The sequence below is a fragment of the Hylobates moloch genome, unplaced genomic scaffold (assembly GCF_009828535.3).
Source record: "Hylobates moloch isolate HMO894 unplaced genomic scaffold, HMol_V3 SCAFFOLD_9, whole genome shotgun sequence".
Taxonomy (NCBI): domain Eukaryota; kingdom Metazoa; phylum Chordata; class Mammalia; order Primates; family Hylobatidae; genus Hylobates; species Hylobates moloch.
The window spans coordinates 12,028,075-12,170,093 of record NW_026652284.1 but is presented as its reverse complement, the minus strand read 5'-3'; the positions used below and the strand labels follow the sequence as shown (position 1 = coordinate 12,170,093).

General features: G+C 46.1%; 6 protein-coding genes and 1 non-coding gene across 7 annotated transcripts in view; 1 reads left to right on the top strand and 6 right to left on the bottom strand.

Moving 5' to 3' along the window:
* Positions 1-1,226, bottom strand: part of LOC116813903 (PRAME family member 8) — a 4,200-nt gene extending 2,974 nt beyond the window's left edge. Inside the window, exons 1-2 of the mRNA XM_032760970.2 lie at positions 1,149-1,226; positions 1-113 (exon numbers count right to left, since the gene is read on the bottom strand). The exon at positions 1-113 is cut by the window's left edge and continues 199 nt beyond it. Of these exons, the coding sequence (XP_032616861.1) occupies positions 1-88 (88 nt within the window). The 5' untranslated portion in view covers positions 89-113; positions 1,149-1,226. The remainder of the gene's footprint in view (positions 114-1,148) is intronic.
* An 11,582-nt stretch (positions 1,227-12,808) lies between these two features.
* LOC116813902 (PRAME family member 33-like) lies at positions 12,809-15,748 on the top strand. The gene is made up of 3 exons (XM_032760968.1): positions 12,809-13,095; positions 13,492-14,070; positions 15,190-15,748. Exons 1-3 carry the CDS (start codon positions 12,809-12,811, stop codon positions 15,746-15,748), a joined length of 1,425 nt encoding a protein of 474 aa, XP_032616859.1.
* A 10,450-nt stretch (positions 15,749-26,198) lies between these two features.
* On the bottom strand, positions 26,199-30,349 carry LOC116813901 (PRAME family member 12). Its single transcript, XM_032760967.1, has 3 exons — positions 28,950-30,349; positions 27,981-28,556; positions 26,199-27,089 (listed from the first exon to the last, which is right to left on the bottom strand). Exons 1-3 carry the CDS (start codon positions 29,234-29,236, stop codon positions 26,528-26,530), a joined length of 1,425 nt encoding a protein of 474 aa, XP_032616858.1. The 5' UTR covers positions 29,237-30,349; the 3' UTR covers positions 26,199-26,527.
* An 11,890-nt stretch (positions 30,350-42,239) lies between these two features.
* Positions 42,240-57,565, bottom strand: CFAP107 (cilia and flagella associated protein 107). Its single transcript, XM_032760965.2, has 4 exons — positions 57,244-57,565; positions 47,884-47,997; positions 43,920-44,097; positions 42,240-42,640 (listed from the first exon to the last, which is right to left on the bottom strand). The coding sequence occupies exons 1-4, from the start codon at positions 57,352-57,354 to the stop codon at positions 42,459-42,461; spliced, it is 585 nt and encodes a 194-aa protein (XP_032616856.1). The 5' UTR covers positions 57,355-57,565; the 3' UTR covers positions 42,240-42,458.
* A 6,490-nt stretch (positions 57,566-64,055) lies between these two features.
* On the bottom strand, positions 64,056-64,159 carry LOC116814029 (small nucleolar RNA U13). The gene has a single exon (XR_004371131.1). It is a non-coding gene; the product is annotated as a small nucleolar RNA U13 (small nucleolar RNA).
* Positions 64,160-69,087: 4,928 nt separating this feature from the next.
* AADACL3 (arylacetamide deacetylase like 3) lies at positions 69,088-79,173 on the bottom strand. The gene is made up of 4 exons (XM_032760964.1): positions 79,006-79,173; positions 75,434-75,650; positions 74,179-74,242; positions 69,088-69,862 (listed from the first exon to the last, which is right to left on the bottom strand). Exons 1-4 carry the CDS (start codon positions 79,171-79,173, stop codon positions 69,088-69,090), a joined length of 1,224 nt encoding a protein of 407 aa, XP_032616855.1.
* Positions 79,174-93,467: 14,294 nt separating this feature from the next.
* Positions 93,468-114,374, bottom strand: AADACL4 (arylacetamide deacetylase like 4). Its single transcript, XM_032760963.2, has 4 exons — positions 114,207-114,374; positions 108,875-109,091; positions 98,356-98,419; positions 93,468-94,242 (listed from the first exon to the last, which is right to left on the bottom strand). Exons 1-4 carry the CDS (start codon positions 114,372-114,374, stop codon positions 93,468-93,470), a joined length of 1,224 nt encoding a protein of 407 aa, XP_032616854.1.
* Between the last annotated feature and the right edge of the window lie 27,645 nt (positions 114,375-142,019).

The following is a 142,019-nucleotide window of genomic DNA, read 5'->3' as shown; positions in this document are numbered from 1 at the left end:
TCTCCATGGCAGAGATGGCCAAGGCCTGGTCCCTCAGCAGGCTCTGCCTTGCCAGCTCCAGGAGTCTGGGTGGGGCGCTGATGCTCATCTTGATGAATCTGCAAGGGAAAATCCTAGAGGACAAATCCATAGAAAAGGCATCACTCTCAGCCAAATGCGATCACCTCGTCTCCTCCTGTTGCCAATCTCATTGCTCTGGTGGAGGTGGAAAAGCCCTCCATTCCCCCCGATTCCATTCTCCACTTGGTGGCCACAAATCTGTATGTGTGCCCCTGCGACTGCCAGAAAGAATGTCTTCCAAACACCGAGGAGGGGAAAAGGTGACCAGTGGCCCATTAATTTCTACGCATTGCTCCACTGAATCTCAGGATTACTGCTATCTGTCACTCAGGATCCTGAAAGCTAAGCTCCACCTTTTTGAGGGACATTTTTTTGTTACTTACCACCCTAAAACAATGAAAATGAGAGTGTCCTGTGGCCCCACACAGCCTGCATTCTCAGTTTACACAATTAGCATGCTTGGGGAAGACTAAAGTGACCCCCTAAAATCAATGTCATTTGTTTTTATTTTGAAAAATTATAACAGAAATTATAAAAGCATTGTGGCAGCATTCTAGAGCACTTGGAAGGTAGGAATGGAAACACTAAGTCTCAGGTGAAGGCTCCAATACACATCCCTTCCGCATACTCACAATCACCCACTTAGGGACAGAGTCTAAGGGAAGAGATAAATCCCATGTTCAGAACAAGACTACTGAGAATGGGGTACGGGAGATCTAAGGTTTCTGTAAAAATGGAAGCCTGACTAATAAAATCACAACACCACCAAGTGTGTGAACTATAGCTGAAGGGCACAGAAACCAATAATTTCACATGTCAAGACATAAAAACCCATCCAATCATAAATGTTTAATATCTTTTTAAAAAAAACTGCTTCAATAAGACTTTTGAAATGAGAAAAATGAAGCACAAATCAAAATTTGAGGGATGAAGTCAAAAGTATATTTAGAGGAAAAATCAAAACCTACATCTGTTTAATTGAAAAAACAGACAGGAAATTGTCTGTGCCACTTTGGGCTGCATGTCACCATCCCTGACTGGCTGGCTGCAGATCAGACGGGCATGTTCCTAAGAAGGTGGTGACTTACCAGATCTGGACTCCGTTTGCAGGGTGCTGGGACCTCTCAGAGAACCAGGCAGTAGCTCCAGGCACCAAGGCTTTGGGTCTCCCCTTGGCAAACTCAGGAGATTTTATTGATGTTTCTAACCACACCCTCCCCTTCTGAATCACCAGCTTCCAATCAGAAAGTGATACCTGATTAGATTCCGAAGTTCCTCCTACTTAATCTTGATTGAGTTTCCCGCTTTCTTCTGTTTCATTGATTAAATTAGATGTGCATTTATGAAAGTGAAAGAATAAATGATAGGGTGAAAGTCTAAAACTCATTAATTCATTTATTCCCCAAACACAGATGAAGTTTGACTAATACATGACCTTCATAGTGACATGGAAGGTTTAATCTGTTCCTGGCATTAGAAAGAAAAAACAAAACCTAATGATATCTTTATGGGAAAATCTATGGCCACATCGAAATTATCAAAACATTTCATTAAGACAGTTAAGACAGCTTTAAAAAGACGGTGATGTCAACCCTAAGAAAACGGATTAAAAAGCTCCTTTATCCAACAGTCACCTGGGTTTTATGTTTTATAACATGGCAGGTCATATGTGGGTTCAGGTTGAAGAGGGGAACCACTGAGGGTGTGATTGATCACAAGACTAAGGTCAAGGCTTCGCTGAGGGAAATCAGGACAGAATGACAAAGTGAGGTGGAGGCTGGCCAGGATGGGACTGGGTGTTCTAACAGAACCCTGGAAAGGAACCAAGACAGCATAAAACATGGTGGATATTTTGTGGGAGTCTAGACAGAAGGATTGAAAGACTGTCTAGATTGAGTTTAAAAATTTAAAAGAGAATAATTACAAAAGAGACAGTGCAGACTCTTCAAACACAACATTGTCTTTGAGGGCAGAGGAGACAGATACAGTCTCGGCCCCTACTAGAAGGGAAAGCATGTTTACTCCCAAAAATGATGGGCTTGTCTCAGAAAACCAGCCTGGGAAGATGGAATCTGAGAATCTGAGCTGGGGCAAAGGCCAGACAGAGGCAGTGTGGTCAGACCTGGAAAGGGAGACTTTCCCAAGCTGGAAGCCTTGGACAGTGGAAGCTGTGGGCTCTGCAGGATGTGGGAGAAAAGTGAACAAGGGTCCACGTCTCCCTGTCATGGCGCTACGGTCTGGAAACCTTTCCTTTAGATTCAGGAATCTTCCCACAGTGGCACATTTCCAGCAATCCTCAGCCCCAGGCATTTCCCAGGGCCCTTCATCCTCATCAATCCCATCAGCCCCTTCCCCAGTATATTTTGATAGTTAATGTTCTGTCATCCTTAAAGTCCTCTCTTGTCCCTAATATTTAACAGAGAGATTCTGATAAAAGTGATACCATTAGGCATACAAAGAAAACTCAGGCCATGTGTGGTGGCTCATATCTGTAATTTCAGCACTTTGGGAGGCCAAGGCAGAACAGATTAGTAGAGTGCAGGAGATTGAGACATACCCGGGCAACGTATAAAAATCTGTGTCAAAAAATATATATACAAAAAATTAGCCAGGCACAGTGGTGTGCACCTGTAGTCTCAGCTGCCCAAGAAGTGTAAGTGGGAGGATCACCTGAGCCCAGGAGGCTGACGCTCCAGTGAGCTGTCATCATGTCACTGCACTCAAGCCTGCGCAACAGAGTGAAACCTGTCTCAAAAATAAGGAAGGAAGGAAGGAAGAAAGTAAGGAAAGAAAGAGGGAAGGAAGGAAGGAAGAAAGTAAGGAAAGAAAGAGGGAAGGAAGGAAGGAAGAAAGTAAGGAAAGAAAGAGGGAAGGAAGGAAGGAAGAAAGTAAGGAAAGAAAGAGGGAAAGAAGGAAGGAAGGAAGGAGAGAGAGACAGAAGGAAACGAAAGAAAGGAAGAAAAAAAGAAAGAAAGAAAGAAAGAAAGAAAGAAAAAGAGAAACTCAGCCTTCCTGTCTTTAAGAATGGTGCACACATATGGTTGTATTGCGTGCAAACATACAATACATTTCCCCCACAAAAGCTGGAAGCTCTATTTCATGTTGAAAGATCTGCTAAGTTCAGGGATGGCTCCCATCCTAAGCAGGATCACACAGTCATTCTTCTGATATTTTAGAGCACAAAGTAGCAAGAACATCCCCCGCCTCCAGAAAGTCCTCCAGGCCTTTCTCTCTCGTTCCATATGAAAACCAGACAGCTCGGAGATGCCACTGGCTTCCAAAACTGGAGTACTTTGAAGGATGTTCTCTATCGTGGAATATTTCTGTAAATGTTCTCTCTCCACATTTCCGACCTCACTATCAATGCCCTGCTATGTGTGCAATCGAGTTAAACTGAAACGTGCTCAGTGCGGCTTCTACGTCACCTGCCCTCACTTTGTGAGCCTGAGGCTGAGGTTGAGCTCAGCACCAAAGGTGATCGTGAGTGTCTCTGTTGACTGAGCAACCACGAGGCACAGCAGGGACTGGTACCATTCATCCAAGATCTCAGCTCTCCCTCACGAAGAATCTAAGGCGTGTTGCTATAGTCCCCATTTTGAACGTGGTGACCCTGAGACTTGGCTGGGGAGAGGAATCTGCCCATGTTCAGGAAGCAAATGATTGGCAGCCCCCTCAGGTGAGGGGCTCAGAGGATCCCCTCAAGGGTTCAATAATCTAAATGTTGAAAATGACGAGTTAATGGGTGCAGCAAACCAACACGGCACATGGATACATATGTAACAAACCTGCACGTTGTGCACATGTACCCTAAAACCTAAAGTATAATAATAAAATAAAAATAAAAGAAAATACCTGATTGACAGATGTTCCCTTCCTGCCCAATTCAGAAGGTCCAGCGCCACCCCCAGGACCCCAGCGAGAATCCCGCACTTGGGGGCATTTCTACCACGTCCTGTCACCTGTTCTTCTCAAGGCACTCATCTGCTGTCAAACTCAGAGCAGCCTTCAGAGCCCCTCTGAGAAGATGACCTGACCCCTTCTCCACTCACAGACTCTCCACCGGAATACCAAAGCTCCCCCAGGCCCTTGCTCAGGGTCTCTAGAATATTTCTGAGCTTCTGTTTCCCTCCTCCAGCCTGAGCCGTCAAGGCAGGCGTCTCTTTATGCATCCTGGATACATCAGCCCAAATCTCCTGAACAACAGAACATGGCCACAGTGCTGGGACACCCTCACCCCAGAGCAGTCATTAAGGAATTCTCCCAAAATTCTCCTGAGCTATTTTGGTGAACATGAGAAGCCATAAAGCAGGGAGTTCCTCAGCTGCTGCTCTGGCCCTAAAGAGGCCGCTGGGACTGCTGGAGGGTGACCCTGCCTGGCATGCAGAAGGAGACCTGACTCCTCTGGTCTTCCTACAGGTGCCAGGCTGAGAAGGGGTCCTGGGAAAGGTCCCGGTGCAGGGGCCATCCCTTCCCAGGCTCCCCTGGCTCAGCCTTAGAGCTGACAAGGCTGCACCTGGAATGCAGTAAGTCTGTTTCTGTCTGAGTCAGGTCTCTTCTTAGCCTGAGCTGTTCACCCTCTGTGCGTTTCTAACAGCCAAAATCTCTGTTCTGGCCCTGTTGCCCTTCTCTAGTCCTCAACAGGGTCTGATTCCAGATCAGATCCATGAACATCGTGCACTAAACCAGGGGCTTCCTCTCTTTCTTCCTCCAACCAAGTCCGAGGACAAGGTCACCCTAAAAGCAGACACTTGATGCTGAGGGAGGTGCCCAGAGCCTGGGGTGGGAGGAGGTGTTCACCCTCACTCCAGGCTGGACAGAGCCAGAGGGACTAAAAGTAGGAATGGGGCCAAGAATGGGCGTGACCCGGAGGAGATGACGGGGCTGAAATAAAGGGGAAGGAGGGAGGTGGCAGCAGGGCAGGCAGCCAGGTTCTCTGGCTCTCATAGAGCTGTGTCTCTGAAAGGCAGGGACTTGTGTGTGAGACCATGGGGGCACTGGCGCTTGGACTTGGGACTGTGAGTTCCCAAGACCCTTTGTGTGCCCTGGTCTGCATGAGGTTTTAGTGGCTGCCCCATCCTGCCCCAGGGGCACAGAGTCAGGAGAGTGGGGAGTCCCAGGAGAGGAAGAGTGGGTGGCGAGAGTCCATCCTGGATCCAAAGACAAGCGGCAGGTCAGAGGGAAGCAGCTGTGGCGCGAGCCCAAGGAAAGGATTCTCTTTGGAAATTGTGCAGCTCCGTCTTTTCACTGGTCAGAGCCTTATGGGACTGGGAGGACTGGGCTTTTCAGGAGGGAATGAAAGAGAGTGGGGTCTGGCTCAGAGTCCCTGTCACCCAAGTTATTCCAAACCTCCTCCGACAAGCAAAGGGAAAATCATGGAGGGTGGAAGTCAAACCAAGGCTCATCTGGCTGCCCAGAGCTTTCCAGTGGATCCAGAAAGGACACAATGATCCTCAGTCAGAAAAACCCTCCGATGTCCAGCACTGAGACCCAACAAGAGTGCCTGGAGGGGACTCTCTGCGACACGTCTGAAGAGAAGATTCTGGCACATGTGGCTCCTCCCACACCCTGTGCCTCCCCCTGCCTCTTCTCCCCTTGATTCATTTAAAAACATTTACTGAGTACCTGGGATTGCTTCCTGCAACTCCGGGTGCTACCAGGGAAGACAAATCAAATGCAAGGAAGCTGGAAAATGAACTCAGAAGAGGACACCAGGTTCAGCACTGCCGTCCCGGTCAGAAAAATGACTGTGCAGGCTGCACGGTGCAGAGCAATCATAATACTCCATGGGGATAATCACAGATGTCCCAATTAGATTCCTTTAATCACTTTTTGTTGGAATATGAGGAGTTCTGTCACTGCTGAATGTAAATATACAGGTAAGTGGAAAACAGTAAAACGAACATTTGCTAAGTGCAATGTGACTCAAAACACTGCGAATCCAAGGGCTTTATTTCTTTGAAACAACTTGCCAAGGCAGTTTGAACAGTGATCGTCTTCCTCCCGGGCACAGCACCGCAGGGGCAGCCGGCGTCTTCTCCCCCTTGGACAGTGGTCTTGCTTTTTTTTAAGTTGGGATGGGCCAGTGAGTCGGGGAGTTTGTTCATCTTGGGCTTGGGGTACATGAGGAGTTGGTGGGGTGCCCGTGGCCACTCCACTGCCCTCTGGGATTAGGAGACAGTGGGGTCAGGACTCACCCCCTGGCCTGTGCTTCAGGTGATCCCTCTCCATCCTGTGGATGTGGGGTTGGGAGCAGGTTTGGGGTCCTCACCCATCCCCATTGGCTCTTCTTGGGAAGATGAATTTATGGGGCACCTGCAGGTGGCCACGTGTGGGAAGGAATCTCAGAACTTACATGGATCCATGCAAATGAGGCTTCCTTCAGGCAGACACAGGAACTCTGAGCCTCCCTGATGCTGCAGGAGCCTGGGTGTGGGGACCTTCATGGAGACAAATGCATGGAGCGTCCCAGCGAGTTTCCCTGTCTCCCAGCTCCTCCCTGGGCTTCTGCATCTGGGAGTCAGGGCCAGATCAAGAGAAGCCCTGTGGGGAGTGGGAAGGACACTGGATTCTCAGGGTCTCAAGTTCAGCTTTTAACATTATGCTCAAAGGCGAGGTTTTTCCCAGAGGCCTCCTATCCACAGATCCCATGCCTTCTTGCTGGAATCATGGGAAAGCTGCCCTGCTAGAGACATGGGATATTTTACTTTTCTCTGCCATGGAGCCATGCTGGAGAGCTGTGACTTCCTAGCCGACCACACACACATAAACACATAAACACCATGAGGTCATTGTAGGGATGCCCACTGGGCCTGCGCTTCTCCCACAGCACCCAGTTCATAAAAGCCTCCCTTCCACTCACCTGGGGCCTGGAGTCATTGGCCTCCTCCTGTCTCATTGATCCAGCATTTGGCCTTGACTGGCCAGTGACTCAGACCCCAGCAAGAAGGACAAAATGACTAGTTCATGTGCTTTAGGGGAAACACAGAGAGAATGAGAAGACCAGTGTCTGAAGTGGCAGGTTGTGAATTGGCTCAGGGAGATGAGACTGGAGAGGTGCAGCCAGGGGCAAAGGTGGCTCAGGGGTCATTGGCAGTTTGGGATCAGGGTTGTGAGGCCACTTGAAGCCTATTTTCCACATCCCGGTGGTGGCTGAGAGGACTGTGTTCCCTGGGGGAGGTAACCAGAGGACAGGGACACGCATCAGAAGATTCTTGCACTGTCCGGACAGGAGGTCCTGGTGTCCACTGGAGTGGCCATGGACAGCATGGGGATGTCCTGGAGGCAGAGTCAGTAGGACTTGCTCTTACTTCTTCCTGGGGTGGATGTGAAGCTTGTGTCCTGGCAGAGGGAGTGGCTGGCACAGGAGAGGACTCTGCCTTAGGGCTGAGTTATCCCCTGTGGCCTCAACTGTTTTCCTGATTATGCCTGTCGCCTTTGAATGTCAACAAAAGTAGCCAACATTTATGGAGGGTTTATTATGCCCCATGTTTTGGGCTCAGCATTTTTACCTGACGATTGAGATTATCCTTCTACACATTTGATGGAGAAAGAGACAGATTCAAAGAGAGAGGGAGAATTTTTGAAGGCCACACAGCCTGTAAGTGGTGGGACTGGAATGATGGAATGTCTGTTTGTCAACATCTTTGGCAGTGACATGATACTGTCCCAGTCCCTGCAATGTGCTGCTCATTTTCATCCTTTCAAATAAAACTCCACAGTCAGAGGCTTGTGCGAGAGCTGGGGTCCAGAGCATCAGGTCTAATGTTTACTGTGTTTATATTCACTGCCGAATCTGTTATTCCAAAGAAATTTTACTAGTGAAATAGAAATACATTGTCTGCCAGCATTACCCTGCGATATGGTTTGGATCGAACCATTGCTCTCCAGCCTGGCAACAGAGAGAGACTCCGTCTCCAAAAAAAGTAATTAATTATAACAACATGTCCATTCACTCTTCAAAGTGTCTGGGACTGGACAATTAATTGTCAGGCCCTTTTCTGTAGCACCATACACTATAGCATATACATGGATTAAAATAAATACACATACAAAATGCAAGTGTATATTCTTTTTTATTATTATTATACTTTAAGTTTTAGGGTACATGTGCACAACATGCAGGTTTGTTACATATGTATACATGTGCCATGTTGGTGTGCTGCACCCAGTAACTTGTCATTTAGCATTAGGTATATCTCCTATTGCTATCCCTCCCCCCTCCCCTCACCCCACAACAGTCCCCGGTTGTGATGTTCCCCTTCCTGTGTACATGTGTTCTCATTGTTCAATTCGCACCTATGAGTGAGAACATGCGGTGTTTGGTTTTTTGTCCTTACGATAGTTTGCTGAGAATGATGGTTTCCAGCTTCATCCATGTCCCTACGAAGGACATGAACTCATCATTTTGTATGGCTGCATAGTATTCCATGGTGTATATGTGCCACATTTTCTTAATCCAGTCTATCGTTTTTGGACATTTGGGTTGGTTCCAAGTCTTTGCTATTGTGAATAGTGCTGCAATAAACATATGTGTGCATGTGTCTTTATAGCAGCATGATTTATAATCCTTTGGGTATATACCCAGTAATGGGATTGCTGGGTCAAATGGTATTTCTAGTTCTAGATCCCTGAGGAATTGCCACACTGACTTCCACAATGGTTGAACTAGTTTACAGTCCTACCAACAGTGTAAAATTGTTCCTATTTCTCCATATCCTCTCCCATTAAAACACACAGCTCAACCCTGACCAGACTCCACCTTCACTTCCCTTTGTAATTTCGATATGACTTTTTTACAGGACCATCAGGTTCCTATGCCTGCAGCACAGTAGCATACCAATATTCGGAGACAGCAGGGTTTACAGCAGAGAGTTTAATGATCACAAGGTGGCAAAATGAAAAGCTGGGAGGAGACCCTCAAATTCATCTCCCCAAGAAGTACTGAGAGTTTTCAGAGGATCGTGGATAGCAAGGGGCTGGAAACTTGGTGCAGTTTGGTGGCAGTAAGAGGGATGAAGTCATCAGGATGTCGAAACTGCATTCCTTGGTGAGTTGGTGCCTTGCAGGGCCCTTCACATCAGCTGGCATCAGTAGTTTCACTGACATGCAGAACCTGAAAGAATATGTCCAATGAAAAAGTTAATGTTTCACAAGGCTTAAATCGTTGTCCGCAGGGCAGTTAAGGGGAACTGTAATCTAAGGTCTACATGATTTTGGGACAGTTGGCTGCCAGCAACCATGAGGAAGCAGGTCAGAGAGCAAGCTGACCCCATGATGAATGCTGAATGCGCTGCAAGCTTGGTTTATTTTTGTTTCTCCCCCTCCCTTCTTCACTGATTAAATTTATAAAGTTTATAAGTATGGTTGCAATTTCTTCCAGAGAAGCCTTAACCTAAGCCCTGAGACCACTCAAGCCCTCAGTGGCACCTCTCTTCCACCAGCAGGAGTGAAAAAACTGCTACCTTAGGTGATATAAAACCCACAAGACCATTCAATACATGGAGATTTTTATTCTGATTTTGTAGAGACGACTCCTCTGTTTCTATAAAGCTATTTTAACTATAAAACATTTTTGTAATTTTGATGTGGCCAAAGATCTCCCAACAATACTACTTTCAGATTTTATTTTTCTGTCTAATATCTGCGAAAGATTAGACCCTTCCCTGCCTCAAACTCAGGACTATGCAGGTCACATATTAGTAAAATTCCATCAGTGTTTGTGAAGTTCATGAATGAATGAATTTTTCTTTTCAACAAAGTCTCCCTCTGTCACCCAGACTGGAGTGCAATGGTGCAGTCTTGGCTCACTGCAACCATTGCCTCTTGGGTTCAAGCGATTCTCCCACCTGAGCCTCCTGAATAGCTGGATTACAGGCACACGCCATCATCCCTGGCTAATTTTTGTATTTTTGTAGAGACAGGGTTTCACCTTGTTGGCCTGGCTTGTCTTGAACGCCTGAACTCAGATGATCCGCCCAACTTGTCCTCCCAAAGTGCTGGGATTACAGGAGTGAGCCATCTCGCCTGGCCTTGAATGAATGAATTCTTGATTTCCGCGCTATCCCTAACACTGTCAATTTCTTGATTCATGAACTTAATATGGATATCTGATATGAATGTATATCTGATTCAATCCATTAATCTGGGGAGAGCCAAAAACCCAATCAGGATTAAATGGGTGGAGCTTCAGAAATGCAATCAGATATCACTTTTTGATTGGAAGCTAGCAGCAGATAACTGGAGGGGTGTGGATGGGAGTTGTGATTAGAAAGGTCAATAAAAGCTTCTAAAGACCCACAGGAGAGACCCAAAGTCTTCAAGCCTGGAGTTCCTTCTTGGTTCTTCCTGAGGTCTGAGCACCCTGCAAACTGAGTCCAGATCTGGTAAGTCACTAATCTCTGTAAGGACACTCCCATCCGACCTACAGTCAGCTAGTCTGGGATGGTGACAGTGCAGCCTAAGATGGCATAGAGTTTTATCCTGTTTTGTTTTGTTTTTTCTCTCATATGAACAATTTGAAGCTTTGAATTTTTTCCTCTAAATGCAGTTTTGTCTTTATTTCAAAAAATTGGATTGTGCTTTGGTTTATGTCATTTCAAAATTCTTGAAGGGAGCAGTGACTCATGCCTTTAACCCCAACACTTTGGGAGACCAAGACGGGAGCATCGTTTCAGCCCAGGGGTTTGAGACCAACCTGGACAACATGGCAAAAACCCATCTCTATCAAATATTCTTTATTGAAGGGGGGATGGAGTCTCACTCTGTTGCCAAGGCTGGAGTGCAGTGGCATGATCTCAAATCACTGCAACCTCTGCCTCCCAGGCTCAAGCAATTCTCATGCCTCAGCCTCCTGAGTATCTGATATTACATCCAACTGCCATCTTGCCTGGCTAATTTTTGTATTTTTAGTAGAGGTGGGGTTTCACCATGCTGGCCAGGTTGGTCTCAAACTCCTGACCTCAAGTGATCCACCTGCCTTGGCCTCCCAAAGTGCTGGGATTACAGCCATGAGCCACTGGTGCTCGGCCTCTACAAAATATGCATGTCTTTTAATTAGCCGGGCATGGTGGCATGCATCCATATTCCCAGCTCTATGGGTTGCTGACGTGGGAGAAACAATTGAGCCCAGAAGATTGAGGCTTCAGTGAGCCATGCTCACACCACTGCTGTACTCCAGCCTGGGCAACATTGCGAGACTCTATTAAAGAAAAAAATCTTAACCAAAGCGGATCTTTGACCTTAATTTTAAACCAATCACATACTCATTGTAACTCTTCCACCCAAATGGAGACACGGGTGTGGAGGTGCATGCCTGTAATCCCAGCTACATGGAAGGCTGAAGCATAAGAATCACTTGAACCTGGGAGGCAGAGGTTACAGTGAGCTGAGATGGCACCACTACACTCCAGCCTGGGCGACGAAGTAAGACTCAACTCCCCCCACACGAAAAAAAATTAAATTATACCACCCACGTGATTATTGGATAGATGAAGATTTCTACTGTGTTTTCTTAGGGACTGTCATGTCTGTCTTTGTAAAACTGTTTTAACTCTGAAATATTTTGATAAATTTGATGTGGCCAGGGATCCCTCAACAAAGATACTTGCAAGTTTCTTTCTTTCTATCTAATGTCAGGAAGAGATTCAACCCTTCCCCATCTCACACTCAGGACTATGAAGGACACATATTAGTAAAACTCCATGTTTGTGGAGGGAATCAGTGAATGAGTCCTGGACTTTCACCCTATCCCTAAATCTTTCACTTTCATGGGTGAATATCTAATTTGATAGTTAATCTGGAAGAAAGACAAAAATCCAATCATGATTAACTGGGTGGAGCTTAAGAAGTCTAATCCAATTTAGTTCTCTCTCTCTCTCTCTTTTTTAAATCTAGCCAATTTCCCAGGCTGGATTGTAGTGGTATAATCTCAGCTAACTGCAACCTGTGCCCCCTGGGTTCAAGTGATCCTCCTGCCTCAGCCTCCCTAGTAGCTTGGATTATAGGCACAGACCACTGCACCTGGCTAATTTTTGTAATTTTAGTACAGGTAGTGTTTCACCATGTTAGCCAGGATGGTCTCGAACTCCTGAACTCAGATGATCCAATGCCTCTGCCTCCCAAAGTGCTGGGATTACAGGTGTGAGTCACTGCGCACAGGCAAAGTGGTTCATTTTTAATATGTGTAAGAGATGTGTATTGGAAACATCTGTGTCTTGTGAATGATGCATAACACTATCACACAGCTTTCAAAGCTTCTTACTGAAATTTTCAGTGAGGCTGGAAAGAGGATTACACCTGTAATCCCAGCACTTTGGGAGGACAAGGCGGGTGGAATGTTTGAGTCTAGGAGTTCAAGACCAGCCTTGACAACATAGTGAAACCCACTGTCTTTACAAAAAGTCAAAAAATGAAAGATTAGCTGGGCATGAGATCTGAGCTTCAGAGATCCTCGGTAACATTTGCCAGTGCTATGAGTTTATTGCAGCAGTGGCTAATAATTCATGGAGTAGGAGTGATCTTGCCTGCTCTTTAGAAGTTGGGACACACTCTTCTTGGTACCACAAGGGTAGAACTAGGTTTCTGTGGCCACTTATTGCAGAAAGGAATTGGAGTAAACTCAGGGCTCTTTCACACATGCTAGAGAAATGACTTTGGCCCTGGGAGAAGTGGGGGTTCCTGGGGAATGGCCCGAGAAACTTGCCTTTTCGCTTGATTGTCCTCTAGAGTTTTTCCTTGCAGATTTGTCAGAATGAGCCTCCAGTCCCCATCCAGACTCCTGGAGCTGGCAGGGCAGAGCCTGCTGAGGAACCAGCTCTTGACCATCTTCACCCTGGACCAGCTGCCCAGGGAGGTCTTCCCTCTGATGTTCATGGAGGCCTTCAGGATGAAACGTTTTGAGGCCCTGAAGCTGATGGTGCAGGCCTGGCCCTTCGTCTGCCTCCCTCTGGGATCCCTGATGAAGACACCTCATCTGGAGACCTTGCAAGCTGTCCTGAGGGGACTTGATTCACTGGTGGCCCAGAAGGTTCGCCCCAGGTGAGGTGACTCAGGTGGCCTGGGGAGAAGGGTCCAGGCCTCCAGGGAAGGGACAGCTGGCTCAGGAGGAGTGGTGGGGTTGGGGAGTTAGGGTGGCTCAGAGGCTTCTGATGGTGCCCATGAGAGTCCCTGGGCATTGCCCAGCTCTTCTGGGAAAGGACTGCTCACCATACAGGGTCCACTGAGGAAACAGGAGCCTGCTTCCTCTCACTGGAAGGTAAAGGTTCTAGAAGTGGGTACCAGGCAGAATCCAAGGGGGAACGGGATGGAGAAGAGACAGAAGGAGGAGCACTGAGGACAGGAGCAGCTGACTGATGTCCTGGATGTGGAGTGAAAGCTCAGGTCAGGGGTGGGTCCTTGCCTACATTCTGAGCTTTTCCCCTATGTCACTCACAGGAGGTGGAAACTTCGAGTGCTGGATTTGCGGGATGTTGATGAGAGTTTCTGGGCCATATGGTCTGGAGTCAAGGTCCTCTCCTGCTCCCCAGAGGCCATGAATAAGAGGCAGACAGTGGAGGACTGTCCAAGGATGGGAGAGCACCAGCCCTTGAAGGTGTTCATAGACCTGTGCCTAAAGGAAAGTACGCTGGATGAATGCCTGAGCTGCCTCTGCAGGTGGATCCACTACAGAAGAGGTCTAGTGCACCTGTGTTGTAGTAAGGTGCAGAATTACTCAATGCCCAGTTCAAGTTTCAGAAATTTATTGGAAAGGATATACCCAGACAGTATCCAGGAGTTGGAAGTCTGGAAAAAGTCCTCTCTGAATAAAACGGGAAAGTTTGCCCCTTACCTGAGCCAGATGAGCAATCTTCGCAAACTCTTTTTAGCCTTCACTTATGGGCGTAAGTTATACGTGGGCGGCCAATGGCATTTCATTCCTGACTTGGAATCTCCATTCCTCTGCCTGTACTACCCCCAGATACTTTATATAAGAAAGATCAGTAATATCAAAGAGCACCTGGAGCACCTGCTCAGGTAAGAAATGATGGTGAGCTTTCTCTGCAGACCATACCACAGACTTTTGTTCTTTTTCACAGTAAACGCTAGTGGGCATCTAATGTATGTCAGCCACTGGTGATGTCACAGGGAATGGGATGCTAGAATGTCAACTCATTATGCTGTTCAGTGCTCTATATCCTGAAGTGGGTATCACAAGACCACTCAAATAAGGGCAGAGGGATGGCCTGGGGTAGATGCTACAGAGAGAGATGTGTAAGGAGCCAGTTAGTTGGGGGTTCAGATCTAGTGAGGGTGCATTTGTGAATTCCTTGTGAGGAAGAGTGTATAAAGTTAGTATGATGAAAACATATTCTTCATCCAGAGGAGGGTATGAAAGAAGAGAAAGTAGCCAGGCACGGTATCTCATGCCTGTAATCCCAGCACTTCAGGAGGCCGAGGCAGGCAGATCACAAGGTCAGGAGTTCGAGACCAGCCTGGCCAACACAGTGAATCCCCGTCTCTACTAAAAATACAAAAAAAATGTCACTGGGCATGGTGACAGGCACCTGTAATCCCAGCTGCTTGGGAGGCTGAGGCAAGGGAAGTGGAGGTTGCAGTGAGCTGAGTTTGTGCCACTACATCCAGCCCAGGTTACAATGTGAGACTGTCTCAAAAAAAAAAAAAGAGAAAGTGCATGAAACCTGTGCATTTCACAGCAGCAGCTCTGTCTTCAGCAGCTTAGTAAACACCAATGATCCTGTCTCTAATTCCCTGTCTGTAAAACGTCGCTTTGAACTCCAGGAAAGGTAATTGATATGAGAAGTGCATGCTTCTGGGATGGAGGGTGAGGGAGTAGGCGTGAGAGTGGTACCTATCACACAGGCAAGGGTGAAAGGACTGAGCCTAAAATGGAGCTGCCCCTGAATGATCTGAGTCTTCATCAGGCAGCACCTTGCATGCGGACCATCATCTGATGATGGGAACAAACTTGTGTTTGGGTGAAACAGGCTTCCCCATTGCAGGTTACTATAACACCTGTGTTGTAGTAAGTGCAGAATTACTCAATGCCCACTTCAAGTTTACCATTGAGATTATTTCCCACCCCCCTCCTCTAACTGGCACCATTGCCCATAACTAACTTCTTGCTCTCCGCAGGTACCTCAAGAACCCCTTGTGGGCCTTTACATTCTCTAATGCTTACCTAGCTGATGAGGACATGCAGTGTCTGTCTCAGTACCCAAGCCTCAGTCAGCTAAAGGAGCTGCGTCTCACTTATATCCTAATGTGGACCACCAATCTTGAGCCCCTTGGAGTTCTGCTGGAGAAAGTTGCTGCTACTCTCAAGACCCTCGTCTTAGAGGACTGTCGGATCCAGGACCCCCAACTCAGGGTCCTCCTGCCTGCCCTGAGCCACTGCTCCCAGCTCACCACCTTCTACTTTCGTGGAAATGAGACCTCCACGAATGCTCTGAAAGACCTGCTGCATCACACAGGCGGGCTAAGCAAGTTAGGCCTGGAGTTGTATCCTGCCCCTCTGGAGAGTCTTGACAACAGGGGTCATGTCAATTGGGAGATCCTCGCCCCAATTCGGGCTGAGCTGATGCGTACACTCAGGGAAGTCAGGCAGCCCAAGAGGATCTTCTTTGGTCCCACCCCTTGCCCTTCCTGTGGCTCAGGACCATCTGAGAACGTGGACTTCCATCTTTGCTCCTAGGGAAGGCCTGGTTAGTGGGATGGATACGCTGTCTTCTGGACACGTGGGAACTAAAATATTGTACGTGGGTGCATTTTTTAAATTTTTATTTTATTTTTTATATTTTTATTTTTATTTTATTTTATTTTATTTTATTTTATTTTTTGAGACAGAGTCTCACTCTGTCCCTCAGGATGAAGTGCAGCGGCACAATCTCAGCTCACTGCAAGCACCACCTCCTGGGTTCAAGTGATTCTTCTGCCTCAGCCTCCCCAGTAGCTGGTGTTACGGGTGTATGCCCCCACACCCGGCTAATTTTTGTAGTTTTAGTAGAGACAGGGCTTCATGATGTTGGCGGAGGCTGACCTCAAACTCCTGACCTCAAGTGATCTGACCACCTTGGCCTTCTACAGTGCTGGGTTTACAGGCGTGAGCAGCAGGGCCCAGTCAGCCGCTTCTTAAAGGAAGCACACAGCCATGTATTTGAGACACATGCTCACTGTGAGTGGAAAAACAAAGGTGACTCAGCCAGGGGCAGGACTGGGTAAAAATGCTGACTTGGCATCGATGAGACCTTCAGGGACCTGTGTCCTGGACTCAGAAGTGGAACTTGAAGTTCTAGACTGATGCAGGAGTTACCCCTGCAAGAATGGTTATTTAAAAATGTCAAAAATAAATGGAACCTGAATGGAAACTTTCTGGTGTCTTCCATGATTCATCAACCTGTTTTAGATATTTATACATCAGAAGTCTCTAGAAATCTGCCTCCTGGGTTCAAGCAATTCTCCTGCCTCAGCCTCCTGAGTAGCTGGGACTACAGGGACCCGCCACCATGCCTGGCTAATTTTTGTATTTTTTGTAGAAAGGGGGCTTTCACCATGTTGACCAGGCTGGTCTTGAACTCCTGACTTCAGGCAAACCACCCGCCTCAGCCTCCCAAAGTGCTCAGATTGTAGACATGAGCCACTGCACCTGGCCTGATATTCTGATACAAGCATAAAATGTGTAATGTTCAAATCATGGTAACAGGGATAGCCACCATCTCAAGAATTTATCATTTCTTTGTGTTAGCAACATTCCAATTCCATTGTTTTAATTATGTAGAAATTTACTATGAACTATTGTCAACATGATTTGCCCTATTGTGCTACTGAACCCTGGATCTTATTCCTATCTGTGTTTTTATTCCCATTAACCATCCCCTTCTTATTATCCATTTCTCAGTACCCTTCCTAGCTTCTGATAACAGTCATTTTACTATTTTTAAGTTTCATGTTTTTAATTCCTAAATATGAGTGAGAACATGCTATGTTTGCCTTTCTGTATCTGGCTTACTTCACTTAACATAACGCCCTCTAGTTCCATCCATGTTGTTGCAGATGACAGGATTTCATTCATGTTTATGGCTGAATGATATTCTATTGTGTGTATTTACCACATTTTCTTGATCCATTCATCCGTTGATGGACACATTGGTTGATTCCATATTTTGGCTATTGTGGATAGTGCTGCAATAAATAGGGGAGTGCAGGCCAGGTGCAGTGGTGCACGCCTGTAATCCCAGAATTTTGGGAGGCTGAGGCAGGTGGATTACTTGAGGTCAGGAGTTTGAGACCAGCCTGACCAACATGGTAGTTTTTTTTCTGGATATATATCCAGCAGTGGGATTTATGGTTCATATGGTAATCCTATTCTTATTTTTTGGAGGAAACTCCATACTGTTTTCCATAGTAGCTGTACTAATTTACATAACTACCAATGGTGTACCAGGGTTCTCATTTCTCCATATCCTCCCTAGCATCTATTATTTTCTGTTGGTTTTTTATTTTTATTTTTATTTGTTCAGAGACAGAGTTTTGCAGCGTGAGCCACCGCACCCAGCCTATTTTTCCTGTTTTAAAAGTTGGTTAATTCTTTTGTGTTTATTTTAGAGTTTACATCAGAACAATTTACAGTAATATACACCCTTACTAGAGCTTGTCATATAGTCAAAGACAAAGTAGTTAATACTTTTGCAAATAGTAGATAAGCCTTTGGAGTGATTTATTTTATTTATTTATTTATTTATTTTTATTTTTTTTTTTTTTTTTTTGAGACGGAGTCTCGTTCTGTCTCAGGCTGGAGTGCAGTGGCGCGGTCTCGGCTCACTGAAACCTTTGTCTCCAGGGTTCATGCCATTCTCCTTCCTCAGCCTCCTGAGTAGCTGGGACTACAGGCGCCCACCACAGCCCGGCTAATTTTTTGTATTTTTAGTAGAGATGGGGTTGCACCGTGTTAGCCAGGATGGTCTCAATCTTCTGACCTCGTGATCTGCCCACCTCAGCCTCCCAAAGTGCTGGGATTGCAGGCGTGAGCCACCATGCCTGGCCAATAATTTTAAGATCTTATGTAAACTATGAGAATTTCTCACTTCTAGTGGAAGCACATTAAATATAGACCATTAGTGAACAAGGTTTTGTCCTCAAAGGTTTTTTTTTGTTTTTTTTGAGACAAAGCCTCACTCTGTCACCTAGGCTGGAGGCTGGAGTGCCTTGGTGCTATACTGTATAGCATATATGTGGACTAAAATAAATACCGATGAAAATGCAAACATATATTCTATATACTTTCCATATACTTATATTCTATAAGGTCACATGCAAATTCAAGGCTAGGTCAAAGAGTAGAGTGGCTGTTTATGGAAAAGTGAGTGGAAGTGAATCATGGTAATAAAAGGAAATAGACATAGATATAGATATGAATAGATAGACATACACACATCTAGCTGTAAGAGGAATGTCGTGGACCAGCAGTGACAGTGAGCCGTGTAAAAAGGCTATAATTCTTGTGATTGTGTGTCCGTTTTCAGGATGCATTGTAGCTTACCCTTTTAGAAAGGATGATGCCACAGTCATAGCAAATAAATGATTATAACATGTGTTTCCTTTCTGGGGCATCTCTGGAGAAATTTCCAATGGTAGGAGAACTCAGTTTACTGGGCAGGTGATCACACAGGTAAAATTTTACAGATTCAGTGGCACTACCATTAACTTCATTATCCTTGGTATTCTACAAAGGTTGAGTGAACAAATGGTATCTTGAAACTAAAATTAGCTAAACTAACAAATAAAACGGGATTATTATTATTAATTTTTTTTTAGACAGAGTCTCTGTTGCTCAGGCTGGAGTACAGTGGTGCTATCTCAGCTCACAGCAACATCCGCCTCCCAGGTTCAAGCAATTCTACCTCAGCCTCCTGAGTACCTGGGATTACAGGCGCATGCCACCACACCCAGCTAATTTTTGTATTTTTAGCAGAAATGGGATTTCACCATGTTGGCCAGATTAGTCTTGAACCCCTGACCTCATGATCTGCCCCCTCAGCCTCCTAAAGTGCTGGGATTACAGGTGTGAGCCACCACGCCCGGCCTATTTTTTTTTTCTTTTCTCAAAAGATGATGTCATAGTATTGGGTTCTATGAACTTAAGAGAGTGAGCCAATCATTCAGTAACAATATGACTCAATACTGCAAGACCTTGATGCAGTATTTGAAACACTATTTCCAGTAGGTGAAGGAGGCTTTCAGTGATGCTTAGACCTTCATTCCCAAGCATTTGGAGATTGCATCCTTTAGAAATGACACCAAGGGAAATCTGCCCCTGAGCAGCATTGGATGGGACTGTACCAAGTGACTTAAAATTAAGGGTATCCAAGGAAAAGCCTTCCCTAGAAGCAGACGTCACCACATAGTGGACAGCTTTTCCAAGACAATGGAACAAGACTCCATTTGATCTGAGACTTCCATTGACTGAGACTTGGTTTTGTTTTGTATTAACACAAAATGCTCAAACCTATATTTTATTTTATTAGGTACTTTCACCACTCAAAGCAAGCACTTTCTAAGGTCTCCTGTTCAAAATGTAGCCACTCTCATTAACCAAAGCAATTGCTGGCTATGAACTCGTTTAGATGAAAGGGAAGGATCACAAGTAGTAGTAGAACCTGCTCTCATACACAGTTGGGTAGCAATTGAGGATGCTAACTTCATGATAAGGTTTGTTATCCTTCCTTTGGTAGGTTGGTTAATATTTATAATTAAGTGACTTGGCACTGAGAAGAAGCTATAGGTGCACATGGGTGGCCTATGACAATTATTGATTTCATTACTGGTAATTTATCTCTGTGCATAGAAAACATTAGTGGAACTCTTTTCAAACAACCAGCTCCTGGATTCTTTGATTTTTTGAAGGGTTTTTGTGTCTCTATTTCCTTTAGTTCTGCTCTGATCTTAGTTATTTCCTGCCTTCTGCTAGCTTTTGAATGTGTTTGCTCTTGCTTCTCTAGTTCTTTTAATTGTGATGTTAGGGTGTCAATTTTAGATCTCTCCTGCTTTCTCTTGTGGGCATTTAGTGCTATAAGTTTCCTTCTACACACTGCTTTGAATGTGTCCCAGAGATTCTGGTATGTTGTGTCTTTGTCCTCATTGGTTTCAAAGAACATCTTTATTTCTGCCTTCATTTCATTATGTACCCAGTAGTCATTCAGGACCAGGTTGTTCAGTTTCCATGTAGTTGAGCGGTTTTGATAGACCGCTAGCAAGACTAATAAAGAAGAAAAGAGAGAAGAATCAAATAGAGGCAATAAAAAATGATAGAGGGGATATCACCACCGATATCACAGAAATACAAACTACCATCAGAGAATACTATAAACACCTCTATGCAAATAAACTACAAAATCTAGAAAAAATGGATAAATTCCTCTACACATACACCCTCCCAAGACTAAACCAGGAAAAAGTTGAATCTCTGAACAAACCAATAACAGGCTCTGAAATTGAGGCAATAATAAATAGCTTACCAACCAAAAAAAGTTTAGGACCAGATGGATTCACAGCCAAATTCTACCAGAGGTACAAGGAGGAGCTGGTACCTTTCCTTCTGAAACTATTCCAATCAATAAAAAAAAGAGGGAATCCTCCCTAACTCTTTTATGAGGCCAGCATCATCCTGATACCAAAGCCTGGCAGAGACACAACAAAAAAAGAGAATTTTAGACCAACATCCCTGATGAACATCGATGCAAAAGTCCTCAATAAAATACTGGCAAACTGAATCTGGCAGCACATCAAAAAGCTTATCCACCATGATCAAGTGGGCTTCATCCCTGGGATGCAAGGCTGGTTCAACATACAAAAATCAATAAACATAATCCAGCATATAAACAGAACCAACGACAAAAACCATATGATTATCTCAATAGATGCAGAAAAGGCCTTTGACAAAATTCAACAACCATCATGCTAAAAACTCTCAATCAATTAGGTATTGATGGGACATATCTCAAAATCATCAGAGCTATCCATGACAAACCCACAGCCAATATCATACTGAATGGACAAAAATTGGAAGCATTCCCTTTGAAAACTGGCACAAGACAGGGATGCCCTCTCTCACCACTCCTATTCAGCATAGTGTTGGAAGTTCTGGCCAGGGCAATCAGGCAGGAGAAGGAAATAAACGGTATTCAATTAGGAAAAGAAGAAGTCAAATTGTCCCTGTTTGCAGATGACATGATTGTATATCTAGAAAACCCCATTGTCTCAGCCCCAAATCTCCTTAAGCTGATAGGCAACTTCAGCAAAGTTTCAGGATACAAAATCAATGTGCAAAAATCACAAGCATTCCTATACACCAACAATAGACAGAGAGCCAAATCATGAGTGAACTCCCATTCACAATTGCTAAAAGAAAATAAAGTACCTAGGAATACAACTTACAAGGGATGTGAAGGACCTCTTCCAGAACTACAAACCACTGCTCAATGAAATAAAAGAGGATACAAACAAATGGAAGAAAATTCCATGCTCATGGGTAGGAAGAATCAATATCATGAAAATGGCCATACTGCCCAAGGTAATTTATAGATTCAATGCCATCCCCATCAAGCTACCAATGAAAACTACTTTAAAGTTCATATGGAAACAAAAAAGAACCTGTATACGCAAGAAAATCCTAAGCAAAAAGAACAAAGCTGGAGGCATCATGCTACCTGACTTCAAGCTATACTACAAGGCTGCAGTAACCAAAACAGCATGGTACAGTTATCAAAACAGATATGTAGACCAATGGAACAGAACAGAGGCCTCAGAAATAATGCCACACATCTACAACCATCTGATCCTTGACAAACCTGACAAAAACAACCAATGGGGAAAGGATTCCCTATTTAATAAATGCTGTTGGGAAAACTGGCTAGCCATCAACAGAAAACTGAAACTGGACACCTTCCTTACACCTTATACAAAAATCAACTCAAGATGGACTAAAGACTTAAATGTAAGACCTAAAACCATAAAAACCCTAGAAGAAAACGTAGGCAATACCGTTCAGGACATAGGCATGAACAAAGACTTCATGGCTAAAACACCAAAACCAATGGCTACAAAAGCCAAAATTGACAAATGAGATCTAATTAAAATAAAGAGCACACAGCAAAAGAAACTATCATCAGAGTCAACAGGCAACCTACAGAGTGGGAGAAAATTTTTGCAATCTATCCATCAGACAAATGGCTGATATCCAGGATCTACAAGGACCTTAAACAAATTCACAAGAAAAAAACAAACAACCCCATCAAGAAGTGGGTGAAGGATGTGAACAGACAATTCTCAAAAGAAAACATTTATCCAGCCAACAAACATATGAAAAAACACTCATCAACACTGGTCATTTGATTTGCATTAGAGAAATGCAAATCAAAACCACAACGAGATACCATCTCACGCCAGTTAGAATGGTGATCATTAAAAGTCAGGACACAATAGATGCTGGAAAGGATGTGGAGAAATAGGAATGCTTTGACACTGTTGGTGGGAGTGTAAATTAGTTCAACCATTGTGGAAGACAGTGTGGCGATTCCTCAAGGATCTAGAACCAGAAATGCCATTTGATCCAGCAATCCCATTACTGGGTATATAGCCAAGGGATTATAAATCATTCTACTATAAAGACATATGAACATGTATGTTTATTGCAGCACTATTCACAACAGCAAAGAATTGGAACCAACCCAAATGCCCATCAATGATAGACTGGATAAATAAAATGTGGCACATATACACCATGGAATGCTATGCAGCCATAAAAAATGAGTTCATGTCCTTTGCAGGGACATGGATGAAGCTAGAAACCCTCATTCTCAGCAAACTAACACAGGAACAGTGAACCAAAACACTGCATGTTCTCACTCGTAAGTGGGAGTTGAACAATGAGAACTCATGGATACAGGTAGGGGAACATCACATACTGGGGCCTCTCGGAGTGTGGAGGGCTAGGGGAGAGGTAGCATTTGGAGAAATACCTAATGTAGATGACGGGTTGATGGGTGCAGCAAATCACCATGGCATGTGTATACATATGTAACAAAACTGCACGTTCTGCACATATATCCCAGAACTTAAAGTAGAAAGAAAGAACAGAAAGAAAGAAAGAAAGAAAGAAAGAAAGAAAGAAAGAAAGAAAGAAGAAGGAAGGAAGGAAGGAAGGAAGGAAGGAAGGAAGGAAGGAAGGAAGGAAAGAAGGAAGGAAGGAAGGGAGGGAAGAAAGAAAGGAAGGAAAAAGAAAGAAAAGAAAAAGAAAGAAGGAAGGAAGGAAAGAAAGAAAGAAAGAAAGAAAGGAAAAAGAAAGAAAGAAGGAAAGGGGAAAGAAAGAAGGAGGAAAGAGAAAGAAAGAAGGAAAGAGAAAGAAGGAAGGAGGAAAGAAAGAAGGAAGAAAGAAAGAAAGAAAGAAAGGAGGGAGGGAGGGAGGAAGGAAGGAGGAAGGAAAGAAAAAGAAAGAAAGAAAGAGAGAGAGAAAGAAAGAAAAGAAAAGAAAAGAAAGAAATAAATTTCACTGGCTGAGGGTTCTGCAGGCTGTGTAATAAGCATCCCCACAGGCTTCTGGGGAGGCCTCAGGAAGCTGCCAATCATGGCAGAAGGCAAAGCGGGAGTCAGTATCTTACATGGCAAAACCAGGAGCAAGGGCCGGAGGAAGTTCCACACACTTTCAGCAACCAGATCTCATGAGAACTCACTCACTATCTCGAGGACAGCACCAAGGGGCTGGTGCTAAACCATTCATGAGAAATCCATCCCATGATCCAGGCACCTCCCACCAGGACCCACCTCCAACACTTACATTTCAACATTAGATTTCAGGTGACAAATACCCAAATATATTATCTAATTTGGGAGTCCTAAGCTGGAGGTTGTGGTAGAGCCAGATTGTTCATAATTATTTCCCCTGACAAGCGCACTGGGACAAAGTTTTTTTGTGAGTTCATTATAAGAATGATGCCAGCAGAGAGAAATTTGGGAACCAACAGCTACAATGTCTCACATGTAAAAGGGCACCTCCTCATTGTTATGGGACTAGGGAAACCGTGGATTGTCTTTATTATTTCCGATGAGATGGAAGCTTTCCCTGCACTTGGATTATGTCCTAAGTAAGGATCTTTTCTCTAGAGAATGGAAAAGTTTTCATGGAGGTCTTAGGGCCCTTGTAAGCTAACTGCTCTAAGAGATAAACGGAATCTATTAGTCTCCCTTGGTAAGAGAACATAACCGCACACCTACTGCATATTGAATGAGAGTAGAATTTCTAGGGAATGGTAAGGTTAACAGGTCCTGGTGTTATCCCTGAGAGAAATATGATGAGACTCCGGTGAACCCCTGTGGCGTTACAACCCAGGTGTGCTGCTGAATTTTTCAGGTAAAGGCCAACAGGTATTGGCCGTCCTCATCAACTGGAATACTAAGGAAGGCAGAGGAGAAATCTCTCACTGGGTACCATTTAGAGTCTGTAGTCACCTTACATAACAAGATGTTTCATATGAAGCCACAGTGTATCTCACTATTACAATTTTCTTTATTGCATGTAAGTCTTGCACAAATCATTAACCTTGTCAGGTTTTATATCTGGCAGGATGGAAGTGTTACATGGATTGGAACAGGGAATTGTAAGAGTCCTTGTTCTATTAAATCTTCTCCAATTGGAGAAAGTCCTTGGATTACCTCTGACTACAAGGGGTATTGGGGCAACATGGCCAATTATTTAGAATAGCTGACAAATGAATAGTGACACTCCATAAACATTTACATAATAGCAGATTTTTGGAAGTACCATTTAATATACTCCTGCTTTCATCACTAAATTACACCAGATGGTCTAACTAAATTACAGCAGATGGCACATGAGTCCCGTGGGTTGGAAATTTTTATCTCACGATCACTAGCGATGGATTCAGTCCTGCACTGCCCACCCCGTTCTTTGCTGGTTGTTGAGGTCCTGCTGTTTACAGGAATCATGATTAAGTGGTGGCGGTGTGTAGAAGCTGAGTCCCATTGCATGCCCTGGGTCCCTACTGCCTTCCTCTTATGAGGAATAGGAGGTGAAATTGAAGGATGAAGAATGCTGAGACTCTTATTAGGAGGAAAAAAGAAAGACAGGATGCATGTATTAAGCTTTTACTGTATGAAAGGCCCCATTCCAAGTCATAACCATGTACCATCTCACTGTGTCCTAAGAGGGTCCCATAGGCTGGTGGGCATAATCATTCTCATTCTACGGGAAAATTGAGGCTGTTTCCTCAGTTTCCTGCTGAACAGCACCAGCCCCTGAGTCCTCCGCAGGGTCCCACACTAGGGAGCCTTTTGTGTAGGGTCCCTCAGCACAGCGAAGGTCACTCATCACCCACAGGCACTTGATCATTATCCACCCTCCGATGATGTGTGATACCAAAACACACTGCACTAGTCTTCCTTGATAGGGAGAGAAAGCAAGTGTTATGGGAAAATCTCATCAATATGACCTAGCTCCCCAAAAGGATAAAATGTTTGTTAAATGTGGGCTGGAAATGTGTAAAATGTATTATATGCCTGTATAATTTAAGCATTTTCCCAAAAAGGGAATTTGGATGTCTTTATTGGCCACAACTGTTTTAATATTGCAAGGGTCACTACCCTCCATGAGAACAAGCATGGGTTGGTGATGCCCTGAGGCTCCTGCTCATACAGTGTGGAGCTCCCCTTCCAGGGCAGAGGCCACACCTTGTGCAGTGAAATCCTTTCCCAGCACGGGTAATGGTCAGCAACTGAGCGTTCTGAATCCACCCATCAGGAGTAAACAGGGTCTAAGCATCTGGACAAAAGTGAGGGCCCTGAGAAGGGGCTGAACTTCAGTGACTGACCCTCACTGCCCACCTAGAATGGTCCAGGCCCCTTAAGTGCATCTCATGTGTATTTACCCACTAAATAGACAGATGCCCAGAGAGAAATTTAAAAAAAAGGAATTGAGCAAAACGATCACATTCCATTTTGATGCCTTTATTTCCTTGGGCTGAACCTCATTAATTTTAGAGAACTTAGTGCCTTTTGTCCCCCATGAGTAACTTGAGATTCCTTAGGTTAAAATTGTTAAGCCAGGTGAAGCAATCATGGAGGACACCAGACAATTTCCACTCAGCTTCCCTTTATTTCTGTTTCTTTACAACCATCCATGCAGGGGTAACCCTCTCATGTGTCTCTCCTACCTGATTCTCACTCTAGCAATTCATATTCCCATTTCTGGTTCTCTGGGACACAGGTCTCTAAAGCTCCTATTGACTCCAACTCAACTTTTCCCCCAGTCTCATCCCTCCTGCATCCCCTTTCCTTTCCCATTCACACTGAGCAGGCTTCTGAAACGATGGGTCTGTGCTCCCTTTAACATACACTCATGGCCTATGTTTCAGTTCCCAAATGACAAGAAAGCTTGAAATATATCCACCCTGATGGCAGGCATTCAACAGAGGCAGTGACTGGGCTCCAGGTCATAGGAGGCCCTGATGCCACAGCGAGGGCAGGGGACGGTGCTGAACACAATGATCTTGGGCTGCCTTAAGTCCCTCAGTGTCTTCATCAGCTCAGCCCCAAGTTGAGCAAATCTGCCCCAGCAGAGAGCACCCTGGGCATCATAACTCTCCAGAGGGGCAGGATACAGCTCCAGGCTTAGCTTGCTCAGCCCGACGGTGTGGCGCAGCAGGTTCTCCAGGGCGGCCATGGAGATGAGGTTCCCACAGAGGCTGAAGGTGCTGAGCTGGGAGCAGCGGCTCAGGGCAGGCAGGATGGCGCTGAGTTGGGAATCCACGATCCCACAGTCCTCTAAGTCCAGGGTCTGCAGCGTGGCCTCAACTTGCTCCAGCAGAACTGCGAGGGGCTCAGGGCTGAAATGGGTCAGTGTGATGCCCCTCAGGTCCAGCTCTTTTAGCTGACGGATGCTCGGGCACCAAGAGAGATGCTTCAAGTCCGACTCTGACAGCAGGCATTTGGTCATTACCACTGTCTCCAAGGGGGCCTGGAGACACCTGGGAGAGAACAAGAAGGAGTTAGAGGAGAGTGGTGGGGAAGACCTCAAGGTGAGAGACGACACTGTTCACAACCCAAGGCTGCTCTGCTCATCCGAGGATAGTCAGCACCTGGGCTGTGGGAATGGAGACTCTGCTCCTTCAGTGCAGTCCCAATCGAGGCTCAGTCCTTCACCATCGCCGAGGTGACTGGGTCAAGTCCATGAACTTTAAGCCTCCCTTTCCTCATGTGTCAGGTAGAAAACCACATCTCTGGGCCACAGGAGCCCAGTGGAGACACAGGCATAAATGACAAACCCAGGCAGGATCCTGCAACCTCAGCTGGGGTGGCCAGGCTGCAGGGAACCCTGACACGCCTGTATCGTCAGCAAACCTCTTTCACTTTCACCATTCTTCACTCCTGCTCCCTCACCCTCTATTCCATCATGTTTTGGAGCTCAAAACATTTTACTGACAGAGGAAGAGACAGGATTTTACCTGTTCACTAGGCAGGTGAGGAAAGACCTTATATTTTAAAATGGAGGGGTGTGATGGACATTCTCTTCTTTAGTGCCCTCTTCAACTCCCTATTCCCCATCATCTTAACTTAGACACACATCCTCAGGAGGAATTCACAAATGCACCCTCACTAGATCTAAACCCTGCAGTAGCTCCCTAGCATGGCAGCCTCTCTATAGCATCTAGCCCAGCAGATCCTGCTGGCTTATTGGGATGGTTGTGTGATACCTATTTCAGGACAGAGTTGCCAAAAGGACAATGCATGGACATTCTAGTGTCCCCTTCGCTGTTACCTCCTCACAAACTGGCTCGGAGTAGATACCCCCTGGTGTTTACAGTATTAAAGAAAGGCTCTGCCGTGGTCTGCAGAGAAAGCTCCCCATCCTTCCTCACCTGAGCAGCTGGTCCAGGTGGCCTTTGAGGAAAGAGACAGAGTGCAAGTAAAGCTTCTGGAAGTAGTCCAGCTTGAGGAACTGAGAGGTGAACTGGGTGACAAACTGCTCCTTCCTCTCTGGGGGAATGCAGGCGGAGACATGGATGTTGAAGAGAACAAGTTTGCGGAGATTCCTCATCTGGCCCAGGTAAGGGGCAAACCTTATAAGAATGGACAGCTCCCAGGGGCAGCACACTTCCACCTCCTGGATACAGTCTAGCTCCACCACGCTCAGGACCTCTATGATCCTGTCGATGGCTATTCCAAAAATCTGCAGCTCCTTGCAACACACGTGCAGTAAGCCTTTTCTCTGCTTGCCCCACTCTAAGAAGTGGGTGAGGCATTCATCCAGCGTCCCGTTCTTGAAGCAAAGGTCTAGGATCACCATCAAGGGCTGCTGCCCACCTGGCCTTGGACAGTTCTCTGCTGTTTGTCTCTTACTCAGGGCCTCTGAGGAGGGTGCAGAAGTTCCAGACCATATTCCCCAGAAGTTCTCATCCACATTCCGCAAGTCCAGCACTTGAAGTTTCCACCGCCTGTGGGTAAAAGAGAAGAGAGGCTCCAAATTTAGGAAGGATTTGAGCTTTTATCCACATCCCAGACATCAGCGACTCTCCTCCCTGCTGCTTCTCCCACTCTCTGTCTTTTCTCCATCCCTCTTTCTCCTTGAAACCTGCCTGGTCCCCACTGCTAGTGTCTTCAATTGCCACTGGCAGGAGGCAGGTTCCTGATCCTTCAGTGGCCCCTGCATGGTGAGCAGTCCTTTCCCAGAGGAGCTGGACAATGGAATGGCCAAGGCCTCTCTGAGCTTCCTCCCCAGCCCCATCAGAAGTCTCTGGGCCACCCTTGGGCCTCTCACTCCTTCTGACCCAGCTAACCCTACCCTGGATGCCCGGGCCCTCCCCACCTGGCTAGCTGGGCCACCTCACCTGGGGCGAACCTTCTGGGCAAGCAGTGCATCAAGCCCCTCCAGCACAGCTCGAAAGGTCTCTAGATTACGTGACTTCATCAGGGACCCTAGAGGAAGGCAGGTGAAGGGCCAGGCCTGGGCCATAGTTTTCAGGGTCTCGCAGCATCTCCTGGTAAGGGCCTCCGTGAACAGTGGGGGAAAGAGCACCCTGGGCAGCTCCTCCAGGGTGGGGATGGCCAAGGCCCGGTCCCTCAGCAGACTCTGCTCAGCCAGCTCCAGGAGTGTGGGTGGGGCCTGGAGGCTCATCCTGATTAAGCTAGAGAAAAAAACATCATTCTTAACGGCAAATCACATCACTTCATCATCTCCTAGTGCCAATGTCATTGCTCTGGTAGAGGTGGAAAGGTAATTAGTTCACCCCAGTTCCACTCTGGACACAAATCTGTAATTCTGCCCTTGCTGGTACCATGAAGAATGTCTTCCAAACAATGAGGAGGGGGCAAGGTAACCACTGGCCCATTCATTTTCAACCATTGCTGCACTAAATCTCAGTAACACTGGGAAGCACTGCTGAGGATCCCGAAAGCTAAGCGCCACCTTTTTGAGAAAATATTTCTTGTCACTTACCACCCTAAAACAACGGGAACGAGAATGTCCTGTGGCCCCACCCAGCCTGTATTCTCAGTTCCCACAATTAACATGCTTGCAGAAGACTGAAGGGACTCCTTGGAATCAGTGGCATTATTTTTTCTTTTGAAAAATTGTAACAAGAAATTGTAAAAACAGCATGACAGTGTTCTAGAGCTGTGGAAGTTAGGGATAAAAACACTAACTCTCAGATGAAGGTTCCAATGTTAATCTCTTACACAGACTCATAATGACCCACTTTGGGATGGAATCTAGGGGAAAAAAATGGATCCCGTGTTCAGAACAAAGACTCCACTCTTGAGAATGGTTTATGGAATATCTTTAAGGTATTAGTAAAAATGAAGGCCTATCATGTAAAATCACGATGCCACCAAACCTACGAACTGTAATTTGGGGGCACAAAAACCAAGAATTTCAAATGTCATGAAATAAAAATTCAACCAGTTGTAACTTTTTAATATCTCTTGTTAAAAAAAAACCGCTTCAATAAGAATTTTGAAATGACAAAAACCAAGCACAAATCAAATTTTGGGGGATGAAGACGAAAGTACCTTTAGAGGAAAAATCAAAGCCTAAATCTGTTCATCTGAAAACAGACAAGAAAGTTCTCTCTGCCACCTTGGGCTGCATGTCACCGTCCCTGACTGGCTGGCTGCAGGTCAGATGGGCATGACCCTAAGGAGGTGGTGACTTACCAGATCTGGACTCCGTTTGCAGGGTGCTGGGACCTCTCAGAGAACCAGGCAGTAGCTCCAGGTGTCAGGGCTTTGGGTCTCTCCTGTGCACCTTCGGGAGCTTTTATGGACCTTTCTAACCACACCCTCCCCGTCTCAACAACCAACTTCCAATCAGAAAATGATGTCTGATTAGATTCTGAAGTTCCACCCAGTTAATCCTGATTGAGTTTGTGACTTTCTTCTGATTAATTGATTGAATCAGATATACATTTATGAAAGTGAAAGTATAAATAATAAGGTGAGGCCGGGCGTGGTGGCTCACGCTTGTAATCCCAGCACTTTGGGAGGCCGAGGCGGGCGGATCACGAGGTCAGGAGATCGAGACCACGGTGAAACCCCGTCTCTACTAAAAATACAAAAAATTAGCCGGGCGTGGTGGCGGGCGCCTGTAGTCCCAGCTACTCGGAGAGGCTGAGGCAGGAGAATGGCGTGAACCTGGGAGGCGGAGCTTGCAGTGAGCAGAGATTGCGCCACTGCACTCCAGCCTGGGCGACAGAGCGAGACTCCGTCTCAAAAAAAATAAATAAATAAAATAAAAAATAATAAGGTGAAAGTCCACAACTCATTCATTCCTTTATTCCACAAACGCTGATGGAGTTTCACTGACGTGAGAGCTTCATAGGGATGCAGGAAAGGGTTGAATCTGTTTCTGGCATTTGACAGAAAAAACAAAACCTGAAGGTATCTTTGTTGGGGGATCTTTGGCCACATAAATATTATCAAAATATCTCAGAGCTAAAACATCTCTAAGAAGACGGTAATTTCATCCCTAAGAAAGCAGAATAAATATCTCTGTGTATCCAGTGGCCACCTGGGATTTATGCTTTCTAACATGGTAGATCATATGCCCATTCAGGTGGCAGAGGGGAACCACTGAGGGTGTGATTAATCTAAAGACAAAGGTCCAGGCTTCTGTGGAGGAAATTAGGCCAAAATTACAAAGTGAGGTGGGGGCTGGGCAGGATGGGACTGGGTGTCCTTATGGGACCCTGGGAAGGAACCAACACAGCATAAAACATGGTGGGTATTTTGTGAGGGAGGAGATGGAAGGATTGAAAGACTCCATTTAGATTGAATTCAAAAATTAAAACGGAAATAATTACAAAAGAGACACTGCAGACTCAAAACACAATATTGTCTTTGAGGGCATGGGACAAGATACAGTCTTCATCCCCTCTAGAAGGTAAAGTGTGTTTACTCACAAAAATGATGGGCACCCCTCAGAAAACCAGCCTGGGGCAATGGAATCTGAGAATGTGAGCTGGGGCAGAGGCCAGACAGCAGCACAGTGGCAGGCCTGGGAAGGGAGACTCCCCCAAGCTGGAAGCCACAGAGGGTGGAAGCTGTGGGCCCTGCAGGACTTGGGGGAGAAATGCACAAGGGTCCATGTCTCCCTGTCATGGCGCTATGGTCTGGAAACCTTTCCTTTAGACTCAGGGATCTTCCCACAGTGGGACCTTTCCCAGCAACCCTCAGGCCCAGGCATTTCCCAGGGCCCTTCACCCTCATCAATCCCATCGGCCCCTTTCCAAGTATATTTTGACCATTAATGTTTTCTCATCCTTAAAGTCCTCTCTTGTCCCTAATATTGAACAGAGAGATTCTGATCAGAACAACAACATTAGGCATATGAAGAAAACTCAGGCCAGGCACAGTGGTCACTGGAGTCCAGGAGTTTGAGACCTGCCTGGGTAACATGGTGAAACACTGTCTCTATAAAAAAAAAAAAAAAATATATATATATATATATATATATAAAATCTACCTGGGCATGGTCATGTGCACCTGTATTCCCAGTGACCCCATAAGCTGAGATGGGAGGATTCCCTGAACCCAGGAGGTCAGTACTGCAGTGAGCCATGATCGTGCTGCTGCACTCCAGCCTAGAGTGAGACCTTGTCTCAACAGAGGGAAACACAACAGAGTTGAGACCTTGTCTCAGAGAAAAACAAGAGAGAGAAACAAAGAAAATAAGAGAGCTCAGTTTTTCTCTCTTTAAGCACAGTGCCCACATCCCAGTACATTTCCCCACGAAACCCGGAGCTCCGGATCACGTCGCAAGCTCTGTTAAGCTTAGGGATGGCTCCCATCCTGGGCAGAATCACACCGTGATTTTTCTGATGCTTTGGGTTACAAAGTAGCAAGAACCTCCCCCCCACACACACACCTCAGAGAATCCTCCAGGCCTTTCTCTCCCATTTTTTATGACACCCAAACAGCTCTGAAATGCCACTGGCCACCAAAGCTGGAGTTCTTCGAAGGATGTTCTCCATCTAGGAATCTTCCTGGAAATGTTTCCCCTCCACATTTCTAACGTCACTATCAACGCCTTATGTGTGCAATCAAGTTAAACTGAAATGTCCTCAGTGAGGCTTCTACTTCCCAGCCCCTTGCTTTGTGAACCTGAGGCTGAGGGTGAGCTCAGCACCAAGGATGGTCGTGAGCGTCTCTGTTGACTGAGCATCCATGAGTCACAGCAGGGGCTGGTATTTTTCACCCAGCTCTCCCTCACAGAGACCTCACCTCTCCCTCCCAGTGAATCTAAGGTGTGTTGCTCTTTTCCGCATTGTTAACCTGGTGACCCTGTGACTTGGCCAGGGAGAGGAATCTGCCCATGTTCAGGCAGCAAATGATTGGCAGCCCCCTCAGGTGAGGGCTCAGAGGAACCCCCTAAGGGGTTCAATAACCTAAATGTTAGAAAGAACTGATTGACAGGCTTTTCCTTCCTGCCCGATTCAGGGAGTCTTGAACCATCCCCAGGACCCTGGTGGGAATCCTGCACTTGGGGGCTTTTCTACCATGTCCTGTCGCCTGTTCTTCTCAAGGTGCTTATCTGCTGCTCAGGTCAGAGCAGCCTTCGCAGTTCATCTCAAGGGACCACCCGACCCCTTCTTCACTCATGGAATCCCCACTGGGATCTCAGAGTTTCCCCCAGGCCCTTGCTCAGGGTCTCTAGAATATTTCTGAGCTTCTGTTTTCCTCTCCAGGTGCAGCCTTTTCAGCTCTAAGGCTGGGCCAGGGGAGCCTGGAAAGGGTCAGGGCAGCCCATCATCTCTGCATCTCAGGAACATCAGCCCATATCTCCTGGACCTTGGAACATGGCCATGATGCTTGGAGACCCTTTCCCTGTCATCAGCAGTAATGAAGGAATTCCCCCCAAGTTCTACTGAGGTATTCTGGTGAACATAGCAAGGCACAAAGCAGGGAGCTCCTCAGCTTCTGCTCTGGACCTAAAGAGGCACCTGGGACTGTTGCAGGGTGACCTTGCCTGGCTTGCAGAGGAAGACTTGACTCCCCCGGTTCTCCTAGGGGTTCCAGGCTGATGGGAATCCCTGGCAGAGGTTCCAGGGCGGGGGCCTTCCCTTTCCAGGCTCCCCTGGCCCAGCCTGAGAGCTGACAAGGCTGCACCTGGGATGCGATAAGTGTGTTTCATGTCTGAGTCAGGTCACTTCTTGCCCTACCAGGGGCTGCTTCTTTTTTTCCTCCAATAAGGATCTGAGGAGAGGGTCACCCTCAGAGCAGAGAGTTGATGCTAGGGAGGTGCTCATAGCACCCTGGGGGTGGGGGATGTTCTTAGGACTCATTGCAGGCTGGACAGAGCCAGAGGAACTAAGGGAAAGAGCAAAGCCAAGTCAGAGAGTGAGTGGCCAGAGGAGCTGATGAGGCTGGAATAAGGGAGAAGGAGGGAAGTGGCAGCAGGGCAGGGGCAAGGTTCTCTGGCTCTCACAGAGCCGTGTCCCTGAACGGCTGCAGACTTTTGTCTGAGACCCTTTGGGGGACTGGGGCCTGGGTATGACACTGTGAGTTCCCAAGGCCGTTTGTGTGCCCTGGTCTGCATGAGGTTCCAGTGGCTGCCCCACCCTGCCCCAGGAGCACAGAGTCAGGCCAGTGAGGAGTCCTGGGGAGGGACAGTGGGTGGCAAGCGTCCATCCTGAATGCAAAGACAAGGGACAGGTCAGAGGGAAGCGGCCTTGGCGTGTGGCCAGGGGAAAGGATGCTCTCTGAAAATTGTGCATTTCCGTCTCCTCACTCATCACAGCCTCGTGGAACAGGGAGGATTAGGCTTTTCAGGAGGGAATGAGGCAGAACGGAGTTGGGCCCAGAGTCCCTGTCATCCAAGAGACCCCAAATCTCCTCCTGCGAGCCAGAGGAATGTCTTGGGGCATGGAAGTCAAACCAGGGCTCATCAACCTGCCCAGCACCTCCCTGTGGAAGGAGATGGTGTGCATTGATTCCTGGTCAGAAAAATCCTGCCATGTCCAGTGCTGAGGAGCATCACGAGGCCCTGGAGGGGAGACTCTGGGTCAAGTTTTCAAGGAATATTCTGGCACATGTGACCCCCCCAACACTCAGTGCCTTCCTCTCCCTCCTTTCCCCTTGATTCATTCAAAAACCTTTACTGAGTGCCTGGGATGTGCCATCTACTACTCTGGGTGCTACTGAGGAAGACAAACAAAAGGCAAAGAATCCGGAAAATGAACTCAACAGAGTACACGTGGCTCAGCATGACAGTCCAGGTCAGAAAAAAATGACTGCACAAGATGGGATGTCCCACGTCCTTTAATCACTTTTTGTTGAATATGAAGAACTCTCTCACTGCTGAATATAAACAGACAGGTAAGTGGAAAACATTAGTAAAACTAATATGTAATAAGTGAAATGTGATTCAAAACACTGAGAATCCAAGGGCTTTATTTCTTTGAAACAACTTGTCAAGGCAGTTTGAACAGTGATCGTCTTCCTCCTGGCCACAGCACCGCAGGGGCAGCTGGTGTCTTCTCTCCCTTGGAGAATTCTCCTAATTTCTCTAAGTTGGGGTGGGCCAGGGAGTCTGGAGGAGTTTGTTCATCTTGGGTTGGGGGTGCATGAGGAGCTGATGGAGCGCCTGTGGCCACACCCCTGGCCTCTGGGATCAGGAGGAGACAGTGGGGCCAGGACCCAACCCCTGGTCTGTGCTTCAGGTGATCCCTCTCTCTCCTTTGGATGTGGGGTTTGGGAGCAGGTTTGGGGTCCTCCATGCCCTGAGGTCCCAGCAGGCTTTCCTCTCTCCCAACTTCTCCCTAGGCTCTTGTGTCTGGGAGTCAGTGCTGGCTCAGCAGGAGCCCTGTGGGGAGTGGGAAGGATGCAGGGCCTCAGGATCTTGAGTTCAACTTTTCACATCAACCTCAAATGAGGGATTTTACCAAGTGCCCTCCTGTCCAGAGATCCCAAGTCTTCTTGCTGAACTCCTGGGACATTTGTCCTGCCAGGGATATGGGAGTTTTACTTTTCTCTGCTATGGGACCAGCTCATCCTGGAGAGCTGTGACTTTCTAGGTGGTCACACACACATACACACATACATACCATGAGGTCATTGCAGCAATGCCCCCTGGGCCTGGGGTTCTCCCATAGCTCCCAGCTGATAAAAGCCTCCTTTCCACTCAGCTGGGACCTGAGGTCATTGGCTTCCTTCTGTCTCATTTCACCCAGCATTTGTCCTAGTCCCCACCAATGTGCTGTTTATTTTAATGCTTTGTAATAAAATTCCACAGTCAGAGGCTTGTGCGAGAACTGGGGTCCAGAGCATCAGGTCTAATATTTACTATGTTTATTTTCACTGCACGATCTGTTATTCCAAAGAAATTTTACAAATAAAATAGAAATACACGAGCTGCCAGCATTATTCTGATACCAAAACCAGACAAGGACACAACCAAAAAAGAAAACTACAGGCCAGTATCCCTGATCAACACACACGCAAACATCCTCTAAAAATACTAGCTATCCAAATCAGTAACACATTAAAAAGATCATATACACTCATCAAGTAAGACTCATCTCAGTGGTGCAAGGATGGTTCAACATATGAAAATAAATAAATGTGATTTATCATGTTAGCAGAACCAAGAACCAAAATTATATGATCATTTCAATAGATGCTGAAAAATCATTCAATAAAATCCAAGAACTCTTTATGATAAGAACTTTCCACAACGTGGAACACAATTCAAAATAATGAAGGGCATTTTTGATAGACCCACAGCCAATATCATACTGAATGAGGAAAAATTGAAAGCCTTTCTTCTGAAATCTGGAACAAGATTCACTTTCACCACTTTTTTCAACATAATACTGGAAGTCCTGGGCAGAGCAATAAGGCAAGAGAAAGAAATAAAGGGCACCCTAGCTGGAAAGGAAGAAGTCAAATTAACCTTGTACACAGATGACATGATCTTATATTTATAAAAACCTAAAGACTAACAAAAAGTCTGTTTCAGTAAAATTGTAGGATACAAAGTCAACGTACAAAAATCAATAGCATTCATATATGCCAACAGCAAACAATCTTAAAAGATTGTTAAAGAAATCAATAAATCACTTCTATTATCAATAGCTACAAAGAATATAAAATACCTAGGAATTCATTTAACCACAGATGTGAAAGATTAATACAAGGAAAACTATAAAACACTGGTGAAAGAAATTGAAGAGGGTACAAGAAAAAATGGAAGGGTATTTTATGCTCACAGATAGGAAGAATTAATATCGTTAAAATGAAAATGCTACCCAAAGCAATTTACAAATTCAGTGCAATTTGTATCAAAATACCAATGACATTCTTCACAGAAATAGCAAAAATAATTCCAAAATTTTTATATGGAACCTCAGCAGACCCTGAATAGCCAAAACCAACCTGACCAAAAAGAACAAAGCTAGAGGCATCACACTACCTGGCTTTCAAATATACTACAAACCTATAGTAACCCAATCAGCATAGTACTGGCATAAAAATAGGTGTATAAACCAATGGAACAGAATAGCAGATTCAGATATAAATTCACACATTTGCAGCCAACTCATTTTTGACAAAGGCAGTAAGCCCGTATACAACTGGGAAATGACAGTCTCATCCATCAGTGGTGCTGGAAAATCTGGATACCCATGTGCAGAATGAAAGTCTATCCCTATCTTTCATTGTATACAAAAATCAAGTCAGAGTGGTTTAAAGTCTTGAGCCGGTGCAGTGGCTCACACCTGTAATCCCACCACTTTGGGAGGCTGAGGTGGGCAGATCGTGCGGTCAGAAGATCAAGACCATCCTGGCCAACATGGTGAAACCCAGTCTCTACTAAAAATACAAATGGCAGATGTGCCCATACCAGTATCAGATGAGGCAGAGAATGTTGAACCTGGAGGTGAGCACCACTGCACTCCAGCCTGGCGGCAAAATGAAACCCCAAAAAAAAAAAAAAAAAAAAAAAAAAAAAAAAGTAAAGTGGTTTAAAGTCTTAAATCTAAGATCTGAAATTATGAAGCCAGAAGAAAAACTTGAAAAAATACTCCAAAACATTGACTGGGGCAAAGATATTTTGTGTAAGGCTAAGACCTGAAATTATGAAACCAGGAGAAAAACTTGAAAAAATGCTCCAGAACATTGGCTGAGGCAGAGATATTTTGTGTAAGGCCTCAAAAGCGTAGGCAACCAAAGCTGCTTCTGCACAGCAACAGAAACAATCAAAGTGAAGAGATAACCCAGAGAATGGGAGAACATTTTTACAAGCTATCCATCTGACAAGGGATTAATAACTAGAATATGCAAGGAGCTCAAACAAGTCAATGGGAAAAAATCAAATGATCCAATCCAATTTTTAAATGGGCAAAAGTTCTCAAAAGATGGCATACAAATGGCCAATAGATATATGAAAAAATACTCAATATCACGAATCATCAGAGAAATGCAAATCAGAACCACAATGATATGTCATCTTATCCCAGTTAGAATGGCTTTTATCAAAATGACAAGAAATAACAGATGCCCATGAGTATATGGAGAAAGGAGAACTCTTGTACTTTGTTGATGGGAATGTAAATTAATTAGTATAGCCCCTATAGAAACTGCATGGAGGTTCTCCAAAAACTAAAACTACCATATGATCCAGCAATCCCACTACTGGGCATATATCCAAAAGAAAGAAAATCAGTATATCAAAGAGATGTCTGCACGACCATGTTTATTGCAGTACTATTTACAATATCCCAAACATGAAATCAACTTAAGTGTCCATGAATGGATTAATGGATAAAGAAAACGTGGTACATATAGCTATACAATGAAATATTCAGCCATTAAAAACGAAATTTTGTCATTTTCAGCAATATGGATGGAACTGGAGGTCATTATGTTCAAATAATCATTATGTAAAATAATGTCATTATGCAAAATAATCCAAGCACAGAAAGACAAATAACGCATGTTCTCATGAGTTATACGTGGGAGCTTAAAAAGTGTGTATCATGATGACAGAGAATAAAGTGGTGGTTACCAGAGGGGGGAAAGAGTTGGGTGAGGGGGATGGGTGAATAGAGGTTGGCTGATGGATACAAATATACACTTAGAAGAAATAAGATCTGGAGTTTGATAGATCAGTGGGGATACTATATTAACATTAGGTGTACATTTCTTTTCTTTTTTTTTTTTTTTTTTTGAGACAGAGCCTCACTCTGTCACCCAGGCTGGAGTGCAGTGGTGCGATCTAGGCTCACTGCAAGCTCCGCCTCCTGGGTTCATGCCATTCTCCTGCCTCAGCCTCCCAAGTAGCTGGGACTATAGGCGCCCGCCACCACGCCCAGCTAATTTTTTTTTTTATTATTTTTAGTAGAGACGAGGTTTCACCGTGTTAGCCAGGATGGTCTCGATCTCGACCTCATGATCTACCTGTCACGGCCTCCCAAAGTGCTGGGATTACAGGCGTGAGCCACCGCGCCCAACCTGGTGTACATTTCAAAATAGCTAGAAGAGAATAACTGGAATGTTCCTAGTGTAAAGAAAAGAAATATTTAAGGTGGTGGATATCCCAATTATTCTGATTTGATTATATAAATGTATCATATGGTCACATGTATCATATGGTCAAATGTATCATATGGTCACATGTATCTCAAAAGTAGGTACAACTATTACGTATCAACAAAAATAAATTAATTAGAAAACAAAAAAGAATTAGACTAGCTCAGCCTAGTGGCGTGGTTGCCAAAGTTCAGTCCCCAGGCCAGCAGCACCAGCTTCCTGTGGGAACTCGTTAGAATTCCAGCTTCTCAGCCCCACCCTAGACCTTCTGATTCCGAAGCTCAGGGGGTGGGCCTAGCATCTGTGTTTCAATAATTCCCCCAGGTGAAGCTGATGTGGCTCACGTTTGAGAACCACCGGTTGGGTTGAAGAAGGACTATAGGAAATAAACTCTCGCCTTTGGGAACAGCAGGGGAGAGCCTCCGCCCTGGTCAACTGGAGCCTCTGCTATTGGTTGTGTACCCCATCTTGTGAATCTGGTTGCATTGTTGACCTTGAACACAATACTCCGGCTCAAGAGTTTCTAGTCACTCTCACATTCACAGTGACTTTTTAATGCGTGTGGGTGGAAGGTGAAGCAGTGCTGACCAGGTGAGGGCAGTCACAGTCTGTGGCCCTCATCGGATTCCCCCTGCCCCTGCCCCTTGACCATCCCAGCTGCCTGGAAAGGACCAGATACATTGGGGGTAGGAGGGGGGGTTAAGTGACTGAGCAGGTGTCAGGTGCACAGAACTTTTCTCTCCTAGTCCCTCCTAGAATGTCCATATCCTCATTCTGGAACCTGTGACTATGTTAGTTTAGATTCAGAAGGAATTTTATAGGTGTGATTAAATTAAGGATCTTGAGAGGGCGGTTATCTTGGGTTATCCACGGAGCACAGTGTAGTCACAAGGATCCTTGTACGGGGAAACAGAGAGGAAGGAAGAGGCTGCACTGCTGGCTCTCGACAGGCTGATGGCACCATGAGATGGGAGCAGCGATGTGCCCTAGAAGCTGGAAAAGACAAGGAAACAATTCGCCCCAGACCCTCTAGAAGAACGCAGCCCTGGGGACCGCTGTAGACTCTTACCCGTAAGAGAACTGCAAGAGGATAAATGTGTGTTGTTTTAAAGCACTGAGATTGTGATATTCTGAATAAATGTGCATTTATTCACATTTATAATAAGAACTGTCAAATAAACATGTGTTCCTTTAGAGCACTGAGTTTGTGGTATTTTGTTCCAGCAGCAAAAGGAGACCAACGCACGGTCTTTCTGGCCTTTTAAGGAACGTGCTCAGCTTCTTCCCAAGTCAGAGACTTCACACGTGCTGCCCCCATGGCCCAAGCCACCCTCTCTTCCCTCCCCACCTGTCCCTTCAGCTGGGTAATCTCCCTCAGCTTTCTGGCCTTGACCTACCTGATTCTCCCTGGCCCTACCTAGGCAGGCCAAGTCTTCATCACCCGTCAACCCCTGCCCATTGCTCTCATGACATCCTTTACTTTCGCACAAGCTTGTCCAACCCTCCACCTGCAAGCTGAATGTGGCCCAACATAAATTTGTAAACTTACTTAAAACATTATGGGTTTTTTTAATGCGATTTTTTTTTAGCTCATCAGCTATCGTTAGTGTAAGTTTTTTGTTGTTGTTGTTTTTGGGACGGAGTCTCACTCTGTCACCCAGGCTGGAGTGCAGTGGTACCATCTCAGCTCACTGCAACCTCCGCCTCCCGGGTTCAAGTGATTCCGCTGCCTCAGCCTCCAGAGTAGCTGGGATTACAGGCATGAACCACTGTGCCCGGCTCATTTTTGTATTTTTAATAGAGACAGTGTTTCACTGTGCTAGACAGGCTAGTCACAAACTCCTGACCTCAGGTGATCCTCCTGTATAGGCCTCACAAAGTGCTGGAATTACAGGCGTGAGCCACCGCGCCCGGCCAGTGTTCATTTTTTTTATGTGTGGCCCAAGACAATTCTTCTTCCAATGTAGCCCGGGGAAGCCAAAAGATTGGACACCCCTGCTTAGCATATCCTGGGTCTCCCTCACTCCCCGCAATCCCTCGCTGTCCCCCAGGGCCTCCAGCTGCAGCACCTCTCTGTTCTGCAGCCATTTACCTCATGCTCCTCCCTGACTGCTGGACTGAGGCTCTGTGAGGTCAGAGCCTGGCCCAGACATGGCTCAATGGATGCTCAGTAGAATGGCTGGATGTTGGAGGTGTGAGGACAGCCAGCTCCACTCCATCCCACAGCTGTCTCCTGGGACAACCTTTCTGCACTCCCTGGCTCCTCCTCCTGTCATTCATTCATTCAACTCATTTGTTCAACTCCTGTCATTCACTCATCCAACAAACATAGAGGACTTAGCCTGTGCCAGGCTCTGACTTTCAGCTGGGATGGAAGACAGCGTCCGTACATGGACACTTGGATGACTAAGGAAGGAACTTAGTAGGTGCCAAAGGTAGGTGGCCTGAGGCCAGCAGGTGTCCTGTGAAAACAATGGCAGAGACTCAGGCTCCCACACTGGGAGTCATATTATTGGTCTGCAGTACAAAATCACTGACAAAACACACCTGTGCCCATGAGCCAAGCATGCAGAGGGCCAAAGGTATGTGCTGGCATTTCTTCAAAGAGGCAGCTCTGTACGAGCACTGAGCATGCACAGTTGTGGACCCCTGTCCTGGGCTAGGACCAGAGCCAAGATCATGCCATGGCACTCCAGCCTGGGCAACAGAGCGACACTCCGTCTCAGGAAAAAAAAAAAAAAAAAGATTTGCGAGCTCAGAGACAAAGGAAATGTATCTTCCCCTTCTTCTGAGCCCCACAGCGCCAGAGCACACCTTCCTCTGCCTTGGCAATGACGGACAAGCTGGGGTCCGTCCCCATCGCCAGCTCTGCAGCACTGCCCTCCTGGGAATGACGTTCGGTCGTTCTGTGGAGTTTTCATGATGGGTTTCATCATCAGATTAATTTCCTCCATGGGAGTACACTCTTCAGCAAGTCACATTCCCTCTCCGGGCCTCAGTTTCCCCTCCTGTGAAACAACAGGGTAGAACTTAAGGGCCCTTCCTGTTTTCTCTGACAGTCTGAATCTGTCTTGTGCACGTACATAGCCCTGCAATAGTGTCAAAGAGCTTTAATTGTGGGATGGAAAAGAAAGGAACCTGTGGGTTTTGAGGAGGAGACAGGTACTGCCAAATGCAGATGATGATTCTGAGAGCACCTTTGACGGGCCAGATCTCGTACTCTGAGTTTATCTGCGCCACTTGTTGTCTGGCAAGTCCAGTGATGCTGTGGTCTCCAGTTGATTCTATCTGAGCTGCTACTGGGGTGGCAGCTCTCAGAAGTGTGGGAGAGGATGCAGGCGGTGGGGAGGGACCGGGATCGCATGCTCCCTCCAGGACATAGCGCACAGCGGTGGACTGGGGTAGGATGAAGTGTAAGTGCTCTGCTTCAGGCCAGCCTTGGGTGTGAGCCGTCTCTGCTTGAGCTGCTCATGGAGTCCATAGTTTGTAGGGGGAGCTGCAAGAGAAACCAGGGTCCAGTTGAATGGGGCTTACAGAAGGAGTCTTGCTCTAAATGGCCACGAGACTGGGCAACAGGGGCCCTGGAGATTTTCCCAGGCTGCTCTGTCAGGGACCAAGGCTGGCAGAGCCCCAGAGGGAAGGAGCCTTGCAGAGAGCATTGGTTCAGCCAGCCCCTGGCGGTCTCAAGGTGCACCTGCATCCCGGTGCTCAGGGGAGACCAGGATCTGCCATGGTGCCCTTGGAAAAGTCAGTCCCATGGTGTGGTTGTGCGTGGCCTCGCTGGTCCTGAGTAATTGTCCCTCTCCTGTCGGGAAGGAAGCTGTGTGCATTGAGAGTGATGTTGAGAAGAATCCCATGCAAAAGTAATGCAGAGTGACCAGCAGCTCATCCTCTGACCTATGTCCCTTTGCATCAAAAGGTAGGGCCACAAAGAGCTGGCACTGCTCTGTGTCCTCATTAGGGTTGGACGTGGCTTGAAATGTAAATCACATCAAGGCACTCTCCTACAAAAATGCATTCCAAGTCTTGGGATTGTGGGTAGGACAAATTTCATTCCCTTCGCTGTGCCCTATGAGCCCCTACATGATCCTCCTCCATTCCTGCCTTAGAACTTTTCCATTTACTGTTCCTTCCGCTGGAATGCCCTCCCCCTCAATCCCTGTATGGCTCCCTTCTTCGCAACTCAACTCTATCTCCTCAACAAAGACCATCCCTCACTTTTCCAAGGAGGAATTTGTGAACCAAAGGAGGTTCACAAATTCACCACCTCACTTTCTCTCCATTACCTGTTTTCTTTCCACGGCGCACATTCCTGTCTAAAATTATCTATGTGATCTTAAGTGTTCTTACTTTTTAATGGTGTCTTATCTGTTTCCCCCCCGGAATGTCAACTCCCCGAAGCCAGAAATATGCTCAATGTTTGTTATCATTGCAGCAGGGAGCACTACCTGGGAAATACTGTCATTATTCACGTAGTAAATAGGACTGGGAGGAAGGATGCGTGGATGTTGCTCCCTGCCACCTGTGCTCTAAGCCCGCCACCATGGGGCACAGGCGATGGCTTCATTACACAGCCAAGATTACCCCAGGTCAAAGGGAAAGGACAGGAGGCAGCCCTGAGGGTACAATAGAACTCAGCCCCTACTACGTCATCTGCTGCTCTCCTGGAGCCAGGGTCACCTGTGTGGCTCCTTCTGCATGAGGCGGGTACAGCTCCGTTGGTCTGTGCAACTTTACAGACCAATGCAGAGGAATACCCTGAATTATAAAAGTACCAAGAAGGGGAAAGTCAGACTTCTCTGGCAGCCACAGCAACTTCTGTCCATTCCAAGTGCGGAGTGGAGGCAGCCCCGGGTTGTAACCATGCCGGTTGTAATGGTCGTCGTAGGTGCTGATCAGGTAGCGATGTGGGGGCTCCTGGTGGTGGGTGATCAGGTGTTTGTAAGGGAGCCCCTGGAAAGATAGACACAGTGGGCTTGTTACTGGCAGGAGCAAGGCATCCGCCTGGCCATGGTGGAGACAGGAGCTGCCACATGTAGGGGTCTGTGGTGCTGATGGAGAGAGTGGGCATCTGTGGGCTGGCAAAGGGTCTTCAGAAACACACTTGTTTATCCCAGTCTGAGGCATCCCACTTTCAAGCACATCCCAGCTAGCTGCAGTCAGTTCTCTGTATGGCTGATCCCATGCCAAGTCAATTCATTCCTAGAATGAGCTATGGTGGCACATTAAAATTAAAGCCAGGACATCCTGCTGAATGGGAAGAGTCAGCACCACCTCACTTGTGATCTGAAATTGCAGCCTGATTTGTCTCAAGTCTCATGCATCTAAGCCTGTTCCTAAGGGCAAGGACAAGATGGTGAAAGCCAGCCTGACATGTGTGCCTTATATTTCAGTCTGTTACTGTGGGAAGAATCAGAGAACATCCCATAAATTGCCTTCTCTTGCGCAGGATTTACAGCTCGCTCAGCTGGAAACTAGGGGAGTGATTTCTTTGGTGAGGAGTAATTTACAGGGAGAAGAAAGCCATGTTCTCCTTACTCTGGGATGTTTGCCTGAATCAGTGCTTTTCCTGAGAAAATCCTCTTGGACCCAGAAGGGAATCCTGGGGAACTGCACTGATTTACAACGGGGGATAATGTTGATTTCCATGCTTGCCCTCTTGTCTGGAGCAGACAGGGAGGCCTGTGTCTGCTATGGTCTGGAAATGCCAGCTGCACCCAATATTTCAAGTGGTGGCCCCATAAATGAGTCAGATCACAATGCCAGAGGAAGACAAGGGGGGTGGGCACAGACATTAAGCAGGATTCCCAAGATCCACATCACCAGGTACCCCATAGTGTATTTCTAATGCCAAAGTGACTTGGAGGGTTTCCCATCAACAGAGGGAATTGCAGAAGCAGCCTCGTGGCTTGGGAGGTAGAGAGGCGAGGAGGAATTTTCTTGCAGTTTCTCTTGATTTGGGGTGTGGTCCTGCTGTCTTTATTGTGTGCCTGGGATTTTTCCTTATTCGGGTTTGGGAAAGTGACAGCCACAGAGACAGCTACCTTTGAAAGGAGAGCTTGTTACTTACAGTTGTCAAGAGGAAGGGCACGCCATGCCCTGCAGGGCCACATCAGGAAGAACCAGCATTGGTCTCTGGTCGGGAGGCAGAAGGAACAAGGTGGGGGGCAGGCCCAGAGCCTTTACTGTGGTTTCCATGGGAACCATTGGGCAAGGCAGGGTGGACAAGTCTAAACTAGCGTGAATAGTTTTTGTGGGCTCTGGGCCCAAGGGGTGGTCTCTAGTGTCCACTACTTGGCCCTTGGGTGATTTAAGGCAGAGGAAATATTGGCTTGGTATGTGAGAATTAGATAAAGGAGGCGGTTGGGGATACAGGCTTTGGAGTCATTTTTGCCTACGAAAGAAGAGCAAAGTGGGAGTGGGAGATGGAGAAGGAAGCTGTCCTAGGAGAAGGAGGGCAACATGAAGCAAACAGAAGAGCTGACAGAGTTGAAGCAGCTGTGTGGAAGCAGGGTTATGTTCAGGGCCCCACCCCACAAGCAGGCAATTTGGACAGAAACCTTAGAAATATTCAGGGCCAGGTGCAGTGGCTCACGCCTGTAATCCCAGCATTTTGGGAGGCCAAGGTGGGCAGATTACTTGAGACCAGGAGTTCAGGACTAGCCTGATCAACATGGCAAAACCCTATCTCTACTAAAAATACAAAAAAATTAGCCAGGTGTGATGGCACACACCTGTAATCCCAGCTACTTGGGAGGCTGAGGCAGGAGAATTGTTCCAACCCAGGAGGCCGAGATTGCAGTGAGCCAAGATCACACCACTGCACTCTAGCCTGGGGGACAGAGAGAGACTCTATCTCAAAAAAAAGAAAAGAAAAAAAGGAAAAAAAAGAAAAAGAAAGAAAGAAAAGAGACACAAAAAGAAAAGAAAAGAAAAGAAAAGAAAAAAAGAAATGAATATTCAATCATCTGTTCTGTTGGAGAGGATAATGCGGGGGTGGGGGGGTGGAGTTCTTAATTTTAACCAGACTGTACGTTAACCTCTTAGTCGGAGCTTGTAATGGGTCCAAAGGCTATCTAAATGTTCTACAATGTACTGAAAACTAGGGTTAATACCTCACATACATGGATGGTTGGAGGCTGAGAGCCCCAGATCCTGGGTTCTAACTTCGACTTGTTTATGTTAAAATTCATTTGTGTCTTTAATGCGCACTACTGGTGAAGCTCAGCAGCCCCAGAGCATCAGCTTGCTTGGAGATGTCAGTGTGGTCTGAGGATGAGGGAGTCGTCTGGGGTTGCCAGCACAGAGCTGAAAATCTGTTGCTGCTTATCCTGACATGGATCCCTAAATGCAGCCTGCAAATAGGCGACTCTGGCAGATGAGGAATGGAATCTGAGGACATTCTTTGCCTGATTTGCAGAGCAGCAACTTGCTTCATCCCTTACCAACAAGCCACACAGCTTTGAAAAAGACACTTTACACCTTGGGCCACTGAGCTGAATGATCTCTTGGGTCCCTCCAAGCACTAAAATGCCCCAATTCCAAAAGATGTCCACTACCTTAGTCCATGTCTCTCTGCAACCACCCTGAGTTGAAGCAGGTATAGTAGGGTCAGGTGGGGTGGGAGTGGGGAGACAGAAATCGCTTATAAGAGCAGCAGGCTGGCAAAAGAAACAACTCAAGGGAACTCCCAGAGTGTGGTGGGGACAGAGCACAGCTGCGCACCCAGTGGCTGAGCACCTACAAGCTTGCTCTCCCCAGGGTGTGCCTGCTGGGAGCTACCCACAGGGGTTATTGTAGGAGACGGCTTTCCTTGCTGTTCCTGGAAGGGCCAGGATCTCAGCCTCTGGCATGCCAAGTTAATAATTGTCTCCTATATACTCACTAGTGGGATTGCTAAAGATAATAATAGTCTCGGCCGGGCACGGTGGCTCACGCTGGTAATCCCAGCACTTTGGGAGGCCGAGGTGGGAGGATCACGAGGTCAGGAGATCGAGACCACAGTGAAACCCCGTCTCTACTAAAAAATACAAAAAATTAGCCGGGCGTGGTGGCGGGCGCCTGTAGTCCCAGCTACTCGGAGAGGCTGAGGCAGGAGAATGGCATGAACCCGGGAGGCGGAGCTTGCAGTGAGCCGAGATTGCGCCACTGCACTCTAGCCTGGGCGACAGAGCAAGACTCCGTCTCAAAAAAAAAAAGATAATAAGTCTCAAATGCCCCTCCTTGGGTGTGGGGGGGCATGTTCTGAGGTTGCAATGCCCTGCTCTCTGCTTCCAACACCTGGAACACCATGATTCCCAGACAAGTGCCCAGTCAATACAGTGTGTGAATGGTGCTTGACTTTTCATGCGAAAGAACAGGAAGCTGGAGCACAGCTAATACACAACACTGTTTGTCCAAATACATCACTGCCAGCTGCTTTTGCAGTGCCTTATGTGATTCCTGACTATATGCATCATTTACCTTTTGGTTGCTGTTTCTTGCATTCTTTGCCTATATTCTGTTGGAAGAGTGTGATCCAGGTGCTCGGATATAGGTTGGAGGGAATGCTACCAGTTTGAGATTAAACAGATCACCAGCCCACACAGGTAATTATTGGTTAGTGCTATCTGCAGCCCCCGGGCTGGGAGGGTATTAATGAGACCCAAGAGGGTACTAAGCCTATAAGAAGCTGGCTGGTGTCCCCTGAGCTTTGGGTGTGGTCCAGGCCTGAGTGTCCCAGTTGCCACTCCCTCTTACCTCAACTTTCCTCTTCCCGTACCACCTGGAGATCTGGTCCGGTCTGTGGTCTGGGAAGGGGACGTATTCTTTTCTGTAAATGGATTGGGGTGTCTTGTCAGTGTCTCTGGTGAACTAGAAAAGACAAAATATTCAGGAAAACCTCTGAGATGCCACTTCTCAAACTTCTGCTGGGTCCCCTTACTTCCTGGACCATCAGAAGAAGGGCAGGGAAAAGGTAAATATAAACCCCAGGACATCCTGCCCAACACAGGAAAAGAGCTTGCTCGGGGATAGGGAGCCTGCCATCTGGCACCCCCGGGAAGAGCTGTCATTGGCTCCCCTGGTCACCTTCTCATCATCCGCACCTGTGTCCTTTCTCTCTCCCTGCTCTTCTCTCCTCTTTGCCTCCTCCCTTTTTTTTTTTTTTTGGACATGGAGTCTCGCTCTGTCACCAGGCTGGAGTGCAGTCGTGCAATCTCGGCTCACTGCAACCTCTGCCTCTCGGGTTCAAGCAATTCTCCTGTCTCAGCCTCCTGAGTAGCTGGAATTACAGGCATGGGCCGCCATGCCCAGCTAATTTTTGTATTTTCAGAAGAGAGGGGGTTTTGCCATGTTGGCCAGGATGGTCTTGATTTCTCGACCTTGTGATCCACCTGCCTCGGTCTCCCAAAGTGCTGAGATTACAGGCATGAGCCACTGTCCCCGGCCCTCCCTTTCTTTCTCTTCTTTGTTCCTCATTCTTTCCAACTCTCTCACTTTTCAAATTACATTTTGTTCTCTAATTAGTTTTCTTAAAGTTTAATATGGTAAAATATTTTCGACATAAAATTTATTTACCATTTTAGCCATTTTCAACTCTACGGTTCAGTGACATTCACACTGTTGTGCAACCATCACCACCATCCATCTCTAGAACTTTACTTACCTTGCAAAACTGAAACTGTGACCGTTAAGCACCAACTCTCCATTCTCCTCTCCCTGCAGCCCCTGGCAACCATCATTCTACTTTCTCTGTATGAACTTGCCTGTTACAGGTACCCTAGGTAAGTAGAATCATACAATGTTTGTCCTTTTGTGTCTGTCTTAGTTCACTTAGTATAATGTCTTCAAAATTCATCCATTTGATAGCATGTGTCAGAATCTTCTTCCTTTTTAAGGTTTGATTACATTCCATGATACACTTATACCACATTTTGTTTATCCATTCATCCATCAGTGGGTACTTGGGTTACATCCAACTTTTGGTTACTGTGAATAGTTACTATTAATGTGAATGTACAAATATCCTTTTGAGTTCCTGCTTTTGATTCTTTTGGGCATACAACCAGAAGTGTAATTGCTGGATCATATGGTAATTCTATGTCTAATTTTTTGGGGGAACTCTCATATTGTTTTCCACAGTGGCAGTACCATTTAGGGCACAAGGTTCCCATTTCTTCATATCCTCACCAACACTTGTTATTGTCTGTTTTTTGATACTAGCCGTACTAAAGGGTGGAGTGGTATCTCATTGTAATTTTGATTTGGATTTCCCTAATAATCAGCAAGGTTGACTAAGTTTCTGTGGTTATTGGCCATTTGTACATCTTCTTTGGAGAAATATCTATTCAGCTCCTTTGTCATTTTTTAATCAGGTTGCTTGTCTTTGGTTATTGTTGAGTTATAGAAGTCCTTTACATATTCTGGATATTAGTCCCTTATCAGATATATGATTTGCAAATATTCTCTCCCACTCCACTGGTTGTCATTTACCCTGTTGTTAGTGTCCTTTGAGGCACAAAGTTTTTTGTTTTGATGACGTCCAATTTATTATTTTTTTCTTGTGTTGCCTGTGCTTTTGGTGTCATATCAAGAAATTCTTGCTAAAGCCAATGTCATAAGAATTTTCCCCTATGTTTTCTTCTTTTTTATTTAATTTAAAAAAAAAAAAGAGATGGGCTCTTGCTGTGTTGCCCAAGCTGGTCTTGAACTCCTTTCCTCAAGCAGTCCTCCCGCCTCAGCCTCTCAAAGTGCTGGGATTACTGGCATGAGTCACCACACCGAGCCCCCTATGTTTTCTTCTCAGAGTTTTGTAGTTTTAGGTCTCATCCAGGTCTTTGATCCACTTTGAGTTCAGTTTTGTATATGGAATTAGGGAAGGGTCTAACTTTATTTTTTCGCACATAGATATCCACTTTACTGAACACCATTTGTTGAAGAAATTGTCCTTTCCCCCATTGAATGGTTTTAGCATCCTCGTCAAGAGTCATTTGACCACACATATAAATGTTTATTTCTAGGCTCTTTCTTTTGTTCTATAGGTCTATGTATCTGTCTGTATGCCAGTATCACACTGTCTTGATTACTGTAGCTTTTAGTAAGTTTTGAAACCAAGAAATGTGAGTCTTCCAATTTTGTTCTTTTTTTTTCAAGATTGTTTTGGCTACTTAGAGTCTCTTGAGGTTTTATATGAATTTTAGGATGGATTTTATGCCTGCAAAAAAAAAAAAAAAAAACTTTACTGGGCTTTTGATAATGATTGCACTGGATCTGTAGATAGCTTTGTGTAGTATTGATATCTTAGCAATATTAAGTCGTCCATCCATGAACACAGGGTGTCATTCCATTTATTTATGTCCTCTTTATCTTTTTCAGCAGTGTTTTGTACTGTTCAATGTATATAAGTCTTTCATCTCCTTGGTTAAGCCTACTCTTAAATACTTTATTTTTTGATGTTACTGTAAATGGAATTTTCTTAATTTCCTTTTCAGAGTTCATTGTTAGTGTTTACAAACACAATCAACTTTTGCATACTTTGCTTAACTCATTTATTAGTTCTAACAGTTTGTGTATGGGTACATGTATGTGTGTTTCCTACATATAAAATCATTAGGGGTTTCCTATATATAAAATCATGCCATCTGCGAAAAGAGAGATAATTTTACATTTTCCTTTCCAATTTGGAAGCTTTTCCTTTTCTTTCATAATTTTTCTGGCTAGAATTTCCAGTACTATGTTGAACAAAAGTGGCAAAGGCTGGCATCTTTGTCTTATTCCTAATCTTAAAGGAAAAGCTTTCAATCTTTCACCATTGAGTATTATGTTAGCTGTGGGTTTTTGTTATTATGTTGAGGCAGTTTCCTTCTATGCCTAGTTTGTCAAATGCTTTTTTTTAATAAAAAGAAGTTTAATTTTGCCCAATGCTTTTTCTACATTGTGATGATCATGTTTTTTTTTTCCTTCATTCTAGTATATTGGTTAATTTTTATATCTTAAACTTTTTTTTTTTTTTTTTTAGACAGAGTCGGCCAGGCTGAAGTGCAGTGGTGAGATCTCAGCTCACTGTGACCTCCACCTCCCAGGTTCAAGCCATTTTCAAGCTGGGACTACAGGCACGTGCCACTATGCCCAGCTAATTTTTGAATTTTTTGTAGGCACAAGGTTTCAACATGTTGGCCAGGCGGGTCTCAAACTCATGACCTCAACTGATCTGCCTGCCTTGGTTTCCCAAAGTGCTGGGACTACAGGCATGAGCCACTATGCCCAGCCCTGAACCATTCTTGCATTCCAGGAAGGAGTCTCACTTGGCCATGATGTATATAAGCCTTTTAATATAATATTGAATTGGGGTTTCTACTATTTGCTTCAGGATTTTTGCATCAATATTCATAAGGAATATTGGTTTGTAGTTTTCTTTTCTTGTGATGTCTTTGTCTTTAGTATCAGGGTAATGCTGGCCTCATAAAATTAGTTAGAATTTATTTCCTCCTCTTCAATATTTTAGAAGCATTTGAGAAGGACTGATGTTAATTATTTTTAAAATATTTGTTAGAATTCACCACTGAAGTCATTTGGTCTTAGGCTTTCCTTTGTTGGGAGATTTTTGATTACTAATTCAATCTCTTCACTAGTTATAGATCTATTCAGATTTTCTATTTCTTTATAATTCAGTCTTGATAGATTGTGTATTTCTTGGAATTTCTCCATTTCATGGAGAATTATATAAGTTATTCAATTATTAGCATAAACTGTTCACAGTATTCTCTTATTATCTTTTTATGTCAGAAAAAAGTTGGTAATTATTTTACACTTTCATTTCTAATTTTAGTTACTTGCATCTCTTCTCTTTTTTTCCCTTAGTCGATATAGATAATCATTTGTAAATTTTATTGATCTTTTCAAAAAACCAACTTGGTTTTCTGTTTGTTTGCTTGCTTGTTTGTTTAGAGATGGAGTCTCGGTCTGTCACCCAGGCTGGAGTGCAGTAGTATAATCTTGGCTCACTGAAACCTCTGCCTCCCAGGTTCAAGCAATTCTCCTGCCTCAGCTTCCCTAGTAGTTGGAATTACAGGCATGCACCATGACACCCAGCTAATTTTTGTATTTTTCGTAGAGACAGGATTTCGCCATGTTGGCCAGGCTGGTCTCAAACTCCTGACCTCAGATGATCCGCCCACCTTGGCCTCCCAAAGTGCCGGGATTACAGGCGTGAGCCACCGCGCCCAGTCCCAACTCAGTTTTATTGATTTTTTCTGTTGTTTTTCTATTTCCTATTTTACTTATCTCTTCTCTAAATATTTAATTTCCTTCCTTCTGCTAGCTTTGCATTTAGTTTGTTCTTTTTTTTTCTGTTTTCTTAAAGTGTAAAGCTAGGTTGTTAATTTGAGATATTTCTTCTTTTTTAATGTGTTTACAGCTGTAAATTTCCCTCTTAACAGTACTTTCACTGCATCCCATAAGTTTTGGTATGTTGTATTTTCATTATTATTTTCTAATTTTTCTGTGATTTTTTTCTTTACTGATTTTTTTAAAACAGTGTGTTGTTTAATTTCCACATATTTGTGGATTTTTCAGTATTTCTTCTGCTATTGATCTTTAAGTTCATTTCATTTGTGATCAGAAAAGATACTTTGTATGATTTTCATCTTTATAATTTATTAAAACTTGTTTTGTAATCTAACATATGGTCTATCCTGGAGAATATTCCAAATGTACTTGAGAAAAAAAAAATAATGTGTATTCTGCCTTTGTTGGGTGGAGTGCCTGTCAGGTCCAATTTGTCTATAGGGTTGTTCGAGTCCTCAATTTCCTTATTGATCTTCTTTTTTTTTTATCCAGTATTAAAAGTGGGGTATTGAAGTACCTTACTATTACTGTAGAGCCATCTATTTCTCCCTTCAATTCTGTCCATTTTTGCTTCATATATTTCAGAGCTCTAATATTTGGTGTATACATGTGTGTAATTATTTTACCTTCTTCTTGGTGAATTGGCCCTTTTATCAATAATATAGTGTCCCCGTTTGTCTCATAATAGTTTTTAACCTAAAGCCTACTTTAGGTTAGTTGAAACCTAGCCATACCTCTCCCTTCTGACACTATTTGCACAAAATATCTTTTTGCTTCGTTTCACTTTCAACTTACATATGTACTTCAATCTATAGTCAGTCTCTTGTAGGCAGCATATAGTTGGATCCTGTTTTATAAATCTCTCTGCTAATGTATGCCTTTTATTTGGAAGTTTAATCCATTTACATTTAAAAGTGATTACTGATAGGGAAGGACTTATATTTGCCATTTTAGTATTTGTTTTCTGTATGTCTTGTAGATTTTTGCCCCTTATTTACTCTCTTACTGTCTTCTTTTGTGTTTAATTTTTGAGGGCCACATTTTGATTCCCTTATTATTTTCTTTTGTGAATATTCTATAGGCATTTTCTTTGTGGGTACCATGGGGATTATACACAATATTCTAGTTATAACAACATATTTTTAAATGCAGCCAACTGAAATTGTATACCAAAACTCTACTCTTTTATAGCTCTGCCTCTCTCTGCTTTATGTTATTGAAGGCACGAATTACATCTTTACATAATGCAGACTCATTTACATAGATTTATAATTTTATGCATTTGTCTTCTAAATTCTGTCAAAAATAAAGAGTAGAGTTACATCCCAAAATTATAATAATCCCGGCTTTTAAGCTTGTCTACATATTTACCTTTACTGGAGAACTTTATATTTTTGTACAGCTTCAAGTTACTGTCTAATGTCCTTTTGTTTCAACTTGAAGGATTCTCTTTAGTCTTCCTTGCAAGGTAGGTCTACTGTCAATAAACACCCTCAGCTTTTGTTTATCTGGGAATGTCTTAACATCTCCCTCATTTTTAAGAGACAGTTTTGTGGAATACAGAATTATCAGATAACAGTATTTTTTTTACCAGCACTTTAAATGTATTATCCCACTGCCTTCCAGGCTCCAAGGTTTCTGCTGAGAAAATTCCATAATAATCTGTTTTTGTTTTTTTGTGCTTTTTAAAGACAGGGTCTCACTCTTACTCTGTCACCCAGGCTGGAGTGCAGTGGCATGATTTCAGCTCACTGCAATCTCCACCTCCCAGGCTCAGATGATCCTCCCACCTCAGTCTCCTGAGTAGCTAGGACTATTGCCATATACCACTGTGCCCAGCTAATTTGTGTATCTTTTGTAGACATACAGTTTTACCATGTTGCCCAGCTGGTCTCGAACTCCTGGGCTCAAGCAATCTACCTGCCTTATCCTCCCAAAGTGCTGAGATTCAGGCATGAGCCACCACATCTGGCCAATCCCCTAATAATCTCACTAAGGAGCCATTGTTCTTGATGAGTTACTTCTCTCTTGGTGCTCTCAAGATTCTCTCTTTGTTTTTGGGTTTCAATATCTTAATTATAAAGTGTTTCAATGATGGTCTCTTTAGATTTTTCAGACTTTGCATTCATTGAACTTCTTGGATTTGTAGATTTATGTATTTGCTCAAATTTGGGAAGATTTTAGTCATCATTTTTTCAAATACTCTCTCGGCCCCTTTCTCTCTCTCTCTTCTCCTTATGGAATTCCCTTAATGCATATGTTAATCTGCTTCATAGTTACCTATAAGTCCCTTAGGCTCTGTTCATTGCCTTTAAATTTGCTGATTCTTTCTCCTGCCTATTCAAATCTGCTGCTGAATCCCTCTATTGGATTTTTCAATTCAGTTATTTCATTTTTCAGCTCTAAAACTGGTTTGACTCCCTTTTTATAATTTCAATCTCCTTTTTGATATTCTCATTTTGCTCATGTATTGTTTTCCTGATTTGCTTTAGTTCTTTGTGTCCTTTACCTATATGTCCATATTTAAGACGGTTGTTTTAAAGTATTTGACTAGCACCTTGATGCTTGTGTTTATTCAGGGAGAGTTTCTCTCGCTTTATTTTCTTCCTTTGGATGGGCCATTTTTTTTCCCTGTATCTTTGTATGTCTGGTGATTTTTCACTGAAAACTGGGCATTTGAAAAACAGCCAACTCTTCCAGTATTTGTAGAATGGCTCTGTGCAGGGAAGACCTTTTCTAACTAGCAGGTAATGATCTGAGTCTTGGGGTCAGCCCAACATGAAGGCTTAAAATATTCTCAAGTCTTTTCTGGTGTACATCTTGCCTGGACCTGTGTGTGGTTTTTTTTTTTTTTTAATTCCCCTGCATACACAGCTGCTTTTAAATGTTTTACTTTCCAAAAAAAAGTCTCACCCCTGCTTCTTCTTCAACTTCAGATGTTCTATTGTATTCCTCTATCCATAATCTCTTGCCCCAGATATTTATAGATCTGTAATCCCCTGGCAGCTTTCACTAGCTGTGCCTATCATTGCTTTCCATGGCTTTTCCCAACCTGAGAGCTGAACTATGCCACCTTTTCATCTGGGCTCCAAGTTAGATGAAATAGAGAGCAATCCCTCAGGCAGCCCCAGACAGGTTCAAATGTTGCTCCACTCACTCTGGATTTGAAGGAGGGAACTTGGAGCCTAGCTGCCACTTACCCTAAAATGCAGATTATGCTGTGCCGTGCTGGGGTGGTAGTGGGAAAGGACAAGTAAAAACATCATGGAATTTCCTATTCATTTTGAATGTGTCTTCTTCTTGATTGGGCATTTGATTGGTTGCTGTATATCTTTGACTGTTTTCCAGAGCTCCTATAACGTTTTCGTGTTTTTTTCTTTAATGTTTCCATGGGGAATGAGAACCTGGAGCTTCTCAGTCTGCTACCTTGTTAACCATCACTCCAACTCCACTATTTTTATGCAATCTTCTCTAGATGTGAGACCAGCCCATAATATCCCTGAGTACTGCATCACCCATGGACACCTGAAGGTATTTTCAACCAGTTCTTCTTGCTTTTGGAACTTCTCTTGCACACACTGGCTCATCAAACAAGGCCAAGTACATTTGTAGCTGATGATGACTGAAGGTTGTATCTGGCCAGAGAGGTGGTGATTACTAATGTTCTCCATGAAAACGGCCTTTACCCTTCCCTTCTTTTCCCCATACCAAAGCTGAGTATTCTATTTCACCTTCTTTTCCTTTCCCACTTCCCAAGAAGACATAGGGAAGTCTAGATGTCTCTGAAAAACTTTAAGTGGGTCAGTCTTGCCAAACACAAATGAAGATATTCAATTTCAAGTATGCCAACTTGAAACTCTACCAACTCAGGCAAAGTATTTTCCAAAGACCTTTAAAACACAGAGGAAAACCAAGAGGCAAATTGTTCTGTTTGAAAGTAAAAATTGAGGCCAGGCACGGTGGCTTATGCCTGTAATCCCAGCACTTTGGGAGGCCAAGGTGGGCACATCACTTGAGGTCAGGAGTTCAAGACCAGCCTGGCCAACATGGTGAAACCCCATCTCTACTAAAAATACAAAAAATTAGCTGAGCATGGTGGCATGCACTTGTAGTCCCAGCTACTTGGGAGGCTGAGGCAGGAGAATCCCTTGAGCCCAGGAGGTGAAGGTTGCAGTGAACCGAGATCATGCCACTGCACTCTAGCCTGGGCAACACAGCAAGACTGTCTCAAAAAAAAAAAGAGTAAAAATTGAAATACATTAGTAGGGCAGGATTGTGGAAAGGTGCCAAAGAGCAGCAGCAAATCCCTGAACATCAGCGCAGAGAGTGGCAAGCTGGCCTCAGGAGGTACCATATTCTGGGAAGGGCCAGAATGAGGAGAGCAAATGTTCTTCAAATCAAGGTACAAAGGAATTAAGGACAGAAAATATCCAGATGCCTAGAAACACTTCACTGAGAAGAGTGCTGAGAGGCACAACTATATTGACACCGTTCCAATATTTTCCGTGCCCCTATTATATCTGTAAGAGAGTGTCAGTGGTCTTTTCAATAACCATCATGTATAAAACAGTCATAGAAACCATGCAAAATGCGTGAATATTGATGATTGCTTGAATGTAACTATCCTTTGTAGAGCACAAAGACCCCAATGCCACGTTTTTAAGATGCAATCATCTGCTGCTCTCCACTTGAAAATAGTGATGAACTTCCCTCCTGCCTCTCCCCATCAGTCCTCCCTCTGAGCCCTCTCTCCAACCTCTCTCATTTCCTTACCTTTCTCCTTTCTTCCATCCAATTTCCAGTGAGCACTTTCGTTGAATACTTGGTCTCAATCTGCCAGCTTGGAGTAGAGAGTGGCTGTGGATTTACTGCAGTCAAAAACATGTTAAGGATTTGCCCCAGGTTTCTTTGACTTGACGCAGTTTAAGGCTTCAGGAGGAGAGGAAGGTGTTATGAAGTTGCTGAGTTTGGGGTGCCTATTTTGTCTTCCCAGCTGGCCTCCTGAATGGGTAGTAGACGACTCCTTGCTAACCTCGGAGAATAAAACGGCCCCAAGGGTTCACTTTCAGCCTTTAGGGAGAGGTGATCTATCTTGGATTCTCTACTGTTGACTGTCTCCATGGTGACAGACTCTGAGTATAAATACTCTCTGTAAGAGAACAACTGATTCTGCAGAAGCAAAATTGACCTCACAGAAACAAATCAAACCAACCACCACCACAAAAGCAGTCGCCAGAAGAACCTGGTTTCTGTGTTATCACTGCAATACTAGTATCATCCTTGCTACACTTTTACATTTGGGGTGAGTTAAAGTCTGCTACTATTTAATGAATGTTGATGTGCTTGCTCCAATCAAAGACATTTATGTACATTTATTCACCTGTTTAATCCTCACAGCAGCGCTCTGAGGCAGATGCCATTATTATACCCATTTTACAGATGAGGACACTGAAGCAAAGAGATTAAGTAGCTGCCTAACGTCATGCAGTTGTGATGGGATTTAAATCCACGCTGGTTCAGACCTAAACCAGTGGGCTCCGTTCATTTCCTATCTGCTACTTTGTAGGGGCTTGCACAGAGAATTCTGTCTTTGTGCTCGCACTGGTATAATATGCTTCATTCACTCAGTCTTCATTCATTCATTCCACAATCATTTCCCATTCTATGGCAGGTGCTTAGCTACAGCTGCAATGCATTAGCAATTAGACCTGGGCACCATCCCCATAGAGCTCAGTCCAATGAGATAAGGGCCTTTGTCTTGCTCATTCATTAGGCAAAAAAAAGTCAAAAAGCGCCAAGATATCCATCAGCAGAGGGCTGGTTCAATAAATTGTGATACATCCATATAATAAAGTCCTCTGCAAGAGTTTTAAAGGCTGACTTAAAAAGATGCCTATAACATGTGGTTAAGTTAACTAAACAAAACTCTGTGTGCTATAGTATTGCTTGCTAAAAATGAAGAGGCTGGATTTCAGTAGGCAATTCAGAGAAAGTTTCCAATGGCCTTTAAACAAAAATAGAGGAACTCCACAAAACTATGTGTTCCATCTTGAAACTAAGCCTGCGGCAGGAAAAGACCATGAAGGATGTTCTGCAGATTAGAATAAACTTTATTTAGCAGAGACCACAGTTGGGGCAGGGCTGGAGCTAGGAACAGGAGGTGTCCTTCCAATTAACATGCAGAGGAGGCATGTGTTTGGTGTAATTCAATTGTTTTTTCTTTTTTTGTGACAGAGTCTCGCTCTGTCACCCAGGCTGGAGTGCAGTGGCATGATCTCGGCTCACTGCAAGTTCCGCCTCCCAGGTTCACGCCATTCTCCTGCCTCAGCCTCCCAAGTAGCTGGGACTACAGGTGCCTGCCACCATGCCTGGCTAATTTTTTGTATTTTTAGTAGAGACGAGGTTTCACCGTGTTAGCCAGGATGGTCTTGATCTCCTGACCTCGTGATCCATCCGCCTCGGCCTCCCAAAGTGCTGGAATTACAGGCATGAGCCACCGCACCCAGCCTGGTATAATTCAATTTTTAAAACCTTTTATTGTCACATAAAACACAAATATCAAAAAGTATGTTAAAAATAAATGTACCGATAAATGAATTACGGAATAGCAAAACCCCACAAAAAACACTGAGCTGGTCAAGAAATAAAATATTGCCAGCACGCCCAAAGTACTCCATATGCCCCTCCCACTTACAACCCATTCCTCCCCTAAAGGAAACCACTCTCTTGACTTTTATAGCAATCACTTCCTTGCTTTTCTTTATATGCTTAATGCCAAAGTATGCTCTTAAACAATAATGTTCAGTTTTGCCTATTTGTGGACTTTCATATAATTTCAATCCTATAGTATGTAATGAGTCTGATTTCCCCAGTAGGGTTAATATTTTTAAGATTCACGCATTTTGCATGTAGCCATGGTTGCTATGACTGTTTTATACATGATGGTCATTGAAAAGACGACCAGCATGGCTAAATAGTAAAAAGAAGAGCTTTAATGGTGATAGTAGTTTGCAAACTGCACAGAGAGACAGTCTCTAGCATGGATCAAAGGTACTCTCTCTTCCAAGAGAGGAAGGACAGGTTGGGTTTCATGCTACACAAGGCCTGTATTTATAGATATTCAGCAGGTTTGGGAGGAAGCTATACATACTTATGAGTGGAAATGAGCACATGCACAATGGAAAAACGTGTATGTAACATACATCTTTCCTAAACAATAATGTTTAGCTTTGTGTGTTTGTGGACTACATATAAATGGAATCCTATCGTATGTATTTACTCAAGCCTGGCTTGTTTTCCCCAATATCATTAATGTTTTTAAGATTCACCCATGTTGCATATAGACATGGCTGCTATGACTGTTTTGTACATGATCGTCATCTGAAAGACCACCAGGATGGCTGAATAGCAGGACAGCTTTATTGGTGATACCGGTTTGCAAAGTGTGGGCTGGGTTTTAATATTAAATGAGGTGGAATTTGGCTCTTTATGTCAAAAGGTGAAATATAGGACACAAAGAGACTTTGTGCACAGCCTCTATAAGCTGGCTGAAACTGGCTATAGGTCTGCAATAACTTGTCAGAAAAGAATGTTTGTAAGGCCAGTCCTCTGTCCAATCAGAGTTGTAGTGGCCTGGGTTGTAAATCAGCCTGACAGGCCCTATTATTAGGGAGTTTAGCAAGGGTCTTTTTTCCTATAGCCACAGGAGATTAGAAATTTGCCATGCTGAGACCAAGCACGGTGGCTCATGCCTATAATCCCAGCACTTTGGGAGGCCAAGGCAGGCAGACTGCTTGAGCCCAGGAGTTCAAGACAAGCCTGGACCACATGGTGAAACCCTGTCTCTACAAAATACACAAAAATTAGCCAGGTGTGGTGGCGTATGACTGTGGTACCAGCTACATGGGAGGCTGATGTGGGAGGATTCCTTAAGCCTGGGAGGTAGAGGTTGCAGTGAGCCATCATGTTGCCACTGCACTCCAGCCTGGGTGACAGAACAAGACTTTTGTCTCAAAAAAAAAAAAAAAATTACCAGGCCAGCCAAGCTCTGAACCCTCAACCTGTAGGTAGCTTTTGTTTCCTTAGCCTTAGGGTCTTAGTTGATACAGGGGCGTCTATTTTGGTCTCTCAGATCACATGATACGTATATCCTGGTGCTCAAATTTAGCCATTTCTCTAGGGCAGTGGGTCTTAAACATTTTGGCCTCAGGACCTCTTTAGTCTCATAAAAATTATTGAGGACTCAGAGGGCTTTTTAAGTGTGGATTATATTAGTGGTGCTGGAGCCAGGTTGTACCTGTTCATGAGAGCCAGTTGCGATCTCTTCCCAATCCCATGCCCTGTGAAGTCACACTGGCAGCTTGACATCAGTCGCAGTGGGAACATTTACACCACAGAATTGGTAAAGGCTACATATCAGGCTGTTGGTTTCTTCCCAGAAAACGAGTTTATCAACATGTTACTGGTCATATTCATCAATATTTACCATATTAGAAATTAAAACAGTCTGGGCACAGTGGCTCATGTGTGTAATCTCAGCATTTCGGGAGGCCAAGGCAGGAGAATTACTTGAGCCCCAGGAGCTCAAGACCAGCCTGGGCAACATGGTGAAACTCCATTTCTTAAAAAAATATATACACAAAAAATAGCCAGGCATGGTGATGCACGCCTGTAGTCCCAGCTACTAAGGAGGCTGAGATGGGAGGATCCCTTGAGCCCAGGAGTTTGAGGTTACAGGGAGCTATGATTGTGCCACTGCACTCCAGCCTGGGTGACAGAGAAAGACCCTGTCTCAAAAAAAGAAAGAAATTAAAACAGAAATTTAAAATATATTTATTAATTTCCAAATAACAAAAAAACTCATTTCATGTTAACATAAGTAATTTTTTAATAAAGATTAACTCCATTTTCCAAAACAAAAAATTTGAATAAATTTTTTGCCCATTGGTGATTTTGGTGGTCATCTGGAAAATATTGCTTTACTAAGCTGTGTAGATCTTCCAAACTATACAACATTTTTAAAAATCACACTTGCTGCTGGGTACAGTGGCTCACACCTTGTAATACCAGCACTTTGGGAGGCTGAGGCGAGCAGATCACTTGAGCCCAGGAGTTCAAGATCAGCCTGGGCAACATGACAAAACTCCATCTTTACAAACAAATACAAAAATTAGCCAGGCGTGGTGATGCACAGCTGTAGTCCCAGCTACTCGGGAGAGTGAGGTAGGAGGATGGCCTGAGCCCAGGATGTCAAGGCTACAATAAGCAGCGATTGCACCACTGCACTCTAGCCTGGGCAACAAAGTGAGACCCTGTCTCAAAAAAGAAAAAATCACATTTGCTAACATCATTACTGATATCTTCAGAAAAGCATTGAACTATTAGGAAGTTGTTAAGCTCACAGTGGTGGACACAAGTTTTCCAAAATTCTAGTTCTAGTTTGAAAGCTCAAAATTCTGTTATTGGCAACAATTAATCTCAGTTGTTTTCCTTGAAGCGACAGACTTACCTCATTCATTTTCAAGGAAACATCAAGGCCGGGCACGGTGGCTCACGCCTGTATTCCCAGCACTTTGGGAGGCCGAGGCGGGCGGATCACGAGGTCAGGAGATCGAGTCCAACCTGGCTAACACAGTGAAACCCCGTCTCTACTAAAAAAAAAAAATACAAAAAATTAGCCGGGCGAGGTGGCGGGCGCCTGTGGTCCCAGCTACTCGGGAGGCTGAGGGAGGAGAATGGTGTGAACCCGGGAGGCGGAGCTTGCAGTGAGCCGAGATCATGCCACTGCACTCCAGCCTGGGCAACAGAGCGAGACTCCATCTGGAAAAAAAAGGAAACATCAAGAAAACATTTCCTTGGGAGGCTGAGACAGGAGAATTGCTTGAACCTGGGAGGCGAAGTTTGCAGTGAGAAGAGATCACACCACAGCACTCCAGCCTAGGCAACAGAGTGAGACTCTGTCTCAAAAAAAAAAAAAAAAAAAAAAATAAAAATTAAAAAAAATGGTTTTTCTTTGAAAAAAAATGGGGTTTCAAAAAAAAAAAGGGTTTTTTAAAAAAAAAAAAAAAAAAAAGGCCTGGCTAATTCATTCAGCTCACAACTCAATAATCCACACAAATGCTCTTTCTCAAGACAGCCCTCGCCCTCGGATGTGCGGCATCAGTGCCTTATTTCTATCTCTTTCCCATTTCACCACAGAGTGCTAAAAAGGCATTTGCTCAGAGTGAAGATTTGATCAAAGTAATAACTGTTACTTCTTCATCAAAGGGTATTCTTAAGTGAACTTAATTTTTTTGTTTAAACTGTGAGTGTGTGGCAGTGAAGAATAAAGGATACTAATATAATTAATGGCACTGCCTTGATTCGTGCGCAGCTGCCAGCAATTTTACCCACAAATGCTTTTGCACCATCAAAGTAAGCACTGTGGGCCAGGCGCAGTGGCTCGCACCTGTAATTCCAGCACTTTGGGAGGCCGAGGCAGCTGGATCACCTGAGGTCAGGAGTTCGAGAACAGCCTGGCCAACATGGTGAAACCCCGTATCTAATCATAATACAAAAATTAGCCAGAGGGTGGTGGTGCACACCTCCTCAGCTACTTGGGAGGCTGAGGCAGGAGAATCACTTGAACCGGGAGGTAGAGGTTGCAGTGAGCCAAGATCTTGCCATTGTACTCCAGCCTGGGTGACAAGAGCAAAATTCTGTCTCAAAGAAAAAAAAAAAGCACTGTAGAAAAGGGCAAATAACAAGTTGGTATTATTATGAAAATTGTTGGCTGGGCACGATGGCTCACACCTATAATCCCAACACTTTGGGAGGCCGAGGCGAGCGGATCACGAGGTCAGGAGTTCAAGACCAGCCTGGGCAACATAGTGAAACCCCTGTCTCTACTAAAAATACAAAAAATTAGCCAGGCATTGTGGCGGGCACCTGTAATCCCAGGCCCTTTGAAAGGACTTGGACCAACACTGTGGACTCACTTTGAAACCACTCTCTAGAAAAAACTAGGATGGAATTGCTACACCAGCTGTACTAGATAATGCCAATTATTTTCCAGAGAGTAGTATCAATTTACATTCCCACCATGAGTGTACGGGTGTTTCCATTGCTCCACACCTTCCGGAACTTTTTCAGCATCCCAAACAGAAACTCTGTACCCCTTAAGCTGTAACTCCCCATTCTCCCCTTCTCCTAAACCCCTGGTAATCTCTATTCTACTTTGTCTCTGTGAATTTGCCCAGTCTAGGTAGCTCACATAAATGGAATCATGCAATAGTTGTCCTCCTGTGTCAGTTTTCTTGCCCTGAGATAATGTTGTCAAGGTTCATCTATGTTGTAGCACGTATCAGAACTGCATTCCTCTTTATGGCTGAATGGTCTTTCCGTTGTATGTATCTAACACATTGTTTATCCATTCATCTGGTGATGGACGTCTGATGTGTTTTCACCTTTTGGCTTTTGTAAATAATGCTGGTATGAACATTGGTGTCAAAGCAGCTGTTTGAATCCCTGCCTTCAGTTCTTTGGGTTTATACCTAGGAGTGAAATTTACACCACAGAACTGTTTTCTTCTCTCTTTTTTTTTTCCAGGTCAGATGGGTAATGCGCTGACATCACAACAAGGTTCGAGGGTGGCGCATCTCACACACGTACATGAACACCCAATCATCAGGCCCACGAACCACAAAAGCATCTGTTTTTTTTTTGTTTTGTTTTGTTTTTGTTTTTGTTTTTTTTTGTTTGTTTGTTTTTTTAGACGGAGTCTCGCTCTGTCGCCCAGGCTGGAGTGCAGTGGCGCGATCTCGGCTCACTGCAAGCTCCGCCTCCCGAGTTCACGCCATTCTCCTGCCTCAGCCTCTCCGAGTAGCTGGGACTACAGGCGCCCGCCACCACGCCCGGCTAATTTTTAAAAGCATCTGTTTTCCACAGCATCTGCATCATTTCTCATTCCCGCCAGCAGAGCACGAGGGTTCCCATTTCTCTGCCTCCTCATCAACACTTGTTATTTTCCAGTTTTTAAATAATAACCAGCCTCGTGGGTGTGAAGTGGTATCTCATTGTGAATTTAATTTCCCCTAATGACTAACGGTATTGAGCGTCTTGTCATGCGCTCATTGGCCATTTATATATCTACTTTAGAGAAATGTCTATTCAAGTCCTTTGCCCATTGTTTTGTTTTGTTTCATTTTTTATTTTAGGTTCAAGGGGTGGATGTGCAGGTTTTTACATGCATATATTGCAAGATCCTAGAGCTTGGGCTTCTAATGATCCTGCCATCCAAGTAGTGAACATGGTACCCAATAGGGAGTTTTCAACACTTGCCCTCCTTCTCCCTCCCCACTTTTGGAATCCCTGGTGTCCACTGTTCCCATGTTTGTGTCCATGTGTCCCCAGTGTTGAGCTCCCACTTATGGGAGAGAACATGTGGTTTTTGGTTTTCTGTTTCTGCATTAATTCACTTAGGATAATGGCCCCCAGCTGCATCTATGTTGCCATATCATAGTACATGATTTCATTCCTTTTTCTGGCTGTGTAGTATTCCATGATGTAGATATACCAATTTTCTTTTCTTGTCTTTTCAGAGACGGGGTCTCACTCTGTCACTTAGGCTGAAGTGCAGTGACATGATCACAGCTCATTGCAGCCTCAACCTCCCAGGCTCAAGCAATCTCCCTATCTCAGCCTCCTGAGTAGCTGGGACTGCAGGTGCATACCACCACACCTGGCTAATTTTTGTACTTTTGGTAGAGACGAGGTTTCACCATGTTGCCCAGGCTGGTCTCGAACTCCTAGGCTCAAGTGATCCACCCGCCTTGGCCTCCCAAAGTGCTGGGATTACAGGCGTGCGCCCCTGCACCTAGCCTGTACCACATTTTCTTTATCCAATCCACACCACTGAGGGGCACCTGGGTTGATTCCATGTCTTTGCTGTTGTAAATAGTGCCACAATAACCATACAGGTATAGGTGTCTTTTTGGTAGAAGGGTTCATTTTCCTTTGGGTAAATACGTAGTAACGGGATTGTTAGGTCTAACTGTAATTCTATTTTTAGTTCTTTGCCTTTGCTCATTTTTAAATCAGGTTTTGTGTGTGTGTGTGGCTGAGTGTTACTTCTTCCTTGAATATTACATAAATCAAACCATCTGGGCCAAGAGGTTTCTGTTTGGTTTTGTTTTTGTTGGAAGGCTTTTCGATTTTAGATTCACTGTCTTTATTAGGTACAAAACTACGTAGGTTTTCTGTTTCCTTTTCCAGTTTTGGTAAGTTGTATTTTTCTAGGAATTTACACGTTGCACCTAAATTTTCAAAATTTTTGACATATGTTGCTCATAATGTCTTATTATCTTTTTATATCTCTAGGGCCTGTATTAAAGTTCCCTTTATGCCTAATATTTACTATTTATGCCATTTCTCTTTTACCTTTATTGGTCGCACCAGATACTACCAATTTTATCAGTCTTTTCCAAGAGCCAAAATGTGGCATGGTTGATCATCTCTATTGTGTGATTGTTTTATTTTAGAAATTTTCCTTTAAAGATATAAAAAATAATTAAAAAATAAAAGTAAGTATAAAAATACTTTTAAAAACTTTTTTTTTCATTATCTTCCTTATATTTTCTTTGGATTTGTTTTGCTATCGGTTTCCTAGTTTTTTGAGATGGAGGTTTAGTTCATTAATTTTCAGTCTTTATTCCTTTCTTCTATATGCTTTTAAGACTATAAATTCCCTTAATTGTTGTTTTGAGGATATAAATTCCCTTAAATATTATTTTCCTGCCTTCCAAAGTGGACTAAACTATTTTCTATTACTTTAGTGTTTACCAAAGAAATTACCGTGCACTCATGACTTAGCAAAGTCTAATCTTGGTTGATACTTTTACCCTCCTCCCAGAAAACTCAAGGACCTTAGAACAATTTAACTCTATTTGGTCCCTTCCAGATCTATATGCTATTATGTACTTTATTTCTCTTTTAATTCTCTCTCCTACATATTTTACATTACATGAGTTATTATTATTATCATTTTATATATCATTTTATATATTTACTTAGATTTGCCCACGTATTTGCCATTTGCATTACTTTTTATTCCATTCTGCCTCTCTGACCTCCCATCCGTGATCATTTCCCTTTTTCCTGAAGAACCCTTTAGAATTTCCTTTAAAGGAGTTCTGCTAGTGACAAACTTCCTCAGTTTCTATTTATCTGAAAACATCTTTATTTCACTTTGATTCTGAAGGATATTTTCTGTGAGGGTAGAATTCCGGTTTGGTAGTTACTTTTCTTCACACTGGCTTTATTGCTGTGGTCTGGAACTGAATCTGCAATATCCATAGGTATGTCTGTACCTACTCTGTAAGATTAATGTGAGGAACATAAGAGGTGGCAAATTTAAATTGTCCAGTAGAGTGCCTAGCCTGTAGCTGGCCCTGGGTGAACACTGATTCCTATCCCTTTTCCACTCAATGACTCTCGTGGATGTATTGCAGGAAGGATAGTCGTGATGTGGTAAAGGAGAGGAGTGGAGACTTTCATCCCAAAATCAATCATCTAGCCATTAGGTGAAAGTACTTGATTTCTCCCATGATCTGCAGAAGGAAGCTGCCATGGGTATGAGCCCAACCAGGGGTGCTCTCAGCCTCTTAAAATGTTATACATTCCTCTCTACTGGGTAGGGCCCTGCAGTGCCTCAGCAACTCCTCACCAACCTAACTTCCCAGAAGGTCAGCTCATGTTCCTCTACCCATCTCCAGAGGCAGGGGTGAAACAAAAAAAGCAACACTCCAGGGAGGGAGCCTCTCCCAGCCTCAACTCAGAGGCCTGTCTCAGAGGCGGCCTCACCCATTGGACTCCAGTGCCCTTCAACCGTTGAGTGGCTACCACAGTGTGTGTTTTCAGGGGATGGTTCCTATTTCTCCAACAAACCCCATGCTGGTCAACTGTGAATGCAGCGAGGAGCCACCCAACGGGATTCCTCTCCGCCTCATAGTTCAGCCCAAATATTCAACTGAAAGCAAGTTAAGGGCATGCACAGGGTTTTTTGTGCCATAGCCTTGACCTTGGCCTGTAAAGACCACTAACTAACCAAGTTCAGAGCCTCCAGAAGACCAGGTGGGCCAGAAGGGGACCCTGACCATTCCTTTCAAAAGAATTTTCATTCCTAAGGAACAATTGGCCAACTTGCCCAGTGGTCCTTGACATCTCTTGCCACTTTCACGTACCCTGCCTGAGGGTTCAATTTAGCTTCTGTAGTAGAATAACTGTTGGTGTCCACCCAACAACCAGTTACCCTTCGATTAGGGAAGTTGTCACCACCTCATGCTTAGTCCAAGCACCAAGGTGAATTGACTCCACCCTCCACTCTCAGGATGGCATGGGACTTGGGAATGGTGAGTTAGGTCATTCCATTCCCTTGGCTGTGGCAACTGGACACATTGCTCAGAAAGCCAACAAAGCCATCAAGTTGCAATTAGGTTTTTTTTGGGACTGCTGAGAATAAGGCAAGTCCATGATAATGAACTTGACCCTGGGAGAAGGTAGGCATGAAGCTGCTCAGTGCCACCGTATGAAGAGGTGAAGTTGGCATTAACACAGAGGAGAGAAGAGCAGAGCAGAGAAGACAGGACAGCTGATGGCACTGTGTGAGTTCCTGGATCAAACCTTGCCTGATGTATGCCTAGCATGCATCGCTACCTAAGCCAATCTGTTCTCTTTCTAATAGAGGCCAATTTGAGTTGGTTCCATGTCTTAAAAAAGAAATAGTTTTCGTGAATACATCTTCTGTTCCTTTGGCTGTCTTGACTTTGCACTGTGGACAGGGTTATCTGGTTAGACTCAGCCTTCATGGGTCTCTAACTCAGGACCCCACTTCCCTCCCAACTTCTCAAACTCTTAGAACATTGCCTTGGGGCTTCTGGTTGGAAGCCAGGCTTTGATTCCAGGAGCTCCAGAGCTCCCCAAGATGGGCAGCTGCAGGCTGTCTTCATCCACCACTAGATGCCAACCACTGTGGAAGCTCTATCCATTCTATCTTAAAGTTTCCAGCTCAGGCAGTGAAGACACTGATCCCAGAGGCTGAGAAACAGCAGGAAAAGTCACTACTGTTCACAGAAGAGAAGGTAGGTGAAGCCAGTTTCTCCACCACCACCTCACAGCAGCCTAGAGCATCAGAGCTCCTGCCTCTGAGCCACATCGGGAAAGCCTAATGAGGTTGTACATGATGCCCTTGTGCTATTCCAAAGTGCAATCAAGAGGACACAAGTCACACACAGTCTGGATCAATCTGGGAGCCTGAACTGCCCCTTAGGGAGGCTGAGAACAGCTCTTACCTGCTGATTCACTCCCACAAACGGCCACCGAAGATTGTCAGCCCAGGTTTTCCTGACAGAGAAGAGAGACAGAGAGCCCCACTCCCACCTCCAAACCTGTCTTTTCTACCATGTCCTCTGGGCATCAGGAGCATGCATTGTGTGGTTCTAGAACCCAGACCAGAAAGGTGACAGCAATCTCTACCCCCTCCCTAGCCCCACTATGCACCACCTAAATCAGCAAGAGAGAGCCCTATGGGAGGCTGGATGCCAGTGGAATCCACACCGCAGTACCAGCAGAGAAGAAAGACAGTCACAGTCCCTTTATAAAATGAACTAATGCACTCAGAATTCTCGTGGAGCAGGGAAAGTGCAAGAAGCTTATGTCAATGGTGCTGAGCACTCCGTGGAAACCATCCTCCATATGGTGCCAGGTCACGGGCACTCCCAGGTCTTCCAGCCTCTTCTTGTACAATAGCGAATCGTCCCGGAGAGCATCATACTCACAGCTCACGATGCAGGTTTCCGGGAGCTGAGACACTACGTCATCTTCTGCAATCAGGGGCGAGCACATCACATCCAGGACAACACTTACTTCCAAGTAAGCAGCTTCATTCACGGGCTCATGGGGCTTCCGTCGGTAACCCCTCTTCTTAAACCTCTCAGGGATATTTTCTGGGCCCAACCACTTTCTGTACTTATCCCAGACTTTGGCAGGCAAATGGGCACCTTTCATGATGACCTCTTGCCAGGAGAAGTTGATATCCAGGTATTGAAAATAACAGTAGCAGATGAAACTCCAGGTGAGCACTGGGATGTTTTTCCTGTTTTGAAATGAAGGGGTTTGTAAATCCAGGGCTTGGAGAGTGGCATAGATCAGGATCTGAGCCCGAATCTGGGGCAGATCTGGCCTGTCCACAAGTTTTTGACAAACCACTGTGGCTATTGACCCTCCCAAACTGTCACCGCAGACCACAACCCGGGCTGGATCCACTCCATATGCATCCAGGGACTTCAGGAAGTGGATGGTGGCCACCAAGCAGTCTCTTACTGGCACTGGAAACTTATGCTTGGGTAACTTGCGGTAACTAAAAAGGAATCAGGAAACACAGTTGATAACGCCCCAGCAGATCCAAAAATATCAGCGTCTAGCATCTTTTAGCCCAAATTAGTCCGTTCACTTCCCTTTGTGAAACTTGAGCAGGTAAAGTTAGGTGTGAGACTTAAATGAGACGAGACACATAAAGTCCACATACCTAGGCAGGTGCCATTCCTACTGTCCCAATGCCCTAATGGGAGACCTGTGTCACGAGACATCCACCAATTGGCCAACAATGTAAATATCACCCACACTAGCCCCATCTTCCTGAACCTGCCTCATGTTGCTTCCCTGACTCACCTGCTCCTGCTTCCTGTTTTATGATTCTTGTATGAGCAACTTCAAGGCGTGCTTGGGTTTTTAATTAATCATGCCATACCTACAGATTTTGTTACAGGGGATCTTGTAGACTTATATACAGCATGTTGGCCAGGCCGGTGGCTCATGCCTTTAATTTCAGCACTTTAGGGGCCGAGGTGGGCCGATCCCTTGAGTCCAAGAGTTCAAGGCCAGCCTGGGCAACATGGTGAGACCCCCATCTCTACAAAGAATATAAAAAATTAGCTGGGTGTGGTGGTGGATACCTGTAGTCCCAGCTACTCAGGAGGCTGAGGCAGGTGGATCCCTTGGGCCTGGGAGGTTGAGGTTGCAGTGAGCTGTGATCGTGCCACTGCACTCCAGCCTGGGCGACAGAGTGAGACCCTGTCTCAAAGAAGAAAAAAAAGCAGGCCCTCAAATAATGTCATTTCATTCAACATTGTTTCATTATACTGACGAAAGAAAGAAAAATGATTCCAGTCTGGGCTACTACCGTTTGTGTGGAGTTTGCACATTCTCCTCATGTCTGTGTGGGTTTTCTCCCGGTCCTCCAGTTTCCTCCCACATCCCAAAGATGTGTATGTTACATTCATGAGCATGTCTAAATTGTCCCAGTCCAGGTAAATGTGGGTGTAGGGGTGAGTGTGCCCTGTGATAGGAGGGCGTCCTGTCCAGGGTTGGTTCCTGCCTTGTTCCCTGAGCTGCAGGGATAGGATCCAGCCACCCACAACCCTGAACTGGAATAAGTGTGTTGGAAACCGAATAGATGAAGGAATATAAATTATTGCAAAATAAAAATACATAAAGTCAGCCGGGTGCAGTGGCTCACGCCTGTAATCCCAGCACTTTGGGGGGCCGAGGCAGGCGGATCACCTGAGGTCAGGAGTTCAAGACCAGCCTGACCAACATGGAGAAACCCCGTCTCTACAAAAAACACAAAATTAACTGGGCATGGTGGCACATGCCTGTAATCCCAGCTACTCAGGAAGGCTGAGGCAGAAGAATCCCTTGAACCCGCGAGGGAGAGGTTGTGGTGAGCTGAGATCACGCCATTGCACTCCAACCAGGGCAACAAGAGCGAAACTCTGCCTCAAAAAAAAAAAAAAAAAAAAAATATATATATATATATATATATATGTATTTATTTATAAAGTCAGCCAAGCACAGTGGCTCACGCCTTTAATCCCAGCACTTTGGAATGCCAAGGCAGATGGATCACCTGAGCTCAGGAGTTCAAAACCAGCCTGGGCAACATGGTGAAACCCCGCCTCTACCAAAAATACAAAAAATTAGCCAGGCGTGGTAGTGTGCGTTTGTGGTCCCAGCTACTCAGGAGGCTGAGGCACAAGAATCACTTGAGCCCGGGAGGTGGAGGTTGCAGTGAGCCGAGACTGCACCACTGTACTCCAGCCTGGGTGACAGAGTGAGATCCCATCTCAAAAAAAAAAAAAAAAAATGCATAAAGTCTACAATAATCATACATCTGCACAAAAATAAATGATGCAGTACAGAAGCTCTCAGTGAAGCTGCCACACTTGTGAGTGTTTGGTTTTGAACTGGGAGACAGTCAGAGGTACTCCTGACAATTTTCACCTTGCAAACATTTATTCCTAGATTTAACCCACCACCAGAATGACCACCATTACTCACTGATTCACCAAAAATTGGGTAAATAATTATCTTCTTGTTTTTATTAATCTTTTTAAAATATATGTATAGCTCACATTTATTTCAATTTTTAATATTAGCAGGTTTTCGTCTTTATTTAGAAGCTTAGGGCAGGCATAGTGGCTCACATCTGTAACCTCAGCACTTTGAGAAGCTGAGGAAGAAGGATTGCCTGAGCTCAGAAGTTTGAGACCAGCCTGGGCAACATGGCAAAACCTCGTCTCTATTACAGAAAATTATAAAATAGAAAAGTAGTAAAATAAATTTTTTAAAAAATTTTTAATAAATTAGCTGGTGTTTTTGTGACCAGAATTCTACCATCAGAGCTTAACTCTGTTTATATCAATTAGCCTAGGTTTTGTAATAGGTAAAATTGGTTTCACTCCAAGTCACAGTTCCAAGAACGTGTTGACATGTTGAGGACTGACTGTACCATCAGAGGCCAGAGATACACAGCACTCTTCCAGACAAGCTACGCACACTCAACACCATTGCTGCCCTGCCTACCTGATATTGCTAAGAGATTCCAGAAATTCAGGTTTTGTGAGAAAGTTCACTATTTTCAAAGGCTGGCCACAAATTAAAAAAGAAGAAGAAGAAGAAGAAGAACACTCTATGGGAGCAACAAATAAAACTTCCATCAGCCGTTTCCATTCCATACCCCCATTTCAGGCCACCTGGGAATAGGACATCCTGGAAAGCAATGCCCTTAACTCCAAAATCCTGTCTACCTTGGATTTAGAAAATAACTTTCTGGCAGAGACTTGCTAGCGTGTTCTACTGACGATCTCTTGGTTTGGCACAACCAGAATGATAAGGTGTCCAGCAATACCCCATGGCAGAAACCCTTCTGGAGCTGAGAATTGTAAAGTCAGGGGTTTATCCAGGTCTCTCTCTCATCTCATGTCTTCATTTTCTTTTCCTTTTTTTTTTTTTTTTTTTTTGAGACGGAGTCTCACTCTGTCACCCAGACTGGAGTGCAGTGGTGCCATCTCGGCTCACTGTAACCTGTGCCTTCCGGGTTCAAGTGATTCTCCTGCCTCAGCCTCCTGAGTAGCTGAGACTACAGGCACACGCCACCATGCCTGGCTAATTTTTGTATCTTTAGCAGAGACAAGGTTTCACCATGTTGGCCAGGCTGGTCTTGAACTCCTGGCCTCAAGTGATCCACCCGCCTTGGCCTCCCAAAGTGCTGGGATTACAGGCATGAGCCACTGCGGCCAGCTTCAGTTTTCTACTCTCCTCAGGTAGCAGTGCCATAAGAAAGCTGGCAGATGTACCCCCACTGAGACGCAGAGAACTGATATTTCTTTAGAGTGTGTACCTTTAAATGAATAGGGGAACTTAACCAGGAGGAACCACGTGTGTGATGCTGCATCAGGCAGCAGGGCAGGGGGCACAATGCCCACTGCGCCCTCTTTGAGGCTCCAGGCTGGGCGGTGACTGTCAGAGATCCGTTAGGAGAGACAATGGGTTTGCTTTTGTTTTTGTTTTTCTCACTTTCTTCAGTGGGTCTCAGCCAGGGGGACCTCCCTTTTGGGAGCACTTGGAGGTGAATATGGCAGCATTTCAGGTTGTTTGAGTGATGGTGCGGGGTACCACGGGCATTTAGCAGAAGGAGGTGCAGGGTTGTTTTACTCAAAGAAGAGCTATGTCGCCCAGGTGTTCCTGCAGTGAAACTCTGCACCTGATCTGCTTGAAAAAGACCATCTCCTACCCAGCTTCCAAATGCACAAAACGCCTCTGTTTAAACAAACCCAAGGCCCACAGGCACAGAGGAAGGGGTTCCCCATTCTCTGTCTCTCCATCTCTCTTCACCTCCCGTTGTTTTTCTCTCACTCTCTTTTTCTTGTTTCGTTTTGTTTGTTTTAAGACAGGGTCTTGTTCTGTCACCCAGGCTGAGTGTAGTGGCGCAATCACGGCTCACTGCAACCTCCCAGGCTCAGGTGCTTCTTCCGCCTCAGCCTCCCAAGTAGCTGGGACTACAGGCGTATGCCACCACACCTGGCTAGTTTTTGTATTTTTTTGTAAAAATGGGGTCTCACTATGTTGCCCAGGCTGGTCTGAACTCCTGGGCTCAAGCATTCTGCCCACCGTGGCCTCCCAAAGTGTTGGGATTACAGGCGTGAGCCACCACACCCAGCCGCCTTCTTGTTCTCTCTTCACTGGCTTCTCCCAGCCCATCCCCACCTCTGGGCTTCCTCCAGCTCCCATCTGCTCCCACCCCCCACCCCCCACCCCCATTTCTACTTCCCACCCCATCTCTCCACATCAGAGCCTTGCTCCTTGCTGGCTCCCTGGGATCCCCCCTTTACTCACCCAACTGCCAGAACCACAGAGTCACTCTCCTTGCACAAACGAGAGCATATGCCATGGTGGGTTTCTAGAAAATAAATGGTTTTTAACATTCACTAGGAAGGCTTCCTTTGCCAGCCGTTGTCGCCGTCTTCTTCCTACAGACACAGCCCTTGGGCCGAGGCTGACTAGCTTTTCCTCTACTCCAGCAAACTTCCGGTCAATCTTCTCACTGATTCTCCTTCGTGGTACCGCTTGAACAACTTTCTCTAAGATGCCCACCCTCCGATCCATCCTATAAGCCATTAAAAATATCTGTGAAGCTGTTGGACTGTAGAATGCAGAGGTTTAGGGTGTGAGCTCTGGATTCAGACCGGAGTTCAGATCTCAACTTTGCCTCTTTCCAGCTTGAGCTAACATAGCGCCTAGCAAGTCTCTTAACCTCCTGAGGCTTGATTTCCTCATCTGTGAACTGGGATAATGAAAATATCTAACTCACAGAGTGTTGGAGTTGGAATGAGATCATCCACATATAGGCTTCTCACAGTGCCTGCATGTAATTAGTAGTATCAATAAATATTGCTTAATAAATATTGGCTGTTACTATCATTCTCATACAGACCAAACCACACCACCATTGCATTAAATCCCTTATTCTCAGAGGCTCCCACACTGGGACTCTGGCATTCCACAGATTAGAAAGCACTGCTGAAAGCAAATAAAGGTGTTTCCTCTCCCCCAATTCCCTGGGGGTAATAATTAAGATAGTAAAATTGTCTCAATAGTGACTTTTTCTTCTCATTAATTTTTCTCAAATCTTCCTGTTTGTCTGTACCAGAATTTGTCTTAGCAAAACCTGATGTGAAACAAAATGCTGTGTTTTAATTCTTTTCATTTAAAATATCCTTATTTCCAACTAAATAGAGGTGGTGATTATAAGTAAAGTAGTGATATACACATGTATATATTTATATGTACATACATATGTACACATATAAATGCAAGTAAGGGTACATTTCAGGATCTTTACCTTACAGTATCCTTCCTTATATTACAGTATTGTTAATTTAACTAAGGATTACATTTATGTAAATAAAGAGATACATAAGAGGGCAATATATGCCATATTTTTGCCCCCTCAATGATCTGCAAACCATGAACTGCCCTGGTGTTCCCTGGTAATAACAGCAGACTTTAAGTCCCAGGAAGATGCCCATTCTTCCAAGTTATGTTAAGGGGTGCCACCACCCTTTAGGACATCTGAGAAAAGCGTTCTTACTCAAGCTCCCCATGAAACCCCCGCCACCGTGGTAGTACAAGATGCCAGGCTTCAGGGTGCAGGTGGATGCCTTGGGCTGGTACAGCTTCACAGGGATTGTCCCAAAGCGGAAATCCGTGACCACAACATCGGGGTCGTACTTTAGCGGCAGCAGATCTTGCATGAAACAGACAAATTGGGGCATAGAACAGATTCTGAGCTTCTCAAAAATCATCCCCTGTTGGAGAGAGAAGAAGAAATGGGTCGAGATGGGTTTCTTCATAGGCCGTCTGGAGTCTGGCCTTCACACCTGCCCTCCACAGGTGGCAAAAGGAGTTTTTGGAAACTGCAGTCAGATTGGATCACAGCCCTACTCAAGCCCTCAGTGCCCTCAGGACAACTGCAGGAAAATCCACTCCCATGCAGGCCCAGGTGGCCACAGCACCAGCCAACCCCCTTCAACCCACACTCCTGACACCTTCCACTGCAGCCGCTACAAGCCAGGCTTCTGGGAACCCTTGATGGTCTCTCTACTTGCAACACCCACCTCCACCATGAGGCCCTGCTCCACCTCAGCCTGGGCACAACATCTGTTTCCAGGGAGGCCTTCCTGTGCCGTCCCAGCCAATCTGGCCACCCCACGCCTGTGTAGCTAACTATAGTGTGGGTACATTTTCTAAAAACAGGAAGGAGGAGTTCATATCTTTTGAAAATGCCTACTGAAAATTTTTAGGATAAAATAATATGATGTCCATTGGCTTGTTAAATAAATGAAAATGAGGGAAAAGTTAGAGACATTTAGGGACACAGGGAAGGGAGACAGGCCGGGAGTCAGTGATGGTGACACTGGAGAGTGGGCACCCTGTTCCCCTTTGGTATATGTCAAAGTTTGCATAAAGAGTTGAAAATACAAACAGGCACAGTGACTGATGCCTATAATCTCAGCACTTTGGGAGGCAAAGGCTGCTGGATCACTTGAGGTCAGGAGTTCAAGGCCAGCCTGGCCAACATGGTGAAACCCAGTCTCTACTACAATTACAAAAATTAGCCGGGCGTGGTGGTGGCCTCCTGTATTCCCGGCTACTCAGGAGGCTGAGGCGGAAGAATCTCTTGAACCCTAGAGGCAGAGGTTGCAGTAAGCCGAGATCACGCCATTGCACTCCAGCCTGGGCAACAAGAGTGAAACTCCAGCTCAAAAAAAGAGTTAAAAATACGTAAATAAAGAGGGCTCCCCCTCTGGGTATCCTTTCCAGTGTTTCCTAATCCTTGTCTGTGCCACAGCCATTTTGGCCATGGGTGAAAAGCTGCAGGCCTCATTTGAGAACTTTTTTTTTTTTTTTTTTGAGAGACAGAGGCCTCGCTATGTCATCCAGGCTGGTCTCAAACTCCTGGACTCCAACAATCCTCCCACCTCAGCCTCCCAAAGTGCTGGGATTACAGGTGTAAGCCACCACACCCAGCCCAGAACATTTTTAAATACATAAAATAAATACATGGGATTATAAAGAAAACAGTTCTATTTAAATATACTTATCAAAATATTAAAATGTATGTCATAATAATATAGGTGCTTCCTTACTAGCACATAGAGTAATAAGACCTAACTGCTGCCAGATACTACCCTAGTTTCAAAGAAATGAGGAGAATACACGAGTTTTCACAATATCTAATAGGCTATGCAACTATGTCTGATTCCTCTTGGTGACAAAGTCGAGGTTTGGCTTTCAGGACTGTGGTTTGTTGCCTTCATTCCTCATGAAAAGAATTTCAATTGGAAGTTAGTTGTGAAAATGGGGTAATTTTGACCCCATCCAAATCCATGACCCCCTTGTGTTCTGTGACCCCGGGGGCTCAAGGAGCCCCAGGAGAGAAGAGCTGCTTGGCTCCCCTGATGGGTTTTGCTGTCCTCCTTCCATTCTCCACTTTGGGAAGCTGTTTATCTGTAGCTTGTTCGCTTGTGGGTTAGCTTCTTTATAGACCACTTCCCCGCCCCCCACCGCCTGGACCCTGCAAGCTCCCTAAAGGCAGACCTGTGGGAACTTTACCTCTCTCGCCTGTCATTGGCCGTAGAGCCCAGAACTGGCGCAGGACACACAGCAGTTGCATAACACATCTTTGCATAAAAAATAAAAGAATCAACAAAGAGTAACAATGGCTACTATTTACGGAGGGCTCCCTCTGTGCCAGGCATTCTAATAAGCCTTCTGGGGAGGGTTATTCATGGAGTCTCCACAAAATGCTGTGAAGTAGGAGCTCCTTTCCCTACTTTGCAAAGGAGGAAATCAAGTCACTGTATTTGGGAGCCTGGACTACAGAATCTGAGAGTCAAGGGCAGGAAAACCTAGGACCCAGTCACTGCATCTTATAAAAGCTGACTCTGGAGATCAGAAGCCTTGAGTTAGTTCCCGGGATCTTCTCTTTTAGGTAATAGCTACATTCTTTTGAACAGCATAGAAGAAACACCTAGGGTGTCTCCCTATTTTTTTTTTTTTTTGAGACGGAGTCTCGCTCTGTCGCCCAGGCTGGAGTGCAGTGGCGCAATCTCGGCTCACTGCAAGCTCCGCCTCCAGGGTTCACGCCATTCTCCTGCCTCAGCCTCCCGCATAGCTGGGATTACAAGCGCCCGCCACCACGCCCGGCTAATTTTTTGTATTTTTAGTAGAGACGGGGTTTCACCGTGTTAGCCAGGATGGTCTCGATCTCCTGACCTCGTGATCCGCCCACCTCGGCCTCCCAAAGTGCTGGGATTACAGGCGTGAGCCACCGCGCCCGGCCTAGGGTGTCTCTTGAGAAGAGGCACTGGCAACTGCTTTTCGTTATGTAAGAAACTTACAAAAAATATTTTGTATATTCAGTTTCTGTCAAGGTACAAGAAAAAGTACAAGAAATCCATATTGGCAACACCTACACAGTTCCATTTACAGGTATTTTAACAAATTACACCAGAAGCAGAATCAAACTATATTCCTTAGGCAGCTTTCTAGCTCTCAGAAGCAACGACATATTTTTAAAGTCACATTCTGTAGTTTTGCTCACCGGCACTAATTTACTCATCTGCTACCCGTTTACTTTGTGGCTTGCTGGCTCTAGCTAGCAGGTAGATAGCAATGGGGGCCCAGAGACTCAGGAAAATTCATTTGTATCTTCACAACTTCTGAGAGTGGCGAGTGCTGTGAATAATATGGACACGTTTATGGACACATGAACTGTACACTTAAAAATAGGAAAGATGGTAAATTTTATATGCATATTTTACCTCAATTTTAAAAATAAAACAAACCAACAACAAAAAAAGAAAGTCAGCTGGGAGACACTCAGGTGAATAGAACCAGACTGGTTTTTTCCTTCTGTTAACTGAGAAAGCAGATCATTCTTTGAATTTTGTGGATATTAGCCAGGGCCAGCTTCAGAAACACCCAAAGAGGCTGAGAACAACCTAATAGGGATTATGCACGTTTCACAGGGTCCGATCAGCTGTCACTGCGGGCCCCATGATAGCGGTGTTCATTCAGCTAGAAGTTTCCGGTGTGTGATTTTTCCTGCCGCCTTCCTTAATGGTCAGCTGGAGGGGACACATGAAGCACAAAACTCACCCATGTCAACAGCAGCTGGAGGATGCAATGGAGGACTCTCAGTTTCACAGGGTGGCCAACTGCTGCAGGGATGTGCACAATGAAAAAATGGCTGCAAATGACCCACAGAGTGACCCCTAGTGAGAACACGCAGGCTGCTGCGAGGAAGACCAGGGGCAGGACCCACATGCTGCTTCCAGCTCGGAGCGGGCTGAGAGGAAGCTGTGCGCAGTGTAAACCATTTAGGACACGGTTCGGAGCCAGCAGGCCTCCTCCACTTATAAGTCACACCTGTCCTCCCCCACCTCCCTGGGTCCCACAAACACTGGCCCAGCCCAGGTGAGTCACAGGCTCAGGTGAGGATGTGGTTCTAGGTCAGGGCCCATGCAGAGAAGAAAGTGGCCTATCCAGCTGGATCCAGCCAGAAAAGAAAGTTCTAGAGTCCCAGCTTACAATCTGGCACTGCTAAGTAGAAATAGTCTTGGGTAAGCCACCAAGTCACAATGGACATCGCAAACATGATTCCTCCCAGCGGCCTTCGGATCTCATCCCCCCACTCTGTGATTCAACTCCAGCTTATCATCCATCCATCAGCCTGTGGAGGAGGCCCCAGAGCTGGTGTACGGCAAGCCATTCTCTGTACAGCATTCTTCCCCTAGACCTCGGCTAGGCTCCATGCCTCCCCTCTGGCTGGTCTCTGCTCAAATGTCGCCTTCTCAGTGAGGCCATCCCTGACAATCTTATTCAAAATTTAACTCCCACCAGCATGCCTACGCCCACCTTCCCCAGCCCTACCTTCCCCATCCCCCACCCTTTCCATCCCCCACCTTCCACATCCCCCACCTTCCTCATCCTCCACCTTCCCCATCCCCCATCTTCCCCATCCCCCACCTTCCTCACCCCCCACTGCTTGGTTTTTCCCTGTGACCTTTATCATCAGCTGCCTCACTTGTCTGTTTATTGTCTGGGAGGACAGGAACTTTCTTTTTGTGCCATTTTATCACCAGAGGCCGGATTGGGGCTTGGTACTTTGTAGGTGCTCAGCAAATGCCTATGGAGTGGGAGAATGAATAGACAGGCTTTGTCCTCTTTCTTGCAAATCTGGGAAACTGTGCTTGCTTGCCTTTCCAGGTCTGGTCAGAGGTTGCTGTCACCATTGGAAATCTTCCCTAACAACCAAGTCCCACATCTGCAGTAACAATAGCAATATCTGCTGTGTCTCCTGCCTCCCAGCTTGAGTGAGACAGTAGTGGTTCTCAGACAGGGGAGATTTTACCTCCCAGAAGATATGGGAATATCAGAAACATTTTTGTGGTCCCCACTCAGGAAGGGGCAGAGGGCTGGTGCTGGAGTGTCATAGACAAGAGGCCAGGGATATTGCCAAACATCCTGCAATTCACAAAGACTTATGCAGTCCAGCAAGGCAATAGTACAGTGGTTGAGAAACTCTGCATTTGCAACACTTGGATTTGAATCCTGGCTCTGCCAGACGCCAGCATGCTGATCATGAGCAAGTTACGTGCACTCAGCCTCAGTTTCTAAGTTTGTCAAATGGGGATAATAATAGTACTCCCCACTCCATAGGACTGTTGGCTGCCTCAAGAACACCAGCCTGTGTCAAGCACTAGTATGAGTCTGGCACGTGGGAAGACTTAATTAGATGTCAGGAAGCCAGCCTGAAGCTCGCTTGCTTGCTTGCTTGCTTTCTTTCTTTCTTTCTTTCTTTCTTTCTTTCTTTCTTCTTTTTTTTGAGATGGGGTCTCACGCTGTCACCCAGGCTGGACTGCAGCAGTGCAATCTTGGCTCACTGCAACCTCCATCTCCCAGGCTCAAGTAATCCTCCCACCTCAGCCTCTGGAGTAGCTGGGACTACAGGTGTGCACCACCATGCATGCCCATCTAATTTTTATTTTTATTTATTTGTGTGTGTGTGTGTGAGAGACTGAGTCTCACTCTGTCACCCAACCTGGAGTGCAGTGGCACAATCTCAGCTCATTGCAACCTCCGCCTCCCGGGTTCAAGCAATTCTCCTGCCTCAGCCTCCCGAATAGCTAGGACTACAGGCGTGTGACACCATGCCAGCTAATTTTTTTGTATTTTTAGTTATTTTTTATTTTGTTATTTTAGTAGAGACAGGTTTTCACCATGTTGGCCAAGCTGGTCACGAACTCCTGACCTCAGGCGATCCACCCGCTTTGGCCTCCCAAAGTGCTGGGTGTCACCCGTGTCTGTGTGAAGAGACCACCAAACAGGCTTTGTGTGAGCAACAAGGCTGTTTATTTCACCTGGGTGCAGGCGGGCCAAGTCCGAAAAGAGAGTCAGTGAAGGGAGATAGGGGTGGGGTTGTTTTATAGGATTTGGTCGGGTAGTGGGAAATTACAGTCAAAGGGGGTTTTTCTCTTATGGGCGGGGTCGGGGGTCACAAGGTGCTCAGTGGGGGAGGTTCTGAGCCAGGAGAAGGTTTCACAAGGTTAATGGCTCAGTTAAGGTGGGGCGGGAACAAATCACAATGGTGGAATGTCATCAGTTAAGGGAAGAACCAGCCATTTTCACTTCTTTTATGATTCTTCACTTGCTTCAGGCCATCTGGATGTATACGTGCAGGCTTGGGCTCAGAGGCCTGACATTCCTGTCTTCTTATATTAATAAGAAAAATAAAACAAAATAGTGTTGAAGTGTTGGGGCAGTGAAAATTTTTCGGGGTAGTATGGAGAGATGATGGGTGATGTTTCTCAGGGCTGCTTCAAGGGAGATTAAGGGCAGCATGGGAACCTAGAGTGGGAGAGATCAAGCTGACAGAAGATTTTGTGGTAAAGGGCAATATTGTGGGGTTGTTAAAAGGAGTATTTGTCATATAGAATGACTGGTGATGGCCTGGATACGGTTTTGTATAAATTGAGAAACTTAACAGAAGATACAAGGTCCAAATAAAAGAAGGAGAAAAATAAGTATTAAAGGACTAAGAATTGGGAGGAACCAGGACACCCAACTAGAGAGTGCCCAAGAGGATTGAGCATAATTACTTGCTCGGTTGGTGAGTTTTTGGGAGAAAACCATTAGTCTATTTTACCTTTTCTGAAGACTGAGGACTAAGCATGGGCATCACATGGCACCTGGCCAACTCCACTGCTGTGTCTGTCTCCATGGGAGGGAATGGAGTCCTTCAACTTCAGCATGAGAGAGGTGCATGTAACCAATTGCCCTGTGTCAGCTACCCCAGGAGAGACTCACTGGCCATGGGGGATTTGCTGGCCATGGGGACACACTATTGACACTTATTTTTTTCTAACATTTATTTTAGGTTCAGGGGTACATGTGCAGATTTTTTATATAGGTAAATTGCATGTCACAGGGGTTTGGTGTACAGATTATTTCATCGCCCAGGTAATGAGCATAGTACTCGACAAGTAGTTTGTCAATCTCCTCCATCTTCCCATCCTTCACACTCAAGTAGGTCCCGGTGTCTCTTCCTTTCTTTGTGACCGTGAGTTCTCCATGTTTAGCTCTGACTTATAAGTGAGAACATGTGGTATTTGGTTTTCTGTTCCTGAGTTTCACATAGAATAATGGCCTCCAGTTCCATCCATGTTGCTGCAAAGGACATAATCTCATTCTTTGTCATGGCGTTGTAGCATTCCATGGTGTATATGTACCACATTTGAAGCTGATCATCCTCTGCCTCTTCTCTATGTAAGCCAAGCCTTGCTCCATTCAGTGTTTAACTAGATTGTGTTTCCTTTGGCCATTCCAGTACCAAGACGCAATGGGCAGAAGTGTTTGGAGCTCTCCCCTGGAGCTGGTAACTGGTACACAGCGTTCTGCTTCACAACGATGTCTTTAACCAACAGCCAGTGAAGACGTGAGGTTTGCCAACAACCACATGAGTGATTCTCCCACCTCAGCTTCCCAAGTAGCTGAGACCACAGGCATGTGCCACCATGCCCAACTAATTTTTTGTATTTTTTGTAGCAACGGGATTTCACCATGTTGCCCAGGCTAGTCTTAAACTCCTGGACTCAAGCCATCTTCCTCGGCCTCCCAAGATGCTGGGATTACAGGTATGAGCCACCGCACCTGGCCAAAACATGGTTGTAAACTTAACCTTGGGCAGAGCGGTATGGCTTACATTTAATGAAGTTGAGATGCCAGGGTTTCCCCAGCACTATTTGGAGAAGGAAATTCAAAGTCTTATGGAGATGGGACTGTTGGACTGGATTTCTCTTTTGCAACCTGCATGATCACTCCCCAACTACAAATGCCAAGAAGGCACAGTAGACAGTTCCCTCACTAACACACCAAGAAACTCATTTTTGAGGAGGACATCTATACCCTTAAAAATGTCTGAGGCCAGGGGCAGTGGCTCATGCCTGTAATCCCTGCACTTTAGGAGGCCGAGGCAGGTGGATCACCTGAGGTCAGGAGTTCAAGACCAGCCTGGCTAACATGATGAAACCCTGTCTCTACTAAAAATGCAAAAAAGTAGCCGGGTGTGGGTGGGGAACCTGTAATCCCAGCTACTCAGGAGACTAAGGCAGGAAAATCACTTGAACTCAGGAGGCGGAGGTTGCAGTGAACCGAGATCACGCCGCTGCACTCCAGCCTGGGCAACAAGAGCAAAACCCCGTCTCAAAACAACCAAACAAACAAAAAAAATGTCTCTGATTATTCTCCTTAGTAAGCAGGTATGACTGTGGAGGAGGCCACATTGAGATGGTCTTTCTAACTTTATTCAAGATAATGGGATCTGTGATGGTTAATACTGAGTGTCAACTTGATTGGATTGAGGGATGCAAAGTATTGATCCTGGGTGTGTCTGTGAGGGTGTTGCCAAAGGAGATTAACATTTGAGTCAGTGGGCTGGGAAAGGCAGACCCACACTTGATCTGGGTGGGCACCATCTAATCAGCTGCCAGTGCAGCTAGAATATAAAGTGGCAGAAAACGTGAAAAGATGAGATGGGCCTAGCCTCCCAGCCTACATCTTTCTCCTGTGCTGGACCCTTCCTGTCCTCGAACATTGGACTCCAATTTCTTCAGTTTAGGGATTCGGACTGGCTCTCCTTGCTCCTCAGCTTGCAGACGGCCTATTGTGGGACCTTGTGATCATGTGAGTTAATACTTAATAAAATTCCCCTTTAGATGTGTATCTATCCTATTAGTTCCGTCTCTCTAGAGAACCCTGAGTAATACAATATCACAGAGCAGTAGAGGACTAGCGGCAACACTTCATCACCAAGAGCAAGGTGAGTGCATTTACCATAAAAAGCAGGAGAGACGCTGGGCATCTCTCCTGTAATCCTGGCTCACAGATTATGCTGGCTCACGCCTGTAATCCCAGCACTTTGGAAGGCTGAGGTGGGAGGATTGCTTGAGCCCAGGAGTTTGCAACCAGCCTGGACAACATAGTGGGACCCTGTCTCTACAAAAAAAAATTTTATAATTAGCTGGCCATGGTGGCACATGCTTATGGTTCCAGCTATTTGGGAGACCATGGCAGGGGTATCGCTTGAGCTCAAGAGCTCGAGGCTATAGCAAGTCATGTTTATGCTACTGCCCTCCAGCCTGGGTGACAGAATAAGGCTCTGTCTCAAAAAAAAAAGAAAAAAAAGCAAGAGGGATGTCCCAGTAATCAGAACCCTCAGCCCACAGAAATCTAGGTAGTGGCCAAGTGATCATGGTGTCTCAGGAATGAAATATACCATCAGTTTATTAGAGTGATTTTTTTAATTTAAAAAAAGCTCCAGGTCTAGTGCCCATAAACCACTTGTCACTACAGTAGAGCCATGACCTCTCATCCAGTTTCCAAACCTAAGTCAATCCACAGACACAGAAACCCTTGATAAAAGTAGAGGCTAGGTCTCCCTGAGGAAGGACCCTCCAGCTTTGCCTCAAGTATACACTCTAAATCTTCCCCAAGCCCTCCCCAAAGGGATCTGCAGTCATTTACCAGAGTAACTGTGCACAGGAGAAAAGGAAACATTCAAATTGTTCAGGAATCGGTACACATAGATTCTAAATTAAGACTTGTCCCAGGGGCCTGTAGTGCTGGTGGTTCTCTCAAAGTCGGGGCTTACTGTAATCAGGTGACAGATGAGATCTCGCCTCAAGTCCAACTCACAGTGGGCCCAATTGGTCCAAAGACACGTGTGTTTGTTATATCTCTAGTGCCTCAATGTATCATTGAAATAGACATATGTGAAAACTAGCAGAATCCTACACTGGCTCTCTGACCAAAGGGATGAATGTCATTGTGGTAGGAAGCACTATGTGGAAGGCCCTGGACTTCCCTTCCCTACCAAGACAATAAGCCAGAAGCAGTGCTGCCCCATCATACCCCCAGGAACTGCAGAGATTCATACCACCCTAGAAGACTTCAAAGAAGCACCTATTGCACCCTGATTTAATTCACCAATTTGAAATGTGCAAAAATCAGATTGATCTTGGAGAACGTTTGTGGGTGATTCTAAAACTACTCATGCAGTAATTTTATAATTCAATTGCAGCTGTTTTTCCAGCTGTAGCATCATATGGGAGCAAGTAAACACAGCTCCTGGCACTCAGTAAGCAGCTACTGACCTGGAAGATGCCTTTTGTTCCATACCAATTTTGTAATGAATACCAGAAGCTACCTGCCTTTATCTAGCAGGGCTAACAGTATACCTTTACAGTCTCACCTCAGGGCTATGGCAATTCTGTTTTCTGCCATAATATACTCTTCAGAGATTACGATCATGATATTCCTCTAAATGTCACACTGATCTGATACATCAATGACATTGTGCTGACTGGATCATATGAGCAGAAAGTAGTAAGTACTTTAGATTCTGTGTTAGTCAAGATCAACCCAGGAAACAGAAACAGGGAGTCACAGATATAAGGAACAGCCACTGCTCCTAGGTCAAGATCTGACCTTATTTTAGAGGACATGGTCATAGATAACTAGAAAAGATGCCAAAAAGCCATTCATGGGAGAGTGCCTAGTTGGTGACACTCTGCTGCAAAACCATCTGAATGTTACCAAAGGAGGCTGCTGGTCTCCGAGTGTGACGGCCGCTGGGTACTGTAGGAGCCAGGCATCAGAAAAGCCTTTCTCAATGGGACCCACATGCTGGCAAAACTGAATGCTGCAGGAACCCATGGTAGAGAAAACACAAACTGCAGACATCTGGCAAGAAGAGTACACCAGAACTAAGACGAGAAGCCCGTCCTTTTCCAATATTTCTCCAGCACCTTCTACTGACAAACCTTAACATTGTTGGCCGGGGGCGGTGGCTCACGCCTGTAATCTCAGCACTTTGGGAGGCCGAGGCGGGTGGATCATGAGGTCAGGAGATCGAGATCATCCTGGCTAACACAGTGAAACCCCATTTCTACTAAAAATACAAAAAAAAAAAAAAAATTAGCCAGGCGTGGTGGCAGGCGCCTGTAGTCCCAGCTACTGGGGAGGCTGAGGCAGGAGAATGGCATGAACCCAGGAGGTGGAGCTTGCAGTGAGCCAAGATCGCACCACTGCACTCCAGCGGGCGACAGAGCGAGACTCCATCTCAAAAAAAAAAAAAACATTGTTTGAGGTGACAAAGTAGAACTATGTCAAGGGTGTGTCAAGAACTGGGGAATAGGTCTCAGATTTTTATCCTACTTGCAAACTAACAAGTTAGACTGCCACAGTTTCATGGATACTGCCAGAAAACATGAGATGTCAGGCTCAGATTCAAAGATGATTATTATGTATAGCATGGCAAACAGAATGAAGTTCACATTAGCGTTGGTTCTCCTTGCGTCCCAGATCCCATGGGAATAACAGAGAAGCCCAGGTGGATGGTTTGCATGGTAGGGGTGCATCACAGGTGAGGAACTCTGACCTTCAGGGACTCCAAATCTTCTATAAGCAAGCAAACCTGCCTAACCTTTTCCCTATTATCTTTTTTTTTTTTTTAAACTTTAAGTTCCGGGATACATGCGTAGAATGTGCAGGTTTGTTAGTTAGGTATACAGGTGCCATGGTGGTTTGCTGCACCTATCAACCCGTCATCTAGGTTTTAAGCCCCACGTGCATTCCGTGTCTGTCCTAATGCTCTCCCTCCCCTTGCCCCCCACCCCCTGACAGGCGCTGATGTGTGTTGTTCCCCTCCCTGTGTTCATGTGTTCTCATTGTTCAACTCCCACTTACGAGTGAAAACATACAGCATTTGCTTTCCTGTTCCTGTGTTAGTTGGCAGAGAATGATGGCTTCCAGCTTCATCCATGTCCCTACAAAGGACATGAACTCATTCTTTTTTATGGCTGCAAAGTATTCCATGGTGTATATGTACCACATTTTCTTTGTCCAGTCTCTCATTGATAGGCATTTGGATTGGTTCCATGCCTTTGCTATTGTGATTAGTGCCACAATAAACATAAGTGTGTATTAAGTGTGCATGTGCCTTTATAGTAGAATGATTTATAATCCTTTGGGTATATACTCAATAATCAGATTGCTGGGTCAAATGGTATTTCTGGTTCTAGATTCTTGAGGAATCCCCACACTGTCTTCCACAATGAAGACATTGAACTAATTTACATTCCCACCAACAATTTAAAAGTGTTCCTATTTCTCCACAGCCTCACCAGCATCTACTGTTTCTTGACTTTTTAATAATTTCCATTCCAACTGGCATGAGATGGTATCTCGTTGTGGTTTTCACTTGCATTTCTCTAATTGTCAGTGATGTTGAGTTTTTTTCATATGTTCGCTGGCTGCATAAATGTCTTCTTTGGAGAAGTGTCTATTCATATCCTTTGCCCATCCTCATGGATAGGAAGAACAAAGTCATGAAAATGGCCATACTGCCCAAAGTAATTTATAGATTCAATGCTATTCCCATCAAACTACTATTGACATTCTTCACAGAATTAGAAACAAACTACTTAAATTTAATATGGAACCAAAAAAGAGCCTATATAGCCAAGGCAATCCTAAGCAAAAATAACAAAGTTGGAAGCATCATGCTACCTGACTTCAAACTATACCACAAGGCTACAGTAACCAAAACAACATGGTACTGATACCAAAACAGACACATAAACCAATGGAACAGGACAGAGACCTCAGAAATAACACCACACATCTACAACCATCTGAACTTTGACAAACCTGACAAAAACAAGCAACAGGGGAAAAGATTCCCTATTTAATAAATGGTGCTGGGAAAGCTGGCTAGCCATATGCAGAAAACTGAAATTGGACCCCTTCCTTACATCTTATACAAAAATTAACTCGAGATGGATTAAAGACTTAAATGTAAAACCCCAAATCATAAAAACCCTAGAAGAAAGCCTGGGCAATACCATTTGGGACATAGGCATAGGCAAAAACTTCATGATGAAAACACCAAAAACAATTGCGGCAAAAGCCAAAATGAAAAAATGGGATCTAATTAAACTAAAGAGATTCTGCACAGCAAAAGAAACTAGCATCAGAGTGAACAAGCAACCTACAGAATGGGAGAAAACTTTTGCAATCTACCCACCTGACAAATATCTAATATCCAAAAGATCTAGTATCTTTGTGATACTAGACAGTAAATAAACTTGCCCCCTGGTGCAAGAGAAAACACTATATCTTCTAAGGTTGATTACTCTACAAACGTCCTCAAAAAGAAAATCTGGATCAAAGGCCATCAGTGCTTCTGTTCCCAAGAGGCACAGAAATGTGAGACACCCAGGGAGAATGGTCTCCCTGCAATCTTCACCACTCATTTCTACTTGATCTTGGCTTCTGGGAGATTTTTCCATGAGTATCCCACGCCTTTAGCCACTCTGGTTAGTCTGACTGACAAAAGCTGAGGATGGAGGGAATCTCCAATTTATCTTGTAAAGCATTTAATAAAAGCTACTATCTACAGGACTCCAAGCAGCAGGATCAGGCTCATCTACGGGAGATCCGACCACTTGAACAAATCTGATCAACCATCTGGGCTTACCTTAGAAAGCTAGGTAGCTTGCCTTGTAAGTGTTTGTGTTGATTTTTCTGCTTGGCCAGCAGCATTGATTCAGCCACAGCAAGATGTAATCGCAATGACACAGACTCCACCTTGGCCCATAACAAGGAAATCTAAGGTAATGCTATCGTTCACAGTAACCCTGGGTGGCGAGGTGAGGCTGGCCTGGGTGCATCTCAGGGCCATGTTCCTTAAAAATGCAAAAAAACACACACACAAGGCTTTCTCCCCCTAGGAAAAATACAAGTTACTATATATGAAGCAAACAGGACAAGTTAATACGGGGCTTCCACATAAGAACTTCAGCCCCAGGGGCATACATGGTACTTCTCGAAAGAAAGCACTGTTTGCCAGGTGCTATGGCTCACATCTATAATCCTAGCATTTTGGGATTCTCCCTGAGGAGGGAGAATCACTTGAGCTCAGGAGTTTGAGACCAGCCTTGGCAGCATGGTGAAACTCCATCACCACCAAAAATATAAAAAAATTAGCCTGGCATGGTGGAGCGTGCCTGCGGTCCCAGCTACTGGGGAGGCTGAGGTGGGAGGATGGTTTGAGTTCAGGAGGCTGAGGTTGCAACAAGCCAAGATCACACCACTGCATTCCCTCTCTACCGCACTCTGACTTTGGGCAACAAAGCCAGACCCTTTCTAAAAAAAAAAAAGAGAGAGAGAGAGATAGAGAGAGAGAAAGAGAGAGAGAAAACGAAAGAGAAAGCACTGTTTACAATTTGGGGATTCACCAAGTGGAACCTATATCCATTGGAGGGCACGGGTTGACAGTGCCTTTACTGAATGTACTGGCTGGCTGGCATTAATATTATGCCAGTAATCCAGTCAATGTTAGGGTTCCCAAGTGGGCAGAGCAGCTTCTATAACAGCCTGAGCTTGCTACAGAGCCTTCTCTTGCTCTGTTCCCCACTTGAAACAGGCAGGTAGGCAGGCAGGCTATGGGGAATTTTCTAGCTGGATGGAAATAGCTGGCACAAATGTGCTATATGTTGCCTTCAAAATCCAAAAGCCCTAACAAGCATTGTGCATTTTTCATTGGACATGGCACAAGTGTGCAACTTGTCTGTCACCTTGGAGCAAATATTTCAACATTCTCCACATCACCGAACCACCAGAAACTTCACTGATGTGGCTGTCCCTTAATTGTTTTGGAGTTTCTTTCACTTTGCATATGTCTTCCTAAGGTATTCTTAACTACATGCTACTTCCTGCCTAACAGATCCAATAAGCATAATGCCATCAACGTAATGGATTGTCATGATGCTTTCTGGACTGTCAAAGCAATTACAATCTCTGAGGACTATATTAGAGCAGAAAGCAGTATTGGCATTGCCCTGAGGCAGGATGGTAAATGTATACTGTTACCACCACCAGATAAAGGCAGGTGGCTTCTGGTATTCCTTACAAGTTGGTATGAAACAAAAGACATCTGCCAGGTCAGTAGCTCCTTACCAAGTGCCAGGAGCTGGGTTTAATTGTTCCAATATGATGCTATAGCTGGAAGAACAGCTGCAGTCGAAATCATTGCATGAGTAATTTTAGAATCACTCATATGCATTCTCCAAGATAGATCAGACTTCTGCACATTTCAAACTGCTGAATTAGACCAAGGTGTGACAGGTGCTTTTTTGAAGTCTCCTAGGGTGGTATGAATCTGTAGTTCCCTGTGGGGTGCAGTACTGCTTCTGGCTTATTATCTTGGTAGGCAGGGGAAGGTCCAGGGCCTTCCACATAGTGCTTCCTGCCATAATGACCCACATCTCTTTGATTATAGAGCCAATGTAGCATTCTGCCAGTTTCCCCATATGTCTATTTCAATGATATATTGAACCACTAGAGATAAAATGAACACGTGTCTGTGGAGAAATTGGGTCCAGTGTGAGTTGGACTTGAGGCAGGACTTCATTTGTCACCTGACTACAGAAAGCCCCTACTTTGACTGAGAAAGCCACAGAAAAACTGTCCTCAAGATTGGTGTCAATTCAGAACTAGTGTCTGGTGACTTCTGTGTTCACAATTTCTTATAAGTGTTCCTGGATATAAGTTTTAGCTAGGTTTTCAGAGGTAGAAAATGTCTTACGAAAATTTGATTGTACTTAGAGGCTGATAAAGATTTTCGAGACAAAAAAAGAAGACTGCTGATATGGTTTCTTTCTCCTGATTGGACCCTACCTAATACAAGGACATAGAGTTTATGTCATAAAAATATGCTAGGAATAGCTTAGAAGAAGGTGCAAATTATCCCACCCAGGGAAGGCCAGATGGGAGTAATGGGAGTGGGAGAAGGGAGAGTTGGGGAAAGATGAGAGGACTCTACTGGGGAACCATTTGTCACTAGCTCCAGGTCAGGCCAATGGTTACAGACCACAATGGTTACAGAGTTTCTCAGGCTGAGAAGTTGGGTTGACTGTTCTTCCCAGCATCTTCTGGTGAGGCCTTCTGTGGAAGACATGCCCTAAGGTGGCCTCATGGTCCCCACTCCTCAGTGGTCATACCCTTACGAAATCCCTTTGTGTGGACAAGGCTTATGAATTGCTTCTAACCAATAGCATATGGCAAAGGTGATGGCATGTATGTGATATGTGTTTGTGATTACCTTACATTAGTTCTAGTAGCTACCTTGCTGGAGTCTGTCTCTCCCTTGCAGTCATTTGGAGAATTTCATGTGTCAAGACACTGTGGGTGACCTCTAGAAGCTGAGATTGACCTCTGACCACAGCTTGCAAGAAACTGAAGTCTTCAGTCTATAATCACAAGGAATTGAATTCTGCCAACAACCTGACCAAGCTTGAGAGTAGATCCTTCCCCAATTGAGTCTCAGATGAGACCACAGCCCCAACACCTTGATTGTAGCCCTGCAAGAGGCTGCCAACCCAGCCCCTGACTAAGCCAACAACTCAGCTAAACTGTACTCAGGCTCCTGACCCACAGAAACTGTGAGCTAATAAATGTGTATTGTTTTAAGCCACCATGTTTGTGGTAATAATGTTACACACCAATAGATACTTAACACACCCTTCCATCAAAGCTGCTTACATATAACCCATTAGTCACAATGTCTGCTCATGCCCCCAGGGGCCCAACCCAGATTGCCTGTGTGGATGCCTGCTCTTATTGCAAAGAACCAAGACATCTGTAGGACCCCCTCCTCCATCGGTCATAGGTGAGGTCTTTGGTACCCACTGAGGCTATGGTTGGGAAAGCCTCCAGCTTCAGCATTTGGGTGGGACTTTGGTGAGACTGACAGCACTGAGGCCCAGGGGAGTTACAGGTATATCTATCAAACATGGGCCCAAGCAAACACTAGTGTAGGTCACCTCCAACATGCAATACAAAGATTCCCTTCCTTTTCTCTGTGAGCAGAGAAATTGGCATGGCTAAGCAATGGCATGGTTCTTTATAAAAGTGAGAATAGTCTGGCATGGTGGCTCAGGCCTGTAATCCCAACACTTTGGGAGGCCAAGGTGGGCGGATCACGAGGTCAGGAGTTCGAGACCAGCCTGGTCAACATGGTAAAACTCCATCTCTACTAAAAAATACAAAAATTTGCCAGTCTTGGTGGTATGCACCTATAATCCCAGCTACTCAGGAGGCTGAGGCAGGAGAATCGCTTGAACCCGGGAGGCAGAGGTTGCAGTGAGCCGAGATTGCACCACTGCACTCTAGCCTAGGCGACAGAGTGAGACTCCGTCTCAAAAAAAAAAAAAAAAAAAGTGAGAACAATATATAAGCTCATCGAAGAAAAGAGGCCAGTACCTTACTGCCTTAGGAAATGCAGTTTCTATATTCCAGATGGCATCCAGCAGTTCCCAAGACATCCCTGACTTGGTGAACCTGCCTGTTAGTACCCAGTGGTCTGCTTTTGGAATTCAGATTAGACTTGAGCCCAGGCAGAGCTCACAGCTCCCCAGAGCCCACCCTTTTCTTCTGTTCCTTTCCTCTTGCCTCTTTCCCTGTCTCTCTCTTTCCCACAATCCCCTCTGAGATCTTCATTGTCAAGGGTAGAATTTCATTGCAACAGCATTTCTCAGACCAGCTGAAGCCAATCAAAGTCGAGATTTGACCCAGTGACCTTTGGCCGCAGGAACAATTATATGCCCCCTCCAGCAATGCTTTGTCATCATGGATACAGATTCACCACTGACAGTATGAACAGTTGTTGGCATTTATTCTGCACAGATCTTATATGTTGGGGCTTTGAGAAATTTTTAAAGGCATTTTTTTTCTCCTTTTGATATTTATTTCACCTGAACGGGAATGTTAGAGAATGTCGCTAGATCCAGCAATGGACATTGTTAGTGTTGGAAGGAAACAGACACAGTTTGGATTTTCTTGAATACTAAGCAAGACTGTTAGCTTACTTCTCACCCTTCCCAGCTGTCCCAAGCACTGATGTAGCACCTCTTTAGTCGATAAAATAGAACTCACTAAAGCACCCAGTTTCTGGCAGAGTCCATACTTGCCCCTTCCTCCTCAGGGCCCCAGGGTTACTATCATATGCCCTTTACATAACTGACTACAGCATTCACAGTCTTCAGGGAACACGGGAAAGAGAGAGGCTTCTTATCAAAAAAGATAATGGATCCGTGAAAACCATCCTCCAGGTGGTACCATGTCACGCGGACCCCCTGGTCCTCCAAGCGCTTCTTATAGAGCAAGCTGTCATCACGGAGTATGTCATTCTCACAGCTCACCAGGAAGGCCTCAGGAAGCTGAGCGATGACCTCATCATCTGCTATCAGGGGTGAATTTTCTACATCCAGCATATGTTTGGCTTCTAGATAGGCAGCTTCATTAAAAGGGCCGGGAGACCAGGGTTGGTAGCCTCTGTTCTTAAATTTCTTGGGGATGTTGTCAGGGCTGAGCCACTTCTCGTACTTCCTCCAGACATCTGGGGGTACACAAGTGCCGTTCAAGATGGCATCACGCCAGGAGAGGTCAATGGCCAGATAGTTACACAGATAAGTCACCATGAACTTCCGGGAAAGTAACGGGACATTTTGGTTCTGCTGAAAGGATGGCAACTGCAAACAGAATGCCTGGACAATTGGATAAATCAGAACCTGAGCCCGGATCCGGGGAAGATCCGATCTGCCCACCAAGGCCTGAGTGATGGCGGCCACCACCGCGCCTCCGATGCTTTCGCCACAGACCACAACCCTGGAGGAGTCCACCCCATAGGTTTCCAGGGCCTTCAGGAAGAGAATGGAGGCATTCATGCAGTCTTGGAAAAGGGCAGGGGAGTGGTGGTCAGGAAGCTTGCGGTACCTAAAACGAAAACAGGGAGCAACACTAAGCCGGTGTGGACAGTGTTGCTAGGGAGCTGTTTCAACAGAATCCTCAACCCCCTTACAAGACTATATCTGATTAAATCCTCAGAATAACCCTATGAAGTAAGGATTTTATCCCCATTGTCTTCCTATGAGCGTGTGAAGAGCCTGCCTAGAGTCATAGAGGCAAGGATTCTTAACTCCAAACCTGTGCTCTGTCAGCTTCCCGCAAACTCTATACGAGGTGATGCAACTTTGTTTTCATTGAACTATTTGCTTTGGGAGCAAAACAACCAGCAACGGCTGATAAAAAGGCAAATGAAACCACCACCAGTCCCACTGCTTGTCTGTAGAGAAAGGGAGAGAGAACACTAAAGTTAAAGTCAAGGGGAAGTTACTTTCAGGCAGAATTTTTTTTTTAAATCAAAAATCTAGGCCGAGCACGGTGACTCACGCCTGTAATCCCAGCACTTTGGGAGGCCGAGGCGGGTGGATCACGAGGTCAGGAGATCAAGACCATCCTGGCTAACACGGTGAAACCCCGTCTCTACTAAACAAAATACAAAAAATTAGCCAGGCATGGTGGCGGGCACCTGTAGTCCCAGCTACTCAGGAGGCTGAGGCAGGAGAATGGCGTGAACCCGGGAGGCAGAGCTTGCCGTGAGCCTAGATCGCGCCACTGCACTCCAGCCTGGGTGAGAGAGCGAGACTCGATCTCAAAAACAAAACGAAAAAAAATCAAAAATCTAATTTAAAAGAATTGGCTAGGCATGCATGGTGGCACACACTTGTAGTCTCAGCTACTCAGGAGGCTGAGGCAGGAGGATTGCTTGAGCCCAGAAGGTTGAGGCTGCAGTGGGCTGTGATTATACCACTGCACTCCAGTGTGGGAGGCAACAGCGGCAGGGAGTGTTCTGAAGGTGTAATGTAGAGACGGAAAGCTAGCCTGGAAACCTACAGCTCAAGCTGCGGAAGACCCAGGTGCCAGTGGCTGGTGAAGAACACTAGGGGGGTTGGTCTTAAATATCCTGAGGTTTGGTTTCCGAAGTATGTCCCCTCAAATAAATTCAAGGTCAAAGAAAAGGAACTTTAAAATGAGCTTTTAAAAACAGTAATGAACAAGCTAATTAATGCATAAATTGAGATTAAGATAATAGAAAGGAATGAATAAAAAAATAGAAACAGTTTGGCTTAACTGATTGGAGTCTGCTAAAGTTTATCTAAACAATTGTTCTCTTAAATGTTAAGTTGAAGTTGCTGCTAATCGTCTTTTCTGTTCTTACAATCTATCATTGAAAACATCAAGCCAGGCGGTGGCTCACGCCTGTAATCCCAGCACTTTGGGAGGCTGAGGATTACTTGACCTCAGGAGTTCAAGACCAGCCTGGCCAACATGGTGAAACCCCATCTCTACTACAAATACAAAAATTAGCAGGGTGTGGTGGTGGGAGCCTGTAATCCCAGGCACTTGGGAGGCTGAGACAGGAGAATCACTTGAACCTGGGAGGTGGAGGTTGCAGTGAGTCAAGATCACACCACTGCACTCCAGCCTGGGAGACAGAGTGAGACTCCATCTCAAAAAAAAAAAAGAAAGAAAACAAAAGAAAAAAGAAAAAGAAAAGAAACCATCAAAAAGGTATATTCTAATTATCACATTAAATTTGGAAGAAGCTCATAAGGAAAAACAACACCTTAGACTAGTGGCTTTCAACTTAGAATGACAAAATTATTTTTTTCGTTTCGAAGAAAAAATTATATGAGCCCCGTGGTATAAAATAAACAAATGCAGTCATTCTGGTTTTGCCCAAGGGTAAGAAACATAAGCCCTCACTCTTTCTCCTTCTTCTTTGACCTCCATAGCTGCCTCTAAGGCATCACAGGGAACCCTAGGGTTCAAAAGAGCCAGTTTGAAAACACTGACTTCTATTAGACCTTGGATTTTGTTTCCTCTAAAAGTTAATTTAACGCCTCATCTTTCAAAATAGAGTTTGATTGATTGCAGCATAATGTAGTGCCCATCTAGGAAACAATTATCGCCCAATAATCTTATTGCCCATTTCCTAGATGGTCAATACATTGATAAATCTATCAATGTTATCAAAGTAGGTTCCCATTTAAGCTCAGGCAAAACACATGCTTCTTAGAGGGTCCTTGCAGGGAGGTGGCCCCTGCACCTGGTAGCAGAGAGTACAAACCTCAGCTTTCATTTTCCCATTTCTAGAAATGAATACTCCTCACCAAATGTTGAATATATGACTCCAATATGATGAAGGGGATAACAAATATTAGGCAGTTTCTAGTGGCAAAATCTCTGACCTGCCAAAAAGAGGCAGAAATTCTCCTGTGCCTCCCTGCACTTCTCTCTTGCTCACTGTGATAGACTGAATGTGTGTGTCCCCCTAAAATTCCCATGCTGAAATCCTACACTGCAATGTAAGGGTATTAGGAAGTGGGGCCTTAGGAAAGTGATCAGGTCACGGGGGTGGAGCCCTCGTGAATGGAATTAGTGCCCTTATGAAAGAAGCTTTAGAGAGCTCTCTGGCTTCTCTTTCTGCCATGCTAGGATACAAGGAGAAGCTGGCAGTCTACAGCCTGGAAAAGGGTCTTCACCAGAGCCAGACCATGCTGACACCCTGATCCTGGACTTCTAGCCTCCAAAACTGTGAGAAATCAAAGTGTTGTTTAAGCTGCCCCATCTATGGTAATTTGTTATAGCAGCCCAAACTAAGATACTCACCCAGAGGTGAAGGCTTCGCAGAGCCAAAGGTCAAAAGACCCATCTTCTCCAAGAGCTCGGGTAGGGAGTCCCATCCAGGCCTTAGACAGCTCCCTCCCTTCAGTGTCTCTCAGGGAGTCTCCTCTCAGCTACTGTCTCCCTGCGGCCTCCTGGAAGCCCTTCTCTGTGCATGCAGCTCCATCAGCCACTCTATCAAAACTGCCCTGGCCCGTGCACCAGGTCTAAGTATCTGGGATAATGGTATCCTAAGCAATTTCCTACAAGGTATTAATGCAGGTGCTTATTGATACCTTTATGTGCTACCTGTTCAAGGGATGTTTTTATTATCACAAAGGCCTTTGGTGACATAGACTGTAATGGTGGAATTCCAGACACAATGGCAAGCTACCTGGGAGGTATGTTGATGAATACTAGAAAGTGCTGGCTTCCTCAATCTCATCAGAGAGGACCAGAGATGTTAAGTGACTTTGTTTAAGTCACACAGCTGTTCTGTCTACCAAAGCCTGGGGGCAGCTAAGGTTTGACGAGGTCCATTGCAGAGGTAGAATCTAAAAAGGCAGATTTTAATTTCTCTCACTGGCCTTCTCTAAACTCCTTCCCAGTGATGTGAGATCTCTTGGGCCAAGAACCAGAATCCTAGTGAGTAGCCCCTACTGCCCCCTCCATCCACTCTAAAGATGCCCCCATCTCCCTTTTGTTTTTATAGGACCAAGGTTGTATCTTAAGACACTCTCAACACTAGTTCCTGTAGGACCAGAAGCTTAGTTAGTTTTTAACCATGCAATAAGCACCTGCAGAACCATGACCCCAAACAACAGCCAGAATCTTGCCCATCACCTTCACCAACCCCACCATCACGCCATGTTGCTTCTCCTCCAACTTAATGAATGGTAACCCTTAATCCTGTAGCTATCATTTTGTTCTTTCTATGTTACGTTGTCTTGTTGTGTCTGTGTATTCCTCGAAAGTATTCTTTTGGTTTTAACGTTTTTACCTTTGCAAAATGAGTATCAGGCTTTAAGTGATTTTTTGAAGATTTTTCACTTAGTTTTATACTACTAAGATTCGTTTGCAATATGGTACACCTTTCTAGTTCGTTTATTTAAATGGCTATGGAAAAATCCATAATATCTTCATGGCTATGTAATCTAACAGTTGCTGTGCTGCAGTTTATTCATGCACGCCCCTGTTCATGGACATGTGGGTTGCTTCCAGGCTTTTGCTCTTTCGAGCTCTGCTGCGCCTGTCTCTGTGGATGCGTGTCCAAGAGTTGCCTCTTCGGAGTCAGGGCCTCTTTGATCTACAAATCACCCATGAACTTACCCTATCTCCTCTCACCCCTGTGGAACCTACCAGCTGTCTCCAGCAACTCACCCAATCATCAGAAGTACAGAGTCAGTCTCCCGGGCCAGATAATTGCACAGGCCATGGTAACAATCTGCAAGACAAAAACAGTCAGAGCAGCAGCGCATGAGTAGGACCCAAACCATCTCACCACAGCCCCTAGGAAGAGCCAGCTGACAGTCTTGGTGTGGGGTGTGGCATCCTCTCTGCTTCTGTCCATGCCTCCTCTGCCTGGGCAGAGCCAACAAGCCAGGCCAAATCATACAACTGTCCCCAACCTCCTGAATTTTGGGGTTCAAATTCACCTTGGGGCTCACTTTCTGAAACATTTATTTTACAGTGGAGGAAACCAGGGACCGGGAAATCTTAGTGATCTGAAATGGACAAAACCAAGGGAAGTTAGGCATGCCTAACTAGGATATTAATAATAACTACATATTTATGTTGATCAAGAAATAAACAAGGGTTGGACGGGATGTTTCTACTAGTAGAGTGGTGCATATGAAGTTCTGAGAGGCAGGTCCATTAATATGAGTACGTTGAACATACTAGCACAGTGGCAGACACAGAATCACTGCCAAACACACTTCTAATTTAGTCATTCTCAACTTCAGCCATACATAGAGGTACCAGGGAGTTTTTACAAGTCCTCAGGCCCAGGCTAAACCTCAAACTAATTAAATCAGAATCTCTAGGGTGGAAGCTCAGGCGTCAGGATTTTCTAAATCATACCAGGTAATTCCAGGGTATGGGGGAGGTTGCTGAAGTAGGTGCATGCTTCATTAATGTTCTTTGAGGGAGGTGACAATGGTTCGGAATGGAGCCAGAGGCACAGAGGGGTCTAAATTGAGTCAGAGCAGTCAGCCCCTAAGTTGAAGTTTCCACACTAGTAGGTCTAAGTCCTGGCTGCACATTGCAGTCATCTGATGAGCTGTTTAAAAATACTGATGCCCTGGCTCACGCCTGTAATCCCAGCACTTTGGGAGGCCGAGGTGGGCGGATCACGAGGTCAGGAGTTTGATACCAAGCTGGCCAATATGGTGAAACCCCATCTCTACTAAAAATGCAAAAATTAGCCGGGCATGGTGGCACATGCCTGTAGTCCCAGCTACTCAGGAGGCTGAGGCAGAAGAATTGCTTGAACCCGGGAGGCAGAGGTTGCAGTGAGCCGAGATCACGCCACTGCACTCCAGCCTGGGTGACAGAGCAAGACTCCATCTCAAAAAAAGAAATGCTGATGCCTGAGTCCTGCCCACTTAGCCTGGGGTATGATCTGGGTGTGAATATGACTTTAAAATTCCCAGGTGATTTTAAGGCCCAGACAAAGTGAAGACCTCTCCTAGCCACCCCGGGCCAACCTGGGTGTCATCTTCCCGATGTAACCCAGACATTCCTCCTTTCCCAAGCATGTCAGGTCGTCCCTGTTTCAGAGCTTTGCACTTACTGTCCCTTCCACTTAGACTTAATAGGGCCGGGACTAGGGTGAGGTAGGCAAGACATCGCCTTGGGTGCAAAATCAAGGGAGCCCCACAACACTCAGCCATACAGAAAAATAACATTTGGATGCAATTAAGAAATCACAATTAATGCCAAAAAATTGTATGTTGAACAAAATATCAAAATTTTAAATAGGCTTGGCTGGGTGCAGTGGCTCACACCTGTAATCCCAGCACTTTGGGAGGCCAAGGCAAAAGGATCACTTGAGCCCAGAAGTTTGAGACCAGGCTGGGCAATATAGCAAGACCCCGTCTCTGTAAAAATAATTAGGCCAGGCACAGTGGCTCGCTCCTGTAATCCCAACACTTTGGAAGGCCAAGGTGGGGGGATCACTTGACCCCAGTAGTTCAAGACTAGACTGGCAACACAGGGAAACCCTGTCTTTACAAATAACTTAAAAATTAGCCAGGCATGGTGGTACATGCCTGTAGTCCCAGCTACTCAGGAGGCTGAGGCAGGAGGATCACCTGAGCCCAGGAGGTTGAGGCTGCAGTGAGCCATAATTGCATCACTACACTCCAGCCTGGACAACAGAGTGAGATCCTGTCTCAAAATAAACAAACAAATACATAAACAATTACCTGGGGGTGATGGTGCATGCCTGTGGTCCCAGCTACTCGGGAGGCTGAAGCAGGAGGATCACTTGAACCCAGGAGTTGGAAGCTGCAGTGAGCTGTGATCATGCCACGGCACTCCAGCCTGGGTGACAGAGCAAGACCCTGTCCTTAAAATATATATATGTATATAAACAGGCTTCTACTTTTCACTTGCACACTTGCTCCGCCCTGTTGGGTCCTGCCTGTGTATACATTTTGACATTTTGTTCATCATAATTCTTTTGCATTAAAATTTGTTTTTTTAAACATTGCATTAAAATATTACTTATCTTGATGAATGAATGTTTTGGCACCCTCTGAATCTGGAGTCTGAAGCAAGTGCCTCCCTCTAGCCCCGGCCCTCACTTAGAAGACTCTTCTCCGGCTTCCAAAGGGCCAGATCCTCCTCATCCATTGAGCCTGAGCTCAAATCTGACTTCTCTGATGAGAAGAGCTAAATCGGAATGATGCTGTGAGTCATTCTCCATGCCACCTGTGTTATCATGATCTGCAATAACTTCAGTGTCCAGCTCCCTCAGGTGACTGTCGGGTCCATGAGGACAGGAACTGGGTTCTGTTCCCGTGACAACAGATCCAGCTAGAGAATGTCCGTCGTCACTCCCACCACCAGGTGGCAGTACATCCTAATCTTGGGGAAGTTATGTACCAGGAGAAGCCCGCCTTTTCCTGTGGGCAAATTTTTCTCGCATGCCATGCATCGGTCCATACATCCATATCCATTTGTTCATTCGCAAGCTCATCCTTTCATCCACTTATTCCCCCATCCATCCATCTATTTATTCGTGCATTCATTCATTCAATTCAAAAAAAATGAAAACAACAGGCACTGGGGATCCAGCAACAAACAAAACTTCCTGCACTCTTCATTTTTAGTCGGGGGGGGGGGGGTGCAACTACTAAATAAGGAAACCCATGAAAGAACAAAATGAGCTCCGACTGTGTCAAGTACCTGAAGAAAATTAGCAAGGATGAGGCCGGGGGTGGAGACCAGGGTGCAGGGCAGGGCAGCAGTCAGCGGGGAGAGTTCTTAGATAAGATGTCCAGGGAGGCTGAGACAGGAATAACACAGGGTGGTTGCAGGAGAATAGAAAATTCCAGGCCGGGCGCGGTGGCTCACACGTGTAATCCCGGTACTTTGGGAGGCCAAGGCGGGAGGATCACCTGAGGTCAGGAGTTCGATACCAGCTTGGCCAACACGGTGAAACCCCGTCTCTACTAAAAATACAAAAATTATCCGGGTGTGGTGGCACGCGCCTGTAATCCCAGCTACTTGGGAGGCTGAGGCACGATACTTGCTTGAATCTGGGAGGTGGAGGTTGCAGTGAGCTGAGATCATGCAACTGTGCTCCAGCCTGGGTGACAGAGTAAGACTGTGTTGCGAAAGAAAGAAAGAAAGAGAGAGAGAGAGAGAAAGAAGAAAGAAAGAAAGAGAGAGAGAAAGAAAGAAGAAAGAAAGAAAGAGAGAGAGAAAGAAAGAAGAAATAAAGAGAGAGAGAGAAAGAAAGAAAGAGAGAGAGAAAGAAAGAAGAAAGAAAGAAAGAGAGAGAGAGAAAGAAAGAAGAAAGAAAGAAAGAAAAGAAAAGAAAGAGGGATGCAGGAAGGAAGGAAAGGAAGGAAGGAAGGAAGGAAAGGAAGGAAGGAAGGAAGGAAAGAGGAAGGAAGGAAGGAAGGGGAAGGAGGGACTAAGGAAGGGAGGAGAGGGAGAGGGAAAGAGAGAGAGAGAAAGGAAGAAAGAAAGAAAGAAACAGAAAGAAAGAGAGAGAGAGAGAAGGGGAGAAGAGAAGACAAGAAAATTCCAGGCAGCAGTTTCACACAATGGGCAAAAGGAAACTTGAAATGGCTGCAGAAGCTAGAGACTGATAAAATCCTGAAAAGTCAGGATGTGGACAAAGCTGGCTAAGACAGACTGGACACAACATGGCACTGGATTTGACCTGAGTCTATCCTGGGATGTCCTTCTATGCTCATCAACATACTAAACACACACCCACTAATACCATGGCAGTTCTGGGACACCCATATTTGGTGTACAAATGGGTGCCACCACAGTTCCGAGAAAACTCCGCCATTTTCCAGGAATTTTCATGAATATTCCACCCCTTGGTTAAAGAAACCTATAAAGGTAGCAGCCCCAATCCTCCTTACGCGTGTCTCTCTTGAGTCTGCCTGCACTCTTTTCTTGACTATGTGCTTTTGCCTTTGCAATAAATCTCTGTACTTTCACCATTTTCTGACTCTTCCTTGAATTCATTCTCATGATAGTGTCAAGAGCCTGAACACTGGCGAGGGTCAACGTCCCACTGGTCTTTGGGGACCTCCCCCAGACCAGCAGTATCATCTTTGTGGCGAGCCAGTTAGGAACATCATCACTCCCATTTTAGAACAACTGGCAATTGGTAAGTCCCGCTCCAACCTTAGTTTGAGTCCTCTTGTTCTCTGGAATTACTACTTTCTTCCTTGTTTCTTGGCGCTAACTACAGCCTGCCTCCCTGCTGCTCCCTCAGGCTGGAAAACCCAATTCACCCTGATGGGTGACAAGCAGAGATGAGAAATTATCAGCCTACACAGAGTAGTTTTGGGTTTTGTTTGTTTGATTTTTTTTTTTTTTTTTAAGACAGTCTTTCTCTATCACCCAGGCTGGAGTGCAGTGGTGTGATCTCAGCTCACTGCAACCTCTGCCTCCCGGGCTCAAACAATCCTCCTGCTTCAGCCTCCTGAGTAGCTGGGACTACAGGCATGTGTCACCATGCCCAGCTAACTTTCGTATTTTTTGTAGAGAAGGGGTGTTTCACCATGTTGCCAGGGCCAGTCTTGAACTCCTGAGCTCAAGCAGTCCACCTGCCTCAACCTCCCAAAGTGCTGGGACTCCAGGCATAAGCTACCATGCCCAGCCTTACACTGAGTAGCTTTGAGGCAACATGGTCCTCCCTAACATGAGGCTAATGAGGGTGGTAGGGTAAAAACCCATACCAGGCAGTGGATGGATGGTTTCCAAGGAGTACTATGACTTTTTCCTGGGAAGGGTCTTCTGTTTTCCCAAGGGACCAGCTGTGCCAAGACACTGATGCTAGTTGGGAAATGTGTTCTCCTTGTCTTTCTTTAAACCTTACTGTTGTGATTTTCTCTTCTCATGCTTCTTCCTCACACTTCATCCGAAAGCTTAGTGAACTCTTTAGACACAGCGGGACAGGCCCCTTAGATACTGTTCTCTGGAATGCCAAGTGCTCCCTTCAAGGTCCCTATGTTTTGGCCATACTGAATCATCTCTACTCCCAAGCTTTACCTGGTGGTAAATGTTCAGATGGATATCAGCAAGCTTGCAGGCCCACAGCTTGCCCTTCTCAACCTTCCCATTTCCAAAGCCCCAGGGGCCACGGATGCCTGGGCAACACTGAGACTCCAGGGATGCCTGGATGCCGAGGACAGTAGGGCTCCACGGATGCCTGGACACTGAGGCAGCTAGCCAAGGGAACTGGGATGCCTGTCTCCCTGGCATGGACATGGAGCTGGCCAATCATAAGGAACATTTCATAAAATGCCAGGACCAGTCCATCCATGAGGGAACCTTACTGTTATTTTCCCCTTCTCTCTCAAGTCATGCCAAGGACAAGCCACGGCCATGGGTAACTTTTCATCTCTGCCAACTCCCCTTTGGGACACATTCTTAAAAACTGGAATAATTTTAAACTTGATGGGCTTAGAAGAAACTCATTTCTTTCTGTAACACCATTTGGCCCCAGTATAAGTTGGAAAATAGGGTGCAATGGCCAGAGAATGAAACCCTAAATTTTAATACCATCTTGTGATTAGGTCTTTTTTGTAAATGTCAGGAGAAATGGACTGAAATACCATATATATAGGCCTTCATGGCTCTTTATCAGAACCCTTTATTAGCCAGTCAGTGCCCAACATCAGGAGAAAATTACAGAAATTGGCTTTGGAACTCCAAATGCCTGTTAATCAAATGTTTGATGTAGCTTTTGGGATATTTGATAATAGGGACAGGGCTGAAAAGGCTGAAAAGACCCGACATGGCAAACAATGGGATTAAGAGCAGGCCCAAATGATAGCTGTCATTGTAACTCTTCAACCAGTGCCCCACAAACCCAGGGTCACCCAGAGGGAGGCTTCAGTCATGGGTCAAACAGGCCTAACAACAAACCTGCAGGCAATGGTTACTGCTTCAAGTGTGAAAAGTCGGGACACTGGAGCAATGACCGTCCCAGCCAGGGAGCCCACCTAGACCCTGCCCTCATTGCAAGTAGAAGGACCACTGGAAAAGGGACTGTCCTGAGATCTGAAGGGAGAGAAAGACACCCGATGCTGTAATGACCATAACTGAGAACTGAAGAGGCCTGAGGTTCCTGGCAGCTCCCACAAAAATCATGGTCATCACAGCTGAGGAGACTCGGTGACTCTGACATGGCTGGTAAAAATATTAATTTCGTAACTGACTCAGGGGCCAGTTACTGTCTCCTAAACAGCCACCCTGGGCCCTTATCCTCCAAAAGCTACAGTGTCACAGGTGTCGATGTCACCCCAAAACCAAAGTGCTTTACTTTACCCCTGAGCTGCAGGCTAGGACTATATATAGTATAGTCTATATAGTATATATAGTAACTCATGAGTTGCTAGTTATGCCAGAATGTCCCATTTGTTTTTTGGGATGTGCGAGACCCTGACCCAACAACGGATGAATAACATGCACTGACACAGATATTCTGCTTTTCCAGTCCGGCTGAGCATCTGAGCCGCTTACAGACACCAAGCAAGGTGCCGTAAAGGGTCAGTGGCCATGGCCCTGACCAGCCAGCGAGATTCGTATTTATTCAGTAAAGATTAATTGACAAAGGCTTGAGTCAACACACCTGTGGGTAATTAACCTGGTCGCTCCTACCCCGGAGAGGGCCGTCTTGCCCATGAATGATCAAAGGTTAGTATTAGGACCACGTGAGTAAACAAGCTATTTAGATAAACTATTCTATCTTCCTTTGTACCCACTTTAAGTTATTTACTCAAGATAAGGGTTAGGTTAGGTAAGGGTTAGGTTCAGCCATAACCTTATCCTGAGATTTTAGCGAAAACCTTCAGGCCTTCCAAGAAGGTTTGTGGCTATTATAACTAAAAGTTTTCCCACCAGCCTGACTGAACCCCCACACAGATGGGACTTCCTAGCCATCCCAATAAATGAAGCCACTTTACCAGGCCCTAGAAAGCCCTCCTTATTGGCAATGCTTGTTGTTTCTAAACCAGTCTCAGAAAAACAGGAGACCCACACACACACCGAAATAAGGTCTCAAGTAGACCCGCAAGTATGGAACCAAGAAACTCCTGGCAAAGCAATGCTCAGTCAGTGATCATCTCTTTAAAAGACAAAAATAATTCCCCATACAAGGATCAATATCCTCTCAAATCAGAAGCCGGGCAAGGACTGCAACCTCTAACCGAGAAGTTGTTAAAACGTGGCCTACTGGTTCCAGGTCGATCTCCTTGTAATACTCCTGACCTCCCTGTCCAAAAACCAAACGGTAGTTCAAGACTTACAATGAGACCGTAATTCCCTTACATCCTAGAGTGCCAGATCTTCATACCATATTTACCCAAATACTGGGAGACACCAATTTGTTCATGGTATTAGATCTTATGGATGGTTTCTTTTGTTTCTCTTTGCACCCTGACTCTCAGTATTTGTTTGCTTGTGAGTGGACTAATTCTGGAACTACTATTTCCCAGCAGCACACCTGGATAGTACTGCCTCCAGGCTTTGGGGATAGGACTCAGGTGTTTGGAAATCCCTTGGCATGAGAATTAAGGGAGCTAGAGCTAGAAAGGGGGGGATACTCTAATATGTGGATGTTATCCTTGTATGCAGTCCCTCTGAGAGGACTCAGAGAAGAATGGCATTCAGGTCCTAAACTTCCTGGGAAAAAGAGGGTATAGGTTCTCTTCATCCAAGGCCCAGATTTCTAAACCTGAAGTAAAGTAAAATATCTGGGACACATCCTAAGCCCAGGGAACCAGACCTCGTCCATCAAATGAAAGGAGGCAATCTTGAAGGTAGGACCTCCACAAACAAAGAAGCAACTTAGAACTTTCCTGGGTGTGCCAAGGTTTTACAGGATTTGGATCCCAGGATTTGCGCTCATTACTAAGCCATTGTACGAGGCCCTAACAGGACCAGAGCATAAACCACTCAGAAGGGTTTGTGCGATAATAAACCATACCTGTTGTTCTTATATCAACAATTCAGGATTAGCTGAACGGCATGTTCCAAGTTTTACCAACAGGCTATCTGGCTGTATAATTTCAATAACCTCACTGCTGAAACCACGTGGGACTCCATCCAGGGATACCTGCCAAGTGTGACATGAGTCCTACCTTTCCTGGGACCTCTAATAGCTGTCTTATTACTTCTGATCTTGGCTACTTTCTTGTTTAATCTCTTTGTAAAGTTTATGTCTTCTATTAGGTTGGCACAAATGTTTTTCGCCTTTTATGGCAAAAACCGCAATTACTTTCACACCAACCTAATAGATTGCAACAGTTCCACGTCAAAAGGATGGCCCTGCAGGATTCCAACCAACCCCTGCCTCAGATTCAGATCCTCCTGATGACCCACCCTTAGGACCCATAGGCTAGGAACCCAGAGATTTCCAAGCCTACACTAGGCGGGACCAACACCCGTAATCAGCAGAAAGTAGATACTGAAGACTGACCTCCCCCATCATCAACCCCTAAATATAAGAGATGGAAATCTCTGAGGGAAAAAAAATGAGATAGGAATTATACAGGGTGGTCGCAGAAGAATAGAAAATTCCAGGCAACAGTTTCACATGACTAGTAAAAGGAAACTGTTGAAATAGCTGCAGAAGCTGATAAAACCCTGAAAAGCCAGGGTGTGGACCAAGCTGGCTAAGACCGGCTGGACCCAACATGGCACTGGATTGGACCTGGGTTTCTCCTAGGACCTCCTTATGTGTTCATTAACATATTAAACACACACACACCAGAGCTAGGACAGTTATGGGGACACCATATTTGGTGTACAAATGGGTGGCACCACAGTTCCGAGAAAACATCACCTTTTTCCAAGAACTTTCATGATTAGCCCACCCCTTGGTTAAAGAAATGCATAAAGGTAGTGTTTCTTTGCGCCTGTCTCTCTTGAGCCCATCCCACTCCCTTTTCTTGAGTGTGTGCTTTTCCCTTTGCAACAAATCTCTGTATTTTCATTATTTTCTGACTTGTCCTTGAATTCATTCTCACAATGGTTTCAAGAGCAGGGACACCAGCTGGAGGTCCCACTGGCCTTTGGGGACATCCCCCAGCCCACTGGTATTAAGACCACTCTGGGGAGGGACAGTTGAGATACAACTGAAAGAACCAGGCATAGTCAGCCATGCAATGTCAGGGGTGGAAAGGGTATCTTTTGAGGCTGCGGAAACAGCAGGTGGAGAATGGTGGTGAGAAGTTGCTGAAGTGTCTGCAGCAGATACACGCATATCAGGACTGCAGCTGAGTGAACGGGTAAGGGACATCACAGGTGACCTGGGCGAGGCTGTGGGAGGAGTCTGGGTTTCACGAAAGGGCACAGGAGAGATTTAAGTGCAGAACTGACAAACTCTGACTTGTATTTTTAAAAGATCCGTCTGGAAGGCTGGGCGCGGTGGCTCACGCCTGTAATCCCAGCACTTTGGGAGGCCGAGGTGGGTGGATCATGAGGTCAGGAGATCGAGACCATGGTGAAACCCCGTCTCTACTAAAAATACAAAAAAAAAAATTAGCCGGTCACAGTGGTGGGCACCTGTAGTCCTAGCTGCTTGGGAGGCTGAGGCAGGAGAACGGCGTGAACCCGAGAGGCGCAGCTTGCAGTGAGCGGAGATCGTGCCACTGCACTCTAGCCTGGGTGACAGAGCAAGACTCCGTCTCAAAAAAAAAAAAAAAAAATCCCTCTAGCTGCTGGGTGGGGACCAGATATGAGTAGCGAGAGGTGAACCAGGGAGACCCGTCGCTGGGAGGCTGGGGTGCAAGGGGGCAGGCAAGCAAGGATGGGGTCTTGGGTCATGATGATACTGCAGAGCTAGAGGGAAATACATGGGTTTGGGAGCACTGTAAATGAGACACGGCAGGCCAATGACTATGAGTAGAAAGGGGAGAGAGGACTCCACAGCCTCTGTGACGGCCCCACCATGACACTGCTGTCCCCATCTTGACTGAGACCATCATATTGTAGAAAAGAAAAGGATTCCCATGTCGGCTGCCACACTATCTACTGACCTGAGCCCAAAGCCCTTAGTCTGGGCTATTAACGCTATAAAAATCTCCAACAACTGATTCCTTTAAGCTACTGTAGAAGGGTTCTTGTGGGAGGCATGAGCTAGGCTATGCATGCAGATGAGGCCCTTCCTCTACAAAGCCACAGGGAAGCCCCTTACCCAGGCTCCCAAATACTGTGCCCCCTCCATGGTAGAAGATGATGCCTCGCCGGGGTCTGGAGGGTGCTGCCTTGGGCTGGAACAGCCTCACGGGTATCGTCCCAAAACGCAGGTCGGTAACCACAAGTTCGGGGTCCTTTTTAATTCTCACGCTATCATGTAAAAAACGAATAAATTTGGGCATGGAGCAAATTCCCAGCTTCTCAAATATATTCCCCTGTTGGAGGTAATAAAAGAAAGCCAGACGTTAGGAGAGGTTAGAATCTGGATGGTAGATTCCCCGACACTTAGAATTGTTAGGATGTTTTCATAGTTTCTCACCTGCCTCCTGTAGGTACAGGGGGCTCTTCAGGAATCCATGGGCTCTGGATTGTGTCCAGGTAGAGGACTGGGTTTTCCAACTTATCTCCCCAAAGGCTCTTGATTGAATAATGATGTGAATTTGCCAAAGGGTAGCCTAGCTTGGGGCTGACTGGGAAGAAGCCACTGACAGAAAAGCCAACTGTTGGCCGGGCGCAGTGGCTCACGCCTGTAATCCCAGCACTTTGGGAGGCCGAGGCGGATGGATCATGAGGTCAAGAGACCAAGGCCATTCTGGCCGACATAGTGAAACTCCATCTCTACTAAAATTATAAAAATTAGCTGGGCATGGTGGCAAGCACCTGTAGTCCCAGCTACTTGGGAGGCTGAGGCAGGAGAATCGCTTGAACCTGGGAGTCAGAGGTTGCAGTGAGCCAAGATAGTGCCACTGCACTCCAGCCTGGCAACAGAGAGAGACTCCCTCTCGGGGAAAAAAAAAAAAGAAAAGCCAATTGGCCAAGGCAACTGGCCAGCAACTTCCCTCTCTATAGCTCTGTGCTGGACTCTCCCCAGCCTGGGATGCAAAGATAGTTCCTCACCTGTATCAGCACATCATTCTTCTGTGTTAGGAAGGATTCCTAACTGTGTCCGTGTTCAACGACAAAGAGCAATGTGATCAATTAGGGATGTCTGTTGTGGGCTCAGGTCAAGGGAGTAATGTGTTTTTAAACTAATATGGTCACTCTACTTATAAACAATTCAACATCTGAATATTTCATGAAATATAGTTACAAGGTGTCATATTTCATGTACATTTCAGCGATTCTGGATAATCTCTTCCACAGACCTCACATTTGGAGTGTGTCTTTGTCATAAGGAAAACAGCCAGGAATGATAAGAATGACAAGAACAAGAATAGCTGATACTTATTAGACATTTACAATGTGCCAGTACTGGCCCAAGTGGCTTGGATCATTAACTTAATTAAACTTCTCAGCAACCTTTCTAAGTCAGGCACAATTATCAGCTCCATTTTACAAATCAGGAAATTAAGACATGCCAAGGTCAAGTTCCTTGCCCAGGGTTGTTCAACGAGTAAGATGCAAAATTTGTGTTCTCAACTGCTAACCAAGAAAGAGCTTGGGTTTTGGAGTCAAGCCTATCCAAGCTCAAGTCTGAACCCAAACTCCAATGAACTGAAAAGCCTTGGGCATCACTGTCTCTGAGCTTCAATTTCCCTTGTTTACAAAATGAGAAGCATGGTGTGTATGGTCCAAGGATGAGGTGTGAAGATGGGATGTGACCACCTACATAGAGTGTCTCCCCAGTGGGTCCTGGCCAGTGTGAGCCCCACCCTTTCTCTTGCTTGCACCCACTGGGTCTTGTCTGAGGTCCCACGGACTACCCCAATCGGTTCCCTCCATGAAGAGGTCCTCCTAAAGGAACTCCAAACAAAATAATGATTTCCCTGCTTCAGTTGGAGGAGAACGAGTTGATCTGCAAGGTGGAGGTCACCTGCTTTTCCCATCAACTGACCCACATCTGAAAACCCCAGGCCTCTATGTTGTACCAGTATGGATCTTCACCTGCTCAGCTGTGAGCTCCCTAAGTCGTGGCACCTGTTGTCGGGGTAGGCTGGCCGCAGCCCTAATCTCCCCAGCTGTCTGCCCTGTTTGCCCACACACTGTGGGCTTTTCCATGCCTCCCTTTGTTTCCTGGGAGACTTTCTTACCTGTTCAGCAGGTGGTTGGGCACCAAACTGACTTTCATATCCAGGCTCAAGAGTCATGTTCACGTGGGGCCATCCTCCTCCCTCTCATAGTAATGGCCACTGCCTTCTTGGAGGCCCTCAGTACCGTGTCGCCCAGGTTGGAGTGCAGTGGGGCATTCTCAGCTCACTGCAACCTCTGCCTCTAAAGATTTCTTTAGAACTCCTCTGGAGCTTTACTGTGTGGATATGATCACGCATGTTTGTTCCTACCACCAAACCAAATGCTTCTCACGAGCAAAGGTCTCAGCACCTTCCCCTCTGTCTCCAGCATCTAGAACAGGAAATGTCTGTTTAGGGGATTTTGAACAATGCAGTGTGATGTTAAACCTCCATAGGCATCGCACTACCTCGGAAGGTTTAACATCACACCGCACTGTGTGATGGCCACTAGCTATGCCACGAAGTTACATTGTTTCGGTTTTGGTTTGGTTTTCCAATTCTGAGTCCACATTTTCTATAGCTGGTAACTTAGGACAGGGGCAGAGAGGAAAACTGATTATTAAGATTATGCATGAGAGCATCGAGATTTTAAAAATATCTGAGGTCCAGTGGCCGGGCATGGTGGCTCACACCTGTAATCCCAGCACTTTGGGAGGCCAAGGCAGGAGGATTGCTTGAATCCAGGAGTTTAAGATCAGCCTTGGCAACGTAGCAAGACCCCATCTGTACAAAATATCAAAAAATTAGCCAGGCATGATGTGATGGTGCACACCTGTGGTCCGAGCTACATGGGAGGCTGAGGTGGGAGGATCACTTGAGTCCAGGAGGTGGAGGTTGCAGTAAGCTGTGTTCATGCCACTGCACACCAGCCTGGGTGACCGAGTGAGACCCTGTCTCAGAAGAAAAAAAAAAAAAAAATCCTCACTTTTCAGAGAAGAAAATAAAGGCACAAAAACACGAGTCCACAAAACAAGTAAGTGAGGGCTTCAGGGCTCAGAGGGTGGTCTGATACCAAAACAAAGCTCTTGATTTTCTGGCCGTAGCCTCTTTTTAGCTTTTTCCTTGTCCTCCCTAAACTTCTTGTTCCTGTGTTGTCTATCTGTCCTCTGGAACCGAATGAACATTCACTACTGCATGTCTTCATCCTCATCATCATCACCCCATGATGGGCAGTGTGCCCCGGGAGGCCCCAGTGCTGGAGGGATCGAGAGAGGATGCCACAAGCTGAATCCACCCTTTCAGCGCCTGCAGACCCATCTCAGAGTCTCCTGTGAGCAGCCCGTAGCAGCTGTCATCAGTAGATGCTTAGCTTGTGGGCTGCTTTTGAGGAGAAACACTGACAGTTAGAAAAATCTCCATTTCTCTGGGCCACCTGAACATCTTAGGCCCTCGTTCTAAATCCTGGGGCTCTAACCCAACTAGTAACTCCATATGGATTGCAGCCACTGGCTTGAGACTGCCTAATTCCAGGCTGATTGCATTCTCCAAATGAGAGAGACAAGAGCCCTTCCTACATCTTTGCCCTGTCTCCTTGCGTCAGTGGCATTGATGCCATTGCACACCGAACTTGTCCGTGTCTCTAAAAGTGATCTTTTAGAGAATGTTTTTGTAACCCATGGGGAACATTTCCAGCAGCACAGAAATGTATTTTATGAATTCACTAAACATCTCTAAACATATTAACCCTCCCAGATGAGGAAACTGAGACACAGAGAGGTTAAGTAAACGGTGCAGGACCACACAGAAAGTGAGTGACAGAGCTGGGACACACACTCAGGCAGTCCGGCTGCTGTCTCTGTTCCTTATTCCTAAGCCCTGCTGTCAGTTAAGCGTGGCCTTCTCATCCTCCTCCACAGCTGCCCTGGAATCAGTAGGAGCTGTTTGGCTTCTATAAGGTCTCCACCCAGGGTTGGGACATTGGGGTTAACTCAGGTTGCCTGCCACAAACAAGATGTCAAACCATTGCTTCGAAATCCACTGCAACTCTGGGTGCATGCTGGTCTACCCCAAACCCCCAATCCCCAAGCCCTGCTCAGAGCCTAGCTGGCATGCTCACTCAGAAATGCTGGGTAAATTCATGTATGATTATATCAACAAAAGTAAGCACCTACCAGATACCAGGCTCTGTGAGTGGGACTGGGCTTACAGAGATGAATAAGGAAAAAAACACCTGTGGGGCTAGGTGCAGTGGCTCACACCTGCAATCCCTACACTTTGGGAGGCCAAGGCGGGCAGAGTGCTTGAGCCCAGGAGTTCTAGACCAGCCTGGGCAACATAGCGAAACCCTGTCTCTACCAAAAGTACAAAAATTAGCCAGGCATGGTGGTGCACACCTGTAGTCCCAGCTACTTGGGAGGCTGAGATGGAAAGGATCACTTGAGCCCAGGAGGTTGAGGCTGCACTGAGCCATGATTGCACCACTGCACTCCAGCCTGGGCAACAGAGCAAGACCCTGTCTCAAAAAAGTAAAATAAAATAGAAACAACCTGTAGGTAAGTCAGTGCACCGAGGGTGAAAGTGTGTGCGGCTGAAGCAGGTGCAGGGGCTGTCAGGCCACAAGCCCCGGGAAGGCAGGAACTGGATCTGAAATTGTTTTTGAATTCTCAGAAAAGAGCCCAGTGATTGGCACTTGGTAAATGTTTGATGCTAAAGGAAGAAAAGAAGGGAGTTAGAGAGAGCAGGAGAGAGGAAGGAAGAAAGGAACCAAAGGAGGGAGGAAAGGAAGGAAGGAAGAGAGGGAGGGAGGGAGGGAGGGAGGGAGGAGGGAAGGAAGGAAGGAAGGAGATAGGGAGGAAGAAAGAAGGGAAAGAAGAAAGGAAGGAGGGAGAGAAGGAAGGAGATAGGGAGGGAGAGAGAATGAAGGAAGGAGAGAGGGAAGGAGGAAGGAAGGAGGGAGGGAGAGAAAGAAGGAAAAAAGGAAGGAAAGGAGGGGAGAAGGAGGGAAGGAAAGGAGGGACGGAAGGAAGGAAGGGAGGGAGGGAGGGAAGGAAGGAAGGAGATAGGGAGGAAGGGAGAGAATGAGGGAGGGAGGAAGGAGAGAGGGAAGGAGGGAAGGAAAGAAGGAAAAAAGGAAGGAAGGGAGGGAGAGAAGGAGGGAAGGAAGGGAGGGAGGAAGAAAGGCAGGCAGGCTATGGGAAGGGGGAAGGAACGGAGGGAGGGAAGAGAGGCAAACAGAATAGCAGATACAGAAGAGACAAGTCTATCTTGAGGGAGTCTGAAGAGAGAGAGGCAGAAGGGAAGTGAAAGAGGGAAAAGAGGGTAAGGTACTGAGAACAAGAGAAGAAGCCCCCAGGTTACGACATGGCCTGAAAGTAAACTCACCAAAGTGACCAGGTAGAGGAATATGCAGTGCAGGAATCTCAACTTGGCGGGATGCTGCAAGGTAGCAGGAATATCCGTGGTGAGGCAGTGCTCAAAGACAGCCCAGACAAAGACCCCCAGGAAAAAGACGGGCAATGCCAAGAGTAGCACTAGCCATGGGACAGCCATGTTCCTGGGGCCTCGAGGAGCTGCTGCCCTGAGGAGCTTGCCTGAGAGCTTATGTGAAGAGGACCTGGCCGGGTTAAACCCTCCGCCTCCTCCACCTCACTGTCTCTAGGCTAAGCCTGACACCTGACACAGTGGCCTGACCTGACTTCTCAGGGTAAGCACAAAAGGGCCAATGGGAGCTGGAGGAACCTGTTTCCCTAAGCAATGTGGGGACCCAGAAAAATCAATACTGCCCGTCATGGGGAGTCTTGGAAGGTGAGCTTCCCAAAGATCTTCAGGAAGATCAGGCTCAAATGGGCATCTCGGCTCCTGGGAACCCTAGAAAGAGATATCACGTGGGTTATATGGGCCTCCAGGGCCTGATCTTTCAACTGTAAGATAGGAGACTTCGCCAGGCGTGGTGGCTCACGCCTGTAATCCCAACGCTTTGGGAGGCCGAGGCGGGAGGATCACGAGGTCAGGAGATCGAGACCATCCTGGCTAACATGGTGAAACCCCGTCTCTACTAAAAATACAAAAAATTAGTCGGGCGCACTGGTGGGCGCCTGTAGTCTCAGCTACTCGGGAGGCTGAGGCAGGAGAATGGCGTAAACCCGGGAGGTGGAGATTGCAGTGAGCCGAGATCGCACCACTGCACTCTGGCCTGGGAGAAAGAGCAAGACTCCATCTCAAAAAAAAAAAAAAAAAAAAAGGAGACTTCGCCAGCTTTCCTCGTCAGAGTGTGTTTAGGGTGAGCACAGCACATCTCACCCCAGCTCCCTAGCTAGCTGCCCTAACCCCAGTTTTGTTTTGTTTTTTGAAACAAGGTCTCACTCTGTCACCGCCTATGCACCCTCTGGGCCTCTGGCCAGACCAGGGCAAAGATTGGCGTGTTTTCTGGTAGTAATAATCTTCCGGGGTCGTGGGACGGGAGAGAGGAATGCCATTGCCAAAACTGGGCTTTATCCAGCCTCATATTCCGCCTCTAAAAATGGTGCCAAGGGCTGGTTTGGGGACAATTTTTATCCACGTTACGTTCTGCTAAGAGATAAAGAAATGATTGGAACCATTTTGGGAAATAGGCTTTGAGCCTGAAAATTTTAGAAATTTTAATTTGGGCTGAGCACATTGGTAATCCCACCTGTAATCTCAGCACTTTGGGAGGCCGAGGTGGGGGGATCACTTGAGGCCAGGAGTTCAAGACTACCCTGGCCAACATGGTGAAACCCCGTCTCTACCAAAAATACAAAAATTAGCCGGGCATGGTGGCACACGCCTGTAATCCCAGCTACTCAGGAGGCTGAGGCTGGAGAATTGCTTGAACCTGGGAGCTGGAGGTTGCAGTGAGCTGAGATCGCACTACTGCACTCTAGCCTGGGCAACAGAACGAGACTCTGTCTCAAAAAAAAAAAAGGATAATATAGAAATTATACATATAAGAAAATACCACTACCCCTAGGGCTTAAATAGAGCACCCAAGAAAGACCCCATTTCCACCCATAGGGCTGAGACCCAGCTCTTGTTGGAAAGGGCATAGTGTGAATTTGCTGAACTGGCAAAGAAGTTGCTCAACTGCTACACAAGGGGGACTCACTGGTGTCTTCCCCTTGACACACACACTCAACAAATTTGCTGAAAATCTGCCCTCTTGGGTGCTAGGGAAAGCCATTTATTCACAGGGAGGTGTTTTACTGGAGGCACTCTGAAGTGAAACCACCCAAGGGGACTGGAAGGGAAAGTTATTGACCTCCGAGTGCTGCAGGAGCTTGGAACTAGAAGGCAGACCCCCTTTTTTATTCCTATCGTTTGTGTTTTAGGTTTTGGTTTTTTGTTTGTTTGTTTGTTTGTTTGTTTGTTTGTTTCAGAAAACGAAAGTTACAGAAGAGGCTTTACCCCAGTGAGTATCTGCATGGCAGATTTTTGTGTTTTTACATCATTGTATCTTTGTAAGAGTTTACTTAGGTTTGTCTTAGAGGGTTATAAGATGCACTATTCTGGCTAGGCATAATTATCTTTTGTTGTTGTTGTTGTTTGTTTGTTTTTGTTTTTTTGTTTTTTTTTGAGATGGAGTCTTGCTCTGTCATCTAGGCTGGAGTGCAGTGGCGTAATCTCAGCTCACTGTAGGCTCTACCTCCCAGGTTCATGCCATTCTCCTGCCTCAGCCTCCTGAGTAGCTGGGACTACAGGTGCCCCCCACCATGCCTGGCTAATTTTTTTGTATTTTTGGTAAAGACAGGGTTTCACCATGTTAGCCAGGATGGTCTCAATCTCCAGACCTCGTGATCCGCCCATCTCAGCCTCCCAAAGTGCTGGGATTACAGGCTTGAGCCACCATGCCCAGCCAGGTGTAATTATCTTTTTAAAACTCATGACGAATAATGTAATTTTTGGTTTCTTAAGCATGTTTATGGATACCCCTGAAGATAGCACACACTGGAGGAACTTGGCCTGAAAAGCAGATAGCGCAATTACTGCCTCCAGAGCATTTTTGAAAACAGTAGAACAATTAGCCTGCAGTTAGTGGAGGCTAATAGTTGGGTGTGAGACCAACGGAGGCACAGAGCTTAACAGAGAGATCAGGGAAGGAGAAAGTCAAGACAGCCCTGTGGAAAACACTGCATTCTTAGGGTGACTGTACACAGGTCGAAGGCTGCACCACTTGAGGTGTGATATTAGAAGCTGCACACTGCAAAGAAAATAGACTTTACTGAAATAGTTTATCCACATCATTAAACAAATAAAGAAGGTCAGAACACGGGGGTTCATGCCTGTAATCCCAGCACTTTGGGAGGCCGGGGCAGTGAATCACTTGAGCTTAGGAGTTCAAGACCAGCCTGGGCAACATGGTGAAACCCCATTTCTATAAAAATAAAAATAAAAATAAAAATAAAAATAAACAGTGCATTGGGTGCAGTGGCTTATGCCTGTAATCTCAGCACTTTGGCAGGCCAAGGTGGGCAAGGTCAGGAGATCGAGACCATCCTGGCTAACATGTTGAAACCCTGTCTCTACTAAAAATGCAAAATATTAGCCAGGCGTGGTGGCAGGCACCTGTAGTCCCAGCTACTTGGGAGGCTGAGGCAGGAGAATGGCATGAATCCAGGAGGCAGAGCTTGTAGTGAGCTGAGATTGTGCCATGGCACTCCAGCCTGGGTGACAGAGCGAGACTCTGTCTCAAAAAAAAAAAAAAAAAACATAGTGCATGCTTGTAGTCCCAGCTACTTGAGTGGCTGAAGTGGGAGGATCACTTGAGCAGGGAAGGTCAAGGCTGCAGTGAGCTGTGATCGCACCACGGCACTCCAGCCTGGGCAACAGAGTGAGACCCTGTCTCAAAAGAGAAAACAAATAAATAAATAAGTAAACAACATAAAAAATAAGCTCAGGGAGAACTGGGGGGAGGGATTAGTATCCAGAGTTGCTACAATGTAGTATCTAAAATCTCTAATCTTCCACAAAACATGAGACATGCAAAGAAACAGAAAAGTATAACCTATACAGAGAAAAAAACATCAGTGACAGAAGTTGCCTTTGAGAGGGCCCAGATGTCAGACTTAACAAAGCCTTTAAAGCAGCTATTATAAATATGTTCAAAGAACTAAAGAAAATAATGTTTAATGAAGTAAAAGAAGAATATAATGACAATGTTTCATCAAATAGAAAATACCAGTAAAGAAATAGCAATGACTTTTTTAAAGGGCAAACTGCAACTATGGGATTGGAAGGTATAACAACAAAAATAAAATATTCACTTTGGGGGCCCAACAGTACATTTCAGCTGGACGAAAGAATCAGCAGACCTAAGAGTATAGCAATAGAAATGATGCAATCAGAAAGACAAAGAAAATTAATGAGGAAAAATGAACAGCATTTCAGGGAAAAGTGGGGCACCATTAGGTGCAGCAACATACATATAATGGGAGTACCAGAAGGAGAAAAGTGAGAAAAAGGAACATTAAAAATATTCCAAGAAATAATGACTGAAAGCTTCCTAAATCTGTTGAAAAATGTTATTCTACATATCCAAGAAGCTCAATGAACTCTGCCAGAAATAATCAGTTCCTCTTCGAACTTCCTTGTTCATTTTAGCAACTAGTGTCCTTTCACATTGCTAGAAATGATAAATTCTTGTTCTCCAAACAAGCCTTTCTGTCCTTGCCGTGCCTAAACATGCCCAAACATGCCTTAATGGACAATCCCCCACTCCCCTCCTTTCTTTACAAGTTATGTGTTTAAGGGTTTCAGTTTACCATATTTGGAAAAGTTTTACCACTCCTACCCCTTCTTCCCCATCTACCCTATTAGGAAAAATTTCAAGTTTTAGCCAATCAGGTTAGCTTAAATTGTACAGTCCAACTCAGCCAATGTGGAAAGGACACAGAAACAGAAGCTATGTTAGGGATAAAAACCCTTCTCTCCATTGTTTGGTGCGCACTTGCGATCATGACTGATGCAGGCAGCACCCTTCTGCAGAAGTAAATTTGCCTTGCTGAGAAGTCTTTTGTTTGAGTGCTCGTTTTCTTTGTGGCTACAAGCTCTTATTTACAACAAACTCCAACTATGATCAGTGCAAAGAGATAGCATCCTTGGTAAATTATTCCAAACACTTAAAGAAGAATTCTTTCCAATTCTTCACAAACTCTTCTTAAAAACAGAAGAGAAGGGAACACTTCTCGAAGGCTATAATAAAAAAGACAGATACTAACAAGTGTTGACAAGGATGTGGAGAAACTGGAACTCACATTCATTGTTAGTGAAAATGTAAAATGCTGCAGCCACTTTGGAAAGATTTTAGTGGTTCCTCAAAATTTATTGAACATAGAAGTATCATATGACACAGCAAGTCCACTTTAGGTATATACACAAGAGAATTGAAAACATGTATCTACACAAAACACTATCTATAAATGGTCATAGCAACATTATTTATAATACCCCAAAAGTGGAAACAATCCAAATGTCCATCAAGCAGTGAACAGGTAAACAATGTGGTATATACATTGTATTAGGGTTCTCCAGAAAGAACAAACCAAAAGGACATAGAGAGGGAGCTATACGAGGGGACTTATTAGGGGAATTGGCTTACACAACTATGGAGGCTGAGAAGTCCCACAATAGGTCATCTACAGGCTGGAAACCCTGGGATGCTGGTAACGTGGCTCAGTCCAAGTCCAAAGGCCTCAGAACCAGGGAAGCTGATGGTGTAATTCTCTGTCCAAGGCCAAATGCCTGAGAACTCCGGGGGCACAGGGTACCACTGGTGCAAGTCCTAGAGTTAAAAAGCCAGAGAGCCTGGAGTTGCTGTCCAAGGATAAGAGAGGAAGAGTACATTCAAGCTCCAGCAGATACATCAACACATTAGGATTTTCTTTGTTTTTATTCTCTCTGGACCCCCAGCAGATTGGATGGTGGCTGCCCACCTTGAAGGCAGATCTTACCCACCTAGTTCACTCAGACTCACATGCTAATCAGTGGAAACGCCCTCACAGAGACACCCAAAAATAATGCTTGACCAGGTTTCTAGGTATTCCTTAACCCAGTCGAGTTGACAGCTAGCACTAACCATCACATCTATGCAATGAAATATTATTCAGTATGCCAAGCTCTCATGCCTGTAATCCCAGAACTTTGGGAGGCCAAGGAAGGAGGAGCACTTGAACCCAGAAGTTCGAGACCAGCTTGGGCAATAGCATGAGACCCCATTTCTACAAAAAAACAAAAGTTTAAAATCAGTGGGACATTGTGGCACATGCCTGTAGTCCCAGCTACTCAGGAAGCTGAGGTGCAAGGATCACTTGAGCCCAGGAGGTTGAGGCTGCAGTGAGCTGTGATCATACCGCTGCATGCCAGCCTGGGTGACAGAGAGAGATCCTGTCTCAAAAAAAAAAAAAGAAAAGAAAGAAAGAGAAGGAAGGAAGGAAGGAGAAAGAAAGAAGAAAGAAAGAAAGAAAGAGAAAGAGAGAAAGAAAGAGAGAAAGAAAGAAAGAGAGAAAGATGAAAGAAAGAAAAAGAAAGGAAGAGAGAAAGAGAAAGAAAGAAAGAAAGAAAAAGAAAGAAAGAAAGGAAGGAAGGAAGGGAAGGAAAATTCTAATGAGCTTTAGGGTCTAATCTCCCAAACCCTTCCCTTCTCATGACCTCCACTCCATGTGGCTTTGATGAGGGATTTTAGACCTCGGGGATCTGTGAAGACAGCAATGGGGGTATGTGGTATTATCCTGATATTTCCAAAACCCAGATGAGGTAATGATGCACATATGGTGGGGTTGCTTGTGGCTAGCACTCTAGGTACTCGAGGCAGTAATTCAACTAATAAATAGTTGCCATTTACTGAGGACTCCCTGTGTGCCAAGCAGTGTCCTACCAACAGCCCTCTGAGGTGAGCACATGGAGATGAAACTCACACTCTACAAGATTGCCTCACTTTCCCAAGATCATTGCCAAAGGGAAAGAGGTTTCCAGCAAGTGTGTCAGGCTGTGTGTTAATTTCATACAGGTTCTCATATTCCAATGTAACAAAAATAACTATGTCCAACATTGGTTAAGTGTCTGCAATGGCCCAGGCACAGCTGTGAAGTGCCTTACCTGTATGAATTTGTTCAATGTCTGCAACACCTTAGAGGAAGGTACTGGCGTGATCCCTACTTCACAGATGAGGATACCAAGAAGCAGAATGCCGGACTCATCTGCCCACATTCATAGAGCCAGAGGTAGAAGGGCTCAGCCCAGAGCCCAAGCACTGCCCTGTCTCCTCTCGGGTCTGTTAAAGCAAACTAAATATGGCCTGAGGAGGACTCTGTACTTCCATATTTGAGTCCCTGTGGACAGACTGTAACCTAGCTTAATAGTTAGACAAGATTGAAAACCTAACTTAGGAGTATGCGCTTGTAACAATGACTGAGTCTTGGCCAATCCCAGCGGCCAAACTTCAACCACTCAGAGCCTGCCAGGTGTTCAAACTGTGTTCAAATAAGGCAAACGCCAGCCTGTTTCGGTACCTTGCTGCCGATTTCTGTAAGTCTCTTCCCTTTTTTTTGTCTGTAAATCTTCTACCACGAGGCCAGATTGGTGGCTCATGCCTGTAATCCCAGCACTTTGGGAGGCTGAGGCAGGATTGTTTGAGCCAAGGAGTTTGAGACCAGCCTAGGCAACATAGTGAGACCCCATCTCAAAAAAAAAATAAAGAATTAGTTGATGAGTTTTTTTATCACTTGAGGTCAGGAGTTTGAGACCAGCCTGGCCAATATGGTGAAACCTTGTCTCTACTAAAAATACAAAAATTAGCTGGATGTGCTGGCATGCACCTGTAGTCTCAGCAACTCAAGAGGCTGAGGCAGGAGAATCACTTGAACCTGGGAGGCAGAGATTGCAGTGAGCAGTGATGGCACCATTGCACTCCAGCCTGGGTGTCACAGGCAGTCTCCATCTCAAAAAAAAAAAAAATATCTTCTTCCACCACATGGCTCCACTGGCGTCTCTGTGAATCTCCCATGATTCTGGGGGCTGCCTTATTCATGAATCATTCATTGCTCAATTAAACTCCTTTAAATTTAATTTGGCTGAAGTTTTTCTTTTATCAGGTCTGACGGATGGATGGATGGACAGACAGACTTGAACTTATGGAGGCTGTGCCTTTCTGGAATTAAAAACTGGAGACACAGCAAGTACAACTGAGGGAGGTGGGGGGTTGAACCAATGTTCCAAAACAGAGTCCAGAGAGGAAAAACAAGGTGTTCTGGGTGGCAGATCCACCTCCCTGTACACAGCACACAGCCGGCTCACCGCATAATTACCCTTTTGTCACTTACAGCAAAAAAAAAATCCATCCTGCTACGTCCACAACCTTGGAAGGGGCGGGAGGGAGAAAGAGTGAGAGCCAACATTTCTCAGCAGTTGTCTGTATTTGGCATCCCCAGGAAGCCCCAAGCTACCTGGGGAAGATGGGGTGAGGCCGGTCCCCCACCAGAACACCCATGGCCTCACCAGGCCGTGGAAATCCCCACCCTCAGTGCCCTCTCCCCACCCCATCCCATTCCCTAGGCCACAGGCAGTGCCCTATGCTGTAAATCAGCCCAGCTAACCCAGACCTGGGAGCAGATCCCTTGGGAGCCCTCCCCGCTAGCCAAGAATTTCAAGAATTCAAGGGGGAAGCCCTTGAGAAAACAGGCCACATGACCTGATATTTGGGCCAAAGCAGCATTTCCACCCCAGGCCTGGGAGGACTCCCACCGGGAGGCTGGGTTTGTCTTCCTGCGGGAGAAACCCAGGCACGCAGGGGCAAGGGTCAAGGTACTCATCTACCTCCCCCCAGCCTCCCGAAGCGTTAACTGGTAAACAGCTGAGCAATGTTCAGCCAGAGGACTTTCCTGGGGTGTGAGCTTCCCTTGGGAGGCAGGGTGGGGGCCAGCGTTGAAGAGGCAGTTTCCTCTCAGGCAGAAACTTGGTTGGGTTTCAAATTCAAAGGAATGACCTTGGTCAGGAGCCTGACGTCTATTTCATGACCATGCGGCATTTTCCAGCACCAGTCTAAGCATCAGTAAACATGAAGGGGTAGGGGCGTAATGGACACTGTACCCATTTTACAGCAGGAAACCAAGGTAGGAAGAAGTGAAGTGACTTGCCCAAGAGCACACAGCAAGTGAGTGGCAGAACTGGACTCTAAACCCAGGGGAGTCCACCCCAGGGGCTGTGGGGCTGTGTCTGGCCACCATGAGATTCACCTTCGCTTTAACTAACAGGGTTAAAAATGACATCACAGGGCCGGGTGTGGTGGCTCACACCTGTAATCCCAGCACTTTGGGAGACCAAGGCGGGCGGATCACGAGGTCAAGAGATCGAGACTATCCTGGCCAACATGGTGAAATCCCATTTCTACTAAAAATACAAAAATTAGCTGGGTGTGGTGGCACACGCCTGTAGTCCCAGCTACTCAGGAGGCTGAGGTAGGAGAATCGCTTGAACCCAGGAGGTGGAGGTTGCAGTGAGCCAAGATCGCACCACTGCACTCCAGCCTGGGGATGGAGCAAGACTCCGTCAAAAAAAAAAAAAAAAAAAAAGACGTCACAGAGGTGGAGTCATCCGCACCATTTCCCATAAGACAGCCTTGACAGCCCATGACTAGCCGAGGTCCTGTCTTAGCTGTGACAAGCCAGACCTTGAGGCTGGGTTTTCTAATGTCCCCTTGTGCCCCCGCAGGAGGACAGACTAGTGTGTGGGGCTCACTGCCCAGCAAGGGGCACTTAGGGGGTGCCAAGCCTCCCTCTGAGAGCTCTACCCCTGACTCTTATCAAGAAGCCCTCACACACCTCCGATGTAGGCACTCCAGCTGTCCCCATTTCACAGATGTGGAAGCCAAGGCTCAGGGACATTAAAAACTGCTCCAGGTGAGGCACTGTTTAAGTGAAGAAGGAGGAATATCCGTGTCCTGTTGATGCGGAGCAAATGATCACAAACTCGGTGGCTTAAAACGACATAAACACATTCTTTCACAATTCTGGAGGATGGAAGTCCAAAATCAAGGGGTAGGCAGGGCCACAGTCCCTCCAGAGGTTCTAGGGGAATCCTTCTGAAGCGGCATCATTTGCCTGGGGTAATACCCCAGCTTCGTTGCCTCACGCCAAGGAACTTAAGGATGCATACGCGCAAGGAGTGAGTTTAAGGGTGGAAGTTTAATAGGCAGAAGGGAAAAGCTCCCTCCCAGTTTGCAGCGAGATGCGGTAGATGCGGTAGATGAGCTTGAGGAGGCGGTGTCTGATTTACATAGGGCGCAGAGGATTGGTTGGACCAGATGTGTCATTTACATAGCGCACGAAGAAGCTGGCCATCCCACCCTAATCTTTTTGTTTTTTTTTTTTTTGAGACAGAGTCTCGCTCTGTCGCCCAGGCTGGAGTGCAGTGGCGCGATCTCGGCTTACTGCAAGCGCCGCCTCCCGGGTTCAAGCCATTCTCCTGCCTCAGCCTCTCGAGTAGCTGGGACTACAGGCGCCCACCACCACGCCTGGCTAATTTTTTGTATTTTTAGTGGAGACGGGATTTCACTGTGTTAGCCAGGATGGTCTCGATCTCCTGACCTCGTGATCCGCCCGCCTCGGCCTCCCAAAGTGCTGGGATTACAGGCGTGAGCCACCGCGCCCGGCCCTAATCTTTTGTTACACAGATGAGGTCTCCACCTGGCCAGCGCCGCATTGTCTGCTTCTTTACTGCACATGTGGCCTCCATGTTGAACATGCCTGGCCCCAGATAGCCGTTTCCTATGGGCACGTAGGAAATTCCTACGTACACACAGGCACACAGGAATTTACTGCCGGCATTTCCTACGCAAGCTTCCAGCTTGCTTATCTGTTTGCAGCTTGATTTTTCAGGCTGCTTTTTGTTAGAAAAAAAAAATGATTTGCCTGTAATCCTAGTACTTTGGGAGGCCGAGGAGGGCAGATCACCTGAGGTCGGGAGTTCGAGACCAGCCTGACCAATATGGAGAAACCCCGTCTCTACTAAAAATACAAAATTAGACAGGCGTGGTGGCCCATACCTGTAATCCCAGGTACTCGGGAGGCTGAGGAATCGCTTGAACCCGGGAGGCAGAGGTTGCTGTGAGCCGAGATCGTGCCATTGCACTCCAGCCTGGGCAACAAGAGCGAAACTCCATCTCAAAAAAAAAAAAAAGAAAGAAAAGAAAAAGAAAAAGAAAAAAATTATTTGGAGGCTGCTTCTTTTAAAGGGAAAACCTTACCGAGGACTGTCTTACCTTCACTATCCACCTAAATTATTTATTTTTAGCTCCTGTATCACTTCCTGGCCTCTTGCAGTTTCCGGTAGCTCCAGGGTTCTGCGGCTTGCAGCTGCGTCACTCCAGTCTCTGCCTCTGTCCTCACATCGGCCTTCTCTTCCCTGGGCGTCTGTCTTCTCTCATAATGACACCTGTCGTTGGATTTGGAACCCCTCTGGCTATTCCAAAATGACCTCATCTTGAGATCCTTAGTCAAACCTGCAAAGACCCTTTCCAAGTCAAGTCACATTCACACATTCAGAGATTAGGGTGGAGATATATCTTTTGGGGGACCCCCTTCCAACTCGCTACAGAGGATTTGAACCAGGTCTGGCTGTCACTCAGCCTTTAAAACCGCATGAGGGGGTAGGGGGGACGTGAGGATGGTTAATGGATACAGAAAATAGAATGAATAAGAACTAATATTTGACAGCACAGCGTGGTGGCTATACTGAGTCATAATTTAATGGCCAGGCGCAGTGGCTCATGCCTGTAATTCCAACACTTCGGGAGGCTGAAGTGGGAAGATCACTTGAGCTCAGGAATTTGAGACCAGCCTGAGCAACATAGTAAGACCTCATTTCTAAAGAAAAATAATAATAATAATTTAATTTTACATTTAAAAATAACTAAAGATATGATTGGATTGTTTATAACACAAAGGATAAATGCTTAAGATTATAGATTCCCATTTACCCTGATGTGATCATTGCAGACTGTATGCCTGTATCAAAATATCTTAGGTACCCCACAAATATATACACCTGCTATGTACCCACAAAAATTAAAAAGTAAAAAAATAAAAACAACACAAGACATCCAGCCAGGCGCGGTAGCTCACGCCTGTAATCCCAGCACTTTGGGAGGCCGAGGAGGGGGAACACGAGGTCAGGAGATCGAGACCATCCTGGCTAACACGGTGAAACCCCATCTCTACTAAAAATACAAAAAAATTAGCCAGGCATGGTGGTGGGCGCCTGTAGTCCCAGCTACTCGAGAGGCTGAGGCAGGAGAATGGCGTGAACCTGGGAGGCAGAGCTTGCAGTGAGCCGAGATCCAGCCACCGCACTCCAGCCTGGGCAACAGAACGAGACTCCATCTCAAAAAAAAAAAAAAAAAACACACACACACACACAAGACATCCAACAAGTGCCCAGGGCACCATCACCTTGTGGGGGTGAGGAGCTCCTGCCTACCCCAGTTAGAGCTGAAAGCACAGAAAGTCCACTTCCTTGAGACGCCTGGTCACACAGGGACAGTATGGCCTGGAATTTCGAGTGTTTGGGACAGAGAAACCTGGGTGGTTTTCTCACCTCCACCATTTCCTCCAATAAAACTTCTTCAATTCCCCCAACCCTGCCCTTGGCAAATCCCCCACTCACCTGCCACTCACGCGACACTCTGTCCTCTCCTCTGGGACATCTCACAAGTGTGAATCCACTTTTGTGGTCAGTGATTTCTGCCTGTCCCCCCACCTCCGCTAGATGTGAGGGAGAAGGGCAGTGTCTACAACTACTCATGTGGACATCTTACCCCGTGGGGCTTTTCTCTTTGTTTGTAACAGCTTTATTGAGATGTAATTCACATACTGTACAATTCACCTATTTAAAATGTACAATTCAAGGTTGTTGCGGTGGCTCATGCCTGTAATCCCAGCACTTTGGGAGGCCAAGGCAGGTGGATTGCTTGAGCCCAGGAGTTCAAGACCAGCCTGGACAGCATAGGGAGACTCTGTCTCCAAAAAAAAAAAAAAAAATACAAAAACTTGTTGGGTCTGTTGGTGAGAGTCTGTGGTCCCAGCTATTCAGGAGAGGGAGATGGGAGGATCGCTTAAGCCCTGGGAGGCAGAGGCTGCTGTGAGCCGTGATTGCACCACCGCACTCCAGCCTAGGTGATAAAACAAGATCTTGTCTCAAAAAAAAAAAAAAGGAAAAGAAAAAAACTTAAGAGTACAATTTAATGGGTTTTAGTATATTTATAGAGTGGTGCAGCCATCACTGCAATCAATTTTAGAACATTTTTACCATCTTCCCTCTTAAATTCTGTCCCCATTAGCAGTCACTCCCCTTTTCCCCTCCCCCATCCCCTAGCAACCACTAACTTGATTTCTGTCTCTATGGAGCTGCCTGTTTTGGACATTTCATAGAAACAGAATCAGACAATGTGTGGTCTTTGTGACTAGCTTTTTCACTTATGTTTCAAGGCTCGTGCATGTCACAGCATATACAGTACATTTCATTCCTTTTCACTGCCAAATAATATTGCACTGTATGGATTTGCCACATTCTATTCATCCATTCATTAATCTGTGGACATTTGTGTTGTTTCTGTTTGTTGGTCATTATGAATAACACGGCTATTAAAGCAGCATCCATGTGCAAGTTTTTTTTTTTTGTTTGTTTTTTGTTTTTGTTTGTTTGTTTTTCTGAGATGGAATTTCGCTCTTGTTCCCCAGGCTGGAGTGCAATGGCACGATCTCAGCTCACTGCAACCTCCGCCTCCTGGGTTCAAGCGATTCTCCTGCCTCAGCATCCTTAGTAGCTGGAATTACAGGCAAGAGCCACGCCCGACTAATTTTTGTATTTTTAGTAGAGACGGGGTTTTGCCATATTGGCCAGGCTGGTCTTGAACTGCTTACCTCAGATGATCCGCCCACCTTGGCCTCCCAAAGTGCTGGGATTGGAGGCGTGAGCCACCATGCCCGGCCCATGTACAAGTTTCTGTGTGGACATATGTTTTCATCTCTCTTGGGTTTATACGTAGGAGTGGAATGGCTGGGTCACATGGAAACATCACGTTGAACCTTTTGAGGTCCCCGGGGGTTTTTAGTGAAAGACTCAATGTCTCTCATCATGACTTTGGCCCAGAGACTTGGCCTTCCCAAGCCTTAGTTTTCTTACCTATATAATGAGAATGGATTCACTCAACAAATATTTATCAAACACAGACTATAGGCTGGGCCCTGTTCTGGGTTCTGGGACAAATTCCTGTCCTTGGGGAGCTGACTTCCAATGGGGAGAGCTGGATGATAAACAGACAACAACTTAAATTTAGCAAGTCCAAGAGAAGTGCTCCAGAGAAAAGGCAAAGGAGGAGACGGGGGGCGGGTGCAGAATGGGGGAGTATTACTGTTATGGGATCTTTAGGTTGTCATTTTTCTGGCCGGAAACCTCTGTGGCTGGGGGCACCTTTGCCCAAGTTTTGCTCAGGCCCACTGTGTTTCCTTCACCTACTTGGCCTGGTAGGTTGAGCTCAGCTCACGCTACTGGCCTGGGTCCCACACCTGCAAATCAGAGGAGGAATGGCAAGGGGTGTATGAGTAAATATGGGGTCCGGCCACTGTGCACAGACAGACATGCCAGCTGCTGCAGCAGGATGAGCAGCTCTGGGTGCCAGCAAAGTCGCTGGCTCTCTGCAAGGCTGCAGCCAGACCAGGCGCACTGCAAGTAGCTTCCACAGTTGGCACCAGGGAACACAGTGGCATTCAGAAGCTTGGAGACACCAGGAACTGTAGCCCAAAAGAGGGAGTCACAGCCCTGGCTTAGGGGGCTCTCAGGTCTGGGGTCCCTGAGGGGCCGCAGCTCTTCTCTTCACCCACAGCATGGCAAGCAAGGGGCATGTCTCAACCCTGTTTGTGTTACAGCTCTTTTAGTCTCACCATTCAGTGGGTCCTGAGTTCTTGTCCTGCGACAAGGAAGAATGAGGTACACAGACAAGAGGAAGTGCAAGACGAAGAGGAGCTTTATTGAGCAATAGAACAGCTCAGAGGAAACTGGCAGGGGGCAGCTCCTTTCTGCAGCCAGGGTGTCCCCACGAGTGTTCAGCTCCTAGCAGAGAGGGTAGCTCCTCTCTGCAGCTGGTCATCCAGTCATCTGTGCAGCTCTCAGCAGAGAGGAGACCATATAGTGGGTGGCTCATCTCTGCAGGCAGGTCATCCCATCGTCTCTGTAGCTCTCAACAGAAAGGAGGCCCTGGAGTGGGTAGCTACTCTGCAGCTGGTCGTCCTGACATCTGCTCAGCTCTGGCTGATCTTGGGGCTTTTATGGGCCTCAGAGGGGAAGAATTGCATGCTGATTGGTCCATAGGTGGCCATGGGTGAGCCCGGAAAAGGCACCACAAGTTCCCACTCTGCAGAACTGGCAGCCCAGCCCCCAGCTTTCAGACTCTCCTAGCCTAAAGGTAAGGTCTCACTGGGGACTCACCACCGCCTTCTGCTAAGGAAACTGTCTGCCTCCTGCTGTTGTTTTTGGCACCTAGGCTGTAGGTGCCAAGGGGTGCCTGCTGCCGTCAGCCCCCCCTCGGCTTCCCTCCTAAGCTTGTCAGTTCCCAAAGTCCAGAGGGGGCCAAGGCAGCAAGGGTCTAGCATGTCAGCACTGCCCTGAGTGTGCGAACATCCAGCCGGGCTGCAACAGCACCCAGACTCAGCCCCGACTTTGCTCCGAGATCAGAGCTGGCACCAACAGCAGGGAGAAGCCAGGCAGAGGGAGCAGGCACTTCTGAGCCTGCGAGGGTGGGGGACCTTCTTGGACCCCAAGAGTGCCGGGATGCCTGGGTCTGCAGCGGCAGTTTAGGCAGCTGCAGCTGCACCCAGGAGTATGGGGATCCTGCCTACTCTGAGGAGCATGAGGCCTGGGTCTGCAGCCAAGGTTTGGGTGGCTGCAGCTGTCCCCAGGGGGCAGAGCTCATGCCTGCTCTTGGGCCCCGAGAGCACAGGGATGCCTTGGTCCACAGCTTTGGCTTGGATGGCTGCAGCAGTAGCTGGGGAGCTCCTGCCCCAACACAGAGGGATGAGACTCCTGCTTGTCCCCAGCTCCCACCGGCTCCATGGAGCATGTAGCCCCAGCCTCGCCTCCCTGCTGCAGCCGGCGTGATGGCAGTAGCCACTCCAGATGGCCTGCTGCTGCCATCATTACAGTGTTAATGACGTCCTCAGTGACACTAAGCTGAGACCTGTAGAAGGTGGGGGAGCGAGTCTTGCAGATATGCAGGGGTTGGGGGGATCACAGTCGTCCCTGCTCATCAGATCTTTTTGCCAGAATTGAATGTAGCCACATTGATTATCTGTGTCCTCACCATCTCGGGAGTCAATTCTTGTGAAGGTTGCCCAAAAACACTATTTTGAATTCATTAGAAGCTCAGGGTGGTGAACAAGCCAAGTGTAATGAAAACACTCAGCCTTGGGGAAACCTGGGAGGACTCTGGGAGGAGGTGGCATTTGACTGCCACCACCTTCTATTGAAGGGTAAATAGAAATGAGGAGGGTCTGTCTGACTGTCCAATCCCTATCACAAGGAAGCTCTCTGGGGGGCCTCTGCACCCTTCTGAAAGGAGACAAAGGGGCAGCTCAAATGGGTCAATGGGGAGTCCAGTGTAGAAGCTGCCCCAGGATTCCTGAAGCCAGGTTGTCTTTGAGGAGTGCTTGAGGCTTAGGAGAGTAGAGGGCCAGCTCCTGGTTTTATGCAAAGCAGCAGAGCTTCCCTGCTCCACGCCTGTCCCTATTCTTAACAGAAGCCTTTGTTTCCTCCCAGTGCCTTCCCCTCACCCTCCTCCCCAACCTGCCAAGGTCACCAACCAGAAGCTAATTCGAAACAGTACATTTGGGAGCAGGAGAGAGGCAGAACAAGGCAAGTGTCTGCTTTGCCCCCAGGCCAGCCTGAGGGAAAAGCTCCACTAGTGGGCATCTGGCCTTCCTTTGTCTTGGTTGAATCAACAGTCCATTCATTCATGAGAAAATTCATTCAACAAACATTTCCTGCACATCTCCTCTGTGCTGCCCCCAAGCAGTCCCCAGGCTGGAAGGGGTGAAAGAGGGGGGAGAGCCACAAGTAAATAAACGCATGCCATAAAGTGTTTCTGGCATTCTGACAGCCATCTTCATTGGGTGCACAGCCCTAATAGGTCTCAGTCTGGGAAAGGGGCCAGATGCAGGACCAGCTACATCATTTGCAGGTGCAAAATGAAATGCAGGCACCTCATTCACAAATTAAGGATTTCCACAGGCCGGGCGCGGTGGCTCACGCCTGTAATCCCAACACTTTGGGAGGCAGAGGTGGGTGGATCACGAGGTCGGGAGTTCAAGACCAGCCTGACCAACATGGTGAAACCCCATCTCTACTAAAAATACAAAAATTAGCTGGGCATGGCGGTGCACACCTGTAATCCCAGCTACTCCGGAGGCTGAGGCAGGAGAATCACTTGAACCCAGGAGGCAAAGGTTGCAGTGAGCTGAGATCGCGCCACTGCACTCCAGCCTAGGCAACAAAGTGAGACCGTGTCTCAAAAAAAAAAAAAAAAAAAATTAAGGATTTCCACAGCAGACCACCGAAACAAGCGTGGGGCCCTCCTCAGTGTGGGGGCCTGTGGAACAGCCCAGATCACGTGTCCACAAAGCTGATCTGGCTCCTACTCCTCAAGAGGTTGCCAATCAGACACAAGATTTGGACCGGTTATTTCACCTCTCTATCTTCAGTTTCTTGATCTGGAAAAGTGAGTTTGTACCCGCCACGTACATTGGGTCATTTGGTAACCACCCAGTGGTTCTTCCTGCCTGCTGCACAAACAAAACCAATCCATCGAGACCATGGCACTGCAGTAAACAAAGAGTTTAATTGACCCGAGACTGGCCATACCATGCAGGAGACAGAGTTATTACACAAATCAATCTTGTTGAAGACTTGGAGGTTAGAGGTTTTTTCTTTTTCTTTTTTTTTTTTGAGACAGAGTCTTGCTCTGTCGCCCAGGCTGGAGTGTAGGGGCACAATCTCGGCTCACTGCAACCTCCACCTCCCAGGTTCAAACATTCTCCTGCCTCAGCCTCCCGAGTAGGTGGGATTACAGGCACCCGCCACCACGCCTGGCTAATTTTTGTATTTTTAGTAGAGACAGGGTTTCACCACATTGGCCAGGCTGGTCTCGAACTCCTGACCTTTTTGCAGGTGAGGCCACTCTCATCCCCTAAAGCAACCTTAGAAAGGTCCTGTCCCGGGGTGAGGCAACAGGGTAAGCAACAGGGTGAGGAGGGAGGTATTCATTCCTGGTTTTACAAACCTGTTGTTTTTTCTCTCTGGGTCCCAAAACTGAAGGACAGCCCTCAACCCCTTCTGGCCCCATAGATGTTCAGTGTTTGACTAAGATGAAATAGGCCAGCCGTGGTGGCTCACGCTTGTAATCCCAGCACTTTGGGAGGCCAAGGCAGATGGATCACGAGGTCAGGAGATCAAGACCATCCTGGCTAACACGGTGAAACCCTGTCTCTACTAAAAATATATTAAAAAAAAAATTAGCCGGGCGTGGTGGCAGGCCCCTGTAGTCCCAGCTACTTGGGAGGCTGAGGCAGGAGAATGGCATGAATCCAAGAGGCAGAGCTTGCAGTGAGCTGAGATCGTGCCACTGCACTCCAGCCTGGCCAACAAAGCGAGACTCTGTCTCAAAAAAAAAAAGAAAAAAAAAAATGAAATAAAGACCCAACATGATCTGAACAAAGTGTTTTTACGAACTCATGAAAAGAGTCCTTATTAGAAAGGGCTTAGGCAGGAGGCAGGCTTGGGGGGTTGCAACATGTCTGATCGCTTTCTGCAGGCTCCTGGCAAGCAGTGATCATTAGCGGATTTTGTTCTGGGGAGGCTCAGTGTCAGCACCACATTATGGGATTTTATGGGATTTATGCACAGAACTTTCCTACAAAGCAAGGTATTATAGGACGGATTAGGCAGTTCCAAGAAGCCAAGGTCCTGGCTCCCCTCTCTGTCTTATTTTTTAGGAGAGTGTTTCAGAGGCTGGTGATCAGGGGCTCTCTGGCCTCACCCCTGTAAAACAAGCATGTTCTCACAGAAAGATCATACGGTGGATTTTTTTAAATAGAAACTCATTATAAAACATAAACAATATGTAAAAAGGCATTAAAAGAAGATAAAAAACATAAACAATATGTAAAAAGGCATTAAAAGAAGATAAAATCAAGATAAGATAAAAGTGCCATCATCCACAGACAGCCACTGTCAACATTCTGTGTTTCCTTCCTGTCTTTTTTCTGTGTGCAGGCATGTGTGTGCTCACAGGGAGACAGAGAGCTTCAGAGCAGGGAGCAGAGACAGAAGCAGAGAGGATGGGCTTTGCTGTCAAACCGAGCTGAATTCTAATCCCCTATCTGCCACTCACTGGCTCCATGAACTTGGCCAAGTTGCTTTACCTCCATTTCCAGTGATGTAAAAGGAGACTATAGATCCTACCTCCAGGGAGTTCTTTTGATTAAATGAGATTAAATGAATATAAAGCATTTAGTGTACAACCTGACACACAGTAAATCCCAACCAAACAGTAACTAAATAAATATGGATATATACTATGGGCCTTTTCGTTCCAAAAACGGGATCATACTGGTGACTCAATTTTGTATCCTAACCCTGTAAGAATTCCACTGCTATCAATATGGAAAAATTGACTTCTATTCCCAGGCAGCTGAAAAGTAATAATGATACAATTTCCAATTATACCTTGTTTCCTAGACTAAACTGTTAACAATGTAGTATACTGTCAATATACTTTTTGTTTTTTCGTTTCGTTTTGTTTTGTTTGACAGGATCTCACTCCAGTTGCCCAGGATGGAATGCAATGGTGAGATCACGACTCACTGCAGCCTCAACTTCCCCAGCTCAGGTGATTCTCCCACCTCAACATCCTGAGTAGTTGGGACTACAGGCACACATCACCACGCCCGGCTAATTTTTGCATTTTTAGTGGAGACAGGGTTTCACCATGTTGCCCAGGCTGGTCTCAAACTCCTGGACTCAAGCAATCTGCTCGCCATGGCCTCCCAAAGTGCTGGGATTACAGGTGTGAGCCACCACCATACCTAGCCAGTGTGCACAGTTTTTTTGTTTGTTTGTTTTTTGAGACAAAGTCTCGCTCTGTTACCCAGGCTGGAGTGCAGTGGTGCTATCTTGGCTCACTACAACCTCCACCTCCTGGGTTCAGGCAATTCTCCTGCCTCAGCCTCCTGAGTAGCTGGGATTACAGGCGCATGCCACCATGCCTGGCCAATTTTTGTAATTTTTAGTAGAGACGGGGTTTCACCATATTGGCCATGCTGGTCTTAAACTCCTGACCTCAAGTGATCCACCTGCCTCAGCCTCCCAAAGTGCTGGGATTACAGGTGTGAGCCACCACGCTTGGCCAGTGTGCACATTTTGTTTGTTTTTTGAGACAAAGTCTCACTCTGTCACCCAGGCTGGAGTGCATTGGTGCTATATTGGCTTACTACAACCTCCTCCTCCTGGGTTCAAGCAATCCTCCTGCCTCAGCCTCCTGAAGTGCTGGAATTACAGGTATGTGCCACCATGCCCAGCTAATTTTTCTAATTTTTAGTAGAGATGGGGTTTCACCATGTTGGCCAGGCTGGACTTAAACTCCTGACCTCAAGTGATCCACCCACCTCAGCCTCTCAAAGTGCTGGGATTGCAGGTGTGAACCACCACGGCTGGCCCAGTGTACACGTTTTTTGCGTTTTGTTGTCCTTGTTTTCCTTCTGCCCATCGAAAACCCAACTTGCACCTGACTGAGGCTGCAGGTTCGTAAAATCCAGAGGATCTGCCTGTTCCACCTGTGTTCCAGTAACACCACTTAAAACTGCATGATTTTGACATGTTACCCCGTCCTCTCTGGGCCTCAGTTTCCTCATCTGTGAAATGGGAACAGCAATGGTGTCCCCTCAGCAGCAGGCTGTCGCAGCCAAGTAAGATACTCCACATGACGCACTGCACCTGGCATCTAGTAAGCATTCAGTAAAAGGTAAAATAATTAAGTTTCTTGAGTTTGAGACATAATCTTCATATTACAAATATATGCACTTCCAATTTGTTTTCTACTTGTTTTTATAAACTGATTAGGGCAACATGCATTAAGATATTGAAATAGGCTGGGTGTGGTGGCTCACGCCTGTAATCCCAGCACTTTGGGAGGCGGAGGTGGGTGGATCACCTGAGGTTGGAAGTTTGAGACCAGCCTGGCCAACATGGCAAAACCCTGACTCTACCGAAAATACAAAAATTAGCCGGGCATGATGGCGGGCTCCTGTAGTTCAGCTACTCAGGAGGCTGAGGCAGGAGAATCGCTTGAAACTGGGAGGCAGAGGTTGCAGTAAACTGAGATGGTGCTACTGCACTCCAGCCTGGGTGACAGAGCGAGATTCCAACTCAAAAAAAAGAAAAAAGATGTTGAAATAATTGGCCAAACAGCTTTTCAATGATAGAGTAGTCATTGAAGGGAGCCATGGCTGGCAGGAAGCACCTTCATGCACTCTGCCCACGAAGAGAGACAAGCCGGATGACAGGCAAGCTAACCCTAGCCCTAACTCTAACCCTAACCCTAACGGGTAAGGTAACCTGGACACAGGTGGCTGAGGACCCAGGATATTCTGCAAAGCCAGAGAGCCTCCTGTCTGCCTCCCCACCTGAAGGCAGGGACTGGGCTATGCTTGTCATCTTAGAGAGCCCTTCTAAAAAATGGCAGAGACATCATAAATCCTGAGAGAGGCCCATTGTCAGAGGCAGTTAGAAGCAGTGGCCTTGGGCAAGTTATTGAATCTTTGGAGGTCTCTGTCCTCATCAGTTCAGTTAGGTCCAGATGAGACATTACCTTTAAGGAGCGAAAGAAGTACCAGGGTGTGGTAAGCACTCAATAAATCGTAGCTCTTTGTGATGACAAATCCATCACTAGAGTCACAGGCTTTTGTTTTGTTTTGTTTTAACCTCTCAATGAAATCAGTCTCCTGCGTGACCTCTTTAACAACTTCTTCTTACAGTGGATATTAAAACCTGGGTTAGGCCGGGCATGGTGGCTCATGCCTGTAGTTCCAGCACTTTGGGAGGCCAAGATGGGTGGATTGCTTGAGCCCAGGAGTTTGAGGCAGCATGGGCAACATGGTGAGGCCCCATAACTACAAAAAAAAAAAAAATACAAAAATTAGCCAGCTGTGGTGGTGCGTGCCTGTAGTGTCAGCTACTCAGGAGGCTGAGGCAGGAGGATCGATTGAGCCCCAGAAGTGGAGGCTGCAGTGAGCCATGACCACGCCACTGCATTCCAGCCTGGGTGACAGTAACGCTTTATTTAAAAAAAAAAGGCCGGGCGCGGTGGCTCACGCTTGTAATCCTAGCACTTTGGGAGGCCGAGGCAGGCGGATCACGAGGTCAGGAGATCGAGACCACGGTGAAACCCCGTCGCTACTAAAAATACAAAAAATTAGCCGGGCGTGGTGGCGGGCGCCTGTAGTCCCAGCTACTCGGAGAGGCTGAGGCAGGAGAATGGCGTGAACCCGGGAGGCGGAGCTTGCAGTGAGCCGAGATTGCGCCACTGCACCCCAGCCGGGGCGACAGAGCGAGACTCCGTCTCAAAAAAAAAAAAAAAAAAAAAAAAAAAAAAACCCTGGGTCTTTGTGAATATATTTCCAGAAAGAGTATAGATAGAAAAGTAGATTTTTTTTTTTTTTTTGAGACAAGGTCTCACTCTGTCATCCAAGCTAGAGTGCAGTGGTACAATCACAGCTCACTGCAGCCTCCACCTCCTGGATTCAAGCAATCCCCCTGCCTCAGCCTCTTGAGTAATTGGGACTATAGGCATGCACCACTGCACCTGGCTAATTTTTCTATTTTTTGTAGAGATGGGGTTTTACTATGCTGTCCTTGAACTCACTAAGTTGCTGGTCTTAAGCTACTGGACTCAAGTGATCCTCCTGCCTCGGCCTCTCAAAGTGCCGGGATGACAGGCATGAGCCACCGTGCCCAGCCTGGAAAGTAGATTTTGCCTTCCTGAGACTGCTTCATTTATTTCTTAGGACTTGACAGACTGAAGTTTGCTAGCTTGCTAGTGGTAGAGGAGAGACGTTGACAAACTGAAAACAGTCCACAGACCAAATCTGGACCACTGCCTTTTTTAATATAGTTTGAGAGTCTGAATGGTTTTCAGTTTTAAATGGTTGGAAAATAATCAAAACAAGAATGATATTTCATGACGTGTGAAAGTTGCATGAAATTCATATGCCTGTGTTCATAAATAAGGTTTTATTGGAACATGCCCACACTCATTCATTTCCATTTGGTCACTGCTTTGATGCTAGAACAGCAGAGGTGAGTTGTTTTGAGAGATCCATGTGGCCCACGTGTTTCAACATAGATCCATGTGGCCCCTTTATGGAAAAGGTCCGCTGACTTTTGGTTTAGGGTAAGGATTTGGTATTCCCATGGCCCCAGCTCTCTCCCACCCACCCCCACGACTGTCTGTCCCTGCCTCCCAGGCTCCCCGCTCAGCCCCAGCCCCACCCCAGAGAGTGTGTTCCTTGAGGACATGAAGCCGGGAGAAGGACACAAACGACCACTAGCATCTCCCTGCCAGGCACCACCCCAGGCCCTGCGGAGATGTCATTTCAGTAGTGACAACATTCCCACTTTAGGGATGAGGAAACTGAGGCTCAGAGAGGCAAATCATCTGCCCGAATTTACACAGATAATAAGCGGCAGAGCTTGGATCTGACCCCAGCCATGCTAACGTCAAACCCATACTCCACGCCCTGGTTTAGAATTACGTGACCGGCCCAGAGGCAGGACACAGGTGAGGACCCGTGGGTGCCCTCTGGCCTCGGCCCAAACTTTCTCAGGTGACACGGTGACACCCTGGGGCCTGTTCCCTTGCTAAGCACATCCCTCCCACTCCTCCGTGTTCCTGCCATGTTTCAGCCTTGGCTCCCGCCTGCATTTTCACCCGACCCTGGCAGCCAGAATAAACACGGCTGCCCCAGCACCCGCTCCAGGGAGCCAAAAGAACTTACTTCCCTGCTGCCACGGCCTGGGATTCCAAACAATAATGAAAAAAAACCTAAGCCCGTGCCCAGAAGAGACAGACACGATTCCATGGAAAATACTCACCTGTGGCGGGGCACGGGGGAGGCATTTCGTGGACTGAGGGGAGCCGTCTAACCTGCTTTTATGTGTCCAGTTTTACCCACCAGGCCTCGCCGAGGAGGAAAGGGGCCCTCTTGGCGAATGTTCTGTATTAGGAAGGGGACGTGTTTTATGAGGGTTTTAAATCGTCTCTGGCCTTTGCAGATTTGCTTTCCTGGACTATGGTCCCCATGGTCCCCCCAAGGGATTTTCCACTCACCTGATGCCTGTTTTCTCCTCTCTGTTGCCTCTGACCAGGCAAACTGCCCAGTCGGCCATTGCATACGACTCACGTTTTCCCAGGAGCCTGTCTCCATGAAGAGACCCTCCAGGGCGGCTGATGTTAAACTTCGTGGAACACTTTTTTCCACTAGACCAGGAGGTTTTCCAAATCTCCCTGGCTGAACACTGCCAGCTTGTTCTGCTCAGGGGAAAGTAGCCAATTGTCCCGCAAAGCCATGTACATGTGTGAGTCCACGTGTGTCTGTGTGCACATGCATTTGTGTGTGTCAATCACACCAAGTCGTTGGTATTAAAATCCTGCTCAAAAGCTGGAGGAAGGGTCAGGAGGGAGGCAGAATAGCTCAGCAGTGAGCACAGACCTACTGGGATTTGGCTCCTGTGACTGCAGTCTCTTGGGAGGGGAGGGGAGAGGAAGGAAGGGGCCCCCCATCCCCACCCCAAAGTCCCTGAGCTGGGCACTCATGGCAGCAGAGCTCCAGGTGTCACTGTTCACCCATCATGAGCTGGTGGCCCATGGCCATCCCTGGCCTGAGTACCAATGGCCTCCTCACTGTTCCCCCAACATCCACTCAGTTCCCAGAGCTATCCTGGACCCAGCAGCCTGAGCAGACTCCCAAAACAGAGATTCCAGCACATCTGCCCTTTGCTCCACAGCCCCCTCCCAAAAGCCCCCATCGCACTGCAGATGAAACCCAAAGTCCTCCTCCTGCCTGCAGGACCCAGCCTCAGCGCTTTTCAAACCTCAGTGAGCAAAGGAGCACCTGGGGATCTCGTTCAGTAAAATGCAGAGCCTGATTCAGGAGGGCCAGGGTGGGGCCTGGGAGTCTGCATTGCTTTTTGTTTTTTTTTGAGACAGAGTCTTGCTCTGTGGCCCAGGCTAGAGTACAGTGACACGATCTCAGCTCACTGCAACCTCCACCTCCGGGGTTCAAGCGATTCTCCTGCCTCAGCCTCCCATATAGCTGAGATTACAGGTGCACCCCACTGTACCAGGCTAATTTTTGTATTTTTTATAGAAACGGGGTTTCCCCATGTTGCCCAGGCTGGTCTCAAACTCCTGGCCTCCGGTGATCCGCCTACCTCAGCCTCCCAAAGTGCTGGAATTACAGGCATGAGCCACCGCACCCGGCCTGGATTCTGCATTTCTAACAGGCTTCTGGTCCAGGAACCGCAGGGTGAGTGTGGATCCTTGCTGCACCGGGGGAGCTGAGCCATGGAAAAAGTTAGTTCTCCCGACTGCAGCTCACCTCTTCCCTTCAGCCCAGAAAGGCTCCTTTCACATTTTCAGGGACAGACCTGGGATGTGAAATTTCAAACTCTGCCCTGAGTTAAATTCCGGCAGGGGGTACCAAGAGCAAAGGAGAAAGGCTGGGGGAGGGAGGGAAAGGCAGAGAGGATGTGTCCCTTCTGTTCTCACTGAAGCTAGGCCACAGCGACCCTCAGGGCCAGCCTGCTGAACTGTGCACACACGCGCCACCCTCACACAAGGTCTCCTTGGCCCCATCTTCCCAGGGACCTCGGGGGAGGGCAACAGAGGAGGTGACAGTTTCTCTCTGAGCAGTTGATGCTGGGAGAAACCTGTGGCTTGCAGAGCTGCCAGTCCCACAAAAACCACATCCTGAAAGATGGACCAAGTAAAAAAAAGGCCACCATCCACCTCAGGCCAGCTTCTGGAACTGTCAGTTCCTTTGGGGAATGTCTGACATGTTCTTTTTTCCTCTGATTTCATCCCAAACCTTTTGAGAAGCAGGTTGCGTGGCCTTGCACAAGTTACTTAGATTTACTGAGCCTGTTTCCTCCTGCAATAAACGGGCACGTACCTCCCTGGGCTGTTAAGGAAATTAAATCAGAAACTGTGTAAAGGCCCTGAGGCACTAAAGGTCAATTTAGGTTCCCGACCTCCTACCCACCCACTGTCTGCCCTCCATCCCAGGCACACAACCAGAGAGGTGTAGGAGGGACCTAATGGTTACCCAGCCGGTCTGGCATCTGACCAGGGTGGGCTAGTTGGGGTGAAAATGCATCTCTGTATATGAGTTGCTTCATATCTTTTGGCTTTAGTTTCCCCAGCCATTAAAGTGTGTCGGGGGTTGGGGAGGAGGACTATGATCTTCCCAAGCCCTTTTAGACTTGGGGTGTTGACCTTACATGAGAGAAATGCCTGGAAGAAAAGCATAGCTAGTTAGCAGGAACGCTGCGAGGCTGGAGGCCAGGCAGCTCGGAGGCGCAGTATCCTATCTAGGCCACTAGGCGGCTCCGAGGACAACAGATGAGCAAAGCCCGCTTTTGCAGCCTGGTTCTGTCTTCGTATCTTTCCAGGCTTCTTCGCAGGCCTGGCGGACACCAGCCGCTGCTGGGTGGGAAAGGCCTGTCACTCCCAGGCTGGAATCTCTTTCCCATTTTTACAGACCTCGAAGATGGGAGGAGGCCGTCACCACAATGGAGTCCGGCCCTGGGGTCTGATGGAGACATTGGTCCGCCCTTCGGTCAGACTCTTGGAGGCGTTGAGGGGGTCTCTGCTCTGCAACCCTTAGCTGAACCCCATCCTCCACTTCTCTCCTCCCGTCTGGTCAGAGTGGGAAGAGGTCTGGATTGGGATCCCCCCTTCTGCACTTCCTGGCTGGATAACCTGGACGATGGGATAATAGTCCCCCGATTGCAAGGTCAGGGGAAGGACTAAGTGTCAGAATATAGGCCCTCAGTGCAGGACAGTTGCTCATCCTAAGCCTCTCCCGCCTTTTGCTCTTCCAGTGGCTTTTCACCCAGAAGGAAGATCCTCACCTGCAGAACCTCTCCCCAGAACTAGGTCTTTGCAGGTGACGAGGTAATCCCAGCCTCCCCTTCCCGCAGATCAGCGTTTTTCGAAGTGACTTTCTCACCCGGGCGGAGCATTAAAAGTACCGATCCCAGCGCACCCAGCCCTGCTGAATCAGAATCTCTGGGGGTGAGGCCCAGGAATCGCCGTCTGAACAAGTCGCGGGCTGGAAACGGCTGCCCCAGATTACAGGGCAGCTCCCTGCTTCGCTCTCGCTCCTCTGGCCCCGGGAACGTGCAGGGGGGCGGGAGGCAAGTCCCATCAGCACTTTGAACTGGGGCTGCTTTTTAGTGACTCACCTCCCAGACTTCCTGCAACAGACAACTCTAAATAGCTCGGTCCCACCCTCTAGCAGGGGAGACATTCCGGTCGGGAAGGGCAGGAGGTTAGAAGGTGGGTGCCCCGCCAGGGCAGTCCAGGGAGACCCAAGGACAGGAGACGCTGGCTGCACAGCACAGGGGCGCAGGAATAGGACGTTTTGTTTACAGGCTTTTGTTATTAAGGAAATTGCTGTCAGTCAAGGTAATTCTAGCTCAGATGAGCAATAAATATGCTCCCAGCTAATCTTATGGGGATTTTATTGGCACCCGGAGCAGAGGTTCCTTTACCCTGACTACTCCCTCCCCTCAAAGCAAAGTCCTGCTCCCCAGCGGCTTCCCCCTAAGCATCGTGAGGGACTTGGGTCAGGCTTTTAAAAGTCCACTCTAAGTGAACACAGAAGAGGTCCGGGCAAAGGTGAGGAGTGGCTTCCTGATCCTACCTGGAGGCCGGGGATGACCAAATGACCTGAAATAAAACCCCGGGTGACCTGGTTGGATCAAGGCATACGCAAGCTCCCCCGGGCCTGCTCCACACTCAGGGGTGATCACCTGGCCCGCGGGCGGCCCGGGCAAGGAGGAATGTCTCGAGAAGGCAGCCGG

Bases quoted from the DNA above. Each gene is read 5' to 3' on its own strand.
- LOC116813902 (XM_032760968.1), top strand. From the start codon at position 12,809: ATGAGCCTCCAGTCCCCATCCAGACTCCTGGAGCTGGCAGGGCAGAGC. The intron at 13,096-13,491 runs GTGAGGTGACTC...TGTCACTCACAG, and splicing joins GCCCAGAAGGTTCGCCCCAG to GAGGTGGAAACTTCGAGTGC. The intron at 14,071-15,189 runs GTAAGAAATGAT...TGCTCTCCGCAG, and splicing joins CACCTGGAGCACCTGCTCAG to GTACCTCAAGAACCCCTTGT.
- LOC116813901 (XM_032760967.1), bottom strand. From the start codon at position 29,236: ATGAGCCTCCAGGCCCCACCCACACTCCTGGAGCTGGCTGAGCAGAGT. The intron at 28,557-28,949 runs GTGAGGTGGCCC...TTTTACCCACAG, and splicing joins GCCCAGAAGGTTCGCCCCAG to GCGGTGGAAACTTCAAGTGC. The intron at 27,090-27,980 runs GTGAGGAAGGAT...GTTCTCTCCCAG, and splicing joins CACCTGGACCAGCTGCTCAG to GTGTCTCCAGGCCCCCTTGG.
- CFAP107 (XM_032760965.2), bottom strand. From the start codon at position 57,354: ATGTTTTTGACTGCAGTAAATCCACAGCCACTCTCTACTCCAAGCTGG. The intron at 47,998-57,243 runs GTAAGGAAATGA...TGTCTTTTCTAG, and splicing joins GGATGGAAGAAAGGAGAAAG to TTCACCAGAGACACTGACAA. The intron at 44,098-47,883 runs GTAAGAGGGAGT...CTATCTTTCCAG, and splicing joins ACGGGAAGAGGAAAGTTGAG to GGGCTCCCTTACAAACACCT.
- AADACL3 (XM_032760964.1), bottom strand. From the start codon at position 79,173: ATGTGGGTCCTGCCCCTGGTCTTCCTCGCAGCAGCCTGCGTGTTCTCA. The intron at 75,651-79,005 runs GTGAGTTTTGTG...TCTCTCCAACAG, and splicing joins TCCAGCTGCTGTTGACATGG to GGGATGATTTTTGAGAAGCT. The intron at 74,243-75,433 runs GTAAGAACGCTT...TTTATTTTCTAG, and splicing joins GGGTTTCATGGGGAGCTTGA to AAACCCACCATGGCATATGC.
- AADACL4 (XM_032760963.2), bottom strand. From the start codon at position 114,374: ATGGCTGTCCCATGGCTAGTGCTACTCTTGGCATTGCCCGTCTTTTTC. The intron at 109,092-114,206 runs GTGAGTTTACTT...TACCTCCAACAG, and splicing joins TCCTCTACCTGGTCACTTTG to GGGAATATATTTGAGAAGCT. The intron at 98,420-108,874 runs GTAAGGGGCTTC...TTTGTCTTGCAG, and splicing joins CACAGTATTTGGGAGCCTGG to ATTGTTACCATGGCCTGTGC.